This window comes from Echiichthys vipera, assembly GCF_963691815.1.
Source record: "Echiichthys vipera genome assembly, chromosome: 3".
NCBI classification, from domain to species: domain Eukaryota; kingdom Metazoa; phylum Chordata; class Actinopteri; order Perciformes; family Trachinidae; genus Echiichthys; species Echiichthys vipera.
Genome location: NC_139828.1, coordinates 26,395,861 through 26,540,039, shown reverse-complemented (window position 1 = coordinate 26,540,039; position 144,179 = coordinate 26,395,861). Strand labels below are relative to the sequence as shown.

Below are 144,179 nucleotides of genomic sequence, written 5' to 3'. Positions count from 1 at the left end.
AAAGTTGGTCCTCAGGGCTTTCTGCCTGTAGGTAACCAAGCTAGGCTCAGTTTAGGAAAAGAAAGTGGTTTGGGTTAAAGAAAAAAATAAAACCTTTAGGGCACAAAGTCCTGAAGGTGAACTTTTCTTGTGTGTGATGCAGGCACTATCAGGTTGCATCATGGGAAATACAGGATCGTGTTCGGAGTTTAATCCAAAACGTCGACTTTTTTATTCTAAGATTGTTTTTTAGGGCTTTTATTTCTTACTTTTTTTTTTTTAAATCAGAGCAGCTAAAGAGTGACAGGACAGGGGGAGAGAGATGACATGCAGCCGCAGGTCGGATATGAACCGAGGCTGCTGCCAAGCTGAGTTTATATGGGGCACACACTCTACCCAGGGAGCAGGAGGCCACCCAAGATTTCAGGTTTTTATGTCTCTGGTGAGTCCCCCAACTTAATGAAAGTGCAATAGGCCTACTAAATCACTGGAGTTCCCCTTCCCTATGCACACTACCGCTACAGAAATGTAGACAATATAAACCCAATATAAACAAGGGCCCTCAATTACAAACACTGCTACAGAGTTGCCTTAATACTGTATTACGTCTCATGGCAATTAGTCAAATTCGGCAGCAAAAACAGAGCTCTTGCAGCACTTTGCAAGATTTCAAATGAATATGTGGAAACTAATGAGCCCTTCCCCTGCAAGTGCATCACCAAAATAAATAAATTAGTCAATGGTGTGGTGGTCAGCACTATCACCTCACAGCAACAGGATTCCTGGTTCAAATCCCCACAGGGAATCATGTTCTCCCTGTGTCTCTGTGGGTCCGGGTTCTATGGTTTCCTCCCACAGTCCAAAGACATGCAGGTGTTAGGTTCACTGATGACTGTGTGAATGGTTGTTTGTCTCTATCTGCCCTGTGATAGACATGGCATCCTGTCCAGGGTGTACCCCGCCTCACGCCTGACGTCAGCTGGGATCGGCTCCAGCCCCTCCGCGACCCCCGACAGGGACAAGCGGTTGAAGATGAATGAATGAATGATTAAAAATGTACATAAAGAAGAAGAAGATGAACTTGCAAATACTGGCTTCAATGTAATAAATATTACTAGCACATTATTTTCCCATATTGTAAAAAGTGAAATTTCCATGGATTATAAAGCAGGTTGAGGTGCTACTGTGCAAGTATCAAAACACTTCAGAGACACCACAGAGAAACGCACACAGCCTATATTCAGGAACTGTGTCTTTAAACGAGCCGTCAGGACTTCTGTACATTTGTGATGTCACAACTTTACTTTATAGAGGGAGAAAGTAGGGCTGCACGATATTGGAAAGACCTGACACTGCAATACTGCAATATAAAATAAATAGTCTACAGAAATGTTCGCCTTCTCAGTTGGTCCCAGAAGAAAATGTTTTACATTTTAAAGTTAAATGCATCAATCTGGTGTACTTTGAGAGCAAAATGAAGCGATTATATGAACTTTGTACGTAGTAAACAAATGAAGCATAAACACATTGGTAACTATTAGCTGCAATTATCCATCATGAACACATTTTTTTTCTTTTGCTATTTTGACTATTCAGCTTCTGTAACGGGTGATTTTCCCCGGCATTCATCACCATTATAGGGTTGTAAAAACAAACCTGTGATGCTGATGAATGCTGGTTTGAAAGGCCCCTTGTGAATTTTTGCAGAGGGCCCCCACAGTGGCACTGGGGAGCAGAAAAGTCTGGGTGTGTTGTGCCGTTAGCCTCGTGCCGCCTTTACCACGGAAGAACTGTGCGGACCCCACCCGTTCACAAGTGTAAAACTATTTTCGGTTAGTTTTGACACTGTGGAGGACCTAACTAGACTGTAGGCGACGACTGGGAAACACTGGGTTGTCATGGAAAATGAGAACCTGATGCAAGTTTTCATTTAATATCAAGCTGCGAAATAAAGTTGTAGCAGAATGTGTTTGAGTGCACACAGGGCAATGTAGATGCTGAAATGATATATTGTGCAGCCCTAGTAGAAGCTACAGTCGTTCCCGGATGCAATGAAGTGTCTAGTGCAGATGCAGAAGCAGAGGGTGAATACAGGTATATTCAGACAGACAGGATGAGGAAAAATGTGCTTTTTGATCATTAAACGTGTTCTGAGAGAAACCTGGAATTCAAACATAAACCTGAAAATGAGCACAATATGAGACCTTTAAAGATTGAATTGAAAGCTTGATTGTATAATAGGCTACATGATTAAAATATAGTGCCATTGTGTTCTGGTAGCCACAGTCCGATCCAATCACAGAGAAAGGCTAAGATGGTTTTTTTATTTGGCATATGACAAATAAGTAAGAAAGTGTGTGTGTGTGTGTGTGTGTGTGTGTGTGTGTGTGCGTGTGTGTGTGTGTGTGTGTGTGTGTGTGTGTGCATGTGTGTGTGTGTGTGTGCGCGCGCGTGTGTGTGTGTGTGCGTGTGTGTGTGGTGGGTGGGGGCTCAATACAAAGTACGTTTGTGCAGGATTAACACTTCTTATGTTATGGAAAGTGCGAAGTAGTAGAAAGTGGAGTGACGCAGACTTACCCAGAGGACTTTTGGATGGATTCGGGGCATTCAGAGTGTGCGCACCTGCGTGAGACCAGCACTGTCCGCAATCTGCAATCTTACAAGTGAGAAGCTGCTTCCTTCGACCGTGAGGAGGGATTTCAAAACCGCCTCATTTTGAACACTGAACCGAAATGTCTGCTGGATTACAAACTATGAGGAGCTTTCCCCTCTTTTTCTCCTCGGCGCAGCTGTGACCATCGTGTCCAGACACCGACACGCACCGTCCTCTACGCACACCTCTACTTGTTGTCCTCCTGCGAGAAACATGTCATCCACATTACTGGCTTATGTCTTACTTCTGTCTGCCCTTCTTACCTGGTAAGTGTCGTGCTTTTTGTTTCAAACAAAGCTTTGAAAAAGCGTGTAAAAGATGTGTGGCGTCCAGGGATGTTGGATGGAACCAGGTTTGACACTTGTTTTACTGCAGAAAACTTTTACATGGCATCGCCTGTTTTCAGCCCCCTGCTTTCACTTTACCTCCCCAGCTCTCTAACCATGGAGTACGAGGAGGACTACGAGGATGTCACTGTGAACCAGATGCTGGCTCCTAAATCACAGGAAAACGACGCCACGGAAATCCTCAACAATTTACTCAAAGAATATGATAAGAAACTGCGACCGGATATCGGAGGTAACTGACTCTTTCCTCTCAGTCACTGTGTCACTATAGTTGCAGACCGTAAACCATCCCATTCTGTCAGTCAGCTGTTTCACAGGTAGGGTTAAATGTATTGATCATACACTAATAAATGATCAGAGACTGTCACAGTCACTTATCTAACCATTCACTGGGGTAACACTTGATTAAAAATGCCATATACATAATATAGTGTATGACAGAACAGGAATAATGTCTGCAACAATCAACGGACGAGTTTCTATAAAGATTCATAATGCATAAAGATGTCTTATAGCAGCAGTCAGTGTGGTCAGACATCACAGCTGCTGCTCTACCCATTTTGTGAGTGCGAGAAGGTGACATCATTTTGCTTTTTGTAAAGTGCTGGTGGAATGCTGTAGGGATGTAGATTTTTGTTTTTTCAGCTCATACATAATTACCAGCTCCACATTTTGGTATTTTAAAAAGAAGTTCCTGTAGCGTTTGCACACCAGAGATTGAGAAAGGCTAAGATGTAGTGAGTGATGGATTGGATGATGTCACTTTTGTTGACACACACACAAAAAAAAACAGAACTTCTGACATTTTTCTATTACAAATTTGTACTAGAAAAACGTCTAGTACAAAAAAACACTTTACAAACATACTTTGGGTTTTATAAATCATTTTGCATCAGAATTCTAATTAAATGCTTGGACATAGTCTGTCCAATCAGACATGTTGCTATAAACTCAATATTAGTGAAAGACCGATCCATCGGCTGGCTGATATTATCGGCCGTTATTTGCGCTTTTTACTGGTATTGGCCGATGCGGGCTGCTGCATTTGCCGATAGTTTTTTCCCGTCATTATTTGCAGACAGGCGTCCACAGGCAGCTCCGTGTTGCTGGAGACGCCTTTTTAAGTTCAATAAATGTTCCTTTTTTTAAAAATTGAGACTCGTAACATTTGTTATCATCATTGTGTCATTTTTATGATGTAAATTGAGGGAGCAAAAGTAGTATTGACTCGAAATATCAGCTCAAGAAAATCAGCAGTTCTTATCCGATATCGGCTAAGGCTGATGCAAAAATAATCGGTATCGGCATCGGTCCTTAAAAAAATCCATGCTGGTCGATCCCTACTCAATATGTGTTTATTGGTGGATCAAAAAACAACTTTAAAGCACACCGCCACCTACTGGAGTATAGGAGCTGTGCTTGTTCAATTGAATGAATGCAATTTGGCTTTGCATAATCAGCTGATAACTTAACATCTATAATTCAATGATGGGAATAATGCATGATAACATAAATTTCACATTATTGGCTGATCATTTATCGGTACAGATAAATACTGTATCATCTAGGTGTAACGCCTGTCTGCATCAAGTAGAGTCAGAGTCCAACCTTTCTAGATGCACATGTCGTTTGAAGCAGCATCAGCTGTCAGTAGTTTTACTTCATAAGTAAGTGTTTTAGCATTTCCATACAAGAATATATACAAGAATAGATAAGGATGTCAATGTGTAATGGTTATCATTTTGAACACATTTTAAAAACAAAGGATTACGATTAAGTAGCATTTCACTATGTCAATTTACCAATCAATTATTAAAGGTACAAAGATCATCAGTTTATCAAGTTGGCTAATGTTATAGTATCTCTCTCTCTGAAATATGATGCTACAAAGCTACCAATCATGTTGTCGGTACCTCCACAACAACAGAAATGTAAGCAAGCTAATTACGTTACAGCAGATACTCTTTCATATAATTGTAATCATCTTCATACTTGTCAAATGAAATTGTTTTGCTGTGTTAAACAATATTTCTTAAAAAAGTATTCAACCATTCATCGTATTTACTGTAAGGGTCACTGTTGACCCACATATGGATAGGTGAGGTAATGATACAAAAAATGTATTTCTGGGTAAAACATTTCTTAATTAATTTTGAGTTTCACATGCTGGAATATGTGTGTTTCAAAATGGAAAGTCCTAGGTAGGTAAAGCACTTTATAAGGCTGTGAGTCATTGTAACATTTTGTCCCTGGTTGTTTGTTTCAAACAAGAAAACCAGCCAGTTTTCAGCTGTTTGGTGCCTACTGACCTACAGCAACAAAGGTCAAGATGTAAGTCATCTGCATATCCTCATGAATATAAATTACATTTAGAGGTTGAAACTTTGAGTGCAGGAGGGAGATATGAGGAGTTTTTTTAATTCGCAGACCCTCGTGCACTTTCTCATGTCATATACAGCATAAGAGGATCTGGGAACGTGCTGTTTGATCGCCGTGTCGAGGCGGTTTTCCCTCTCAGCTCCTTTAACCAGGCTCTGCCTCTGTGTCCTCTCTGAATATCTTTGGAGTAAGGAGCAAGAGCCAGTATGATTTCCTGCAACATGGTTTGCGAGTTGGAATGAGTCCATAATAAAGATGGGTTACATGTCAGATATGTCTGTGACTTGGTTTCTTGTGAGGTATTAATTGAGAGCAAAATGTAGATTAGTTTTAGGCCGTGTTATTTTCCAACCATCAAACTGATGCACACATTAATTGCAGACAGTTACCACAGCTGACAGTGGAGCTGGAGCTCTGGTTTTAATCCACCTGAGTAACTAAATTACAACAGTACACGGATGAGAGGATGCAAACCTGACGCTTTCCAACACCCTGTTGTGTTGTGGAGTCTTGAAAGGATGCACTGCTTCAGATATGGCTCAACTTCACCTTGTGACCAACGTTCTTTTCTTCATTTGTCAGTCTTTAGTATTTCCATCATTTCTTGATATTCACTGATCACTGATGAGGTTGTAGACCAGCTGGCTCACATACAATGTTACTTGTGTTATTAGTATTTGAAAACTCACCTCTTGTCTTAAAATGACTGTTGCTGGTGTACATACTTGGTGTACATGTTATTGTATCTTTTTGTTGCCTATAAGTACCCATCAGGTAGAATGCACATGGCAGCTTCATTATATTTTGCCTTGAGCTCCAGGGGCCGTTACAGAAACTTACTAACTCACAAATCTTATCTGTTTGGTAGCTATGGTAACTAGGTTTAGGCTTGGATTTAGAAAAAAAAATCATTACAGAACGGCCGGTCCTAACGTCAGTGTTCTTATCTTAACTCCAGATAGGAAATGTGTATTACAGAAATGTCCTAAAGTACCAAAATCCTAAATAAACTGTTTTAACTTTAAAATGACCCATATTCCTTCCTAACTGTCATTATTTACCGCAACAAATGAGCGAAATGGCAGCTCTTTTGATACATTTAACGCAGCAAAGAAATTGTAGACGTAGGCCGCATGGTGAAAGATGAAATAGGTATGTTGAAAGGCTTCTGGGTGATTCCAACGATGTATTCGGACGATACGATTTAGACCTTCTCTATGGAGGAATAGTTGGGTCTATGTAAATCATAAATAAGTCATAGAATGTGGTCTATACCTACTCTGTAAAGTATCCTGAGATATCTTTTGTTATGATTTGGCACTGTAAATAAAATTTTATTGAATTGAATTGAATTGAATTGACGATACATTACTGGTAAGTCGGTACAGGCCACCCTGGGCCATGATCCTGTGGTTAGCTGAGGAGCTACGGCCTTTTTTGGAGAGGCCGACACACTGCCATTGGGGCTCTGCCTGTTGTCGTACAGTTGACCAATGTGCCTAGATTTTTCGCAAAAGGCAACTTTCAGAGCGAAGTAGCCATTATACTGTAGGTAAACGTCCCAGACAAGATCTCTTTTGAACTTTCTACCAAACCCACCAACGTCCACCAATTTTGTTGTTTTCCATCTATTATTGTTTATGGGAGGCTAGTGCTATTTATACTGTATATTAGGATAGTTAGTAGTTGTGAAGTGACGTGACCTGACAACATGATCTGTCTTTTGCTCGGTAACAACCATAAAAGTTGAACGTCCATGGTAGATCACCTTTTTAGGATATCTTAACCTGAGATAAGATGGGATTGCTTAATTAAGTCAGGACTTGTTTCTGTAATACCAAATTGAGAAAAATCCTATCTTATAGTACGTTTCCTATCGACCTCCGGGGTAGGTCAATCTCCCTTGAATTTGATAGTAGGATGCTCCACTTTGACAGGCATTCCAGTTCACTCTGCCTAGTTGGAGGTCTGAAACAACGGACTCCCCATTGCACTCGAACGCAGCATTTCTCTTGGCACATGTGTCAGGGGAGCGTCAGAGGTCAGGCATGGGGAAGAGGGTGGACTTTGGAGGGAATCGCTCAATCGAGACATGCAAGAATTGTTTGAAGTAATACACTCTTTAGCATCTGTATTACTTGGCTCTTAGGGCAGTTGTTGAATGTAGCCAGGTAAGCTCTGTTGATAGCCGTAACGAGAGGGAACAAAGAACAATAATTACCTGTACATTATAGAATGTCATTGAGGGGCCGCTGCCCGGTGGTAAAAGACCTTTTGATGGCATCCTGAGAGAAATGATCCCTTTCACACACCCTAAGTGCCACTTTCTCCAATAAATAACCTTGACCCCTCACTCTCTTCTCTTATGTTACACTTCCGGTGGGGTTTTGTACTTTGACTCACCCTGTGGCCACTTTCAGATGCTTTCATTTACCAAACTTAAGGCTCTCAATGCTTAATAGCCCTGTTGTCTCTCGTAGCACATACAAACATAACTCAGTGTAATCAGTTAAAGATTTTCCAACAAGATCTAGTGACATATGGACAGTGTACAGCCCAAGCATTTATGTTGATAAAGTACCTCCTCCCCACATGATACATTTGAGGCCTCTATGACCTAAAATGTTTCATATTCTGTACTTTATTCTTCATTACATTAGCCATGTGTTTGCCATTGAAAATGAGTGGCTGCACCAAATAACAGCGGACAAAAAGTGAATACTGATACTAGCCAAGTTGCCCTACATAAAGAGCAATATATATTAGAGAGAATACATGCTGTGTCATTTTTCTGCAAAGCTTTGTGGTGTCTAAAATGTAATCTTGGTCAAAACAATATTAACAGTATAATCATGAAGTGTTCAGAAACAGCTTTTGACAAAACAATCTCACCTCAGTGGTTATGTTCTTGAGCAGGGGTCTGCAACCTTTGTGACACCAAGTGCCAATTTGAAATTTTCTTGCCATTAAGTGCGTCTGTATCAACAGTAGCATAATATTACAAACTACAAGAACGTTTCCAACATACCTGGAATGTTATTCTATCCACCGGCCACATTAAACCACATTTCAAAGATACTGTATGTTCCCATTCACAAAAGGGGCCTGGAACTAATTTTAAAACACTGCTTTCAGAACCTTGTTTATTGAACTGAGTGGAAATGCAGAGACTATGGTGCATCAAAAAAAATCTCTATTACATCCGAACGAAAGAGCCACAACATTTCAAATACATGGGCAAACAGCAACATGTTTAACTAAAAAATAGTGTGGTCTGAGGCTAACAAAAACCCACAGATGCCTACCAGTCAGTGTGATCTCTGGCCCTGCTTTGCTTGGCTAAGCTCTGTTATCTGGGGCTTGTAGATTGTCAATCGTTGCAAACATGCCTCAGAGTGGTCCACCGTTAAACGACTGCAGGTGGGGCTGAGCATGTTTTTCATGTGTAAGAATACCTGCTCACAAAGGTATGTTGACCCGAGGACTGACAAAGAGAGCCAGTGCAAAGTTCCGGAGACAGCTGAACTTCTCTGGTGCAGATGTCCAGCATGTGATGATGCAGGCTCCGTGATATTGCACAGCTGTGGTTTTTGGAGCTCTGCAAACTTTGTCACCCAAAGTGTTGAGCTCTTCAGCTCAATCTGCTCCATCTCCATGTCCTGTATATCCCTCCAGTCCATCACAGTTGCATCCAAATCATGTCCATCAAAGCTGTCATGAGAACTCCGCCTCCAGCTCACGCATGTATGCGGCTATTTCAACGGTGCTGATGTTGTGATCGGTGAACAGCCCTCTCATGTATCGGAAGTAGCGGAAAGTGGAGGAAGCAATGTCATTTGAAAATATTGCTATGAACCTTTTTTAAATTTGAGCATACTGTATAAGCTGGAAGATATCAATCATAGGAACTGCATAATGGGTAGTTGTCTTGGAAGTGACTTTCAGCAGGAATCAGAAGGAGTGATGAATGTGTAGTAATCCAGTAAAACTAAAATATGTTATGGATGTTGGGCATGCTACACCAATCAGCTGTCAACCACCGGATGTAGCAACTAAGTGTCTGAGTAATAAACACAGTGACCTTTTCACAGAGCTACTTTGGGGACTACCAGATCCTCTCTTTTTCCTCAGCTTTCCCCCCCCCAAACACACACACACATTCCCACAGTATTTGACTATTCTATTGTGTATCACAGATCTGTATTCCTCCCTTGTTGACCAGCCAAAGCTGACTAAATTAACTTGTGTGGATAATTTCAAAGAAGCAATGACAAATAGGATGTTGGAAATGAGCTATTTTAACAAAAATCCCCTGGCTGCAAACCACAGATAAGTAAATTATAAAGTCATTTGTTGTGATGCTGGCCCTTTGATGGCAGATGGTGCACTTAATTCATTTGAACTTTCTCGTGAGCATTCATGAATGTGACTTTTTAAAACTTGTAATGGTCTGTAAACATAAAGTGGCATTTCCACCACAGGGCTATAATGTTAAGTGATACTTGGGCTGGTGATGTGGAGAGACAGTCCAGACACTCCAGGTGACTCTAGAGTAGTGTCTCTGTTGTGTCATGTCTGCCTGTAGTGGGATTTAGAGTTTAATATCTACAGGAGGGAAATGTTAAGAGGGGAGACTTACAATTGGATTTCCTAATGTCATGCATTTCAAATGACCAAATACTTTGCATTTCCTGTGACTGCTTCACAATAAAAGCCACAATGTGTATCACTGGTTGAATGCTTTTAATTTGAACTATTAGCAATAGGAACTGTTAGCACTAGCCGCAACTTAATAAAGCTCTGATACGGTGTACCCAGGTCCCTAGGACAGGTGCACGGATCGTATGCCACCATGGGCTTAGCGGCCAAACGTGGTACTGCAGCACTTGCCTGTTTGCATGAAGGTCCTGTGCCCGGAAGCATATTCGCCCATTCGCTCCTATACATGCAGGGAAGAGGAGATCACCTCGGAATTTTTTTTTGGGTATCAATCAAAAGTCTCATAATTATCTTCAGAACCTCTACTTAAAAATGTATGTGGGCATGATTTTAGACCCTAGCAAAATCGAGTTATGGGCAGGAGAATGATCACTTTTCTTGTCCGATGTTTTTCTTTTGTATTTTGTGTCGAGCCTGCGACACTGATCAGCTTTCCATAGGAATGAAAGGCACCATTTTTGTCTTCCGCTGTCCATTCTATATCCAGGTGTACCAGTAAATTATAAATTATAAAAAACATCTTTATAGAGAGACCATTACAGACTGTAAATATGTTGAATGGATATTACTGACCATAAATAACGTCAGACATGGGTTTTCATTTAATTGCATCTTAAAGATTAGAAGTTTATACAGGAAAATGTCTCTCAATTGAGCGAGTAGCTCTCCGATAGACTTGGATAAAATCCCCTTATAATTACCAGCTGTGTTTTTTTCTCTCTATTGTTATAGCAGCTAGCAGCTGACAGCATCACTATAATATAAACGGCTTTCAAAGGCCCCACAAGTTGAATAAAGGGAATGTGTTTGTTCAATCACCACCTTTTACACAGAAAATGACTGAGTCTATTGTTTGGACCAGCACCTAGTTACTAAGTTGGCTACAAAAGATGCTGTCAGGATGTCTCAGACTGAGCTCAACAGATGACAGACTGATGTGGCCTACACATTGTACGTTTAGGTCAGAGTAATTGTCAGAGCTGCGTGTCCCAATGTTGGGGGAAAAAAGAAAAACATTATCATATGAGGTGTATGAGGGTTGAGGAATTATTCACACAAGTTTCATATTTACCAGTTATATGGGCATTTCCCGTCATTACATTTTTCACATTTTTATATTCCTTCTTAAAGAATCTTAATGGAATTTGGTGGAAATTTGAGCGAGAACATTCCTTTTTTGACAAAATAATCTTGATTTAGGGTCCATTTGTGTCACATAGGACCGTGATGAGGTCTAAAACTCCAGAAAGTGATACCTTGTTTGTGTTTTTGCAAACTACTGTTCACTAGCTGAAGAATGAACTTCTGGAGAGGAGAGTTCAATCACGCATGTGTGCCATTATAAAGACCTCTGCTTTATGTTCAGTTTATTTCCCTCCTGAAGAGATTATCCATCAGAAAGCTGACTTTAGTGACTCTGCCTGTGCGACCTGCACAGTGGAATAATCACCACAGTATGCAGTGGTGGTGAAATGATATAGGGCTTAATTTCAACTTAAGTTTACTGATCTACAGTAAAACTGGATCTAATACAAACATGCCAAACTATACTCACCGGCAACTGCTCATTAACGCAAATCGCTAATCAGCCAATCACATGGCAGCAACCACATGCATTTAGGCATGTAGACATGGTGAAGACGATGTGCTGCAGTTCAAAGCGAGCATCAGAACGGGGAAGAAAGGTGATTGAAGTGACTTTGAACGTGGCATGGTTGTTGGTGCCAGACGGGCTGGTCTGAGTGTTTCAGAAACTGCTGATCTACTGGGATTTTCACACACAACCATCTCTAGGGTTTACAGAGAACGGTCCCAAAAAGAGAAAAGATCCAGTGAGCGGCAGTTCTGTGGGGGCCAATGCCTTGTTTTAGCCAGAGGTCAGAGGAGAATGGCCAGACTGGTTGGATCTGATAGAAAGGCAACAGTAACTCAAATATCCACTGGTTCCAACAGAGGAATGCAGGAGAGCATCTGTGAACACACACCACCTACTTTCTAGCAGAGAGGGAACAGCAGCAGAAGACCACACTGACACTTAATTAAGCACCAGGTGCACCTAATACAGTGGCCGGTGAGTGTATTTTGGGGCATGTTCCATGCTACACTGTTGCACATAAAGTTGGAACAATTTTGTTTTTAAGACACATTCCTCTTTTTATTTTATTTATCTGTGATTTAATTTTCACTGATGTGTTTGGAAAAGATGGAATGATACAGTTTTGAGATGATATACACTATCAATCAATAATAAATCACATGTCACAATCATTTCATGAGGAGAGGCAATACAATTATGGGCAACAGTGTGTATATAGTTGCTGCTAATTCATACTTTTATTGTGTGCTCCGATGGCCATTCCAGATAGCAGGCCTGTATCCTTATAAAAAATATAGTAAAAAGCCAAGTGCCCACGTAGAGAGGAGGTCAGGGTGGATGACTGGGTCAACCAAACACAGGACTTTCATCCTAAAGAGCACTGTTCTGTGTGAAACTAAATCAACGTTGGCTTTTTGAAACTTAAAGTATGCAAGTCAACTTACTTAGGAAACATACCTAACTAACGTCACTTAGTTACTGTACATTAGGTAATAAACATACTTATTTGAACCCAAACAATGATCTTTTCTTAAACGTAACCCAGTAGATTTGTTTCCTAAACCTAATCATACCCTGCGCATCGAAAAATGAAGCAAAGGGTTACCAAGATTAGTAAAAACGTGATGCCAACGGGTCCTGTCCAAGCGGCCGTATGGGACGAGTTTGGAGTGAAGCTGTGTTGACTGCACATAATATCATGCACAAGTATATCATGCACTGTGGTTAGATGTAATAAAGGTGTTACCTGCGCCCACATTAATGTGTATATACTGTGTATATTGTAACATGCACCCACTTTGATATGTATATACTTTCCATATAAATATATATATATATATATATATATATATATATATATATATATATATATATATATATATATATATATATATATATATATATACTTACTTAGTAGATTTGAATCATGATAGCAGAAAGCAATATACGGTAGAAATGTGGATAAACGTTATTGAGAGCACCCAAAACATATGTGAAAAAAAATGTGACCAAAATGAAATTGATTGATGAGCTGAAAAGTGACCACACAGAGGAGAAGTGTGTGCTGATTTTTAAATTAAACATCCGTTGAATAGGCTATCACATGCTCTCTTTGTAAACAATAGTGTAGCAATCTTCCTTTGTTCCATGAACATGAATAGTCCCCTTCCCTGTTTGTGTAACAAATGGACCTGGTGGAAGATACAGATGCAAAGTGCTACTAAATACACCAAGGTCTGAATACCAATCCCACCTTGCAAATTGAACTTTGGTCTTGCAGTAGCTGCAGCCATAGTGCAGTACATTCATTACAGAGCCCTCCTTAAACTAGCTTTGGTGTCTGGCTACTTACTGGGTGACAGATGATCAGCTGTCGTACAGTTAGCCGGAGGGAAGTGATCTGTTCTGCTTTTTGAATATTTAAGAGCCCTTGGCATTTCTTCCAGTAATGAGCCTGGACAGTGACAGAAGAAGTTGAAGTCTTTATCCCATAAGTCATTATGTTGCGGTTCAGAGAAGGTAGACGCCAGACAAGAATAAGCTGCGACTTTCCCTACATGTAGTTCTGTCATCAGGAGTTCCTGCAAGTTCATGTGATTAATGAGTAGACAAAAATGTGCCACAGTTACTTTAGCGGTGGCAAGCAGGCAATGATAAAACTCTATTTTGCTTGTGAAGGTTTTTCAAAAGGGGGGAAAAAAGTAACATGATAAATGTATACATGTTTATCTTTGCACATTAGTGTAGAAGCACCTCTCCTGCCTGGAAAAGAAAGAAAACCGATGAAAAGCATCGTAAAAGTCAATATATTCACAGTAAGTTATAAAATACTCAGTCAAACGTTTTACTTAGTCAATATTATGACCTACTGAATCCAAATTGTGTGAAGAATTCTGACATTATCTCAGCATTCTGATTAGTAGCTCATAATATTGATGACCAACAATACTGTGCTTATTTTTTTCTTTTGGCAGAGAGAGCCTTCCATATTTTATGGAAGGTGTATGTCATATGTTACAAAATTATGTGAAATACATATTTTGATTTACCATGCTTTCGTGTTGGTAGGATATAATAATATATTTCCCTACAGTTTTTTCAACAACCAAATTAAATTGTAAATAAAAAACAAAAAAGGTTGTTAAATATTTGTTTCTCACAGTTAATTACCTTAAACCCCAATTTGGTTATTTTATGTGGGATTTCTCTATATTATTTAAATGCCATATATATATATCAGAAAAATAATGTGATCAATATTGTGAGGCTGATTTTAAACAGACAGTTGCCCGACACCCACAGCATTAAAAGAGGAATAATCTTTAATCCTTAGTTCTCTTTATTCCGGCACTGACCAGCCATCACACAGGAAACACCTACCTCTTTTATTGTGATGGGTGATGAAGAATTACTGAAAATCAAAGATGGATTATCTTCCTTTCAGAAGAGGATGTGGTGGGAAGATCCAAACCCACTCAGGATAACATGCAGGCCGACAGAGGTCAAGAGAATTGATCTGTTTGATGACTCATATAAGTGGAAGTCTAACGAACGCATTAAATAGTTCAGCCCTTTGTAAACAGAGTATCCCTTCATGGGGACAGACACACTGAATCTGCATCTGCTATGCTGTTTTTCTTTTGTTAGTTTGCAGAAGAACGGTGACAAAGCTCTTACAGAATTCTTTACATGTCAGATGTCAACTGTTGAACACTTTCTGTACTTTTCAACATTCTCTTTTTTCTTCCTTTATTTCTTTTCTGCTCATGCTCTCTCTGAATAAGGGTGACAGGCTGACAAGGGCGTTTCTAATTTTACATTAACATAAAAAGGTAAATATCCAGCGTGCTCACAGGGTCTGGTTTGCCATAAATATCACCGTCGGTCTGTCAAATAGAGAGACGGGGCGGCAGCTTGTCCCTGCTCTTCACCAGCAGCTATTATACACCCATTCATCAGATGGGGCCAGGTCCTTTGTGCAAACCTGGACACAGATTAGCTGCTGTCTCTGTGGACCTGTTCATCATCCTCTTCCCACCCTGATGACAAATAAATCTCACAAGAGGTTACGGCTTACCTCGCCTTCTCACTGGCTGATTTTTATAAATGTCTCCAAGCAGTTGTTCACATTTCAGAGCAGATTATACCCTCCCCTGAGAGAGAGTTCATTCTCTGTTATTCTCTTGTCTTTTTGTTCTTTAAAACTGCCCATCACACAATAGACTTTCACTGTATTGGTATCTAAGGAGACAGCACCCTGAACACCACAGTTTATATAGCAGGTGACCATGTTTCACTGATGGCTGCACTATTAAAGATCCCACATACAACTGCTAATTCATTTCTGGTTAATGTGACCTATTTTCCTAAAGTTAATGAGCCGTCCTCATTTACTGAATGACTAGTCACAGACTAACTGCTGCTAAGTGGTATTATAGGAAGTTTCACAATTATAGCTTGCAACACAGTTAGCACCATAATGAAGAAAGTAATGCAGCTTCATTGTCAAGGGTGCACATTTTCAAAGGGACATAATTAACGAGTGAACTACCCATGTTTACCACCCACGCCTCATCATCTATTTTTGTTGCGGCACTAGAGCATGGCGCTCTCCCGACCATCAAGTTTGCTTTGTCCCTGTTCGGTATTTTAGAGAGAGGCACGACAACATGCTATTTGACGTCGCATTGGCAGTTGAATGTGATGTGAATGGTTAGATTAGATGGTATGAAGATGTTCACTGTCATCATTTTGAATGAACTGGTGAATGTGACAAGTAGTGTGAGAGCGCCTTGAGTAGTCAGAAGACTAGAAAGTCCATCCATTTACCGTTACTTAATGCACAATTCCGATTTATTGCTCAAATACAATTTTTATTGTTGCTGTTCACAACAGCTCACACTACTGAAGTGACCTCATGCACAGTTTATCAGTGATGACATCATGACACATTAACGGTGTTTACGGAAGCAAACACACCAACAGCAACCAGTATTGTAGGACTTTATGGCTTAATGCTAAAAACAGTGTGTGAGTCACTGGCCGCCTGCTTCACTGCTGTCCTTAATGTTTGTTTTGATTCTGTTCCTGGCTCCCACCTGTGAGACAATCAACTTCATTAGTCATTCATTTACAAAACAGTGGGTCAGAATGACATCAAAGTCGCATCAAATGTGATCTGGCTGCTCAGATTGTGGTCACATTCAAAAAAATCCGATACGTATCCAATTCAGTATCACATTTCAAAGTGGCTTAATTCTCTCATCCCAATACAGGAAATAACAACGACTTTTCACATTCACCTGCAGCTGGACCGGCTATCAAAGAAACAACAGAGAAAATGATATTACAGAACACACACAGAGGAAGAGTGACTTCATTCTCTGCTCAGGATGCCATTATTCAATTCTATCTTCACAGATAAAATAGTTGTTTGCTGCTGTATTAATGCTCTGAAGGTTGAGTTCAGCCCCTTTAATTGAAAGTACTAGAACGCAGTTGATGAAAGATAGAAAATGCTCTAAATGTATTTCAGTAACCTAACTTTCAATAACCTTGTGTGTCCATCCTCTACACTGACCTCCATTCTTACTTTATATTGCACTGTATGGACGTCACACTACTTCCTGCTGAACATCAATTACTAATTCAAATGAGTTGCATATGAGTCTGTTTCATAGGAAACAGGGGTACGCACTAGTCCCCCTTTTTATAATGAATCATGTACAGCGCTGTAGGTCACATTTGTAATCAAAATTAGATTAAACTTTTTACGGTGCCGTTGATATTCTCTTTTGGAAACAGTAATGAATCACGTTATCTGTCCAATAGGAAGACAAAAACTATGGCTTTCTTTTTTTTCTCTTTGTCTGTTTTTAAAATATATATATATATATATATATATATATATATATATATATATATACATAACCACTGCTTTAAAACTCTCATAATGTAAGACCTTATAATTAGGAGAGAACTTATGGGTCTACTTTTGCGGAGTGACCTGAAGAGACCTTATGATTATTACTGCATATGAAAACACTGAAGAAGTAAGAAGAGGAGAGGTGTTTTGAGGGCTAACCAGCAGGGTCCATTGTCTCCCATTCATTCAAGCTTCTCCCGTTGCGGACCTGACTTCTTACACACTAAAGAGCTGTTAACTCATTAACTGTTTGAAGTCCCATCTGCTGCTAATACAGCATGAAACTGGTGCTGATTATGTACAAATAAGAGCAAATCATAAAAGGTTTTGGAATGATTTTGTGAAAAACCACATTCAGATTCCGAAAGCTATTTTTCTTATTTATTTTTAGAGGTTTATGCAGTTGCTCTATGCAGTTTGCTCACCAGGTGTTGTGTGATTATGAATAAAGTGCTTTTTGAAAAGCTGCCTCAGCAGGGACTCTCCAGAAGCGTCCTCTAGTGTGCCATCTGTTAGCATGTGAACTGAGCGCTGGAACGGAGACTGGCAGGTGGAAAAAATCTTGCCGTTGACTTAATTGGCTGAGACATGAAGACTCCACAGACAGGTAATGCGAGATGATGGTTGAGCTCTTTGCTATGTAAATGTGAACGTTCATGGCAGCAGTATGTCACAGCTGTCACTTAGCCGCTTCAAAAGTTCAGGCTTTAAATGGCGGTTTTACTCTGAGCATGAAATTCTTTAGAGCAGTAAAGTTAGGGAAAGCCAGGGATGTTCCTGAGGAGGAGGAGTTAGATTGTAGACAATAGTCTGTTCTTACATTGTGGTGTGAACTGCATGTAGTGTGAGGAGCATGTTGGTGTATGTTAATGAAATCTGACGGAAAGTCTGTGTGGTGGATCTTTTTCCTCAGGTTGGAGGCAATTGTTGGCCAAGTGTGTCATATTTTTAATTGACTACATGTAATGTGAAAGGTTTTACTGACTATTATGATCTCACCAACTCTCATCGTGTTGGTTATTTATTCCTCCATGGAGATGATGACAAATCCAAAACTCAGATTGTTGTCCGGGTAAATCCCATGCAAACTGAGTGAGCACTGAAGGATCTCAGCAAGGCTGGGGAACGTTTATTGCCGCCGCAATCCTTAAAGCCCCTGAACACCCACACAGGAGTTTTCAGTTAACTAGTTGATTAGACCTCTTCTCAGGACTGTGTGAGTGTGTCTACTGTGTTTGACTGACATCTTCCTGAGTCTCCTGTTAGCTTTGTTTCATCTGTTAAGGCGGGACAAAGGACACCTGTATCATTCTTATTGGTAGATGGACATTTATGACCTCATAAATCCCCATCAAATTCCCATCAAAGCCCCGCCCACCTTCAACCCAAGCAGAGGTCTAATCAGCCAGAAGAACTGAAAACACCTGTTATAAGAGAAGAATTACAGATTCATCCCGCTTTATGATGACCTTTAACTAGACGTCAATAAACATGCAACCGTCCGCAGTAGCTTTGTGAACGTGATGGAAGCAGCTGACAAAACGTCGCTTGGCCCAGAGAATGTCACAGCCTCGCCTCTTATAACCAGACCGCCATCTCCACAGCACCGTTTCAGCTCTCGGAGAGGCAGCATGATTCAGGAGACACTCACCTGCCAGCACCTCGCCAGAGCGCACTGCATTACATTCACTGTGTAACTTCATTAAATCACCTGTAAACAACACCAAACTGTTACAGTGTAACCATAGCTAAGACTTCATAGCTTAAATCCTGACAGAACACCACAGCCTGCATGTTTTTTTCAGTTTAACATTGTTAAAACCAAAACAGCTAATTCTGGTAGGGAGAGCAGCAAGAGTGTGTGTGTGTGTGTGTGTGTGTGTGTGTGTGTGTGTGTGTGTGTGTGTGTGTGTGTGTGTGTGTGTGTGTGTGTGTGTGTGTGTGTGTGTGTGTGTGTGTGTGTGTGTGTGTGTGTGTGTGTGTTGAAACACAAAAAAGACACACTGATATGAAATTATTCAGCCCTAATAAATTCCAATCATTGAATCACTCATCTACTGAAATCCATTTGAATATTTATTAAATGCCTCTCACGGCAAATATTGATGCATGCATGTACAGTGTGTAAGTAATTAATCACAAATATTGTAATAATTAGATTTGGTGCTTGGCAGCCCTAGTTTTTGGTTTGGTTTGTTTGTCAGCAGGATTAATGAAAAACTACTGACTTTTTTTTTGTGAAACCTCGCGCTGTAGATGGTTACCCCTACTAACCACTGCTAATGATGCACTGATTCTGCCACTGTGTCAAACCTGTGTTCCCTGTTCTGCTGCTGTGGAGGTTAAGCTTTTTTTTATTTGTGGAAATATCTTCTACCTTCAGGTTAGATAGAAGACATTGGAATTCGGGATTAGACGTAGACCGCCACAGAGCTTAATCTTGGTCCAGTCAGGGACAGAAGCCTTTCTGGTTTATCAGTTAATTGCATTCATCTAGCTTCCCATGTGTAATTCAGTTCTTAATTAGTTGGCTGGAGTGAAAACCAGCAGGGATAAGTGGGACTGAGAACCAGTGGACCACCCTGCACCTCCTCTGACATTCAACATGCAGTTGTCAGTAACTGTATTTAGTATGTTACGTTATGATGCAGTCTGTGGCCTGCTGCTCAGATCATTTGTGAACGCATGTTTGCATAATTGCTGCATTTGAGAAAACACATACAGAGGTGCTTTTCACAGCAGTTTATGTGATGGAGACTAATATGCGGCCGCTATTAACAACCACAGCTCCTCGAGGACTGCTTTGCACAGCAGCCATTCTCTCCTCAAAATATTCAGAACGACAAAGTCTCATTGATCCAGCTGTACTTTGACTCTGTTTGACTCACAAAAGACACACCTCAATGGTGCCTCAATGACAGTTTTGATCAATAATGAATGTTCTCTTATGTTTCCATAGTTAAACCAACTGTTGTAGATGTGGACATATTTGTGAACAGCATCGGACCAGTGTCATCTATCAATATGGTAAGTCATTCCCTTTAATTACGCTTATGTCTGTACTGTTTTGTTTACACTTTGTATACACACGGCTCTGCACCTGTCTTCGTGGTGGCACAAAGCCAGTGCACTTTGTGACATTGTATTTTTGTCTGACCTTGAAAAGTGCGTCGCCCATACGTTGCTATGAGGAGAGAGGGAGAGTTGCATGCAGCTGAGACAGTGAGATAGTGCTTGGCAGGATGCGTTTATTGAGTCCTGGTGAGAATAGACGTCCAAGGAATAAGTCTGTTCTCAGCACAGCATCATTACCAGTAAGCATTGTGTTATGAACTGAGTTTCCTAACAGTATCTGTCAGCCACATCTGCCTGTAGGTGTTATGAAAGCTTTTGCTTTCAGTCGATAAAGTACCTTTAATCATCTGAAGGCAAGTATGTTTTATACCTTCAGCTTTTAGTTTGATAATCTTTTGAGGTTATCTTCCTTAAACCATCAAAACTACTCAATAACTACTGGTTTAGGCTTATAAAGTGCTGGAATAAGGCCTGAAGCCTCACCCCTTCTACCATCTCGGCTATCTCTTTTGCAAGAGCAGCGCCGTCTCAGACGATGGTGATTGGTGTAAAGAAATGCAAAAAAGCCAGAGCATGTTCCCCTATAACAGAATAACAGCCCGGTGCACTCAGCAGACCATAGTTAAGTACCCAGGAGATATGTCTGGCTTTACGGGACTAGGTAAATGGTGCGCCTCCTGCATGATCTGATCTGTTGAAAAAATGGTTCATATCTTGCTGACGTGACGCATTTGAGTCTTTCTGGATTCTGGTTGAAATGACCTGCTCATGTAACAATTATATTTGGATTCTCATACACTGTGGCTTTAAGATGCATGCATTTAACATTGAGAGATTTTACCTTCATGAGACTGTGTGTATCAAGTGCTGGCAAAGGTTGTGTTTCAGAGGCATGACTTTATATATTCCTGTTTAAATCACTGCAAGAGTTTATGAGCCTGAAGCAAGAGGCTTTAACTTACTGGATGAAGGGAGGGAAGGAAGGGGAGAGGCAGATCAGAGCGGGATGAGGGGGTCTAGGATGGATATAGAAATGGAAGAAAATCACAGAAATAGTTGAGAGATGATAGAGATATTTAGTGTATGTGAAGGATGGTCATGGGGGACTGCTGTGGGTTTTTTACAAAAGGATACAGAGAGTTCTGACATTCAGATGGACAGGCTGAGAGAGGAGAGAAACAGATTTAGGGTCAAGTTGAAAGAACCGCTGAGGCAAATGTATAAAGCAGAGGTTGATTAAATGATGCTGTCCTCTTCGTTGTCAACCATGGATACAGACTGTGCCGTATCCAAACATAAACGTGTCACATTTGCCTTTCTATTCTCTCCTTCTGCACCTGCACTGCTTTCCTCTGTGTGATGAACGAGCAGGAGCATTTTCTTCCCTCTTGTGGAAAATCTTTACAAAGATTTAAGAAAGACGGCGTGCATTCCTTTATTAGTCCCTCAATGGGAAATACAATCCAGAACATGTTCCCCCATAACAGAAAAGAATAATAACGCGGTGCACTCAGCAGACTATAGTCCAGTACTGAGGAGATGGGTCTGGATATGCTGGACTAGGTGTCAGATAACAGCTCGGTGCGCCTCGTGCATGATGAAAAAATAAATAAAATCTCTCTGTTGTCACATTACACACACACACACACACACACACACACTGACTCGAAATACACACATGCACAAACATGGCTACATAAGGTTGGGCAATATAGCCAAAATCTATCCGGATATAGGTCATTTCATATCCTAATAACGACATATATAACAATCTAGCATGTTTTCTGGTAACTTCATTGTAGTCTATATGAAATAACCACACGGTGAAGCCTGTTTTTGTATAGTCCTATGTGCATTCAATACTGAGAAATTAAAAGTGCTGAGCCTTTTCTCATTTTATTAAGAACTTTAGTGCAAAATGAACATAACAGTTTTAAGTGAAATTATAGAGGGAAATGTTAATATTTTTTCCAGCTATACACTGAAATACACAAATAGTCCATCCATCCATCTTCAACCGCTTGTCCCTATCGGGGTCGCGGGGGGGGGCTGGAGCTGATCCCAGCTGACATTGGGCCGGAGGCGGGGTCCACCCTGGACAGGACGCAAGTCTATCGCACGGCACATAGAGACAAACAGAGACAGACAACCATTTACACTCACATTCACACCTACGGACAACACGTGCATGTCTTTGGACTGTGGGAGGAAGCCGGAGAACCCGGAGAGAACCCACACAGACACAGGGAGAACATGCAAACTCCATGCAGAAGGAAAGAACCCCAGCCGGGATTCAAACCAAGAACCCCTCTTGCTGTTAGTTTTTTCTTTGGAGAGCACGCAGCTAGCTGGTTCACCTGCTGCCAGTCTTTGTGTTGAGCCAAGCTAGTTGCCTCCCTGCTACAGCTCCAACAGTGACGTACAGACAGACACTTGTTACATTTCATAGGGCTGAAATGTTCAGGACATCTCACATTCAATTATAGTGCTTAGCTTGCATCAGGCTCAACTGTACTTTTACTCGGGCCAATAACCACACATTGCACCTTTTTAAAGCGGTGTACCCCACTAAAAATTTTCATAGTCGAATCTAATTTGTCACGTCTTTCCTATAGTTCACTGATCGTCAAAAATCAGTTTGTTTTTTTTTGCTCATGAAAAACCCTCTGATCCAGGGTGGCGAGCCATGGACATGAAGCAGGCAATGGCGGGTGCTCGTGAGTCCAGCGCTGCTCGGTCACATCACAGCATCTTATCAAAAGTATTTGTTGCACATAAATGTGTTTTGTTTTTATCTTTCTTTGACAATAGCTGATGGTATATTTAGAACTGTAGTTTCACTTTCACGGCGCTGTGTCAGACTGTGTCGGGTTGAACGCCTATAATGAAAAACAACAAATAGGCAAATATTCAAATGAAATGATGCTGATGATTAAACCGACTGTTGTATTTCTGGTGCCCAGATAGATTTAAAGTCCAGCCAAGATGTGCGATGGTGCTGGATCCTGGATATTACAACTTAGTCTACGAGGGGGAGGGGGTTAATCCTGCACACTAAGGAGATAGATTAAAAGCACATGAGTTATTTTCACATTTTTAGAAACAGTATTTATTAATAGGCTTATAAATAGGCAAATAGGCTATTTCTCATGGTTTATCAGGAGAAACCAAGCATCTATATGTAAAATCCTACAGTCAGCACCCCCAGAGCCAGAATTGAATAATCCATTGTTTCATAATCACATTTTGCGCGTTTTGCGACCGTTCGACTATGAGATTGGCAGTCGAATAAGGCTCCTCGGAGTGACTCGTCGACTATTCAGGGTCACCCCTAATTCTGGGTGATAAATAGTCACAGTTTAAGTTGGGTATAACATACAATTCAGTCTGTTTATGCGCTCTGTCATTTGCATCATCACTGCTGTCATTCACACAACCTGCACACACCCACACAGTCTAATCAGCTAAATTAAGTGAAAACACCTGTGTGCCTGTACCATGGGTGCATGGGGGCTTTACCTTTGTCCTCATTGTTGCCACATGAGTGATTTTTTTGTCTACAGTTGACAGATGTTCAGACCCTTACTTTTCAAAAAAGTAAATGAGCTACTACCTTAAGCAGAAATCAGCCTTTGTCCCTGAACTTCATGCAGCTCTTGAGCTTGCCGAAACACCTGTTGGTTGTACAAGATGATCGCCGCATAAAAGAGCTGACAAACCAACAAACAGCAAATTATATTACCACTTTTGCTTTTGAATGCATTTTTCATAGTCACAGAAAGATGAAACTTCAAGCAAATGTCAGGAGAATTACTTTTACATGCTTGCTTGCTTGTGTCATAAACATTGCGGGCCCTGTATTGTTAGTCCTGTCTCGTACTGTGCTTGGAAATGTCTCAATATTGCTACAACAGTCTTATTTAGGAAATTGTATCCATTTGATGGCAAAGTCCTATTCTTTATATTGGCATTCCTGGAATAGTCAGATAGCATGCACGAGAGCCTGTATTTAAATTTAAATGAGTGCTACTGCATTTTTAGCGCATATTCAGTGCTACTACAGCGAGCACTCCACACCCACTCTGTGTGACAAGCTAATTTTAAGCCCCATTGTCAGAGAAGAATTCATATACAGTATCAGTCATCCTTGTATTGTTTCTAATTACAATGCAGTGTATAATTCTGGGTGTCATCATAACTTTGCCAGGAGACAGATGGTGATTAATTCCCTTCGCTTTAGGAATGAACTCAGAGGAAATTAGGTCATTTTTAAATCAAATGTACAATCAAAGAGAAAAGTATTCTGGAAAAAATAATTAGAAGGAAATTGGGCTTATTTTGTCCATCAGCTCACACGAGGAATTGTACCAGGTCTTTTGACATAAATGAGGCACTGCATGCCCACATACTGAAAGGTTTGACTAAAGTGGCTGCTTGAGTCTGTTGCAGCATCATTCATAGTAAATCCTTGCCTTTTGCACTGTTCTTTAACAAACCGTCACTACTGACTCCATTAACATCCATCCATCCATTCTTTAATCCATTTTGAGACACTTACTGAGGCGAGAATATCTGCACAGAAAAAAGACTTTAGTTGTAGTTTATTGAATTTACTGAGAAAATGCTTGACCTGATAAATTGCCTCTGTCTTTCAAGTCACTCAGAGGTAAGCAAGCCCTTTCAATCAGGGGTTCCTAAACTTCACCAGCTCCCCTGGAGCCAAACTTACAAAAATACATCATGAATTAATGCGAAGTAACCGAAATCCAAGCCACAATCAATGTTATCTCAGCCAGAGAGCGTGAACACATTTTTCAGGTCAAGATTCAGAATGTGAAAGCAATTTTAAACAAACGCAGAAATATTGTACATTTAGCATTTAAAGAAAATCTAATCACAACAGTAGATGTATGGAATAAAGACTGATTTAATGAGATTACATGATGAGTGAAGTATAATTGATTTGTTTTTTCCTATATCTGTTCAACTGATTCTTTTATAGGATCTTATTTATATTATGTATTGTAGACCACTTTCCAAAGCTGGGAAGTTCATGCTGAGCCCCAAATCAAGACACACAGCATACAATTACTATTAAACTAACAAATAGTGGACCAGGTAAATATAGGTAAAAAGTTATTCATACAACTCAGACTTTTCTGCAGAACCCCTTGATTAACAGCATATCCCTGTAAAAAGAAGTTTTAAAACACCAGAGGGGGGGGGGGGGGGGGGGTTGCTTCCATCTGCAGAGCCTCAGTGACTCCCCCACACCTGTGCACAAACGAAATAGCACAGAAGATGTAAAAAAAAATAATAATAAAGGAGGCCAATATGTTGTCGTCACTAAAAATAGATCGGTTTAGTTAGATGTGTCTGCACAAGGGGGTAGAAAACAAACCAAAATTACTGATGAATAGATCTACGTGGTTGCAACAAGGTTGCTGATGATGCCTTAAACAGTAAAACTTTTATAGAACTTTTATATGTGGCCAATTACTAGGGGAACGAGGACAGTTTTACACAGAATCTGGGGAAGAAAAAATGTTTGTTGGTTCGTTGTTCTGTATCTGGTATATTTTGAGAAACAGCAATGACGTTAATAATTCAACATCTAGAATAATGGAGGTTCTGTGCTCTTAACTGGTGCATAAGTTCGTAAGTTCATACAGTATGCGTTATTGTTTCTGTTTTTCATGCCAACGTTACTATTTAAAATGCTAACATTACTTTCTTTTATGCTAACATTAGATTTTTTCATGCTAACATTACTTTCTTTTATGCTAACATTACTTTCTTTAATGACAACATTACTTTTTCATGTTAACATTACTTTCTTTTATGCTAACATTACTTTTTCATGCTAACGTTACTTTCTTTTATGCTAACATTACTTTCTTTAATACTAACAATACTTTTTCCCTGCTGACATTACTTTCTTTTATGCTGACATAACTTTTTTTCATGCTAACATTACTTGTGTGAGGGAACGCTTTCTTAGCACCTGTAGAGCTAACTCTGTGTAGTCACAGTTAGCATCATCATTGCTACCAGTTGCAGTTTCTCACTGGAATGCCATTGCTGTGCCCAAATCGCGTATTGCAGTTAGTGTACTGACATTCCTACACTGTTTGTCCTACTGTTTGTCAAGTGTACTGACACGATCAGTACACTTGATTCCCCCAATAAGTGCTTTCTGAAATCACACAATGCTGCCCCGCGCTTACTGCAAATGACGATCGTATCTCTTCTTCTGTTTATTATTCCAAAAGCTTTTCCAACAACTCTTCTGACTTAACACACCGCCAAAAATCCTTGTGAACCTCTTTTTACATTTACAAAGTCGATCTAGTTGTTGCCGCTCTGTTGCGCTGTTGTCCCGCCATTTTCCAGTTTAAATTAAGTCCAGTCTCCTCCGCTATATAGACAAAATGGCAGCGATTGAGGGTGTTGAGTGTCCATCGAACCACACTCAACGGTGAAGCCGTTTTTGAGTGCGCAATAGGATAAATGCAGTACACTGCATTTTACCGACTTCCAGCATGAGCATGTGTGCGCACTATACTGCCATTCATTAGGCACAGTGATGGTTGAGCACACCATGAATGACCCATTCATAGGAAACAATACACTGCGCTATGTCTTAATAAGCAAAAAAGAATATGTTAAGTTGGAGAGGGCAGCCTCTTTGTAATTATAAAGAAGATATTTTTATACTCGAGAGTCATGCACTGTCCAAGGCAGCCTGGTGTAATAAAGGAATTCCTGCCAAACCAAAAGCTGGTGCCAGTGGGGTCCCTGATGCTATTCTCACTCTGTGGAGAGAGCTGCCCACTCGCAGGCTATCACACACACACACACACACACACACACACACACACACACACACACACACACACACACACACACACACACACACACACACACACACACACACACACACACACACACACACACAGTGAAATACAATATTCATGCCAGTTCATTTACAACTGCGTAAGCGAGCTGCTGGCAGGACTTCTGCAACATCTTTGGTACTGGTTTTCTTAAGCTCACAGCGCAATATTAATTTTAATATTCCTCAAATTTGCATCTTACTTTAATTGGCTCATACCTACTGTGATAGAAAACTGCCTTGGAAATGTGGTATTCACATTGTTTGCTATTATCTACAGTGGGTAGGTCAGCTGGTTCAATTTAGTTACAAGATGGCTCAGATACAAATAGAAAAGTATATTATCACCTAATTAGTGGTGCATCTAATTTTTTCCCAATTTTTTATGGTTGGAAGATTTAGGTAATGAAGACATTAGCATGAGGATCATATAATGAAGCTCTTGGTAGCACCACAAGCAGAAGCGATCTCAGTGGAATATTAATATGCTGCTATTGTGGTTCAGTCACCATGTAATGACCTGATAAAAATATCTTTCCTGGTTTACTAATTTTCCTGACTTTTATGGTACCTGTGTGACCACAGTATTGAACATCTTCACTTCGTTCTCCTGTTGTTACCAGACGGTACCTGATCTGCAGAAGCATGGGTTTGAACTGCTTGGGATTCTGTTTTGATTCAGATCAAGACATGAAAAATGAGCAAACATGCTGTATTACTAGTGCTCCACGACCTGCTATCAAAGCCAAGACCAGGTCCAGATGAGTCAAGATTTAGTCCATCGAGTCTTGTTCAACACCATAATAGGTCTTTCCAATGCGAATGTATAAAGGAGTTAGTATGGCTCTACGTATAAGCAAGTTTGGTCTATCTGAAGAATTTAGGCAACATTCTGTTAAACTGATCCTGAATCAGCAGAAAGGAATCACTTGATCAGCCGAGTCCAAGACAAGTGCAAGACTTTTTAAAAAAGTGCACTTGAGACCTGAGGTTACCTCAGAAAAGTGCACATGAGACCTGAGGTTACCTCGAAAAAGTGCACATGAGACCTGAGGTTACCTCGCTGAAGAGTCGCTGCTCCTAACCTTTCCATTACTCCCTGCAATATTTATAACTGGTCTGCTGTCAAAAAACGCAGAAAATGATTGTTGTCTTGTTTTGTAGATTGCATTGTATTTCTTGTGACTAATTAAAAGTCAACTCCTGTTTTTCCTGTTGCATTGGCAGTAAGTTAATATAGTATTTTTCCTGGGAATGTTGCCACAGACACCCAGTCCGTAATACTGCAAATTTACAAATATTGCAATACTTTCAACATTGGGACACAGACTTAATCATCGTGTTTCCCCATTCAGCAATAGATACAGTAGTGAAGGAGTAGTATTTATTTAAATGAAAATCTTCAAGACTATTACTTCTGCATGGTGCCATATGGTAACAAAGCCTTTCGTTGCACTTCCCTGATATTTACATATAAACTCACTGATTAGCATTTCCATAGAAGATGGGCCATTGTTCAATCAATTATGTACTTGGATGAGGTCATGGTCCTCTTACTCAGAACTCTTTCTCACACTGAGGGGGGTTATTTTCATTTCTTTTCTGCATCCTTGATAAAGATTTATTGTATTAAGTATACCTGAACTAGTACCTGATCAGGACTTGCACTTATTGCAAAGCTCACGAGCAACATTTGAATATCTCCACACAAACATGATATAACACATTGTAGTGCTGTATATCCTAGAGCTAGACTGATATATGTGCAGATTTTATTGCAGTAATCTCTGAATTGCCATATACAGCAGCTAAAGTAACAAGAATGCTGTACAGAAATGCCAAATATATGGTTGAGCTCATTTAGAAACAGTGTCTCCATTACATCATTTGTCCACAAGTTCTTTGTGAACAAATGTTTTTTATCTTCTCTGAGGAGTTCATTTTATTATTATTTTATTATCTGATATATATTCAGGATCAGTTGCACTGTAGTTCTTTCTTTGCTATTCACACGGCACCCTGTACACCCAGAAACATTCTAACTTTGAGAAGCTACCTCATCAGTTTTATGTAACATGAATCATTTGAGTTTATAAAATGTATGTAAAGACAAAAACACCCCCACACTGCTGTCGCTGTCCCAGCTAGAGCAGCTTGAGTATTGTTATCCCGCACCTGCCAAGAATGTATGGATGTGTGCAACTCCTAATGATCGAGAAGAAACTTGTTCCCAGCAATGATACACTTCAAGACATTAGTAGACTGAAAGTCGAAGGGCCAGTATCATGAAAGCAGCAGTAAAACTAACAAAGACAAAGGGTTTCTCATTTACAGTCGCAGCATGGAAATTACATTTTAATTTCTCCTTGATGGCCTGAAATGTCAACAAATGTTTTAACAAAATTGGACTGCTACTTTAACCTTTAAACCGTAGAAAAACAAGCACCCAATATCTGTGAGGGAGCCCTTTATAATTTTGATTTGTATCTCACTCAGCCATCTTGGCAGTTACAGGGTAGGCAAATGATGTTGGGGGTCGATTAAATTAATTGAACTGTGAAACATAAATAATGCACTTTAACAAGCGTTGGGTAACATTAAGATCTTGAGGGCAGTGGAGCATGTTGTTAACAAAACTCCTCCATCTTTTCATTTATTTTCTATAAGCTTGAGCCCTTCCCAGCATGCACGAGTGAGAGGTTGGGTACACCCTATAGGCAATTTAAAGTTTCCATTTCACCTGACCTGCTACATGTCATGGTGTCAATGTGAGAGCAAACCCGTGCAGATATGGTTTGTTAGCGCTAATTATTTTTATTAAAAGTGAAGTTTTGGCCACATTTAGTATTTGACCTTGCAGATGAAACAATCAAAAAAAGATCCATACAGTATGCAGGTTGTGTCATTCATAAATAAAATAAAATTGAAGAAAAAAGTAACCTCTGTCACAAAAGAAATGCACCTGTGCTCATTGAAAAAATGGGCTTTGTTGCATCGAAGTTATGGAGATTGCCCACCCTGACATACTGTACGCGTGCACTTGACTAAAACTCCAAACAGCAGCTCACACCAGGTGGAGGATGAAAGTCTCCTTGCTCTGAATGACCTTTAACTGCCTCTAATGAGGTCGCAAAGAGAGATCTCAAGCCAACAAAGGAACATGACAAGATGTCTCAAGGCACAGGACAGATTCAGTATGTACTGTATGCCTTTTGCTGCATAATCATAAAGTGCCAGCTTCACACTTGAGACATCTGCTCTGCCCTAGTTTACAGTATCTGGTGCAGTGACCAGTATTGAGCTCTGGGAAGTAAACTGTCTTACTTTAACCCCCCAGATTTTTTCTCAAGAAAATCTATATCTGGCCAGGATGTAAAAATGTGGACGTTGTGACTACATGGTTTCTACCTTGAACTGGAGTGGAACAATCAGAACAATCATAGCAGAAGAATGATAATAGAATAGTGGCAGTAGAAGAAATACTTTTCAGCTCATTTAGAAAGGGCTGAAGAACTGGAAAAAACATTTTTTAATTTTTTTATTTGAGTCCTTGGGTCCACTGTAATATTAGACTTGTGGTTCAACTGCAAAATCTTATTTTGAAAAACAAGGGAATACAAGAAAGAAGAAATTTTTTGTTTATCATGTTTTCACCAATAGCTTGTTCATGAACCCGGCCGGAAAGCCTTAACATGTAATCTAGGTTTCTGAGTCAATGAACCATTTTAAAAAACATTATTCCATGCAGAGGGAACCTTAGTAATGGGGTGTTATTTTACAAGTATGCCTGCAATCTGCAAACACAGAATGTGATGATGTATCCATCCAGCTCAGACAACAGAGTTGACCAAGGTTCATCCATAAAAATCTTAAACAAATATTAATAAGGCCTTATTTGCATAAAGGGACAGGAAGGTCAGTGGAATAAGCCTCCACTCTCTTTTCACAGAAATGATAGCTGCAGTCGGCACAGAGCGGTGGTGTCACCATGGTAGGTGGCTTCAGCAGGCTTCTTCACATCTCAGCTGTTTATTCGATCCTGAGCCATTCGTCAGTCTGGTCACAGACGGATTAGTATTCAGGTTATTTTAAACATTAAGTAAACGGTGGCAGAGTAATTCCCCACATATCAGTAATGAGTAATATCCCCATTTGTCCACATGATTTTAAAATTGATGGGGAAATATTCCATTATAAGAGTAAATCTTTTCAGCGTGACCCAACTTAACACCTTTTTAGACAGGAGAGCATGATGAATGATGGAATTAAATATTTCACTTAGTTTCCACACTGAATCACTTCGGGCAGAGGGCAGAAAGAGAGTTTTGGGTTCATGGTTGAAAAGTAGAAAACCAAAGGATTGAAATAACCAGTGAAGGAAGTTTACATAACAAAGACAAGCAGTTCAAGCTGGTGAGGCTGTGGACAAAAAGACTTCATATATTATTTGTTTTAAATGTAAAAAAAAAAAAAAAAAAAAGGTTTATTCATTTAATACACTGTTCACTTCAATAGGCCCATGACCAGGGGTGCTGGAAGTCAGTCAGGGTTGTGGGTGCTATATATAATGAGGTTGTACTAAATGCTGAGTGACATTAATGGTTTTTGCTTTAAAGTGTAATTCCGGAGCAAAATCATCCCATGGTCTTTTTCGGCATTTATATACATCAAAATAGCTATTGAGACAGTTTTTTCATGTATAAACTATTAATGGAGAAATCCAGGAGAGTGGCTAATACTGATTAGCTGGGGGAAGTACGGTAAAGGCATTAAGACAGCTTTTTTAACCACTAACACTGCTCAATATAACACCAAAGCTCTGCAGTAGCATGAGAAGAGTCCTTACACATAAAATGAAGCACCAACAATGTAGTTAGTGAACCCAGAGTTTATTAAAAGGATGTTTTGAAAGACTTACCTATTGACCTCGGTACCAGCTCCTCTCATAGTAAAGTCCATTCAAGTCAATTACCAAATGCAATCCAAAAGGAAGGAGCCCATTGATGCTTCGTTGTGAGTAAAACCATGGAGCTAACTTCCTCTGTTTCATTATCTTCTTTTCTTTTTTTAAAGGACCAACAGAGTCGAGTGTTATTCATAGTGAGCCTGCAACACTGTCAACAAGATGATCAATTTCAGAGAAACTAACGTTAGTGCAGGAATCTTGAATATTAGGATGAGGCATTAAATTAAATGCAGATGGAATAGATTCCTTAAATTTAGTTACAGCACTATCAGATAAACATCTACTGTAGAAACTTTTGCCCAGAGGTGAGTAGTCATGTAATATGAATTCAAAAGTAAATAATGGTCTGATAAAATAGGATTATGTGGAAAGACTATTAAGTCATTGATTTCCACACCATAAGACAAAACAAGGCCGAGCGTGTGATTACAACAGTGAGTAGGTTTATGTATACTCTGACTAAAACCAATCAAATCTAATAGAGAGATAAACGCAATACTAAGGCTATTATTAACAACGTCCACATGAATATTAAAATCTCCTACGATTACTTTATCAGTTTAAGGTTTATTTAAGGACTACATTTGACAGAAACTCTGAGCATTCAGATAGAAATTCAGATTACAGACCAGGAGCACGGTACACTATAACAAATATAATTGGCTGCACAGTTTTCCAGGTTGAATGTAAAAGACTAAGAACAAGACTTTCAAATGAATTATAATTTAGTTTAGGTTTAGGGTTTATTAATAGGCCTGAGTCATAAATAGCTGCAATGCCTCCTCCTCGACCACTGCCTCTAGGAATATGAGTATTAATATGACTGGGAGGAGTGGATTAATTTAGGCTAACATATTCCTTATGACACAGCCAGGTTTCAGTCAGACAGAGTAAATCAATATTGTTATCAAATCATTTACTAATACAGCTTTAGATGACAGAGATCTGATGTTTAAAAGTCCACATTTTCCAATTTTGTTGCATTATCGCAGATTTGGTGTAAATTTGTAACCAGCTTTTCTGTATAGCTCCTCTTTTGTTAACTTCTGATAAATTCATTTACATGATCGGGGGCAAACCGCTAACAAACTCGGCCAAGTTCTTAGATATGAGAGCGGCTCCATTGAAAGTTGGATGAATACCATCTCTCCTAATAAGACTGCCAATTATCTATGAAGCCCACATCATTTACTGAAGACATCAGGTGAACCGACCTTGGGAGTTATAAGCTGAGCGAGACGTTTCAAGTGAGTAAATGTGTCTCAGTGTGTCTCCAGCACACCTAATTGCGGAAGAAACTGTGTAGAATAATTAATCAAAACAACCCGTCTGATGAGCACAGAAGCTTGGGTGCTTCTGTGGTTATTTTACAACAGTTGGCTGCTGGTTGCACTTAATGTAACCAGCTGATCTGCTGTGCTTAATTGTGGCCTGACCGTGCACAACATCACTCCAGTTAGAGCCTGCAGATAGAATGGATACCTGCTGCTTTCAGATGGCTGTAAAGAGAGTCACAGTGTAAGGAAAAGGCCTTCTGTATAGTAATAAGGTTCCATTATTCAGAGCACCGCATTCTGCGAGCATCAGAGCACACTCATGGCACACAGCAGCAGAACGCCAAGCACTGTGAATGTTTTAACTTCATTACTTCAATAAAGAAATAGAAAGCTTTATTTCTTCAAACAATGCTCTTATTTTAGTGTGGATTCAGATTGGATTTGTAAACTATCCAAACTCAGCCCACACTCAGTTTTACACAAGTCTGCGCCCATGAGTGTACTTCTGATCTTTGATAAACATTATACTGTAAGGAACAACAGAAAAAGTTACTTATCGTGTTATCTCCAGAAAATGAGTATTGTTTTTATGGGATCATAAAATAATGAACTTATTACAAGGATAATGAGATAATTCAAGATTCAAGATTCAAGAAGCTTTATTCATCCCGAGGGAAATTATTGTGCAACAGTTTCAATACAAAGATGGGAAAGGGTCAGAGTGACAATAAGCTAACATAAATCAAATCAAAATAAATCAAACAACTAACTAATGCCACAGACATTGTGGTTAAACTTTGGTATATACAATATACAACAATACGCACCGTGCAGTTTAGCAGCATATTGAAATAGAATAAGTACAAACTAAATAAGTGATAATTAACTTGTTATCTTGAGATAATGAGATAATTCACTTATTATGAGATGAGATAATTAACTTTTTATCTTGAGATAATGAGATTATTTACTTATCACGTGATAATGAGATAATTCACTCATTATCTTGACATAATGAGATGATTAACTTGTTATCACAAGACAATGAGATAATTAACTTGTTATCTCAAGATAATCAAGATTTATTTAGCTTGATCGCTAACTGGACTATAAGTTGAAAGTTTATTTCAAAGACTTGTGTCTTGTAACTGTTTAACAAGTTTGAATTTGTGCAAGCATCTTCATGTGAATCTTTTTTTTCCTTTTTTTTCAAAAAGTATGTGGACATTTTGGCTTTTCCCTTTAGAATCAGATATTAGTTGCATAAAATAACGAGTTTTTGCCATACGCAACTCCTTGGTTACTTTATGTTTTAACCCTTTGGCAGTGTGTCTTAGTGAATTTTTCTTACTAATGACTGTTTAAGTTCAAGATGTATTTTCTTCATTAGTTTGTGAATATCCTTATTAAGCCATGGTAACGTTCTGCAACACCATGGCTGTTTCAGTTCCTGAGTGTATTTCTGCATCAGATCACTAATTGTTTTCGTCATTGTGTCACAACAGGTGTTGACGTTGAGATTGCATAACATCATCCCAAGTAGTATTCCGCAATTCATTTTCAAATTGAGTTGTTTTGTTTATGGGAATACCTGCAAACTCTGGTTTACCATTGCATCAGGATTTTAGACATTTTTGGGTTCGTTTTCTAACAATCAATACCATATTGTGGTCAGAGAGACATGTGATAACACTGTATGTCTTTGTCACTCAGTTCTATTAGTGAAGACCAAATCAATAAGGGTTTGAGTGATTTTAGTAAGTCTCGTCGGTCCTTTGATTATTTGATCAAAATGATGCTTTGAATAGATAAGTTGTAGTTTTTGCCTGCTGCCTTTGTCCTACCAATTGAGATTATAGTCTCCAAAGAATATAGTTTCACAGCTACAATTTAGTTGTTTAAGTAGTTAGTCTGGATCCTGGTAAAATGAGGCGCCATGTGAGGGAGGATTAATTAGGGTTACAATATTGAATTTCATTTTTGCTGATAGCACCACATTAATGACAATACACTCTAAAGGTGTGTCCACCCCCATTTTCTTCTTGTCATGTGTTGATATGAGCGAGATGTTAAACCAGAGTTGACAGTATGGAGATTATTTGTTCTGTACTACAGTTTGAAGGAATTTATCATGTGGTTTCTATTGCTACTCTATAGCCGTAACTTTGATTTTTCCCTGAGTATATACAGTACAGTACCTCTAGATGAGCAAGCTTAATATAGCAGCTCCTCTGTGGTGGTTGAAGTGAAAGACCCAATTTCTTCACAGCATAGCCTGAGTGGCTGAAAGCAGCTAAAAGCAGCAGGGAGGGGAAGTGAGATCAATACTCTTCCAGCATAGGCAAAATGTCCTTTCTAATGTGAAATCATAAGAGATTACAAAGCTGGAAATGTTGGTTTGTTCGCCTCTTAACCTCAATCTGCATCTCACTGTGTCCAGATGTGGTTGCTTCAGCACATGTGAGTTATATTTAGTTGATTTGCAGCATTTTTACCCCACTGGTCATTAAATCCTGGATAATGTTTAGTATTTTTCAAATCCACTGAGCTCTGCAAAATTAAAGGTCATAGGCACCCAGTGGTTCTCTTGATTATAGCTTTCTTTTCTAATTGGTGAGCTATTTAAACTGGTGTAGAGACTGGGTAATAGGTCAAATGCATTTCAGACGGTTGTAGCCATAGGAAACAGTGTGGTCTGCTGAAGGAGTGCAGACTATTATTACTTTCATCATACTGTATGTCTTTATCTGTATTGTCGGACCCTAAGAACTTAACTGCAGCTTTTCAGCTTTGTCTGAGTAAGCATGTGCCCCACTGAGCTTGCACAGCCGCATCTCTGTTTAAAGCCAGTTAGATCACAAAGTAGGGACTAGTCAGTGAATGTAAGGCAGCCTTATGTGGTTCTTTTAATCACAGCCCAGTTACATTTCAAAACAAATGAAAGTAGTCTGTGACAAGTCTGTCAGGTTAATTTTGGGTTTGGTGTGTCTTTGTCCATTTCTTGTTGGGATTGTTTGTCCATGGTTATTTGTAGAATAGAGAATATGATCATTGGAAAATTACAAAAAAAATGTGTTACAAAAAAACAAAACAAATTAAAGTGTGGCAGATGTGAGTCACCTTACTACTGTGTGTATATGTCTATTTAATTTCACACAAAAAAACATTGAGTTTTGTAGTTTTACCATCCGCAACAGAAGACTGTTACGTATCATTTCACAGAAGTAGCTTCTGTGCTAACTGGCAACATAACTGGACCTCTAGAATGGCCAAAGAGCTACACACTGGCGATTAATCTACAGCATGAGGCACACAATGCCTTCCTACGTCACTGATGTGTGTTTACCTAAAGACTTATTGATGATTTCAGAGTCATATCATGTGTCTGCATCAGTTACAACCATATCTGTGTGGAGTACGTTTACTCCTGGAAAATGTGTAAGGCCAACATGTATTGGCTTTTCACTGTTATACTTTGCACATCAAGGTGCTAAAATCAATCAAGTAACAGGAACTGACACACCTGAGGATATACTGCCTGCATAGGGTAACACCATGTACACGATGCAACACGATCAAAATCAATCAGAATTGATTGAGAAAAGACAAAGGCATTACAGTAAATACAGAACCTCAAAAAAAGGCAGATTAGCTTTGATACAAAAAAGAAAAGAAAAAAGAGTCTGATTTGAATTGATTTAAATGTCTGTTAATGACTAAAAAATGAAAAACTGGATTGGGTCGCAGCCGAGTGTGAAACGGCTGGGATGAGGATCAGCACCTCAAAATCTGAGGCCATGGCTCTCAGCAGGAAACCGGTGGATTGCAAGAGTCCAAGCACCTCGGGATCATGTTCGCGAGTGAGGGGACAATGGAGCGTGAGTTTGGCCGGAGAATCGGAGCAGCGGGGGACGGTATTATATATATAGATATATCTACTGCACCGTTGGTCATGAAAGCTGGGTCATGACCGAAAGAACGAGGTTGCGGGTACAAGCGGCCGAAATGGGTTTTCTCAGGAGGGTGGCTGGAGTCTCCCTTAGAGATAGGGTGAGAAATTCAGCCATCCGTGAGGAACTCAGACTAGAGCCGCTGCTCCTTTGCATTGAAAGTGGCCAGTTGAGGTGGTTTGGGCATCTAGCAAGGATGCCCCCTGGGCGCCTCCCTAGGGAGGTGTTCCAGGCACGTCCAGCTGGGAGGAGGCCTCGGGGAAGACCCAGGACTAGGTGGAGAAATTATATCTCCACACTGGCCTGGGAATGCCTCGAGATCCCCCAATTAGAGCTGGTTAATGGGGGCTTGGAAAGGGAAGTTTGGGGTCCTGTGCTAGAGTTGCTGCCCCCGCGACCCAACCTCCGGATAAGCAGTTGAAGATGAGTGAGGATGAGTGAGAATAGCAGTGTTGGAAAAGTGATGAGTCCCCAGATTTAATACTTTGTGGAGGCACCTTTTACTTTAATAACAGTCTTAACAGTCAGTCTGTTTGGATCTGTCTCTACCAGCTTTGTGCACTTAGACTGGGGAATGTTTCCCCATTCTTCCTGCAGAACTGTTTGAGTTCAGTCAAATTCTGTGGTGAGCGGTGATGGACTGCACTCTTCAAGTCCATCATCAAGTGTCTAACAGAGGGACGCAGGTTTTGCACTAGAATTTGGGTGCACTTGGCAGCACCCATTTTCCCTTCAATCCTGACCAACTGCCCAGTCCCTGCTGAAGAGAAACAAGCCCACAACATAATGCTGCCACCACCAGGCTTCAAAGTAGGGATGGTTTGTTTTGGGTGGTGTGCTGTGTTTGGTTTCAGCCAAACAGAGCACTTGGAGTTCAGCCCAAAAAGTTCAATTTTGGTCTCATCTGACCATATAACCTTTTGCCACATGGCATCAGAATCTCCGATATGTTTTTGGTTTTTTTTTTCAGAAGAAGCATCTTTCTTGCCACCCTGCCATACATGCAGATCGGCCATTCTCTGCCATTAAGACTTGTAATTTCTTAAAGGTCACATGGGCCTCTTGGTAGCTTCCCTGATCAATCTTTTCCTGGCTCAGTCTCCAGTTTTGAGGGGTGACCAGATCTAGGCCAGGTCTGGGTGGTGCCATATGCCTTCCACTTCTGGATAATACTCTGAACGGTACTCAGAGGGAGAGTTAAAGCCTTTGAAATCTTTTTATATCCTTCTCCCAACTTGTGCCTATCCACAACTTTATCCCGGACCCCTTTTGAAAGCATCTTTCCAACCATGGTGAATTATTATTTGTGTTACCATGCAAAAACACCACAGTTGATGTCAGGTGGAGGGCAATTAACTTGGTGTGTAATCTGGGAGGTGATTGGTCATACCTGAGAGTGTGTATAATGGTTATCTAAAGGGACTCACCACTTCACCAACCCTGCTATTCTCGTGTTTCATTTTTTATTATTTTTCAGAAATTAAAAAAAAAAGAAAATTAACTCGTAAGGCAAAAAACATTCAAATGTTTATTTTTTTCATGTAGTATCATTTCAGGCTGTAAAACAAAAAAGTGGCAATTTCAAAAGGGTATCATGTCTTTGTATAGGCACTGTAAAAGTAAAGAAACTTGAACTTTTCATGCTTTGTAATTCCTTGTCTGTCCACCAGTCGTCCCTTTGGGAACATATCCAGTAAAATCCGGTGTATGTAAAATATTTTTTAGCCATGCGTCCACAACGTGAAACCTAAACTATCTCAACAACAATTGCATTGATTGATATTTGCCTTACCCTTTTTTTAACCAGAAATATTCCCATTGAGATTTAAGATCTATTTTATTACACTTTCTACATACATTCATGGTCCCCAGAGGATTTAATCCCCTGCCTTTTACTCTAGTTCCTCCAGCAGGTCAAAAAAATGTATCCAGTGAAATATGTAACATCTATTTGATGGTTCCAAATTTGTTTGAATTTGTTTATGGCTCCCTGAAGATGTATCCTACTGACTTTGGTGAATCCCTATGAGGTTCTGTGTGAAATGTATCAACAACTCTTGAATGTATATCCCAGACATTTGTTACATACAATCAAAAAAACACTTTGGCGATACCTTAACTTTTCATCTCACTTCACCATTTGATCAAAATTTGGTTTTAAAGTTGCAATCCGTAAGCTTCTGGGACCTTATCTCCCAGAGTTCCTTTGGAAACCCAACAGTGTCGACTCTAGGACGTCAGTAGATTGGCCGCTCTAGCCTGCGCAATGCAGCATGGTGCCTTCATATGCTCCCCCAGTGTTTCCCACAGAACAGGTAACAACGTGCGGTGCAGGGCCGTACGGAGACCTTTTGAGGGGCAGGGGCTCTGACCTCTCCCCTGTACAGGCTCTGACAACAAATATGTGAACTGCTTTTATCTGGATCATAATATGCAAATATACATAACTATATGTCCATGGGCATAGTAAAGATATGTCTCGTTTTTAAACTTCAATGTTTCTTTGAACTGAATAATCACAATCGCATTTGAAGTTCATAGCTTGAAGGGGCTGACATTTACGTGATTAGGACTATTATCTATTAGCCTACACTCAGTCCCTTTGATCTGCAGAAATACCTTTTTATTTGACTGAAATATCTTTTTGGCACCATGACGGAAATGACAGACCTTTTCTTTTGCTTTATTATCGTATTTGTTTGGACAATTTTTAACCAGGCCAGGTGCCTGACAACAATAACAGTAACAACCATAACAATACTGCAGCTAGACCAGAAGGGGACCACAAGACCTTATGCGACGCATTTGATTCAGCGCAGGAAAGTCCCCACAGACTGATCGTATTTCTTGGCAAAGCTGCGAAAAGTCCTTGTAACAAGTGCTTTCATTAGTGGGTCATATGATCAACCACCATTGTTTTGACTCACTCTTAACAGACAAATAACAAGATGAAAATCTTACGGACTACAACTTTAAGACCAAACATTTCCATCGGCCTCAGCTGTATTTTGTGTTTTTGTAGCAAATCTTAGCATGCACACTAAGGGAAGATGGTGGACATGCTAAATGTCAACATGCTAGCATTTTCTTTGGAGCATGATAAAAATGCTTACCTTAGCATTTAGCTCAAAGCAGCACAGTGCCAAAATACACCCTCATAGAGCAGCTCCTACAGTATGGTTGGAGACTCTCACATAGCTGTAACTTTAAACTCCATCAGCAATCTGATTGTGAGAGTGCATACTCTCCAGTGCTGAAAAGCAACTGGCATATGCATTAACTTTTCATTAACTGCAACACATTTTCCATACAACACTTTTTGATTTTTGATTCTTTATCAAACAAATATCCACAAAAACTAACTTGCTGTTGAGGTGCTGACCAGAACTAAAAACCAGAGGCTTCCTCCCAGGTGCCCAGCAGCCATGGAGAGCTTGCTGTCAGCACAATGGTGAGTTAAGCAAATTACTGAGAGGAGCCAGGTGAGGTCTGCTCTCCTCATATGGGCCAGTGAACAAGTAAAATGAGAAAGGCTCCCGCTGGTGAAAGTGATGAATGATAGATGGCGTAGAGAGATTTGTTGCTGAAACACATAATCCTTCTATTCAGTGTCATATAAAAAGAAAATCAATACTGTTGAGTAGCAGGTGAAGCTGCTCCTTTTTATCTCCTCTTTAGCTGAGGACACAGAACAGCATTAGTGATGTTTTTGAAATGAAATGGCATCAAACGATACAGGGCTGTAAATCCACTTACATGTCTTTTGATTTTCTGTTTCAGGAATACCAAATTGACATCATCTTTGCCCAGACGTGGACAGACAGTCGTCTCAGATACAACAGCACAATGAAAAAATTGACTTTGAACAGCAATATGGTTGGACTTATTTGGTTACCTGATACCATCTTCAGAAACTCCAAGAGTGCAGATTCCCACTGGATTACAATGCCTAACCAGCTACTCCGAATATGGAACGATGGGAAGATACTTTACACCTTAAGGTAAGCACAGAAAAGGTTTTTATTTGGCCACTTTACTCTTGGTAAAGTAAAAGCTAATCTTGTGGAGTGGAGGACTTCAGTAAAGAAATGCAATATCAAAGCTTATGCAGAATTAATGTTCTGCACACCCAAGCACATTTTTATGTGGAAATATAATTATGTTAATGAATAGCATTACAGCTTTAACAAAAAATATCGCACAACTTATAACAATGAGTTAGAGTGGGCTCTTACCTGACTGTTTCCATGTCTAAGATCAAATTGCATATGGTATATTGCAATGCACAGAAAAATCAAGTCTTCCTGTAGTTTTAGAGAGCAAGTTTGCCTGTCTTTGGAGTTTATGCTAAGACGGAAAAAGTGATTTCTAAGAAGCCCACTACAGTTACTGAACGGTGGAAGAGACAGCAAGAAGAATGGACCAAGCTCAAACCAGAGCAGTGTGAGAAACTAGTGATGTCCAGCTGAAGTGGGTGAGCTTACCCAGATAGCGGGCCTTCGGCGGATGAGTGGTAGGCGCATTCTCAGACAAGGCCACGCCAGCGCAGCTAGTCTCTGCTCTTGTCCAACCCTAAAAGATAAGTAAAGAAAGAAGAAAACAGAGAAGCTCTAACCTCTTACTCAGAACGCTATATAGAATATAAATTGTGTGACTTCTTGGTTCCTTCTATGTTTCTGAACATTTACTTAAAGTAAACAAACTATAAAGTCTGATTTATTGGATGTTCTGTATTTTCAATATGAGTCTTATGATTAACATCCCTGAAACTCCTTTCTCTCTGTGCAGTGTGAACATTTAAACTTCCCCTTGGGATCAACTTGGTTTATCAATCAATCGATTTGTTTATAATGTAGCAGACTTACACACCAAGAAATGTATGCAAAACAGTTTGTGATCCAAACATTCAGCAAAGCAATTAGCCCCCGTCATAACCAGTTGTAAGTGCAAATTGCCTGCTTGAGTTTTAAGACCAATTTACTAAGGCAGCCACACTTGTGCCCTAAAGCACTCTTTGTAATTGGAGCACTCAACACTAATATAAACTGCTCCTCCAATAATAAGCACCTCTAGACTGCCCTCAATCTCTTCGACATTGTCCTTATGTTGTGAGACATCTCCAGACATTTTATGATGTAACGACTTTTCTGTTTTTTAGTAACATGTATTGCACATATGACTAAAAAACTTTTTTTGCCATTGTGTTATGAATTTATGTAAAGCCATTTTCTCTTATGGATCAAATTCCAGCGAAACACGTCCAGACCATTGCTGGCTGTTTCCTTTTCACACATGTAGCACACACCTGTCTGTGACAGATGCATTTTCACTTACTGAAAATACTGTGAGTTCAAAGTAAATACTGTTTGGTTTAGGTGAGGTTTTGGTTGCCGCAGGACATAACGCTGATTATACCACAGTCACAGAATCTCAATGTGTCTCCAGTTAGACATTTTCATTGTCATCCTCGTTTAAACGACCCTTCTTCTTTACCTTTTCATCGTCATCTTTGTGTAAAGGACCCTTCCTCTTTACCTGTGGAGGTTTGTTTTCTTCTAGTCCGAGTGCTCGCTGTGAGCTGTCACACATGGGCTCAGTACGACATTACAGAGACTTGCTAGGGAGCTGGCAGGGTAAAGTCCATTTGATGTACAATCCAACTGATCTGTACAGTGCATGCGTGAAAGAGACTTATGTTTCTAAAACTTTATGATGGACGCAGGGAAACGCAACAATTGACACAGAGCTAGTCCATGACCAAGGACAGAAAAGTTTCATTGAGCAAGTCAAGTTACAAACAACGCCCTGCTAGATTCTCCCTCATGCAGCTCTTGATATTGACTATTCAGGAGCGTGCCAACTTTGAGGAGTAATATCCGTTGATGGAATGAGAAAAAGACAATGAAATGTCATTTGGTATTAATTGTGCGTTGGCTTGGCCGCAGTAAACAGAGATGACATTTTGTGATATCTGTGCCTCTCCCGCGTGCATCGCATTGTCCCAATTCCATGCTTTAATGAGGTGTAAAGATCAGCCCAGAATTACAGTGTAAAGGCTTTATACTTTCTTCCTCTTTTTTCCTGTGGTATGTGTCCACTCTGGAACATTACATATTTGATATACAAATTTACTTGTCGCTTTTTTCTTGTTTTTGGACTTTATCTCATACTCAAGCAAAACCAATCTATAAAAATGCAGCCTCCTTAACCACCAGAACCCTGCTTTCAACATACTTTCTTTTATGTCCTCTTGGTTTTCTCATTCAGGTGGTTTGTATTATAAATTCTGGATTTATTAAAGCATCAGGCTTATTTTCAAGCATGGTATTGCGGGCGGTTGTGTGAGGATACTTGATGTATTCCATCATGTTTAAAGAGGTCAGGGAACTCTTAATGCTTCCTCTAGCCTCAGTTCCCAATGAGATAAGAAACGTAACTTGCATTCTTTAACTGGTTTATAATTGAAGGTCAACAACGTACTGGCTGCATAATTACATTCACAGGTTTGTCTAGTCTTAAGGGGGACAGCTGGCCTTTACCTACACCACAGACCAATTCCTCCAGAATCTACACAGGATAATTGCACTGGGCTATTATGTAAGAAGTTTGCTAATAAATCATCATTGTGTAAGTAGCACATGGTAGCAGAGCACTGGTAAAAAGTTATACAATATCACGTTGTCAATGCTTGCCTGTCCTAGTCCACAGAGTGAGTTCACCTGGCACTCTTCACTGTGTCTGTTATGACTCTTGTGAATTACAGGCCACTGAAGGCTGTCAAAGCCCTGAAGTTGCTTAAGATTATTGGTCAAATAGATACTGTATGTCATTTAATACACTGTTTGGTTAGATTAGATTCAACTTTATTGGCATTGCACAGAGTACAGGTACCAAGACGACAAAACCAAAATATACTGTATATACCGTAGAATAGAATATAGATATATTATATTTGTAATAAACAGTGAGGGGTATATATTATCTTGTGATTGTGATATGTGGAGAATAGGCAGTGAAGGTTAGTGAGAATGTGTTAACAAGATACAATGATGCACAGTTTACAGGTACATACTTTATCTTAAACTACTTTTATTCAATTTGTAGTTCCAGTTACTAAACAACTGGAAAAAGTAGGTAATTTTAGTATATGAATATACAGTATACCAGGGCTGCCACTAACAATTATTTTCCTGATGTTGTTTGGTCTGAATGGTGGTAGAATGTGAAAATACTCAAAAAAAATGCCCATCACAGATACCTGAATCCAAGGTAACACCCTCAGATATTTAACTTGACCGACCAAAACTAGATAAGATGTTCAGTTTGCAATCATATTAAACAGAGGAAAGCAGCAAATAGTTGGGGTAGGCAGTTTATTTTTGGCATTGTTGGGAAAAATCCTTAACATTTTTTGAGCATATGGCAATTCTAATGGTCTGAGAGAAAACCAGACTACTGCACCTCTTCTTGGCTCTGTTTTCAGGCTTCAGAAATCTAGCTTGTGATGGGAGACTTTGGCCAATTTCAGAGACAGAGAGCGTTCCTATTGGCTGTTTTACAAATGCACGCCCTTTCAGAGAAAGTTCTGCTGCTTACCATAAGCAAAGGCTCACAGCTGCTGCTAGTTCAAGGCTAAACTATTACAAAATATACTTTCTTTTTCATCCTTCTATACACAGTGCAGTACAGTACACAGTTCTTTTTTTCAAGTCACTTAGGCCTACCTGCAGTATCCGGTCTTTATTAAGAGAGATACTATAGATGCCACCAATATTACAACTTTGTCTGCTGTACACATGTAGCTACATGTAGTAAACAGCAACACGTTCTACTGGAGCTGTTTGAGCTGTGCTTTGTGGGCGTGCCCTGCGTGCTGTACCTGGCGCAGTTGACCGTATCTGAAAATCCACAGAAAAAGTAGAAAAAATGGCTAAAAGGAGGCGTCGACAGCATCAACAAGTCTCAATAATCTAAATGGAAATGCTGCTATATAACCCCAGGATGAATAAATGACTACTCGTACGGTACAAGTTACTATATGAAGCCGGTGCTTGTGCGATGGGAGAGGTTCTCGGCAGAGAGGCGCACGGGAAAGCTGCAGGAAGAGAGCTTATTTTACTTTAAATTCTGGCTTTGTTTCTTTGCTTCCTAGCTCCCCCAGCTTTAAGAGTAATCTATTGTCAGGACTTTCTTTAGAACAAGCAATGTTCTGTCTTAAATTCATGGTTTATGATCAAAAAATATTTTGTGTGTGTCCTTGAGGCCTGACAAATGTGTATAATGCATTTTCTCACAAATAAAACATTTTCAAAGTGCTAACCCTTAATTGTTTACATCTGCGTTTACAGGCTTAAAGTCATCCTCGTTATTTTCTGGAGCATTACTGCTTTTCTGTATCACTTTTGGACAGGAATAGTGGGAACAGTTGGCATGTATTGGAATGTATGTGTGAAAAAGTCAGTTCATGAGTACAACATACAAACACAGCATGGACCCATTCATCAAAACATTATTTCATAGCTCCACTAGTGGTCAAAAAGTCCACAGGGTATGTTTCTGTCAGTCAGCTAATCGATTACCGCTCAAATGGTTCCAACTCTGATTCATACTGTATGCCACACCAGACTAAAACCTGTCGTGTTTTGAAGAATCTTTGAGAAAAAAAAGGGTAAAAGGTCAGATTGTTGACCTTTTTTCTGGTTCTGAAAAAACAGACCTTTAAAAGACAGTTATAAAATGTTTTTACACACTAAGGTGTCATTTTAACATTTGTTGACTACAATTGGCCTTAAGGGGGATTCAAGAAGCAATAAACAAGCTGTAAAGGGCAGATTTCTCAACCTCCCTTGAGGACGTGTACTGTACCTGTTATGAACGTGTCACAAACCGAGCCGCAAGCCATGACAAAGCAAGGAGATGCACACATGAGACAAGTAACTTAAAAAGTAACCTAAACTAATCATGGCGTGTGTAGTCAGTGGAATCAGTGGTGTAGGTTAATGCATGAGTGGAGAAGTGTGTGTGTGTAATGTTGTAAGAAGGATGTACAGAAACAAACGCCAAACAAAAGCTGAACAAGGTGTCTCTGGGAGGAGAGCCACACTGACCGAGCTCAAGCCACACTGACTGAGCTCCAGGAGAGAGTTAAAAGCACCCAGACTCTCACAGCCGAGGTGATTCCAATACTGCTGACAACCCTGCTGATGTCAGAGGGAGAGAGAGAGCAGGGAAGGTCGTCACAAACGCCACATGGGAAACCCGGGACCCACACATAAGACACAACTCAGAGTCAGTTTAAGTGATTTTACTGTGGGATATTTACAGAACATGGTGAATAGTGCACAGGGGAAGGGAGATGGAGCTGGCGTGATTGGTGGCGAGTGGTGAACTCTCCAGAGCGTTCCCATTGAAGGTGAGGTCAACACATCCAGGTGAGGCGTCGCTCTAAGGGGTAACGGCGTCCTCCAGGTAAAAAAACAATTCTCTAACTGAAAAGCAGCGGTGACAAGAAACACATGCGAGTAGGCAGACCGGCGGGCAGACAGGCAGGGTAAGGTTAGCTAACTGCAGCAAAAGAACACTGGAAGAGTAAGACACAAGAACAGTTGACACAGGGAGAACAGTAAGCCAGGATCACAGCAAACTACCGCTCTTGCTGACGGAACGATATGGCGACGAGTGGCGATCAGGCCGGTCTTCTTATACTAAAGGGAAGGTGATTACTGCTGATGATGATCATCTAGTGCAGCCTGCCGAGGATCGCCACGGCCACAGACACAAAATGGGTGACACATGCAGGGAAACGTACAAGGGAAAACAAACAATGAAACAAGAGGGAAGAGGAGGTCTGCCATGATGCCACCATGACAGTACCTTGGTGATTCATGATGATTCATGATGATTCATGTGATTCACGTGATTCATGTCTCAGTCTCCACTCACAGCTCTCTTACACTAAGTGATTACAGTCCTTGAATCCCTACACTCTAGGTTGATGGCTACTAGTTAGAAATTGCCTTCTGACTCAAGGCTGAGAGATTGTATTTTTAATCAGAATTACACTAATGTATTCATGCCCACATTCTTGTCCCATTTTTTAATATGACAAATCACTTTTCTAAATGATACTGTGAAAAAATGCATTCATGTGATTTGGTTTTGCATTAAATCCTTTACTGCATTACTGAAAGAGGAGAAATCTATCACAAACGGATTCTTTTGTGTTCTTTTCAGACTGACAATAAACGCAGAATGTCAGCTGCAGCTGCACAACTTTCCAATGGACGAACACTCCTGTCCGCTCATCTTCTCCAGCTGTGAGTACACTTTTCTCAGTGTAGAAGTACCCCAGCTCAAATATTTGTTTTGGAGTATCTTGTTCAACAAAATACCACCTCAGGTTATTATGTTGGTTTCATTACTTTCCACACAGCAAGTACTCACTTGACATGAGCTCATGATATTGTCTATCACTGTTGTCATGCCTAGTACAGCTGCTTGTATGAGAAAATTAGCCACTGCAGTGTACACTTACAAGCAAATGCTGTCTGTTCAAAGCACATAATTCAAAAAAATTAATGTATGACGGCTTATGAATTACGTGAGTAAAATTCACCAGAAGGGAAATAAAGCCTCCACAAACACACACACAATCTACCTGATTGGCGCTGTTTGGTGCCCCCCCCAGATTGGAGTCTCCTGTTGGAAAGTCTATGAAAAGGTGACCACGAAGAGATGCTAAAGGCCCATTAAGAAAATACAATAAAATAGAAAAAAAACAATTACCAAAGAGATGAAAAATGGCCACATAGACAAAAAAATACTACAAAAAGATGAATATTTATCACAAAGGCACACAGAAGGGCCATCAAAAGATGCAGTGACCATTAAAAAAAGATAGACGCAAAACATCATCAAATGCAAAACAACCATTGACAAAAAAAACTAAATGAAATATAGTTGTTGTTTTTTTTACTGCAGAGATGTGAAATTACTACAGAGACACAAAACGACCGCAAAGAGACAAAAATAACAACAAAGAGAAGTAAAACAACCACAGTCTTGCTCATACTGTATGTTGGATGTGTGTCCAGGGGCCCATTTTCTAATTTCAAATACAGTAAATGACTGTGCTGCCCCGTTGGCTTGTCATTAATGAGATCCACAGAATATAACTCTATCATGATTACTGATTATGTGTTATACCTGCACCAAAATTCATTTGCAAGCCATCATTGAGAAGCAACATGTAGATATCCTCAGCCCCTCACATACAGGCTGCCTTTTATGTAGCTATGGTAACATTTTCAACAATCTGAAGCATAAGTGCATATTAAGTGCAGTGACGTATTCAACTGCATAACTGCGAGTAGCAGAGAAGTAAAAGTACAAACTACTGTATTATAAGTAAAAGACATTTGTATGAATACAGTACTTTGGCCCAAGTTAGCCCACTTCACAGCAGCTCAACAAGAGAGCTCTAATTTTGACATTGTGGAATTTATTCAGGCTGTTTGGTGTTGGGATGTGACATTCGAGGGGTTGACAGTCCATGATGCAAAACATCCAGTAAACCTGAGGATGCTCTTAGGAATGTAGCAGTGTGTTGAAAATGAAGCATGCTTTATTATTGCTGGTGTGGATCTAGAGGCCTCACAGCCATCTACTATCGAATTACAGATGGTTCAATGTGAAAAGACCTAGAGCTAAAGAGAGAGCTAAAGACCTGCTCACTGCACCGCCATGTCAGTGGACCCATCCTGCTGCGATCCATTAAACCAATTTCCTTACCTAAAGAAATCACCAGACATTGTACTTGTTTCCATGACAACTTCTCTGTTTTCTGATTAAGTCAGATTTGCTTCTCCTTAAAGCCATCATGCACCTGGGGGATCAAAAATAATCAACTAAGTAGAAATGCAAATATCACACAGCTCTACAGTTTCCTTGAGAAGGGTCTAGCTGGAGAGCTCCTGGTTGGGCCCGCCTCCTCCGTAGGAGCCATAGGCAGTGGCGGACTAAGGTGGCCATGGGCCCCTAGGCTACTGTTTGTTTGGGCCCCCCACATTATCAATCATGCTTCATCAGAAAAAAATGCTAGAACAGAAGAAGAGTCCGCAATCATATTGTGCTTCTCTTTTTTGTGCTCTGCAATCGCATTTCCTTTCTGACATTTTATAATAATAATAATAATAATTCATTTATATTATATAGCGCTTTTCAGAGACCCAAAGTCGCTTACAGAGTAGGACATATAATATACAGACGATAAACAACAGGAGACAAGGATGACAAGGATGACAGGGAAGCAAGGCGAAGGGGGCATGGGGTAATGGTGATACAGACAAATAGCCAGAAACAGGTACAACAATAGAGGTGGGGGGATGGATTGAAGAGCAGTGGGGGGGGTCAAGGGGAGGGGCTGAAATGGGTGAGGAGAGCGGAAGGAGGGTGGGGGGGGGGGAGTCGGGGGGAGAGGCCGGGAGTGAATGTAGTTATGGGTAGGGGAGGTTGTAGGCTTGTGAGAAAAGGAAGGTTTTTAGACGGGATTTAAATGTTGTGAGTGATGGAGAGTCGCGGATGGGCTGGGGGAGAGAGTTCCAGAGTCGGGGTGCAGTTCTAGAGAAAGCTCTGTGTCCGAAGGTTTTGAGTTTGGAAGGTGGCATGGTCAGAGTTAGGGAGGAGGAGGATCGGAGGGCTCGGGAGGGGCGGTGGGGGGTAAGGAGGTCAGAGAGGTAGGGTGGTGCCAGATGGTGGAGAGCTTTGAAGGTGAGGAGGAGTATTTTGAAGTCGATGCGTTGTTTGATCGGGAGCCAGTGGAGGGTGTAGAGAATGGGGGTGATGTGTTCACGGGAGCGGGTGTGAGTGAGGAGGCGAGCAGCAGAGTTCTGGACCATTTGGAGTCTATGGAGGGAATGGGAGGTGATGCCAGTGAGGAGGGAATTGCAGTAGTCGAGACGTGAGGAGATGAAGGCGTGGATGAGGGATTCAGCGGCAGGGGGGGGAGAGGCAGTGTCTGATTTTGGCGATGCGGCGGAGGTGGAAATAGGAGGTCTTGACGATGGAGCGGACGTGGTGATCAAAGGACAGCGTGGGGTCCAGGATAACACCAAGGTTGCGTGCAAGGGGGGAGGGAGAAATGATTGAGCTGTCAATGGTAAGTGAGATGGGTCCGGTTTTGTTTAAAGTGGATTTGGTGCCAATGAGGAGGAGTTCTGTTTTGTCGCTGTTGAGTTTGAGGAAGTTCTGGGACAGCCATGTTTTTATTGCAGAAATGCAGGTTTCAATGTGGTTGAGTGGAAGATTTTGGGTGGGTTTGGTGCGGATGTAGATCTGGGTGTCGTCAGCATAGTTTTGCCACAATACTGTCTAGTAACAGTAAGTGAGGTATTATTTGACTACAAAATTGACCTTATGAATCCTGCCACATGATTGGGTAAATGTGTCCCATATCTATCCAATCAGTGACTTCATTTTTAAAAATGTTTCTAAGCCCCCCCCCCCAGTGTAGTAAATTAAAAAAAAATAGTCTGGCTAATTCGGGATCCCTGCATACCCGGTGCCCTTAGGCTGCAGTCTAGGCCAGCCTGTGCATTAATCCACCTCTGCCCATAGGGTCCTCGGTTTGGAGAAAGCACTGACACCAAATACTGTGTACACCAGGATATCTCAGTTTAGATACAGTTTAGCCATACAACCTCAACTACACTGAGGTTTAAAATACAATCTTAATGTTTAGATATAACTTACCAACTAACTCATAAATGTATGTGTGTGTGTGTGTGTGTGTGTGTGTGTGTGTGGTCATTCCCTGTCTGTATTATTCCTCCTGTGTCTCTCCCCCTTTTTGTTCTTTGTGTGTGATTGTGGGCGTGGCCTCCTACCACGGTGCCAGGTGAAGCCACTTCCACTAACATACTATAAAGACTCTGGATTCCCTCCTACTCGTCGCCATATCGTTTCATCAATCCACCTGGTAGTTTGCATCCTGACTTCTGTGTGGTTCTCCTACCTCACCTCAGAATGCCGTGTTTGCCTCATGCTCTCGCTTCTGCTTCTTCCCTGCCTGTGGACCTGTCTGCTTGTCGCCTGCTCTCCTGTGTTTCCCCTTTGTACGCTCAAGAGATGGACCCCGTTGCACCGTGACGCTGTGCCGCCATAACCACATGGCAGGCGCCACACCAAGGCACTCTCACTCTCACTGGTGACTTCACAAGCCCTGTTGGATCCCGTCCTAATCCATAATAGAACGATCTCGCCAAGCATGGGCCGAGCGGACTTAGACTCAGGTTCACAGGTGATGAACCTGAGTCTGTGTCTTCCCAAAGAGTTATGCTTGGACATCATGACCAGACGTTGTGTGGAATCATGAATTCGCCAATCTGACCCCTGGCCTCTCTCAAGCAGAGAATGAACTCCAGATAAATAATTTACCTGTGCCAAATCTCACCCCAGCAGTACCAGTGGGCGCCCCGTGAGCCGTTCGTTCCAGCCCCTGAATGTTACAACAGTAACTTTGGTGACTGTAAGTCTTTCCTTTTCCACTGTTCCCTAGTTTTTGAATTTTCAACCATTGACTTATAGTATTGACAGAGCTAAAATTGCCTATGTTTTGGGCTTGCTCTCATGGATGGCTAGGGCCTGGAGGATGGCTTTTTGGCATAGCCCACTCACTGCTAGTGCCACTTTTGAACTGTTTTCGACAAGATTATTTCTGTCTCCGACCATCCGATTGCCAGCCACGACACTAGCAACCGACTGCTTAGCTTGCGCCATGGCTCATGGCTTGTACATGTGGTGAATTCCCTTGGTTCTGCTGCCTCATCTATTGCTTAACACTGGCTATCTGAGACCCGGAATGCAAACAATAACCCGTCTCTTGGTTCCACAAACCAAGAGGAACCCATGCAGTTGGGCTGGAACCGGCTAACACTAGCTGAGCACGGTCAGCACTTTAAGGAAGGACTGTGTACCTACTGAGGACAACCAGGACATAACCTTGCCACCTGCCCGCAACGTTTAAACCCAAGTCCTCACCAGTTGCAGTCGGGGTTCTGGTGAATAGCACTGTGGTTCCCATGTTACCCTGTAAACGTATCAACATTGATGCTTGTATTTTGCTCAACGGAGAAACCTTTCGACTAGAGACTCTCGTAGATTCTGGCTATGACTCCAACCTGATAGATTCCCAGTTTGTTGAACTTTCCCAAATTGAATCTTTTACCATTGATACCCCTTGTGGTCAACGCATTAAATGGTGACAGTAGGCTCACATCACTCATCAAACTGAAACACTGTCACTTGCTGGTAATCACCGTGTACAGATATCCTTTCATGCCATGTCATCTTCTCACACCCCTCTTGTACTTTGTTTACCCTGGCTCCAGAAACATAATCATAACATCTATTGGGCAGCCGGTAGAATCACTAGTTGGATTTTTTTTTCTGTCATTCTTCATCTCTCAAGTCTGCTCTTCTCCTATGCTCAAGTAAACCCAGTCTTGCTCTACCAGAACCCCCTGATATCTCCTCAGTACCTTATGGCTATCGCGACCTAGCTGAGGTGTTCAGCAAGCAGGGAGCCCAGTCATTACCACCTCACAGACCTTACGCCTTCACCATTGAGCTGCTGCCTGGAGCCCACTTCCAACCAGCAGGCTCTACAACCTCTCCACTTCTGAATGAAAAAGCATGGAGACCTACATAACCGATGCCCTGAACTCAGGTATCACACACCTTTCCTCTTCTCCTCTTGGCGCCAGGTTCTTTTTTGTGGGCAAGAAAGATAAGACCCTGAGAACCTGCATTTACTTCCAGGGTTTAAACAATATCACAGTTCAAAATAAATATCAATTACCCCTTATCAACTCTGCTTTTGAACCCCTTCATGGCGCGACAATCTTCACCAAACCTGTCCTGCGTAATGCCTATCACCTGGATGTGTATAAGAGAAGCAGATGAGTGGAAAACGGCATTCACCTCTGGGACATTTCAGTACCTGGTCATGCTGTTTGGATTAATGAATGCACCGGTCATATTCAAAGTCATGTTTAACAATGTATTGAGAGACTTCCTGAACCATTCTGTGTTCGTATATCGACGACATTTTGATTTTCTTGTGGGAGAATAAATTGTTTGTAACAAGAAAAAAAATTGGAGTTTCATGTCACTCTGTTTCCTTCCTGGGGTACATCCTGGAGAGCGGGCAGGCGAGGACAGATCCTGCTAAGGTCCAGGTGGTGACAAATTGGCCTCAACCCAAGTCATGCAAACAGCTCCAAAGGTTCCTGGGCTTCGCAAAATTCTACCAGCGCCATATGACAGTGGAAACACATCAAGCATGGCCACCCATTTAAAGTGACATCACCCCGGTGTTTCACTGACCAGAGTGAAAACAAAGGCTGCTCAACAACCGCTTATCACGAAGCCCCTTGCTGCACAATTTGACAGGGCTAAAGTCATCACAAATGCTATTGGTGTGTTTATAGCTACAGACATGAGGTTATATTCAGTTGTGCAAAACGAGGGCTTTAAGCAGATGTTGAAAGTGCTTGAGCCACCTTACGACATCTTGTCGCGCACCCACTTCAGCGAAAAGATTGTGCCAGATCTCAATGAGCAGGAGAAGAAAAAAAATTGTGGATGAACTATCCTGAGCATTCTCTGTTGCACTTACGACAGACGGGTGGACGTCCAGGGGAACACAGAACTATGTGACAATAACCGCTCACTTCATCACAGCAGACTGTGAGATGAGAAGTCCAGTGCACTCTACATGAGTCACACAGGCACTCATCTTGTGCAGGTACTGACACAAGCAATGGAGAAATGGAAGAAAAAGAGGCCCAGTACTAATATCCCAGTTACAACTGATAATGACAAAAATCAAATAAATGTAGGGAATGAGGCAGGAGTGATCCCACAGATGTAGATCTTTTCACATGTAGTGAATAAACTTTGTCTTGTTTTTTTTTTTTATTTGGCTGATCCGAAAAATTATCCAATCCGTGACTGATCCAAGCAACGAGCCGAACCATGAGCTTTTTGATCCGTTGCACCCCTACCAACGATTTTTCTAAAGCTGTACATTTTTTGGCCCTTCCTAAACTGCCACTGCTGATGAAACTGCGGAAATGTAGGTGGATCATGTGTTTCAGGATCCATGGGATTCCAGTGGACATCGTGGTCCCCAGTTTACCTCAAATGGTGGGAAGGAGTTTTGCCTGGCAACGGGACCTACGGTGAGCTTGTCCTCGGTGTACCACCCTCAGTCCAACGGCCAAACAGAGAGAGCCAACCAGGATCTGGAAAATGCTCTCCGCTGCATATGTACTTGGAACCAATCAGTGTGGCCTCTAAGAAATTCTCTCCCAGATTCAATGGTCCATTTGAAGTGGAGACCATTGTTAATGCCACTGCTGTTCGCCTCAGGCTCCTGGCATCCTTGAAGATCCACCCTACCTTCCATTTGTTCCAGTTAAAACCTGTCTCCCCCAGAGCCCTATGCCCTCCTCCTACATTGTTACCTAAGTTACAGTAGAGGTTGTATACCTTGGTGTTACTGGTGGAGTTCATATGACGTTTATAATAAGCCTACTTATACAGTGGCATGGACATGATACAACATAACATTATAATGTCTCTCATCTGGCAATGTGTGTTTTAAATGTTTCAACTACTAGCTAGCTTGCTAATTCCTCCGTGCTTCATACTGTACTACACTGCTTACCTTCAGAAAAAGAAAGACTGGGGTTACTTCACGATGGTGTCACATTATTGATTGAGAGACACCTTGCAGTGATTTTTCACCATGGGTCGTAGTGCTGGAGATTTGGCCCAGTGCCGGATGGGGCCTGGGTCTGGAGCTCTGCAGCCAGATGTTCCTCTCAGCTCTACCGATTATTTTATTGTCTTTTGGCTTGTTGTTTTGATTTCTCTGGTCGGGTTCACTCTAATCATTATCATTAACCCTTGTTTGCTCTGATAAACAGACCATTTTAAGAAATTTTCATATTCAAGTATTTGCAGTAAATTACTATAGAATTGAATTTACTTAGTGAAGCATGTAGCAACGTTGAGACTTTGCTTAAGTCTAGTTGTACTCAAAAAGCTTCTGTTCTTTTGAATCCTGAAAATGTTTTGCAGTAAATAAGATTCAGTGAAAATATGAACAAAAAGTCTCTGCATTAATGAGGAATATTCATCTTAAATAAGTTCACTTTAACTCACCTTATAGTCATAATACCTTCATGTTGTATGAATAATGTTGTGCTTATTTGGTTGGAGACACATATCTCCATTGCATTTCTTGGAGTTATAACTCAGTACTCTCAGTAATACTACTCAGTAATAGAAAGCTGCTGACTCATTATAGTGTGCATATTTCATTTCAAGATTACTAGAGTGCTGTCCAGTTTTCTGTAAGTAATAGTTATACATATTATATGATCACCATAATTATTTTTTATTGGATTTTCTGCTTAAATTATCACAGTGACATCCTGGCCTATTTGTTTTAAAATAGAGAACTTGCCAAACATCCAGGTGTTTGTACAGGTCAGATGTAGCTACTCTAAAACACACTTTGACAGAAAAACAAAACAAATGACAAATATTGTTCTTCATGTCAGCTAATGAAAATCAGATTTGTAGCTCTGCAAAAATGCTTTACACCAGAGTTCAAAGAGAATAAAGGAAAAAAAAATAACTATAGAGACAGTTCTGCTCCAAATAATAGCCTTGGCTGACCATAATACAACAAAAGACACTAACTAGCACTCACTGTCATCAGCATTAACATCATATCTACCAATCAGTTTTTTAATTATTATAAACTTGTTTTATTAATTGTATTATCTTATTTATCTTTTTAGGATTTTATTGTGGTATTGTTTATTTTTTGTAAAGCACTTTCTGTTATGAAATGTTCTATATAAATACAGTTAATTATTATTTGTACTATTATAAAAGTCATGCACTGAAAATGTTACTTCAATAACAATATGCAGAATTAGCAAAACTGATATATACATATGTTAGATAAGTGTTACTGGTGTGTCAATGTGTAAGCAGCATTTAAATGTTGTAGCTGGTTGAGGTTGATCTACATTTAACTTTTTAATGTAGGGCTTCAGCTGGTGATTATGTTTCATCATGATCAATCTGCTGATTTTGTTCTTAATTCATCAAGAAATAATTTGGTTTGTAAAAAGTCAAAAAATGGTGAGAAATTTCCCAGAGCCCAAAGTGCCATTTTTAGATTGTTTGTTTAGTCCAACCAATACTCCAAACTCCCAAATGACCCAGTTTACTCCAGTGGGATGTGGGGGGTGTCAACGAAAAATATATGCATCTGAAACACTTTAATTTTTAAAAGGAAAATGTCTTCCTGATAGACTGATTCCATTAGCAAGGTTTAATATCATTAAATGGCATACAGAATACTGCTAATCCAGTGTTGGTTAAAAAGCTATTTACAACATCATGAAGTTTTGAGTGTTTGGATTTGAGTAGCAATTTCTGAAACTTTAATGGCACCATTAATAGCGAATGAGAGAATTGTTGCAAATGTTAATGGAATTCATTCATCCAGCATGTTTGAAAACAATTAGTAGTTTGGGCAACATCTTCCCTCGAAGCTAATGTTTTTATTAATTGAGAAACTATTGCATAAGATTTCTATCAGGCTAGATTATAATTTTGTTATACGTCTGTTTAAGACAGGAAAGATCCAGTCTAGTGCGACACCAAAGCAGAAATGGAATCATTAACCCATCATTAACCTCACATGATCGATTGTAAAAGCACTCCCGGGCTCTGTGCGCATCATGTGAAGGTCAGGCTCGACATCAAGATGGATTCAGTGCATTATTGAACCAAAGCTTTCATTTAATCTACTTTCCTTCTGCCTCTGTCTTCATTCCAGACTGTCTTTTCATTAGCCAGCCTCCAGCACGAGACAAATGTTGCTTTGGGTGGCCCTAGGTCTGTCTGCACAGGATATCCATCATTAGGATGTGCCATATAGTCCCAAGGATCACATACACACACATGCTCTGTTTAATTGCAGATGGATACCCACAAGATGAGATGATTTACAAGTGGAGGAAGAACTCTGTGGAGGCGTCTGACCAAAAGTCCTGGCGTCTCTACCAGTTTGATTTCATGGGCCTGAGAAACACTACAGACATAATAAAGACAACAGCAGGTAGGACCTGGATCTGACACTGGCTTTGTGGAAGTAGTGGCAGAAATCATTATAATTCCTTTACTCATGTATTGTTCAACAAGTTGTTTGTCACATCACCTCTTGTTATCAGTTTCCTACATTTGGAAAGTTCAAAGTTAAGACAAACTGTTTGGAAGAGAAGAAACTTAGAATGTTAGATAAATATCACACAAGAAAACATGTAATGACAATCGGAATCAATACTGTACGAGATAGTAAGTTACTGTAGTATTCATAGAGTTCCCTGCTTAAAGTGAAATTCCAGTGTAAAATCATCCCAGGGTATTTTTAGGCAAATTGGGTCATCAAATAAACCATCGAGACAATATTTTTTCTTGAATAAATTGTTAACATAGATTTTCCGGAGAGTCGCTAACAGCCTGCACGGATAAGCTCAAGACAGCGTGTTGGATGCATTAAACGTCTTTTTTAACCACTAATACTGCTCCAAATAACACCAAACCTCTGCAGTAGCATGATAAGAGTCCCCATTAACCATAGCACCAACAACGTAGTATGTGAACACGGAGTGTATTAAAGAGTGTTTTAAAAGACTTACCTACTGGCCCCGGTACCAGCTGCTCCATTCAAGTCAATTACCAAAATTTATTCCAGCAAAACACGTGAACTTTGTGGTTTGTGGCAGTTCGGTAAATGTTTGTATCTTTCCTAGCTGCAAGACAAAAATGAAAGCTTACAACCCAGAAACGTTTCATTGGCTGCATTTGCGGTACGATGACCGTGCTCTGATAAACCAGTGTTCTATTGTTTTGAATCTGGACGTTGAGACGGCGATCGAGACACTTAGGCAGAGGGATCACCGTGTCTGCAGCAAACCACAACGTTTACGTGTTTTGCTGGAATAAATTCCCTTTGGATTGCATTTGGTAATCGACTCGAATGGAGCGGCTTGTACCGGGGCCAGTAGGTAAGTCTTTCAAAACACTCTTTTGGAGCTTTGGTTAATTGGTGGGGACTCTACTCATAGTTACTGCAGAGGTTTGGTGTTATTTGGAGCAGTAGTAGTGGTTAAAAAATACGTTTTAATCATCCAACTCGCCGCCCCAAGCTTATCCGTGTAAGCAGCATTTGGCTGTCAAGCGACTCTCCGGGAAATCTAAGTAAATAATTCATACACTAAAAAATTGTCTCAATGGCTTATTTGATGACCGAATTTGACTAAAAAGACCCTGGGATGATTTTACACCAAAGTTTCACTTTAAGCACTACTACTTCTAGCACTACCATTTTAGTAATTCAGTTTGTAAATTTTAAAAACTGTTTTGTTGAGGCCCTTGTTGAGACCACCAAGTCAATTCCAGGATAAACAAACAAATCCACTAGTTAGACCACTCACTGTTGTTTTATTGCATATGCAACTGTTTAAATTAATAACAATGCAGCAGGTGTCCAGCCTGCCTCCTATCCTGCAATATTAAAAACTGATCCCATTGTCAAATGATGCAGAAATATGAGTTTTTTGGGGATTTGTAGGTGTATTTCTAATTGAAATGGCGAGCTACGCCACTAACAATGAAATCTACTGTATACAGAAATAACAACAAAATGTAAATACACTGAATGAAGAAAAATATGTTGCCAATATATAGTATCAAAAATGTGATTAAAATCTTAAGGATTCATATCAAAACCTCTCTTGGGCAAGAAACTGAACACACAAGGATTTTCTTTGATTGCGTGCAATCAAAACATAACAGTCACTGGGTAAGAAGGCTTCTAATCTCTGCAGACTGATATTCAGATCACCAGCCAGATCACAGTATATTATACAGGTTTATAAGGCAATTCAATGCTACCAGTAATAATTACTTATATCAGCTGAAGGAAGAAATCCAATAAGAGACCACCTTAGTAGGAAGCTGGACTTGATCTAAATAGAGCTGACTCAACTCGCATATTTTTAGAAATATTATGCATCATTTGCATAACTAATTTCTCAGGAATCTTAACCTTTACAGCTAGCCACCCAATATTAGACTAAACAATGTGCAGTACTGCACTTCATCTCTCCCACCCAGCACCATTTAGCACTCATTGGCAGTATATAAACACTTAAATAGTTTATAACACACTATAATGGAGTAGTAATGAGGACATTTTAAGTGTCTATTAATCCTCTGGATGTACATAACTGGTGTATAAACACTTGAATACAAAATAGTATTACATAGCTGTAATCACGTGATACAAAAGTACACAAGTAAATATCTTTACATCTTATAAATCTTTTACTGCTAATACATATATACATATATATGTATATATATATATATATATATATATATATATATATATGTATATATATTTTACCGCTTGCCGGTTTATAGGTTTGTCTAACAGCTTGTGCAGCCACCAGGTGAGAGGGGAGGAAAATATTGCTATTTTTTCTTTGCAAGCGGAAGAGCAAAAAGCTTTTCTACTTCTGGAAAGGTAAAGGTTGTGTTGTTTTCACACACAGGTGACTATGTGTTAATGACAGTGTACTTTGACCTGAGTAGAAGAATGGGCTACTTCACCATCCAGACTTACATCCCCTGCATCCTCACCGTGGTCCTCTCCTGGGTGTCCTTCTGGATCAAAAAAGACGCCACGCCAGCCAGAACGGCTTTAGGTACTCTTTCTCACAGCAGTTAATTATCTTTGTCCACACTTTAGGTTTATGTCTGGAACATCACTTTAAACTTCCATTGTGAGAGGGATAAGTGGAAATACTGATGCAGACATCCTGTCAAGGTTCTTCTTTTCAGGTTTCCATTTGCGCATTTAAATCATGTTTTATTTTGAAAATGCTCTGTTTTTGCCATTCATCTACACTGCATGGATATTTGTGTGTCATTTAACCTGGGTCTCTCCACCGGTCTTTTCTGTTTTGTTATGCTTTTTCTTTTCCCTGCATGCTATCTATGTGTTGTCGTGCAGTCCTGTGGAACACTTTGGTGAAGGTAATTGATTTTATACCTTTTTTCTGGTTACATTTCATCATTCTTACACATGTTCTAGTTGTGTTAGCCCAGACCTTCATTAAAAACTAATTTTAGGTTCATACTTCTATTTTGGGCTTTAATGCTTTAATTCTTTAATGTTAACGTCATGTTAAAAACACATGATTAGACCTATATTCACCCTCTGTCTGAAACTCTATGCCTGTTTAAGACCCCCTCCTGAAAAAGCCCAGTCTGCTCTTATTGGCTAACAATTTCTACCTCTATATAGTACAGCTGTGACATCACAACTGAACAAAAGTCCTGACGGCTCGTTTAAAGTCACAGTTTATTAAACCGGGCTGTGTGCATTTCTCTGTGGATTTATTTGAGTGTTTTGATATTTTCACAGTATTTTTAAAGCACCCCGACCTGCTTTATAATCAAAAAAAGAGATGGAACTTTTTTTATCATATGGGAGCTTTAAGGAATTGGGGAAAAAAAAGTTAGTAAAGAATGTATAGATGTTTTAATTTGTCTCTTTTGAATTCAATATAATTTTATTTACAGTGCCAAATCATAACAAAAGTTATCTCAGGACACTTTACAGAGTAGGTATAGACCACACTCTATGACTTATTTATGATTTACATAGACCTAACAATTCCTCTGTAGAGTACAGTGGCAACGAAAACCTTCCCTATAACAGTGAGGAACGTCAGACAGACCCAGCTCTATGGAGGACGGACTTCTGTCTGCACCGGTTGGGGAGGAAGAAAAGGAGAGAGAAAGAGAGAAAAGACACACAGATGGACAGAGAGAGACAAAGACAGACAGACAGAAACTTCCTAGAGATGCAAGCAACTAAAAAAGTAACAGTAACTAAATTACTAGTTAAAGTAATGAAAATATTACTAACATGTTATGGTATTTAACACAGCAGAACATCAATATACAAGCAAGGTGACAGAACATGACTGACAATAACAATTATGGTGGTAGATATAAAGTTGAATTAGTAACATGCATTGATGAGACATGAATGTTACAGACAGAGAGAACAGAAGCTCAGAGTATCAGGAACAAAGGGGACATTTCCATATTACAGCAGCAAAGTGGATAAAAAACTATTATTATAGAAAAACTGTATATGTATAAAATCTTATAAAACTTATAAAAATATATAATATATATATATATATATATATATATACAATATATGTTTAAATTCACACTTAGGCACAGGGGATGACATTACTATTACTATTGCACATTGTGATTGAAATTCACCTGGGCTAAGTGTTTCACACTGAAGTAAACCCAGTTGGTGAATAGTATAGTGCAGTTATTGCCATTATTATTATTGTTTAGGAGTGTGTGGTCATTTGAACAGTGCACGTGCATACTCATAAGCTATCTTTGAAAATGTTATGTTGTTATATATATATATATATACATAAAGTATATATGTCATCTTTGCTGTAAAGCACAAGGATCGATTGCATGCAGATTAAGAGAGAGAAAGAAGATAATGAATGGAATTTAAAGCCACGGGGAGTTGGAATAATAGTAAAACTCTTTAAAGGAATGAAAGGATAGAATGAGTCAGTCTTTGGCAGAAAAGCTTTCAGCTCAGGATTGAGCCTTAAAAACTGATAGTGATAGACTAACTTCGCTCAGGAGCAAGTTATCACGCTCCTGACGCGCCCTTGAACAATTTATATTTGACACACCTTATAAAGAACCAAACCATTTCCTCCACATTAAGCTGGCAGTAGATATAAATGCCTCTCTTCAAGCCTGCTGTTCATTCTATCATTTAGAGCAAAACCTCTCAAATGTGTGCTACAGCATCCGGCGAAGGCAGGTAAGTGTAATCACTGTGTCAAGCAGAGGCTAAAGCAAAAGTGTGAGGTGTCCGCCTGAAATAGATGGGGCCAGCTTGTTACCATGGGAACCTTAGTGAAACAGTCACAGATGTTTTTTTCTTATAGGCATCTCTATAAAATTCATGGGGGAGGAGTTGGGAGAGAGGAAATAAAGAGAGATGCTGGAGGAATAGAGGTTATCTCATGCCTCTCAATCTGAGCGACATCAACATCTGCTGTTAGTCAAAATATGCATCTAACTAAGCAGCGTTAACACTGACACTGTTAAGATCAAAGCAAGACAGCTGCTAAGTGCTTCTGCATGCAGTAAATTGTGGAAATCTTAAAGCTTCACTAATCGATATGTTTATATAAACAACGGATCAAATTAATATGTATAATATGAAAGAAGTCCGTAGTGATGAACCCACAGAGAATCGCCCGACTCTACGGTTCCTCTCTGCTCTACAGAGCATTTTAGTGTCTTTCAGCTCATTGTTTTGTTGATTCAACAGTGTTTAAGAGGCAGCAGGCAGATTTTTACAGCAAAACCAGGTCAGAGACGTGTCTTTAAATGTATAATAACGCCATGTGTAAATAAGCAACTGTTTGCAACATATTGACTGAATCAACTTTAAAAGTTGATAATACGTTTGTCAATGTTGTGTTGGCACTCTTTTGCACCGTCCCTTTTACACTAGTGCTGCCAGACTTAAAAAGTGCCCCTTTTTTGCCGCAGTTTTAATGCATGCTTCTCCGATGGTCACATTTTCCAAGTAGTTGTTGACAAAAAATTGGACGTAAAACGTTCCAGCAGCAGAAGGGTATAACTGGTCTCTGCTCCTGAGCTTCACATTCACTGTATAGTCAACAGAGCTTTTATGTAGTCTGCTATCTCTTCTCCAATATAAAACTGAAGTGTTCATCTCATTCCAGAGTTTTAAGGGATCATAAAGGATCTGGAGTCAAACACTGCAAGCATCTGTGAGAACTTTGACTTCAATTTTTCTTGTGCTTCTGGATTATAATAAACATCAGGTGGAGAAAATACTGCAAATCTGACTCAAATTCAGTTCAATGCCACAATCAAACCCTGCCGTATCGTCATACATATTTTATCTTATACGTTTCTCTACACTAAACTTATCTGATTTAATTTTCCCAAAATTTTATTTGAACTATATTCTTACATCTATATTCAACTAAGAGTTTATTGTTTTACTTTCTATTTAGCTAAGAGTTATTGTTTATCTTATACTGTATATAGTAGATGCTTTACTTTTATACCTTTTTTGTAAGCTGATGGAAATTGAATTTCCCTGCTGAAGTCATCCCAAAGGGATCAATAAAGACAAGTCTAAGTCTCATGGATCTGTGAGCAGTGCTTAAGGTGAGTTAGTTCTCTTTTGTGTCCTTCAGGTATAACCACAGTGCTCACTATGACAACCCTCAGCAGTGTGGCCAGGACGTCACTACCCAGAGTGTCTTATGTCACCGCCATGGACCTTTTCGTCACTGTCTGCTTCCTGTTTGTCTTTGCTGCTTTGATGGAGTATGCAACGTTAAATTACTATTCAAACAGCGCAAGGAGACCCAGCTACATGGAACCTAAAAGATCGGTGAGTTGGTCTTGAATCAGTTATATTTTCTATGTAGAACTATCTTGCAGCAGTATTCCTTAAAATCCTCAAAGAGTGAACTCATATGTGATGTAAAGGATCAAATGTAGAATGAGGTAATTCCTTTGCATTAGGGGTTGCTGTCACTTGTTACAAAAGTAGCTTTTCTCCGACAATGCTTTGTTTTTTTTGTTATCACATAAAGGAAGTGAGAAAACCTCTAAGGGTTGAGACAATGTGATGCTGCCCTTTATAAGCTCTTCTGATAAGACTGTTAATATTTTAAAAGACTCTGCATCAGTATGAGCAAGCATCCAAGCTTCAACAACTGAAGCAAGGGAGTGTAGACTGTCACCTCATATGCAGAAGACCAACGCTCTAATCTGTAATGTTTGACAGAGACAGTGAAGCTTGTCTCTGTGAATATTAGTGTGATCTTTTTCCTCCAAATGAGCTTATTACCAGCCGTGACAGTGATGTTGGTATTGTGTGTGTGTGTGTGTGTGTGTGTGTGTGTGTGTGTGTGTGTGTGTGTGTGTGTGTGTGTGTGTGTGTGTGTGTGTGTGTGTGTGTGTGTGTGTGTGTGTGTGTGTGTGTGTGTGTGTGTGTGTGTGTGTGTGTGTGTGAAAATGTGCCACAGAGGAGGTTTGCCAGGATTTATGTCTGTCTGTGTGTCCCAACCAAACAATATATACAAGATCAAAACGGATAGTCAAGTTAAAAAATGCCTGAGTTTGTGTCTCAAATGTATCTCATACATTTGCCCTCCTGCGTGTACCTTGTAAAATTAAGTTTGCAAATTTTTTCATATACCTTACATATGTTAATAGAAACGTTTTCATCCATTTTATGTATTAATACTGCATATAATAATATCATATAAGAATATGATAATCTTGATGAAGACAGACAAAATTCTTCTGTGCTACAAAACGGGGACATGGAGTTGGAAGGATGTGGGTATTTATCGGGCAGGGATGGTCTAATAACAAGATGCTACAAGTTCTCTTTTATAGCATTCGTTTCGTGTCTCACTATGGGGAACGCCTCCTGCGTGCTGATAGCAGTAGCCATGGGTAGCTAGCATGCTATTACAGCTTGCCGGTTTATAGCTTTGTCTAACAGCTTATGCAGCCACCAGGCCAGAAGGGAAAACCCTGTCTGTATAAGGTATTGCTACCTGTTGTTCAGAAAAAATATTGCTATTTTTCGCGCCAGTAGATAACTGTGCAGCTGGCAACGAGGCGCCCGTGACCCGAGTGGTGCACTCTAGTCTGTGGACAGTTTAGCCTAGCAACCAATATACAGTCGTCAACAGGCTTCTATGAGAAGCGATGTCAGCCTGTTATATAGGGGGAGGGTCCCTGCTCCCCCTGACATAGGCGTCATCAATTCCAGCCAAGGCTGGCGTAGTGTTATTGTGCTTCTGATGAGGTCACGCAGGAGGCGTTCCCATAGTGAGACACGAAACGAATGCTATGAATGAGAACCGGGGTTATATTCATAACCTTAAGGTTTATCCATATTAGGACTCCAGTCATATTACACCGTTCTGGGGTGTTTAATAATAAATACTGTTTATAGTCGGTAGATGTGGTAATCCAATATTGTATTAACCAAGTCTGTTGAGCATGCAACACTGACTTTTATAATAAATATGGTGTGTTAAACAAAGATAAATCAGGAGATCATATCGAAATGCATGTTTCAGTTTGTCTGTCATGGGAGCTTCTTTAGTTCTACTATAGATCTCTGTAAAATAACTTGTCCGTGCAGGGTTGAGGAAACTTACTTATTTGATAAGTGTTCATGACTTAAAGTCAAAAATCAGTTTTACTTCCTGTTTCTCTGTATGTCTCTTCTTATTCTTAGAACTATTCTGTCCTGGATGTGAGACCTCCACACACAGTCCTCACTTTAAACAACTCCATGTACTGGCAGGACTTTGAGGATGCTTGTGTCTTCGAGTGTCTGGACGGAAAAGACTGCCAGAGCTTCTTCTGCTGCTACGAGGAGTGTAAAGGAGGCGGTTGGAGAAAAGGACGCGTCCACATAGATTTACTTGACCTGGACGCATACTCGCGCGTCTTTTTTCCCACCTCCTTCTTGCTGTTCAACATCGTTTACTGGGTAGGCTATCTCTACCTTTAGCACAGTGATTGGTCACAACAGAAGGACAGCACAGTTTAACAGAAGAAATTCAAGATTAATGAAAAGGTAACACCAAACAAACTATTTCCTGTGCTACCTGAAGCAGCTACATGGAGATAAAAAAAAAAAAAAAAAGAAGACAGTGTGGGTCTGCAGGCCGAGCAGAGATTTGCCTCAGTGACTTCAGGTATGATAATACGACACACGACTGATTCCCTTCAATACGCTGTACACAGAGGGAGGACGAAATGGACTGTAGGCTAATGACAATTTGAAGACAAAGAAGGAAATGTGCTCCCCAACTTCCCAATCAGGAGGATGACTTGTGTTGTAGGGAATGTACGTTATTATCCAGCCATCAGTCAAATCCAGTTGATGAAAATCCAAGGACGTTCAAACCATTCTTAGTGCCTTCCTCTGGAGGGGTAGATACTATCTGCTACAATAATCAGGGAATAATGATTTATAATCAAATAAAATAGAAAAGCCTGGCTTTGACTGACTATGGCTGTTCTCATTCAGAGCTTTGAGTTGCATTTTTAAAACAGCCATTTGTTGTAATGACCACATTAAAAATCATTAGGTCTTTATATTTCTTCATACTGACTCTCAGCCATTAGGCATTCCTCCTGTTTGCAACACTATTAGTAGCCCTATACGATAATAAATTGGTTCCCAGGGAAGAGAGCAATTTGAATAATCCTTACACCAGAAAGAGTAATGATAATGCTTTGTTGGCATATTATTTTATGTCAGAGAATATGAAGTCAAAGATTTGAATGGTTATTTATGTTTGTGTGTACAAGCATAAATATCTAATTGTTGTATCCTCAGGCCAATGACAGGCAATCCACCACAGAACACTTTCAATGACATAGTAAAAAAATATACCGTTACTTTAAGGGGATAGTTTTAGGATGTTTTCGGAAATACTTTTGTTGGCTTTCTTGCCAAGAATTAGATGAGAAAAATGATACCACCCTCACGTATTAAACCTAAAATATTTAGCTGCAGTCAGCAGCAGGTTAGCTTAGGTAGTGGCTGCTGTTTTCAGTCGTTATGCTAGCTTACAGCTAGCATGACTCCGTCCAAAAGGTAAATATTTGCCTTCCAGAACTTTAGCTTTTATTGTTTTACCTTTCAATGGAACGAGTCTAGCTGTTAGCCCATGTTTCCAGTTTGTATACTAATTTTCTTATTTTTTTATTTGTTTATTTTTATTAAGTTTCAAATGGCTGCTTGGTTTAGCCCATTCAGCATACAGACATGAGAGTGGTATCATCTATCAGCAAAAAAGCAAATAAGTGTGTTTCCCAAAAAGTAACTATTCCTTAAAAATAATGGTTTATCATTGATTGATATGAGCTGTAGCCTTCAGTATATGGGCCTGCATTTTTCAGCTTTATGCTGTGCAGGATTGAGAGGTGACAGTACACGTAACAAAGCAGTTTATCATGTCTACCGACTGCATTGTCACAGATTGGGGACCTCTGAGACGAATCAACCAGGGAACAAAGGCAGCCATCCGTATAATTCAAGTTATTTCTTTAGATATTACACATATTCCCACCATGTATTGGTGTTGCACAGCAGCCACTTCCTGCCAGAGCTCTTAACACACACTAGATAAATGGAATAGCCAAATACTTTCAGCTGAACCTTCAGTTCTTCTCCTTACTCAGTTGGTTAGCGGGATGCTCAAATGAAATATAATGGGTGGCATTTGTGCATTACTGTGGGCACAAATATGATAAACCCACTCATCAGGATCACTCATCTCTGTTTGGCCATTGACTCTTGTTTGCATGCAAAAGAAAATTAAACATTGCCCTAAAGAAGTTGTAATGCGTTCTGGGATAGAATTATAGGACCGTTTGTATTGTAATTTGATTTCCCTGTGTTTAGGCATTAGCAACCGTTGAATTGCCTTAGTGTAGACCGCCCAGAGCTGAGATGAACACCAGAAAGACATAGTTACCTCTGATTACCTCAGAAAGGGAAGACCTCACTTCAGTGAAAGCTACTTCTTTGCCTTGGGCACTATACTTAAGTAGAACTTTTTATATCCCTTTTTTTTTTTTTTAGCTGTTTTCCTTTTATTTTTATATCATATATGTGCCAAATACTTCACATATGTGCCCAGTCATTTATGTTTTAATGCAGGTTTGAATGACCCTTAAGCGGTCTCACTGATATCTTTCGATACAAAGTAAGATAGATAGTAAGATAAATAGTTAATATAATTATTAAGTAAGTATTAACTAACTAACTAAGTATTCAGTGATTACCAGGGTTGATGCTGCATTCACATTTTGGCAATATGCAGTCGATGTGAAATAATAACTAAAAAACTTTGACCTACCACAAATGGCATTTTGGCCACAATGTCAATGCAAAACCTTTGTTTTATATCACATTTATGATCAGTGTTGATTGAATTATTACTCTGTGGAGCCCAGATGTTAGTGTTCTGACCCCCTCGTGCTGACAAATGAAGGGTGATGCAATAAGGTATTCTGAGTGGTGCTATACTTATATATAATAACATTATCACGTTAGGATAAAACGTGAATAAAGTTTAAAGAACATATGCTTTGTGGGGTATCTTTGCCTTTATTAGACAACTGACAGAGAGGAGAGACGTGTGACACCCGTTTGTAGGTTCGTATTCTGCCGATACAAAGATTAGCACAAATGGGGCCCTGACTGTTAAAATCATACCTACTGTCAGCTAAAGATTCTTGTCACACTCTGTATCATCAGGCAATAGTGTCTTAAACACACAGCTGCAACAGAAAAGTTTGTGGCAAAGTTCTTGTGTCATTTAACTCACTAATAGTAGTTTTCTCAAGTAAGACTCAAATGTATAAGGTCAAGAGTTATTGTGAACACGGCTCTGGATGGTCTTTAAGTTTGTTATTATCACATTTTCTGTAAGATATTGACACAATGGAATTTAAAAGATTGATATGGTTGTTATGGTGATAATAATACGCTCCAATGTTGTTAAATACAAACTGTAGATTGGAGTTGGTGTGCAGGTGTTGCCTTGGCTTACAGGGTTTGCATAGAACATTCATGAATCCCTGCGATGCTTTATTCACTGTAGTAAAATGAGAGATTTTGACAAAATGAATTCAAGGTGCCTTTAATCTGACACAATAGATTTCCAAGCCTTCAACCCCATGTGTCGTTTTAAGTTTAAGGCCAGACATTACAGGCATAAACAAACAAAAAAAAAAGTTTTTTATGTACTGGTCAATTTTGGTCTGTTTTGCATTAGGATTATTAGGGATAGTGCCCCACGAGGTGCCATTATCAGTCAAATGGAATTGAATTAATTCCTGAATATGGACCCCTCAAAGAGCATTATCCCCCTCACACCTGTACCATGATCACTTGCTAAAGAAAAAACTACTAAGACCATTCATTTATATTTTCATGCATTCAAGCAGCAACTCGGTTCCCTTGGTAACACACTTACATACACCAAATGTTACAATTTCATACCTATATATATTCAAAAAAAATTTACAGAGGGGTTTTCATCACCACATTTGTAGAACATTTTATTCCTAAAAACATGGTGAAAAGCATTTGTTATGGCTGTTAATATTTTCTTTATGGAGTGATATCAAAGTTCCCTCTGTAAAAGCCGTGGCACTCATACGTCAACATATTCATGTGTAGTGTCTTGCCTTAACAAGTATAATTTCCACCCTCCCTGTTGTGTTTACTTTATTTGGCATCATGTTTTTCCAACTGGACAGTCCACATTTTCGGTATTATCTTTCCAGACGCTGGGAAAGCAAAGGAGGTAAACACAGGGAGGGATTTAGGCTGGGATTTGATCCAAGGCCAGTATGGGCATGTGTGTGGCTCCAGACTGCACCATTGAACCAGCTCTGGGCACCGTGTCACTGTGCTGAGGATCAGCAGGACTTACACAGATGGGGCATCTGAGGGACAAACATTTAGACATGAAACATATCTGTCCGTCACTAATGTGCTATGTAAATCCCTTGCAAGGAAAGATTGTGTATTTTTGTGATTTGGATATTTTGTCACGTAAATGGACAGAAAAAAAGTGTTAGTGCCGTTTTGGTGGCTTGAAGTATAATAAGCTCAGTGCACACACTGCATTGATTCTAAGCCACATTCAGTAAGTATTATTGTGATGAATAAACCAAAGACATTTCTGTTTCAGTTTATTCTCTGGTAGTTTGAATCATGTTGGAGGAAATTGTTATTTTGGGTTTCAGTTTCTGTGTAATCAGTGCAGTACTGGGAAGTGCCAATGGACTGGAAAATATGAGCGTAACGGAAATAATTAGCCTAGAAGTGCTCTGAGATGGTTTTTGTCCATCCACTGATTGTATTAGTTGTGGCAGAAATCATACTAACAGCTACTGTATGTGCTGAAAGTGCAGCTTTCATTCTGGAGCCGAACTATCTACAGTGTATTTCAACCGTGGTGAATCATATTTTTGTTGACATGTGGTTTCTCCTATCTAACTTATTGTACACACAATACTCAATTGTTCACTTCTTCGGCTTTGTGTTTTCATATTTGTGGCTTCAGTGTGACATAGGTATGTCATTGCTCAACGGTACAGTCAAGTGCAAGTGTTGAGATTGTACTCAACAGCGTGGTTTCCTGTGAGTGGGGTTGTTTTCATGATATTTCTCCTTTGGCTCCTGCATCTGTAATCGGTTTCTTATTCCCATGCTATTTTCATACCTATGATTCTTTTGGAATAAAGTTTTTTTCATTAATAAAAGTACATCAGTGCAGTCTTTTTATTACTTCAAATCTCATTTGTATGCCTTTTAATTGAAGTGTGCCTCCTGATACACTCTTATCTTACCTCAGATGGGGTTTTTTTTAAGTGAGAAACACTTTTGAACCTGTTATGGAAGTACTCCATTCATAAACTGTTAACAACCTGCAACAAAAACACAAAATGGCCACCAGTCTACGTTCAAAATGTTTAAATCAGGTATTTGCTGCAGACCAGTCCAGTCACCCCTGTGAGAGAAAATGTATTCAAGGAACAATCAAAACAAACCGACCCTGAGTCTGTCTTCAAATTCAATTGTCTGAAATCAAATAAAGATTTTCCTAGAGGAGGGAAGTAACACGATTCGATGTCCCTTGTTTGCTTATACCCATAAATAAATGATAGAATTGTGTTTGCTTCACCACAGGGGCAAAATACGGGCCTTTCTACAAACATAAACGTGCAGTGTAGTGTTAAGATCTCCGTCATGAACACAACACATCATCAGAAATGCTGGAATGTATAAAAAGGTCAAATCAATATGGTTCTCATGAAAATGATCCACAGTGAGGTTCCCCCGTGCATTTAATGGGTAACTAGGCTGCGTCTTAGCGCATAACTCCTGTTAACTTAAATCCTGCTTTACACCAACTCACACAGAAGTACAGAGTAACTCTTGTTCACTGCCTCCACTAATTTCCCCGCGTTTTACACTATAATTAGGCTTAGAGCGTGACTCCCGTTCCCAGTTACTCAGTACTTGTGTGAAAAAAGGGGCAACCTACATTGAAAGTGAGCAGTAGGTACACTCCAAGTCACGGGCCGTATTATGTAGTGTTACCTAATTGTTCTTAATATTTGAAGTACTGCTGAAGTTTGATCCTTTATGTTTAATGAAGCTATCAGTTGAGAATAAATGTTTTCCTTTGGTTTAACACGGTTTTGAAAAACGGTTTGAAAAATGTGTGGAACCAATGAAAAAGTGCAAGCAAAGACTTGTTCTGTGTTTACACAATGATGATGAAGAGAAAGTTGATCCCAGTTTAATTAAAGCTGAAGTCGGGAATTTCTATGAAAAACAAGTTGTTGTTTTTTTATCACGACAGCACAAGACAGACAATCTGTTTAAAAGTAATTTATTTTTACCTCCATCTGTTCCTGTCTGCTCCCTCACAGCACAATATACCTCCTCAACAACAGCATGTTCGAATCGTCACTGTGAGCATGTTAGCATGATGATATTTAGCCCAGGGAAGTTGTGTTTCTGCAGACTCTTGCTACCTTATAAAGCTGATTTGATAAAACATGTTAGCAAAATATTGCCTGTTCACATATTCAGAATATACAAAAATAGAATTAATTTTAGACCAGTGTACAAGGAAGTCCATTGTTCACTTTTTTGTTTGGATTTCCTGCAAAGATATAATCCACTATATTCTCATCAGTTGCTAACATTCTGTTGTTTGAGAAGAAAGATGGGGAGGTGTGGGTGAAAAAGGAAAGTGGGTGCCAGGGCAGGACACTTCTCTAAGACATCATCAGCTGTTAAAAGAGTTACAGGTACTGTGGAGGAGGTGCAGACTGTGCAAAAATGCCTCTGAGACAGTCCAGCACATAGCAGAAGGATGCAAAACACCAGCAGGAACGGAATGCACTGATCAGAACAACCAAGGTGCAATAATCATGTGCAGGAACAGCAACACTGAATGCATTAGACTCCAGATCCCCACATTGATTTGTTCAGTAAACACTGATGTGGTGGAGTCGTTACAACAACAGCTGTGTGGTGTTGCTGTAGCATAAACCATAACAAAAGCAGTCCGTCTCTTTCATAGATCAGCCCTGTGCCGGTCGTCTCCTTACCTGCCTACTCGGCAATACAAATAGTCAGTTTCCAAGGTAACTGTTCTTTCTGACATAATGAAGTGTGACTAAAGATCTGATCGCAGACAGCGAGGTGAATCTGACTCCGTTTTGTCAACTGACCTTGACATGTTGCCATTTGTACTTTTAAAGCAACTTCTCCTTCCATTGGTGCACTGATTCACACACTCCTCAAACTCAGCACACTCGAGTAATGCCTGAGATATATGAAATATGAAATATTAAAAACATTTTCCAGCTGAAAACAAAACAGATATTGTACTTTGTGCTCTGTGACTCTTTTTTTTCAAGCTCAGTGAATTAAATAGTGGTGTTATTGTTCTTCTTTCATTCTACATTTTCTGAAACCATTTTCATAATCATGAAGTCATAAAATGAGTCAAACACTTATGTACTGACATTTGAAACACTGGCATTGGTCAAAACCCTCATAACCTTTTAATTTTTGACCCTACGGAGCCTATGTCAAGGTCAGTGTAGGGAGGAGGTAACACAGGAGCCATGTGTCACTGTTGTTACATTACAAACATATTTTAACCTCACCTTAGGGTTTTTTCTAACCATACCCAAGTGGTTTGTTACCTAAACCTAGCCAAGTAGTTTTGTTTGAATTCACAACATTAACCACTACCCATTGCCCATCCATTACTTTACAAGGGAAACATACTTTCCAGCCACTGGTGCACATTGTGAAATGGATGTTTTAAATGTGCTTTTGAAAAAGAAAAGTTGTGGTGGTTACATTATTATTATTATTATTATTATTATTATTATTATTATTATTATTATTATTATTATTATTATATTGGTGTAACTCATCCACCCACCCTGACCTCCTTGCTACGCAGACTATCACAGACTTAGGGCCCATCCACACAAAGACGCGTTTTCCTGTAAGCGCACAACTTTAGTATTGCTTCGGCTGACTATCCACATGCAGCAGGTGGTATTGGAGCCTGAAAACGTTCTTTTGAAACTGGGTCCCAGAGTGGAAAGATTTGAAAACGCCCCCCGTGGCGTGTGTCATCTGTACTGCGAAAACGCATTTTTTTCACATAAGGTCACGATAGAGGCGAATAAAATACACCAGAGGTCACCAAGTCTGCGTTCTTCACAGAGCCTAATCTTGCAGAAGAGGTCAGTGAGGTCACCATGCAGTGATAACGATGGCGCTGAGCTCCCTGAAGAAGTTAAGGTTGCAGTGGAAGTGTTGGAAGAGGATTAATAAAGACCATTATCAAACAAGGATCATTCGGTTTCTTAAATGTGTGTAAGAATAAAGATCTACAGAATGTCACTGACTGACATTTATTCTGTATAAGAAAAAAAGAATGAAACTGATGAACTGAATGAAATATACAGGATGACATTCATGTACATAGTAAACAGGCCAAGTTAGTCTTCCGAGTTAATGTGTTCCGCAGTAACTACACTAACAATGCTGGTTTTCAAACAGAAGCCAGGGACTGTACCATACAAAGTAGCTATGAGCTGTAAATTCACCACTAACATTATCTCGGAGCCTGTCCGGACAAAGTCTTCTTCCTCTGGACAGCTGCCTCTGTCTCACTCAGACTAACTCTGGTTGTGGGTCTGCAGCTGCCTGTACTGGAGAGCAGAGTGAAAGCGTAGATGTCTCACTCTACGGCTACTTCTGGGGACATTTGCTGTAAAAAAAACAACAACAAACAAACAACCACCAACTTTGAGGAATCGCATCTAACTCAGGGCGGTCTCTGACTGATGATTAGAATCTTAGATTAAGTTGCCCATCGACTCTCAGGCCAAGGGCAGGGATGGGAAAAAGATCTTAGCATGCAGACATTTTCTAATTAGCAATAAACTCAAAGTACAGCCAAAGGGATTAGAGTTTATCCAATTCAACAGTTGATGAGACATTTCACTCAAAACCACACGTCAACCTTTTCTTTCTTTATTAGGATTATTAGGATTTTAAATGACAATAAGAACAACATCACCTCCCCAATAATTAACAAACTACAGAAAAAAAAAATCTGACAGACACCACAGACATCACCATTTCTCTAAACTTACATTTCATTCTATCATTTTGAATCTCACAAGACAAAAACCCACAGGACACCTCTCACATACAGTATGTCCAAGAAAAAGGGTCCAACCACAACCCAGTCCTCTTTATAAACTAAATATGTGAACTTATAATTCATTAAATTCTAAGAGATATGGTTTTAATAGCAATTTAGACCGATCTTTGTTACTTTCATGGGCGATATGAACTGGTAGAGAGTTCCAAGCAACCATAGCTCTGTGCAGAACTGTTCTTTGGATTATACCTGTTCTCACTCTCGCCAGTATGAACCTCTCTTATGATGTACTTCTTGTTCGACAACTAAATGGGACACCTTGGGTTTGCACAGGTAGACATTGTCACGTCTAAAGCAATGTCTATAGTTATTATAAATAAAAGACGTGAGACATAAACACAACAATAATATTTCATTAGTGAAGGAAAAATAGAAAAATTGCAACTGGGAGATTAATGAGTTTTGCATTCTAGTATTTGTACTACAGCATCTCTTTGATTATATTTGCTTGTTAAACTGACATTTATTGACCTTTTGAAATGTATTGTTATTATGTTTTATCAATATCTCACAACTTTTAGTTTTATGTAACATTGGCTCAATTAGCCCTGTGTCTTGATATTTGATCTACATGTCTTTAATCCCTCCGTTGCTTGCTGCTTGTACACTCTATTTGATTGTCTCAATACTAGAACATAAATAGCATTTAAAGAAATCAGTGACTCCAACCCTCCAACACAATCATCAGCTGTTGCATGTAGGGAGGAGGAAGCTGTGTAGTTAACTGGGGTGACTGCACATTGTATCCTTGGGTGCAGCCAGCTGGGAGCAGGTGCAGAGGAGGAGGGGAGGCTGTAGGATGTAGACAGTTAGCTGCTGGAATAATCTCTTTCTTGCCTTGTACTGTTTCTCACAGTCTAATCACACCACATTAGACTACACTGTGCTTCTGTAGGGGAGTTCCCAGGCAACAATTGAAAGAAAGTATAGTTCTAAGAAATCAGAACATGATGACAATTCTTGGAAACGTTAGTATTCATATGTAATAACAGAAGACTTCACTCCAAGATTATTACCCCACTGCTAGCTTTATAAATATAATTCAACCATCCTAAATTGGCTGCTTTTGTTGTCTTACACATTTTGAGCAGTTTGTTAATAAGTGAAACCAGAAAACAAACTGTGGATAGCTCCATTTAAATTAGCTAAATGAACTGTTAATATTGGATATTAGGTATAACTGCCAGCATTGATAGCTTTGCAGCCATTTTGCTGACGGTTTGCTGAATCTTTTGTAGTTGTCATAGTTTTCAAGTTTTCACGATTTTTACAAATCACCTTCTTGATTATGATCGAAATGGTATGACATTAAAGGAGCAGTGTGTCGGATATAGGGGGAATCTGTTGGCCGAAATATAGTATTATATATATATATATATATATATATATATATATAAACTATGTTTCCATTAGTGTATTATCACCTGGAACTAAAAGCTCAGAATAAGCTCTTCATATCGACATAGGAAGTGGGTTCTAAAGGCTTAGCTTGATATTTAATCAACAATTATAAAAGAGGTACCGTCTTCTCATGGAACTTGGCCAAAAAACAAATAAGCATATTACACAAATTGTCAAATTATTGTTTTTTAAAAAGTCTATCAATTTCAAGTTAACATATTAATAACTGGCTGAATGAATATTGAATTACATGACATAACAATTTACTAGATTGTATGATAATAGGCTTAGCATTTTAAAGGAACAAATCTCAGCCCCTGACGGTGAAGAAGAACGGTGATTTACACAAAGACGGCAATGATTATGTGTAACTGCAAAGATGACGACATTCTGGAATTTCTATTAGTAAGGACCAACACCGAAATCATCAGACAAATCCAAAGAACAGCAAGAGAGTCTGTTGTATGTGACCAAATTAAGAACCGGCTCTGTCTGGGAGGTGTTATCCATGTCCCCCCTGCATGCTCTACCCCAGCACCCCCCTTACCTAAACCAAACAGTATTTCCAGTACGTGAGAATGTGAAACTCTGACTATCCCTGGACCCGATTCTCTTGACAATGTCCAGGGTTCATATGTGAAAACGGTAATTTCTCACCTACGGATATATCTCCATCAGATTGTCTGAATAACCAAAGACAACAAAATTTGGCCAAAACAGTTAAAAGTTAAACCCTGCATGCATCATGACTCCAACACGCACACTCATATTCTATTTCATCAGGCACACAATGCCTAGATAAGAAATCCAATTAAGTCGATGCTGCGCAGTCTTATTTCCTATTTCTGCAATCATCTCATACATGTCTATAAACAATACGCCACTGAAAGTGTAATACATTTTTGTCATAGATATGCAAATGCACTATTATTAGGGACGGAATGGTAACAAGGCGGGTGAGTTTTCATCAGCTGTGATCACAACTGCGGTTCAACCAAGAGGAGACACTGCAGCTTTTACTCTGTGAAACCTCTTGTCTGTTGGTTTGAAAAGAAAACAATGGGCCTTTGATGGCTTCTGTTTGAATGGTTTGCGCTGTGACAGATAATGATCGCAAGTAACTTGAACACAGTGGAGCACTGTTGAACATAGTAGAGCACATTCCTGAAATCAGGAGTGTGAAGCCTCATGTCTTAGAAGTCTGACAGTTTGTAGGTTTGGGCTTCACCAGGTTCTGATTACTTCTTCCAGTCTGGTTAGACTTGCTAATCAGTGGAACCAGCTGCTTTAAGAATTTCGATGAAAATAACACCTGCAATGTCTTGACCCTCCCTGTCAGCCGGCTTCACTCTGTCTAATCACCGCACCCAACGGTCATTCAGAAATATTCCCACGTGTTGCTGCTCCCGCAACCACCATTTTAACATTTACATATTTAATCACATTACATGCAATATTTAAAGACAGATATGCCACTTCTGGTCATTTAAGATTGAGCTCTACTACAGGACAGACAGACATAAATGTGAAGTCAATCTTTTCATTTGATTCTCAGTAAAACAGCAAAGTGTATTTAGCCAAATGTCAGATGGTTCCATTAAACCATTTTTAATGAATGAGGAGGAAGCAGTTGTCCAAAGCTTGACTATTAAAAGGTCATGGTCATGATTTAGATTTTTTATTCCAGCAACAAACTCTATGTTTTGTTATTATAGCCCCTTTCACACATGCACTGCAAACCTGAAATTATCTAGATTTAGAAGCTCTTTGTCAGAACGCAAATGCCCAAATCTATTGGATCGGACATCACACAGAGTTTACCCTCTAGTACAAAGTCTATGATTGACTCCATGTATAATAGAGCAGCTCACTGTGCAGGGAATTCACAGTGAGCGATGTGAATGTCTGTTATTCGGCTTGTGCAAAAATGTTACAAAGGGTTACAAAGCAGCAAAAATGTGTAACTGGAGAGATGATGAGATTTGGGAACTTCTGTCTTTAAGGACCGACAGTGAAGTTGTCAGACATTCAAGGAACAGCAAAAGATTTAGTTCTGTGACGTGGCCGCGGTATAATCTGTGTTATGTCCTGCCTCCTGAACACCCTACCTGAGTGCCACCCCTCACCTAAACCAGAGAATTTCCAGTAACACATCTGACACAGTAATTTCTTGTTGTGTGCTACATGTGTGCAAGGCAAACTTACGACAGAGTTCAGATGAGAAAATGGCATATGGCTCACGATACTCAAATACAGCATGACTTGTACATTCATTTTAAACTCCTCATTTACATCACTATGCGATGGAAATCAACGTTTTGTTCACAATAAAGTAAGTAATTGGTCACAGCAAACACCGGCACATTTCTTTAAAATTATTGGGTAATTGTTGTCCATTGGTGTTCAGCATTGTTCAATCAAGTAACATTGTGAAAATTCTCCCAACCACTCTCTCTCACCTGAATGTGATCCTTTCATGAGTAATCCTTCCATTTCACAAATCAGATCATTATTTTAGAATTATCAAACAGTTGTCTACTTGTCTCTGTGTAGCAATAGTCAATGACACATTGTTTAGAACAGAGCTCGTTCACAAATTCACAAATATCAGTAGGCTTTGTCAATGACATTGAATGCCTTTTCATAGCAACTGTCGTGTTCTTTACTCAAGGAAAACCAGACTACTTCTTGAAATTTCAAAAGTTTATTATAAAAACAACAGCAAAGAATGTTCTGCTTTGCCAAGGGGTCTTTTGCATCAGAATTCGCAGTTAGCAGATTGCTAGGTCTCTGCAAACACCTCAGACAAAAGAACCCAGAGTCTCACATGTGCAATGTAATTATACAGTTGGTTCACTTGTGGTGCAGAGGTGAGCCCCCACCTCTTTGGCGCGCAATTTCTCCAATCAACCGCGCATTTCTATAAAAGGGAAACACCTCACCAAGCCTCACATTTAAAACACATTAATTCAACAATGACCCCCAAAACACTGTGCAACGTTTTTGACATGTTCTTACAGTATGCCTATTCTGTACAAACCAGTTAAAAAACACAGTCCTTACAGCATCATGAATCTGTGCAGCTTGTTCAGCACAGCATGATGCATCTGTTTAAGTTCTGCCTTCTAAGTTTAGCTTAAAGTTCACTATTATCCATGCACTTCAGAATTGTCATTAATTTGTTCTTTCTCGTTCTTTGTTTCAACTTGAAAGTTCAGTGTTTTCTGTTTTTTTGATACTGTAAAACGTGTTTTTCACAGCTGTTACAATTCAACCTTCGAATCATCTGTAAATGTTATTCTAATAACATTTCAAATAAAATGCTTCTTCAGTATGGTATTTATCTCATTATTATTATATATTATTATTATCTCATTAAAAGGACTAATTAAAATCAAAAACCTTCTATGAGGTCAGTTCTTGCTGTTGGGTTGATCAAAGAAGGAAATGTTTATTTCGATCTATATCACATTACCTTGTCTTGTAACAGGAGGGTCGGGCTTTTCAAAAATAGCCTTTAAAGTGAATCCACTTAAGCTCCCTCACTCCAGTTCTTAATTACAGAGGGCAGGACACATTTAATCCCTTCTTGATGAATAAGCGCATTAGCTGTGGATGGAGGAGAACGACTTCTTATTGAACTTGTGTAATTAATTAGTTCATATGGTCACAGGAACAATAGTGTCACAAGCAACCAAATTACAACCTGTTCAGCAATAAACAGACACTATTGATTGGCCTATTTACCTGCATGACAAATTTAAGTAGTTTCTATTAATGAATGCCAACATGGAAAATCTGATCTGGTCCACTACATATGACAGATATATGAGAAATTATTATGATGTGTAAGTTTGTACTAGTGCATTGATTGATTAAATATAGTGTGGATGCAACAGATGGGGTGGAAGTAATCTCTGTAATCAGATATCTGCATAAGAATACAGAATATGTAGGCAATTGGAAAAGATTTTGGTATTGGAAGTGTTTAAGTTTCCGTTTTTAGTGAGTGTTGGCCATGGCTATGTGGGCATTGTGTTCAGATGAACGAGGTTTGGCCTGTCTCCGTGGCGGAAGTCCCCAAGGAATGGGACATTGGAGATATGCCGGATCTGCCAAATAACACGTTTTGTGACATAAGGCATATTTCTGTGTATCTAATGCTCCATTCTTTGGGGCCCTCCGCCACATAGAACACGCTGTTCATCCGAATACAATGCCAACATTGCTATACTTTGACACAGACCTGCCTGGATTCAAGTGGGTTTAAGGTAGAGATGAAAGATGTTTGATTTGGAATATATGGTGAATGTTGAAATGATTAAAGCATGGACAGGAAAATATCAGTCAAAGTTAATCACATGAAAGGATCACCAAACATTCTATCATTGTTTTTTGGCAAGGTATACACCCCTAGTACTAGAAGAATCATGATAGCAGTGCAGGGGTGGTAGCGAAATCACTTTTTTCAGCCCATGAAGCTACTTACACACTAAGATAAATTGTGTTTTTGAAATCCGGTGTGTATCTGGTTTAGGCTCATGGTAGAGATATTGTCAATATTCTATAATATGGTGCTTGTGTCAAGACTCGGCTCTGTCAGTATCCTCCTCTCTTCCTTTTGTGTGAGTTTGTCTCCCTCTGTCTGTGTTTCTGTGCATGTGTGTGTCCCTCTTGTTTTCTGTCGTCTAGGTCCGGTAGGCGTTCCCCAAAGCTGCAGCCTGTTACGCTGATCACCTGGTCGACTACTTATACCCTGAGCTGACAGGCATGCAGCGCCGGACCGTCGTATTCCTTCATTGGTATAACTATTCCTCCCGGATTGGCATTCCTTTTCTCGTTGTGGTTATCACGCTCCCCGTCGTTAAATATACTCTAATCGTGTTTGTTTTCTGTTTTCTCCGTAGTTTCCTGTGTTCCTGTTTCCTCATCCGTCTCCCTGATCTTCCCTCGTCTCATCGTTCTTGTTTTTCCCTCGACAATCTCGTCATTTGTATTACCTGTTTACCTGTTTTTTGCGTTTTGTTTGCAGTTAATTAAATATTTGTGTGTACTTTTATTCCGTGTCTGTGTCTGCATTGGGTCCATCGTTTTTCTGTGTTTTTTCTGTACCGTTCATGACAGCTTGGTATCGTTAGAATGGATTCAACCACCATGGTAGAAGCTTTTGGGTTTATACTGAAGAACAGTCTTTTAAGACCTCGGGGCAGTGGCCCTGGCAGACCCGAGACTTGATAGCCAATTGATTTATTAATCTAGTCTCATAATTTGAAGGCTGCTAAAGGACAGAATATTTCATACACACAAATCATAGGACCAAGTTCTTTATAAATTAAGATTTACTGAAGTAATGTCTTCAAAACTAAACTACCATCCAGAAAAATAAATTAATAACTGATAGATAAATGGTGAATAAATCAAGAGACAACAATGAACAATTTATGAATGAAAGCAGACCACAGTGTATAAGAAGTTAGGTTTGAGGACTAGATGAAACAAAACCTGAGATACGAGTGGTGAGGATACATCCATCAAGCAGTTTCAGCGCTGTGATGGTGACAGGTCTGATTCAGTTAGATGGGGTGGTTGGCAGCTTCACTGCCGTCATCAGGTGGGCACCCTCCTTCACTGGTGTTTCAGTGATAGGCACAACTTTTGGAAGACTAGGCCTATAGCAGCAGAAGTAAGCATAGCAAAATCAGCTTATGACCCGTACATGCAGGCTCTATGTGAAATTGAATGCCAATAACAACATGGTGGTGACGATACATCCATCAAGCGGTTTCAGCGCCGTGATGGTGACGGATCTGATTGAGTTAGATGGGGTGTGGGGGTTGGTAGCTTCATTGGGGTCATCAGGTGCGCACCCTCCTTTATAGTGTTTCAACGATATGCCTACCACACCTCCAGAGGGCTCATCAGCAACACCTGGAGTCCCAGAAGTACCCCCCTCTGCTTTCGAACCCCTATGTTCTAATTCAATTCAATTAAATTTTATTTTTAGTGCCAAATCATAACAAAAGTTATCTCAGGACACTTTACAGAGTAGGCATAGACCCAACAATTCCCCCGTAGAGTACGGTGGCAATGAAAACCTTCCCTATAACAGGCAGGAACGTCGGACAGACCCAGCTGTGTGGAGGACCGCCATCTGTCTTGACCGGTTGGGGAGGAAGAAAAGGAGAGAGAAAAAGAGAAAGACAAAGACAGACAAAAGACAGAGAGACTGACACACTTCCAGAGATGCAAGCAGCCAACGAGTAACAGTAACTATAACAATATCTATAGTAATGTGAATATGACTTTATATGTTATGGCAGTTAGTTCTGCAGGTGTTAGTAGCATTCCAGGTGTTATCCCACCTCTTCAACCATTACTACCGACTTGCGTCTTCTGCTGCACATGAGAGGGCTTTGATGGTTTAGTGTAGGGTTTGGCCTCAAACTCCCAAGTCCTTAAGCAGCCTGATGGTTGACCAATGTCCGATGTTGTATTGACTTTGGCTGGCTTTGCACTTTCTCGGATGAACTCCTTTGCAGATGAAGGATGGAATAATGGAGGAGGCAGGCCATTTATCTTTACCCGTCTGGTTTCAAAGTAGCTGCTAGGCACTTCAGGATGTGGTTGTGCCGCCAGGTGTAAAGGCCTACCAGAATATGTTTTAGGTTTGCGGGAGAAGGACAGAGGGGGCACTTGGGGTCTTCTCCGTACCATTGGTTGAGGTTAGAGGGGAATGCAGGACGTCTTACGTGGCGTGTAAGATGAAGCTGATGTGAAATGCCTCCATGCCAACAACTCCCTCCAAGAGAACTTTCTCCTCTCAATTCTCTCCCATCTCATCCACTGTCTTTGCTTAGCTTGTGAGACAGCCTTTGCACTACTCGTTGCCTGCTTGTGTCGACGCACCTTCTCCACGACCAGACGTCAGCGCTGAGCTGGAGCTGCCACCATGGTCTGCTCTCACCATGGCCGAGGCCTCCTCTCGCCTGTTGCAAAAGGCAGACGATGTCTCTGTGCCTGAGGTCTGACTTTGTCTGCTGAGTAGCTGCAGCTAGGGTCCATTTCCTTCAGGTCACCAGGGTAGGAGCTGTTTAGACAAAGCATGGGTCACAGGATTCTGTTAGTGTCCTTTCCAACCTGACTTTAGAGCACTTGAACTCCTCTGTCAGGCTGGAAACAGAAAGCTCCAGAGTGCCTCTTTCATACAGTCCGATGTTACTAAAACATTTGGGAAGACGCAGCCACTTCCTGGCAAATGAGCTGACCAATCTCTCCAGTTTCTCTATCTTTGAGATGGGGACCTCATAGATGGTAAGAGGCCACATCAGCCTGCGTAGTATCCCAAACTAAAGGAGCCACAGCTTCAGCCTGCCAGGGAGCATGGTCTTGTGGATACTCCCAAGGCCACATATGGTGTCCTGCCTAAGCCGGTCGTTCGTTGTTTCTGCCACACCACCTTCATCAACCTCCAAAGAAAGCGTAAGCGTATAAAGCCACTATGGGACTCCACTGGGCCCAGGGGAGGAAGCAGCTCTTGCCTGACGAACAGTTCTCTCCACTTTGCTCCACTGCCTTCTTTGCTTGACTGACCATTCAATCTCCTGCTGTCTCCTGGACTTCAACGGGGTGGATGATGTCTTCTTCCTCCTTTCTGTAGTTCCAAAGCGCTCTGCACCATAGTTGTAAATCAGGTCTTCAAATCTTCTTGACTGTAGTTCCCCTGAGTTGTCCCAGGAGTTTGCTGATGTCTGTGTCAATTGTCTCCCACTCCTTTTTCTCACAGGATTTTGGCCACCTGATTTGTGGTTTTCTCCCTTGTTCTTCGTCTCAATTTTGTTCTCGGTTGCAGGCTGTGACAGGGTGGGCTTGTGAGGCACCACTATGCTTGGCTCCTCCTCTTCTTCTGGAACAGGGAGATTGATGTTCTGCAGACTTTGGTTTTGGTCCTGCTGCTGAACTTCACCTGACTTACTCGACCTGCTATGTAAGAAGTAGCGGTCAATGTGAGTTCCCTGTTGTTCTGACATCAAGCACTTTTTTAAAGCCTTGGTGTCTTCTCAGCCATGCATAAGATGTTACATCTACAACTCTGGAGCTCAATTCCTGGTGTAGGTGTTGTACACTCAGGTATCTTGTTGATCATCATTCTCATTGTCTGTGTCGTTTCTGGGTCTGTAGCCATGTAGTCTGTTGGTGAGTCATCATCCTCTCCTGTTCTCGCTGACTCTAGGGGTGTTTTCTAGCCAGAGATGGGTGGGACTTGTAGTGTAGTGCCATGTCTCTCCTGCCACAGGGAGTTAGCCTGAGGCAGGCCCGTTGGGGTCTTTCCCTCCTGTCAGCTGTCTTTCCATGCGGTTCCAAGAATTGGTTAATTATATCTTTGATAGATGTTTACAGGTTAAATTAAATTTGAATAAAGAACCAGGGAGAATTATGGAGCAATTTTAATTTAAAATTTGGCCTGATTCTAGATTTTAAGGGCGACCTTACTTTTAGTTTAAGGTTTTATCAAACCACATTTTCTTGATTTGGATTTCGCATCAAGCATCTGACATCAACACATGAACACATGAACACTCAAAATTTCTTTTCATCTTCCGATGGGCAGAAGACAGGGGAGAAGCTGTTCAGTGGTTGAAATTCCTTCTGGAGCTCTCGAGCCTTTGGAGCTCTCTCTCTCTCTCTCTCTCTCTCGCTCTCTCTCTCTTTCTCTCTCTCTCTCTCTCTATCTCTCTCTCGCTCTCTCTCTCTTTCTCTCTCTCTCTCGCTCTCTCTCTCTCTCTCTCTCTCTCTCTTACACACACACACACACACACACACACACACACACACACACACACACACACACACACACACACACACAGCCAGCAGCTGCAGGGTCATCTTCAACCCTTCTCTTGCCAGAGGTCGATGTAGCAGTGCCTGCCAGATTAAGTCTCATTTCTCTCAAAGTCTCTTTTGTTGCTGGTTTCAACACATTTCTGCAGGATGCAGTAGAGCTGCTGCAGCGTTCTGCGGTCATCAGTTCAGAGTCACAGGCAAAGGCAGACTGCTCAGGTGCCAAAGCAGGAGGAGAGAATCTGTTCGATGTGGGGTCAAGGGTTCTTCAGAATTCATAGAAGTCATATTATAACCCAGACGAGAAATAGATTTCAGTAGAAGTTGAGGCTTCTTCTGTTGGATACACGCCACTTTCAGCATGCCTGGCCTGAGCTTTGAGTAAGAATTTTCATATGTTTAATTCTTCATCATCATCATCAGGCTACAAGTGGGAAAATATGAACACCACGTTTGTTTGTTTGTTTGTTTGTTGTTTGTTACTTTTAATCATGCAGGTTTACACCTATTAATATATTGAAAACACTGCTTCGTTTAAGTCCCCTCCAATTAAAAAAGTATTTAACAAACAACAGAAACAAATAAAAGATGCTAACTACACTTACCATTCTGATACGTCTGCTAGTTGCTGATTTGCCGAAGTACACAACATATTCCTCATCTGAGTCGGATCGGACTGATGCCAAGTTCAGGACGCATTAACTATAACTTAGTTTCAGAATGCTAACGTTAGCTCCATGGGCAGGCAGCTTGGGCTCTGCGTCCGTCCATCCAACTGTGGGGCTCCACACCTGTCTGAAGCAGGCTCAAACGTGTAGGCCTATGGCTGATTCTCTCCGATGTGTTTATCATCTTGATGAGCCGTTTGCATGCTTTTCTTTAAAAAGGCCTGCTCATCAACCTCCAACAGAAGCTAGAATGTAGTACCGTAGTGTCTCAAGCTACCGCAATTATGTGCGGGAGTGCAAGCACGAGCAGCAGAGGGGGGGCCAGCTGCAACAATTCTTTATGAGGGAGAACGAGTAGAGGCTTTCAGCTCTATCTCTGAGGGTTTTATTTACTTTCAATGTGGGAAATCCATGTTAATAATATATAAATAACATTAAAATATTAATCATAGCAGAGTAGTTTTTTTCAAATGCTCTTCCTCCTTCCAGGTTCATACATGTATTTTGTGTTTCTACTAGAGCATATTTACATGCTTTAATGTAATTATGTTCTTTTTCCTATACTGCTCATGGCTGCTTCTTCTATCTTTTTTAACCCCCCTCCCTCTGCTCTGATTGATCAGACACTTCCTGTTCTTCTCCCCACTGTTCTATGTTACTGCTGCTAGCATGTAGACACATGTAGTAAACAGCAGACTATGGGGCAATAAAGCAGCAATTTCTACCGTCAGAAATAACATAAAATGCTTTATAAACCAAACAGGCAGGCATGTGCTCTCAATAAAAGGGAGAAAGGAACAATGCAAGCAACAAATATTTCCGCTTTCTCTGCTGCGAGCATTTAGCTAAATGTAGTACAGCAACATGTTCTACAGGAGCTGTGCGTAGCTGTACTTCGTGGGCGTGCCTGAAGCAGATGACCTTGAAAATCCAAGAAGGCTTGATGTCAGACCACAGAGAAAGAAGAAAAAACAGTTTAAAAGGAGGTGTTGACAGCAATCTGAATCCTGAGCAGCTCTGCTCATGGGGGTTAGACTGGTTACCCAAACATGTTTAACTAATTATCTTAGACTTCGGTCATGTTTCGCATGAACATCCCACATTATAATAATATATATGTGACAGAAAATAAGGAAAAGCATAATAGGTCCTCTTTAACATGTGTCTGGAGTGGGACTTTAAGCAAATAAGCCATTGAGAAAGATTTTTGGGTAATCACTTATTAACAGAGAAATCCCAGACAGTTGCTAACACTGAGTAGCTTGGGGCGAGCGCTGAACCATCCAAAACAGATTTTTTTTTTTTTACACTAATACTGCTCAAAATAGCAGCAAACCTCTGCAGTAACATGATAAGAGTCTCTAACATTAAAAAAAAAAGCACCAACAATGTAATTGACACTTCCTCAAAACAGCTAGGTTAGGCACCAAAACTACTTGGTTAGCTTTAGGAAAAGAACATGGATGGGTTAAAATATGAATATAAAACCAGGAAGTATCAGGGGACGTGTCATGTGGTAAAGTGGACGTGTCATGTAGTCTGTAAGACTGTAGTTAGATCATAGATTTATTATAAGACCTGGATATGGCACTGCCACACAACCTAGCAGCCGATTTTTGGCCAGTGGTCACTATTGCAACAAAAAATGCCCCAGCCGCCCAATAACCATTTTCTCCTTAGACCCCCATTATAAAAGAGACATCTCTATGTTTTCATATTTGTAAAACTTTCCTTGAGCTGAGAAAAGCTATTTTAAAACTGTGATGTCAATGTAAAGTCTATGGAGTCTATACAATTGGCCGCATATCCCAGAAGTTCACCCAGAAGCTATAATTCTCAATTCTCATTTAGGAATACTGCTTCCAGTTATATGATACATCCATAAGTTAGACCCTTCTCGGTTAATGTTGGTTAATATGCATCGCTTATCATTCCCTTCTTATATTTTATTAGATTTGCCTGTTCCCGGAGAATAAGTGTTGTGGCCCACTTGCCTAAAATCTGTTTCTCTTGTGTAACTAAGTCATATATCTCCTATTGTAGTCTTTTGTAATGAAGAAAAGTATAAAAAGTATTTTATATAAAATAAAATCAATGAACAAAGAACTCTCAGTTCTGCATTTAATGTATGGTAGTGCTACACTAGTTTTTTTTAAACATACAGTAGGTTTACTGCCATTAGGGGTGTCACTATCAAAACAATGACAAGAGACAGACTTTGATGACTTTGTGTAGTGGGAGTTGTCTTTATTGTCTACCACAATTGCGGTGAAAATCTGGAGTCTGGATTACGGTTAGGGTAAGGGTTAGGGGGTAGAGTTAGGGTCTACATAGGCCTATTTGCTGTGGAATTTGGGACTGATTGTGGTAAAAATAACAGACCAGGGAACATAGGACCTTTTCTTTGAAAAGGTGGGAACATACAAAGCCGGGAACATATGACCCAGGAAACATAGGTACGCTCCCTTTTGTACGTGTTAGCAAGCAAGCTAACATTAGTCAGTGTCACCTCAAGGATTTTTTTTAGCAGGGGGGGGATTGGTTTTATCGGAAAGTTACTCCCGTAGTCTGAATATAAAGCCTGGCAGACAGCAGCTCTGGAGACAGACCGTAGAGAGCTTTATTTGGCCGTGGGTGGTGCATCAGATACTGCCAGGCACAAGCCAAAGCTTCGGCGATCTGATCCTAGACCGCCTCCCCTCCACTCTGGATCAGCAAACTTTATGAAATGCAACAAAGTGCAGAGGAAACTGCATAAATCATGATGTAGGCTATGTGAAGCTTGTGACTTATACATCACTCAAGCTTCCACTGCAGAGACGAAAACTTCAGTGTGGATCGATGAGGACACTGACCTGTGACATGTTTTTCATTGTTTAAGGTTTAAGAGGCGCTCTTTTAATTGCCATCTCATTGCACTCTCTTCTTCTGCAATGACTTAATGTCACAGTGGCGCGAAAACATTTTGTTGCTCTTCCATATTGTTGCAAAATACGTGGCTTGTGTGTGTGGTTGTGTTATGTCACAGTGACATCCCAGGTTCAATAAAGGTTCAAATATAATTACTTTCAGCTCTGAGTGGTTTAATAATGCTGAACTCTTATTGATCTCACTAATATTGCACATCGCATCAGCACTGAAGTGTTCCCTGTGGCCATGAAGCCTCCAAATATTTCTGATTAGTTGAAAAGCCTGCTAGTTGTTATTGATTTGAGTCTCTGTTGATTCCTCGAAACAAAGATTGGATATTCAGAGGACTTGTCTTCAGGGAGGCATCTGGGTCAGTGACCACATAAATATGCTCCCACCTCCTAACAGTCACTGAGGATGGCCAAACCGAACAACAGATAAGTAGCTCACAGAACTGCTGGGTACAGAAAGATTATAGTTAAGATTGCAAGACTAAAAATGTAAGGAAAAGAAGGTAAAACCAAGTAAATATGTACCAAACTTTCAACAGTCATACAGACTGACAGGGGAGATAAACCAACAGCAGCTTCAAAATGTAGTTTGGACACAGGACGTGTGTGTTGACGGGTGCACATGAAGAATAAGGCTCTTATTCTCACTAAATCCAAGGAGAAAAGCAAAACCAACAATGTGTTTGTCCATCTCTCAATACTTTCCCTGTCTGTGGCCCAAAACCCATTGGTTCCTACTGAAGATGGAAATGTTTGGGTCACAAATATCTGGTTTTGATTGTTCAAAAAGGCAAAATCATTACACAGGAAATACTTGTGAGTAGTAGTTGGTAGTATCAATTATTCTTGGATGGTCTTTTTGTGGAATTTGTTGATAATAAGAAATATCTAGAACAGAGGATTTCAAACAACCCAGTCACCAGAAAAAAACGTTGGTATTGTACATTCTGTAGTATTCTGCACACCACAGATACATTAAATCTCAATAGCCCCTTTCAGATGTAAACCTGAAATCACCCAGACATTACCTTGCAGGGCTGTGTGTGAACACAATTATCCTTTTCAGTTGACCCTGCAAGCTCCCTCGTACGAAGGCTGGCTGAGCTCCAATTGTGTTTTGATTGTGAGTTAATTGGGGTGTCTTGATGATGTTTATATATATATCAGTGTTTCTGTGGTTTGCAGGGAACATACAATACCAACATCAAAGTCTGAGACTGTGGGCCTCCCCTCAAAAGCAGCACCTCACAATCTTTAGTTTACTTGCTTAGTTTTGCTCAATTCTTGGATTTTTATATTATCTGACACTTGACAATTGAACCAAGATAGCCTGATATTGTTTGGCATAACTTCAGACAACACAAAAAATGTAGTTTTCCCCCAAACTACACACACATTTATGTTATTCCATGGGATCTTCTTTTGAAAGCTAATTTTTACTTGTATTCACTGAGCCCACCCTGAAACAGTTTAGAGTACCCCCTTGGGGAGGCCCACCTCACACTTGTCCTTTAACTGCAAAGAATTATTCTCTTTCTGTGAACAATGTTGTCACTCAGCTTGGGGTTATTGAGAAGAAATCTGGGTAATGTAGCAGAGGTAGTCCAAGAAGAAGGAGGGAAAGTAGATGTCACCAAAAGATTGATGATTTTGAACTTTGTTTATTTTTGTAAGGTTCTTGTAGAACAGGTTCTTGTAATATGAAATATTGTATATTTTTAATAAAAGTCCCTCAATTGCTAATGTTAGTTTGTATATTGTGTAGTCTGATGATACTTTATGGCCCCTTGCAAACCAGATGTATTAGGGTTGATCATGCATGCATCTTTTCTGTCAGGGAGTATCCAAAATTTAGAGCTTGAACAATCTTTAGAGGGGAAATTGCAAAAAGTAAGTTTTGTATAATATGAATGAAGAAAACTGTTGACTGAAATAAAAACATACCCTGTGTGAAAAATTAATGAAGATTAAGTTTAGCCAATAAATCTAAGAAATGAAATGGATTTATGTGTGAAACGTGAAGTGCACTTTGAATTGTCTCGGTAGTGGGAATTTGATTGTTTTTGAGCAGATGGTTTCTGAGTCGCAGCTCATCTTACTGCACTAGAACAAGAATGAGGGTTTGAGCCTCCAGCCATGAATGACTCTTACTCCTGCAACACACAAAATACATTAATGATGTATAACCATGTAGAGTTCTTTGAGGATGAAAGTGTCTTTAATAAATTAGCTGCAAATTAACGCTGAGATCAAGAACACGGCTCTGTAATGGCAACAAAGTGCACAACACAAACAGATTCCAAATGAGTGTAACAAAGACACAGTCACATGTTGTAATGTGAGACAGCAGTCCTTTAGGAGCCATACATCGACCTGTGTATAGTTGGGCTTTTGTTGGCCTGGAGCCTGACTCATTAAAGGGAATGGGAAAGTCACTTTTCCTCTTACTTTCCGCCAGTAAACAACACCAACAACACTGTGCAACTTCAGAGGAAACACTGAAGTACCAGAAAAGCTCTTCACATGAGAACAGAGCTCCACTCTGCTGTTATACTGTACCAGCAGTGAGAGTTATTTCATGGTAGTGTTGTCATTCAGTTGAGTATCCACTGATCTCTGTGTCCTCTACATTACACTTAGTGATTTTCTAAATTTTTAAGATGTCGGGAACTCCCAAAGCTCGAGAGGGAATGTGTCGGTGGGCAGAGCAATTATGATACTGTCAGCAAAGAACAGGCAAGAGAGCAGCATATTTTTCTCACAAGGGCTAGAAATGATGTAAATCACTTTCTGATAATCATTTAAAAAGTGTTTATGCATTTAAACTAATAGCTTTATTAAAGACTAATCCGTTGCAAAGGCTTTACAAATTAGGAAATAAAAAACAATCTTGGGTTTGCCAGCTTGTTTAAATCCCTCTAGTTGGTGCAGGGAGACTCTCCAATTAACCATTTAACGTCTGGCAGAGTATCTGAACCCTGATCTATTTATTTACAATTTATTATTAGGGCTCGAACACCAAAGTGTCAGGGGCTGTAACGGACACGCTACTCTCTGACCTTTTCTGACTTTTTTCAACAAATTATACAGAACGGTGTTGTGGTGGTTAGCACTGTGGCCTCACAGCAAGAGGGTTCTTGGTTCGAATCCCGGCTCTGGCCCTTCTGTGTGAAGTTTGCATGTTCTCCCAGTGACTGTGTGGGTTTTCTCTGCTTTCTCCGGCTGATTTAGACAGACCAAAGACATGCAGGTGTTTGGTTAATTGCTGACTCTAAATTGCCCATAGGTGTGAATGTGAGTGTGAATGGCTGTCTGTCTCTCTGTTTGTCTCTATCCCCCTATCCCCCCCTGCGATGGACTGGCGTCCTGTCAGCTGTGATCGGCTGCATTGTGTGAAGGAATATATGGCTGGGTCCCGGGAACTTTATTTTATTATTGCATGTTCCTGCTACGTATTATTTCCACTATGATTAACCCTCATATTACACTAATATTATACATGTATTCTATTATTTTTAATGTATCTATGAATTTATATAGCTGTTATAGCTGTTTATTTCTTCCTCTAGGGCTACTTTTATAAAAAAATATCTGTTGGTACCTTTTCTTTGTGTGTATTGCATCTGGGGGGCTATAACTACATTTCATCGTGCAATCCTGTATAACCAAAATAATAAACCCATGAATCTGTCATGTCTGTCGGTGCAGATCTCAACCTGCCTCAGTGATGATGGAACAACACCTTCAACTCAATTAAGACTCAAGTGAGAAACCTGCTGATGTACTGTGAGGCTTCAGCAGTCTGACACAGTCATATTAAGCGTGTTTTATCTTTTATCTTTACCTTGTTTTAGTGCAACATTTACGAAAATGTAAAAACCAACCATAAAGGCATTGGTTACAACTTACTGTATATGGGGTACCTCATTAAAAAGTGACACCTAATATTTATAAAGAATAACAAACTCAAACTGAGCCAAATGAAAAGCAGAAACATCACAACCTTTATTGTGTATGTTGATCTCTGTCTGAATGTTCTGGAGGTCTCAACCATTAAACATAAATGACGTTCAGGTCGTACAATAAATACAGGTGATAGTTTCGTCTGAAAGATGTTGTCCAGTCCATGTAACAGCATTTACATGATTCAAAGTTTCTACATTAAATATGGTTAACTGAACTAAATCATTAGGTTTTTACAAGTAAATATTGTTTAGATAACAGCCTACAACTGTTTTATTTAATCATCCTGCTACTCTCTAATTTGATTGATGCTGTTCATTCATGTGGGCATCTGACAAAAATATATTAGACATTAACTGTTATAAAATCCCTTTCACTGGGTATTGTGGTTCCTTTAAAATATCAACATACGTTTGGTAAACCGCGGGTGAAATGTTTGCCTAAAACAAAGTGATCAAAAGTGTAAAAGTCTCTCAAATCAGTGTAATACAGTTAATTAAGATATTAGTTGTTGCTTTTTGTAAACAGACCACATAGATTTTCCAAAGAATGAACAGTCTGACATCAGAGGTCATACACCAGTTATACCCACTGAGGCAGTAGCACCATGAACAGCATTATGGAGTGGGACCATTTTCTCAAGTAGACTCCTAGTCCTTCCCTTGGATCAACTCTTGTAAGGACAAAAGGTTTGAGTCTTTGACAAAGTTGGTCAAACTCAACAGGGACGAGCCATCAAGAACTACTGCATCATACTGTTGGACGTTAGATTCAAAGTTTTGGTCAAAGCTCCCGTAGTTCTGGTCCCTTGCTGCTCGGAACGTTAGTCAAAGACATTTTCCAAAATATGGCTGCTGTGCTTCAAATAGTGCCTGTAATCTGATCAGTCAATCAGGTTACGTATCACATTTACAGTGAGCTGAATGCTTGAAGGAGTGGCCACATGTGCGCACGAACACACACACAAAAACAAGTCTCTTTGGCTCTGTAGAGCAGTAGTGGATTACATGTTCCATCCTAGTCCGATGTGGGTGGCCAGCAGGTAGCACATGCCGATCATACACGTCATTATCATCATGGGGAATCCTAACCTGCAAGAAGCAAGAACAAAACAAATTTATATCATGAATTTTAATAAAATTTAATTCTAACCAAAGAAAAAAATATCTACATTCATGTTGGTCACCAAGTACAGTGTATTAAACATTTAGTAAAACTGAGAGGATTTGAATGATAACTGAAAAACCCACAATGGTGCAAATAATAAATAAAGAGGCACAAGCAGTGATACGTTTGGCACATACATATAGATATATATATATATGGTCAGGAGTCATATACTGTAGAGGTTCATGGTCCGCAGACAACAAATCCTAATGACCTTGATGATCCACAGACTTTTCATCAAGTGCTACCACAGGTCAAACTTCACTGATAAGTTCTTCATTTGATGACAACATACCTCTAAAATGATCAACTTGCGCCTCAGCTGGATTTTAGTTTAATGCTAATGTTACCATGTTAACTGTTAACAAAATAGCATGTGAAAAGTTACATGGCAAACATTAGCCTGCCGATGTCACCGTGAGCAGTTAGTCTGATAAAGAGCTGCTTCACGTGTTTTCACACATTAACTAGAAGGGTACTCCGAGAGGCCCTATCACAATGTTAATGCTGTGTGAATTTTCCTACGGGAACTCATTTTGCCAATTATTCCAACACCACATGGATGAAGCTTAAATGCCCTATTCCGCAATGTTAACAAAAGTGATACATATTTGTGTATCTGTCCCGTGATCAGCTGCAAAATTTAATGGATTCTTTGTTGGACTTGCAACAGCCTTCCACCAAATTTCATAAAAATCAAACCGGTAGATTTTTCTGTAATCAAACAGACAAACCATCATCCATCAGCGTACTCAACTCAAATCAACCCATATGTCTGATGTCTGTTAAAGTAACAATCTCGGAGATCTCCATTCGGTTCTCCTTGCTGATAAGCTGCAGATTGCAGGTGTGTTTTTGGAATTCACTTATACTTGTTTTTTAAGTTTCGTCGCGTAGTCGCACTCTTTGGCCGTAGTAACTGTTTACTCACAATGCTTGCAGGGACCTGAAAAAACAGTATGACGCTTCACACACACACATTAGATAAAGAGCGAGTCTGTGGCCTTGTGTCCGCCTACCCCGTATGACTGATCAACCACTGCTGGGGGATGGAAAATGCGTTGCTTGTGATTTTTCAAGGGACTGTCGCCACAGACACCCAGTTCATAATAATGCAAATGCAAGGGCTTTCATCACTGGGCCATGTTTTCAGTGACCACTGTGTCACCTCAGTCAGTGATAGTGACCAACAGACATTTATTTCAATCCAAGGTTTTTAAGATTATTACTTTAAGAAAACACTGACAACGTAGAACTGAGCCCGACAAGCTGATAACAAAATATTATTTTCCCCTGATGTGGCATATCTCCACTTGTCCCCAAGAGGTTTCTATTCATGCAGTATAAATGTTTTCCTGCAGACACTTGATACAAGCTGGAGTTAGATCATTATTGAGTGAAAAACATTTCTGCTTTTATCATGGCTGAAGTTTAGCATTATGATGCAACACAGCCTTTTGCATGTACAGCGCTTTACATATTGGCAGTACCATAACGTACCATGTTAAATGATTGCTATACCTACTATAAGTGTGTTACATGCCACAACGTACGGTACAATTATCAACAACAAAAAAATCCAACCTCCCATCACTCCACAATCCTTAACTGCCGACACATTTGGTTTCATTTCTCTACATCAGACAAATGGCGCTGACTGCCTGAGGCAACATGTTCATGAATAAATGTTTGATAAGGTGGTGCGTACTTCACAATGTCGCCTGATATTACAACTTCAGATTACAGTTTCAGTGTATGATTAAGACTGTGATATATCTATATATATATAGTATTTCCTGTTATTCTCTCACACTTTGTTAGGCATTCTGATTCTAACCACACTCCAGAATAAACGAGCACTGAACCGAATCACCTGAAATTTATAAACAGGGCTCTTTATGATGTTTTGAGAAACTCATTTTCTGGTGTGAGGTCAAGAGATGAGACAATTAGAATATGTGGGAAATATTTTATATATGTATTATATCTTTTTTTTTCAACACATCTTTACATGCTACACCTTGATACCTAAAACTAACTGCTTGTTTTTCTTTGTGTTAGACCTATTTTGGACTTTGGCAGCCACAGACGGTCATATGTGAAAACTGATGAACGAAACACTTTCTTATTCTGGTGTGTGACACTGACTGTGTGATACTGCGCCCCACAGGGTGACTTTCGTTTCACACGGCCAACTACACAGGGAGGTCAGAGCTACACAGCCCCTGATGGAGCTGGTACGGATTCAGTGTCTTGCTCAAGGACACATCAGGCTGCAGATGAAGGTTTGTCTTCCTGCTCACTGTCTGCAGCTCCAAGCCAGGCCAAATGACATGGCAGGCTTCCACATAATTTGCTAAATTAAATCACATCATGCTTGACGAAAGAAAGACTTCTAGTGCACATAAACAACTGAGTAGTTTGTAGTTGTGACCGACGAAAGCTTGTTGAGAGGCCTTGGGGATAATGACTGAGATGTAGTTCTTTATAATGCAACAGCAATGATCACTGCCATTAAAGTAGCAGTATCCATGTACAACAGTATGAAGGCTACAGGCTAAACTGCTTTCCAAGTTTTCCATTCCTCAGTTAGTATCGTGAATTTAAAATATGCCCTTAGATGACTCCAGATCTGCAGATGGTTTGTCATTTGGATGGCTACCATGTCCTATATGGACACATGGCTGCTCTGAAGGCCAGAGATCTGTTTGCCTGCAGTCTCTGACACAGATCCCTTTTGGGGGACAAAGAGAAAAAAGGGACTACATGTTTATGTAGATTTATCTCTTTTAAAGCAAGAAAGATGTAATTAAAATGATAGTACCTTTAGCGAAAAATTTATATATCGTTAAAATATCATTTAGAGCAGATGCTGCTTGCGTAATGGTGCTGTGTGAGGTGTGAGGCTGCGAGAAACAGAGTCATAAATAAGTCAGGACTAAATAAAGCAGAAAATAAGCATAAACCTACTGCTGCCATAGCTCACACTGATGATGGTTCACATCATTGTTTATTAAATGTGCTAATCTTCCTATTGAGATTAATGACAAAGTGATAGCAGGGAGTTATTTCTAACACATGGCCAATTTATATGAGGTGAGGGTAATGGGCATCAAACACAACTTTATATTCTATTTGGTCGAAATGTAGTTTTACCAACAGACATGTTTTTATTTATTCAGGGTGAAACACCCATTACGATAACTGCTGTAGCACACACTTGGGTGAAACAGGGCCGCACAGACAATTATGTGACATGGCAAGGTTAACTGTGCAGGCTTGAATTTTTTTAGGGAGATGCTAAAGGTTACACGTCTCTGCTGCATGTGTTTTCTATTTACCTGGGCAATATTCCTTCTTTGAGGATCTTAAGGCATAGAATAGGACTATTTTGATTTAGTTAGCGCTGATGTTCAGAATTTGATGGGAAGTGAGTCATAGGTGCCCATGACTTTCTGGCTTTATTCTTTTAACTTTTTTACATGAATTTGCCTTTTATAAAAAGAAAAAGAAAATTAAAGCTGTTATGGAAACGTAAAGTATGTTACAGACTGCTCTCACTAAAAGAAACATATTATAACCCATATTTATGTTTGTTGTTAGGCGGCGACCTCTAGCAGCCACAGTAATTATCAATTGGGTCAAACTAACACAGGACTTCCACCCAGGAGACCACTGTCCATGCCATGAAACCAACACTATTTTTACAAACTTTGATATGGAAGTAAGTCATTGACATAATTACATCCAGTCTCATTTTTTAACCAATTCATTATTTTTTCCCAACCCTAACCAAGTAATTAACAATAAACTTAACCAAGTGCTTCCGTTAACTGCGACCATATCACAATGTTAGGGCAGTTGTATATGTTGTTAAGGAAGTCACTAGCAAACAACCTACTCTGTTGTTTACATATGAGGACATGTTGCATGTGTCAATATGGTGGCATACGTCTGGTAAAGACAATAGTCTACTGCGATTTTACTGCTGAAAATGTGACTTCTTGGCACATGATTGATAGCCAGATGTATAAATGGAATAAGTCAAAATATGAAATGCACTGACTCACAGCTGTTTTGAGACCCTAACCAGAGGCGTGCACTGGAATCTAACTTGAGCCTGTAATTGAATTTCTTCATACTGAAAATGCAGCATATTGGATACATAATCAGGCAAAATAGCAGCCACAAAATAACATAACACACAGGTTTTTTAATATTTATGACTTTTTAAAGTAGTAAAGTTTGCTGCTTGTGGCTTTTTCTGAAAAATAGTTTCAACATGTATTTCATTGTGCTTATATGCACAATGTTTGGTTTTGTAACCAAACAGGACCAAAAACAGTTTGTAAAATTATAGCAACCCCGGAGAATGTGCGTTAGAGTCACTGACATTAAATGTACTCAAATTTTGAGCTTTAATTAAAGATCCCCTATGTGGCCAATTAAGACTGTAATAAACTGAGTAATAGGCTGAGTTCCTTATTTCAGATATGTTTGACAGCTGGGAGTTGTTAAATGTTTGGAGGATTTCATATGTTGCTGAAAAATGAGTTTAGGCATTTGATGCAGTGCCCTAATTAACTACTAATCACTGTATTCCTTTGTTATGCCGCATCATAAATAAACCAAATCAGAATTGTCTAATAAAATATCAATACCAGAGATGTGATAATAAAGGGTTTAGGACATGCATTGTTATGACTGAAATCATTTAAAAAATCCATAAAAATGCATATATTAAAATGTGCATTTGATGTTTCCTTTTCAAATAGTTGGAAGGAGTTAGCAGCTTTTGGCCTAGTGTATTTGTTCTCTCTGTGTTATATAAAGTCTTCTGAATCCAAAGCCTTTTCAAAGCCCTATTTTAAGATGACCTTTCAGAATCTCCCATACATCGAGCTGAGAGAAGCATACAAGAAGTCCATGTGTGCATGTGTGTGTGCATATCTAATAATTGTGTGTCACTGTGTTACTCTTTATTGCTGCAACTATTTCTTCATTCATATGAATACAATTATGCTGTTTCAATTTAATATGCATGTGGAAATGTCAAATTATTAGTTGAACTAAGGATTAATGAGGCTAGTGAAGCACTTAGGCTCATTAATAATGATTCCAATACGGCGTGGTGGTGCATTTATAATCGTAACAGAGTCAGAGTTTTTAAAGGGGGCCAAACTGAACTGAAGTTGCAAATGTCAGGGTGATTATCATTTTTATTTACACATCAAAGGTATGACAGAGTGTGAATTATGAGGAAACATGTCAGAGAAAAAATGTTTGACTAAAATAATGGGGAAAGGTAGCTTAACAAAGATTTGCCATGGGCAGCCTTTTGAAATGTATCTCTAAGACCCTCACCTTTAACTTCCTGTAATTTAAGAGGTCTGTCCAATTCATCACAAATCCTCCTTGTGGAACATACTGAAATGCCTTTAGCCTCCTGTTAACATTTGGCAGCAGCAATTGTCAATTTACCATTTGCAATTAACTCCATATTTCCACAGTAACTAGTGCAGTGCCTGTCCGTAACAGTCCAGGTCCAGGTTTCTTGAGAACAGGTCATCGAAACAACTTTACACGACTTGGGGTCCTCACTAACACATCTTCCATGACATAGTTTTGTCCCTAACCAATATATAGAGTTTTTTTATTGCGTATATATTGAGTTTTATTTTGCAGATCATTTCAAAAGGTCTGAGGAGTACCTTTCATCTCGTTTTGTAATAATTAACGAAATGTAGTTTTACCAATTAATTACTGTTGCTATCCGTCAGCATCCATTTCCATTCTCTCACAGAATATATGTAGAATTTACAATGAAACTGTGTCAGGTATACCAATGGAAACTTGTGGCAACTGTCAATAACAGATACTGGTTGTTGGCTTATTAAGCTAATGTACTTTCTGTGACTGGTGTTGATATTTAAAGCTGACCACAGGAGATTTATTTTGGTTTCAAACCGTGGTTGAATCAAACTCACTGTGCATGTTTCTTTATGAGAGCCTACAGCCCACAGCCGTATCAGTTACAGGCCCTGATTATTAGACATCTTTGCTTAGTGGGGCTACTGAACAGAGAACTCTAAACCACTAAAGAAATCAGTGCTATTAAACACTGCAGAACCGGACAGTAATGTAGCATTCAGCAATGTAGATGTTGAGGTCACAACAGCTCAGTAGTTTTTACAAATTGATCCGTATGGGAGAATACAGTACAGTTCACTCCAAACTGTGCCTATGTTTCTACGAGTGAATTGCACTCTAAATACATATAATGTGTTAAAATGGGAAATACAGTTTTTAAGAGGTCAATAGCCAATTGACATGAGACCACTAGGATTTTTATCTTTGGGGAATGAATGTCTGTGTAAGATGGATTAGGTGAGGAATCTCTCAACTCTTATCATAATCAGACAAGCTGAGGTCACCTCTACACGAGTGAATCTCTTTCTGCTGAGCAATACTGCATTTCCCCAGGAACAGCATGATGGGACAGAGGGCAGATGAAAAAGTTGCCACAATACAGCATAGACAGGTTCACCTTGTCTAAAAATTCACATCGCACCTTGGATCTCACACGTTGATTTAATTGTATGTGATGGGAGCTCTTTGAAAGTCCTGATGCAATCTCAAATTATTTTTTTAGATAAAACCAGAGGGGCGCCCTCGTCTGACTGTAGGGGCTGTATCCTTGTCGCAGGACAACACAGCTCCCTATGACAATGCTTGCCCTGTGCTTTTCTAGCCATATGACTTGCAAAATGCTCCAACATGCAGTGTTTAGGTGGAAGGGAGAGTCCTAAATGCACACAGCAACTTAACAACTTTTGTTGCCTTATGGAGCCAAAAATGGTCCATTTCGGTTACATTTTTTGTAGGATGGAAAAGAACATCTCTCTGTATGTTAGATTTCTTGCAAATAAAAGTCAAGAGCACAGATAGTGCAGGGGACCATTGTTGTTGTTTACTGTCTGGTGGTTAATGCACAGTGAATGGCAGACTGGGAGCTCTAACAAAGTACAAAAAAAAATGTGGTTACTACATTTTTGCCTTTGATGCAGAAAAAACTGCATTCAGGATGAGAAGCCCTCTAATTCACAACCGCTGCTTTGTCACGCCCCTCCCGCTAGGTGTTCTATATTGACACACATAGCATAAGGCAGTGTGTCTGTTACCGACACAGAGAGAGAGACAGTGAGGCTCTGCATTCACTCATAATCCGACAGTGCAGCAAGTCAGCGACTTCACATGACGTATTAGGTGTATTTCCTTAGGTTTCATTCTCTATACTTTTATTTGCTGGAATTTACTAAATTGTAGTGCTAAATTGTTTGAATTTAGTTTTTCCCACGCAATGTTGTTCTGAAATGTACAGTATATATACATTATATTTTTGTAATTCTTCCACCACTGATCAAACATCATCGTAAAAATGCTGATCAAGGTACTAAATTGTAACAGCAGCTATTTTTTACACTGAGCATGCAAGCACTATGATGGCTCACACCCTGTCGAGCTGCACTAATAGAGTTGGTGCTTCTCCCATGCTCCCCAGGTTAATGGTTTGAGGAAAGGTGGATGACCGGGGCATATGCGCTTGAAAGAAGCAACAGGGATGATGCCAACTAACTGCTCAGCTGTTCAGGGTAATTCATTTTCCTTTGAGATGGTCCATCACAAATGCATCCATGTCCCTCTGGGCCCTGAATTTAACCACCAGATACTGCACTAGTCAGCCCCAGACTTCTCTCCCCTTTACCTGTCTCTCTGAACAGCTGTGACCCTTGCCACAGACATCCAATTACAGACAGTCCTTCAGCCAAGGGGAAATGTCTCCGTCCAATACCTGTAAACACAGCTACAAAGGAGCTGACAGACTGCAACTGTGAAATCCCATATTTGGTCATAAACTAAAGTATTGGACACATTTATATATTGATGGTTCTGGATTAAAAGTTGTTATAATTCATCCTGAGGGGAACATGCATGTGTGGACCTAGCGTTATTATGAATTCCATTGCTGTTTTTGGTAGTGAGTAGTGAGCTTCATAATAACGTGTGTACCAAATTTCATGGTAATCCATCAAACAGTTGTTGAGACATTTCACTCAAACCACAAATGTCAACCTTATGGCAGCGCTAGAGTTCTGGGTTCAACTGAGTTATATTAGGATTCATCCTCTCAGCACCATGAATGCCTCTTAGTTAATTTCATGGCAATCCATCCAATAGTTGTGAGGTATTTGAGTCAGGAGTGACTGACATTGCCATCCCGAGAACCACTGCTAGTATGGCTAAAAAAGCAAAGAATATAGAGCTCACCAAAAAAAACAGTAAATGTGCAAAGGACGGCAGAATTGTAGAAAGATGACAGGTCATCCATGTAAGGACTTTCCATTAAATTGGCAGCAGTGATCAATCCTTCTCACTTGGTGCCATGGAAATGTTTTCTGGTAACCTTGGCTTTCACCACGTGACCCTTTGATGTACATATAATGACAAAAGTCTACACACACACACACACTGGCTTAATCTATAAATATCGTGCTGTGAGACATTCAAAGCACAAAGCAAGATACATGTAAATCCCACCTGCAGATTTCCAGTCACTGATTCAAATCACACAGGGAATGGTATCGCTCTCTGTTCACCATTTCATACAGTTCACTTTGTAGTTCCATTAATAAAATGACATGCTATTACCAAGCCTAATCAGACTCCTATTCATCCGTCTTTTAACATCACTGACCACTTCCACTTCTCCTGCAAGCAAATTGCAAAGCATGTCCCACCGTTTTATCACCAGAATGAAAACTAGCGAGCAGGTGGCAACTTGGGAGGCAGCATACTTGCTTGAGATATAATGACATTTTATTTAATTTCTTTTTTTACCACCAGAGATTTATCAAATCAAGCACTCTATGAGCAATTCATTCACAATCAGTTCAATCAAGACTATTGAGCACATTTTTGCACCACACTCACTAAACATTTCTCAGTGCCTTTACAGGGTCACCGGTGAAGACACAAGCTTAAAACGCCGCCCAGAACAGATGACGTTACAGTAGCTCATGTCTGCCAGGTCATTTCTTTGAGTTATTTTACTGACAGAAGGATGCACCTGCTGTATATATCCCAAGCAAGGTCAGGTGGTCACCCTCATAAAACCTTGTCCTGCTTGGACAGATACACTTGATGTGCCAGATAGTACCTGGAATTCCAGCAACACTCCCCTCAAAGAGGAGAGCAGCTTCTGCCACATGGTATGCATTTCAGTGACTGGGACTCTGGAGAAACTCAGACATTTGCAATGTTCTCAAGCAACTCAACACACACTGTTGGCACCTCCTTTCCTAGCATATATGCAGTAAGCACCCCTTAAGGCAGTAATGCCTATGATACAGGGTTGACAGTGATGGACAAGTCTGACAAACTAAATATAATAAATGCTGTTAATGACTTTTTTGACTGCTATATGTGTTACGTTTAGCACTGTTTAGGGAGAGAGGACTTACTTGAAGAACTCAATGAAGGAAAAGCCGTAGCCGTGTTGTTCAGCAATTCCCGCGCACACAACATTGGCTGATGCTCCTATCAATGTGCCATTTCCTAAAAAGACAGGAGAACAATGTCATTTGTATGATATTTGATACCTGACTGTCTGCAACCTCCATCCGCCTGATTAATACATTCCTGAAAAACCTGTTGTATACAACATGATATATGATATCTGCCCCCTTGTGGTTTATCCATGCCTTGCAGGCAGTAGAGGTCGTTTGAACACGAAATCATTCAAATCATTCACTCGTGTCTAGATTTGTGAAAAAATCTTGCAAGACTCGCTTCCCAATTACCTATATTCACCTTAAAGGGAAATTCTGGTGTAGAATCATCCCAGAATTTTTCATGTATGAACTATTAACATAGATCTTCCGGAGAGTCGCTAACAGCCTGCCGTGGCTAACACGGGTAAGCTTGGGGCGGCGAGATGATGATTTATTCCAGCAAAACAAGTAAACGTTGTGGTTTGCTGCAGACACGGTGATCCCTCTGCCTAAGCGTCTCGATCGGTGTCTCGATGTCCAGATTCAAAACAATAGAACACTGGTTTATCAGAGTACGGTCATCGTACCGTAATAGCAGCCTATGAAAAGTTTCTGGGTTGTAAGCTTTCATTTTTTGCAGCCAGGAAAGATACAAACAGGAACCATTCGGACTCTCTTCACTTCAAGTTGCAGGCTAGTCGTCTTTACCTGTGCCTGCACTCACTGTGCGTCTTCCAGCAGAGGTTTGGTGTTATTCGGAGCAGTATTAGTGGTTAAAAAATGCATTTTAATGCGTTAATAGTTCATACGCGAAAACAATTGTCTCGATGGCTTATTTGATGACCCAATTTGTCAAAAAAGCTCATGGGATGATTTTACACCGGAGTTTCACTTTAACCATTTGAGGTCAATGCCTCACCTAAAGCATTTTGCGAGCCATCTGCAAACCTCGACCCTCATTAACACACCTGCAGGAAAGTTACAGTAGGAATACCATTCATATTGTTGCTAATATTTCAATATAGATATTAATCGGATTGAAGCTATATACAATTACTAATATTTTGTAGTTTATTTGATAGTAAAATCCTGTTGAAATGTATGTTTCAACTTTGATACTGCAAGTCATTAAGGTAAGTTATCCAGAGATCCCTTATTATTTTATAGGAAATTAGTTTTCTTTCAAAAAAGAATAAACATTTTGTCAAAAGGTCAATCAATACTTTCTCTGGTAATTGTATGGTTCAGGCAGTTGTAAGGAAACATTTTAATTGAAATGTAATAATAATGAAAACATTTATACAGGTTCAATGTCATGTCAGTTAGTTAGTTATGAAAAGCGACACAATTACTATATTTAACATTTATGCAAGGCTATAACAATAATTATATTATTTATCATCTTTCATCCTTATTATAGTATAAAGTTTTACTACTTCTAATCTCCTGAAGGCAATATTTGACAGTCAGGTTGCGTATCTATCCAGTCGCTCGATACTGCTCACATCTCAAAAGGTGTCAGTGTGGGGATGGAGCTGGGCTGTGGCAACTTTATACTGCCAATCGATAGGGACCTGTCACAGTGCAGTTGATTAAACTGAATCACTGTGACAGTTCTCTAACTCTCTCACCCTTTGTGTCCTTCCCAGCCAAACAGAGCCACACTGCACTGGAGGGACAGCCACTGGGGTGTGGTAGAGCCTGAATAAGGCAAGATTTGAGAGCCTTGGGCTGTTTTCACAAAAAGCACAGCCTGACTCCCCGGGGAGTGGAACAGCTGTACAAAGTGTGACTGTCACCTAGAGCATATGATGTCTCCTTCTGGCAGAGGCCATCGATAAAGATTCACACCTTTCAAACAGTGACATTACTATAAAGCCCCTGATGACTGTAAGGGACGCTTTGTTTGTGTGTGTGTGTGTGTGTGTGTGTGTGTGTGTGTGTGTGTGTGTGTGTGTGTGTGTGTGTGTGTGTGTGTGTGTGTGTGTGTGTGTGTGTGTGTGTGTGTGTGTGTGTGTGTGTGTGTGTGTGTGTGTGTGTGTGTATACGTGTGTTTGTGTGTATACGTGTGTGTGTATGTGTGTGTGTGTGTGTGTGTGTGTGTGTGTGTATACGTGTGTGTGTGTGTATACGTGTGTGTGTGTGTGTGTGTGTGTGTGTGTGTGTGTGTGTGTGTGTGTGTGTGTGTGTGTGTGTGTGTGTGTGTGTGTGTGTGTGTGTGTGTGTGTGTGTATACGTGTGTGTGTGTGTGTATATGTGTGTGTGTGTGTGTGTGTGTGTGTGTATGTGTAGCCTAAATACAAATTTATTTTTATATACAAAATACAGGCTTACCCCCTAGACAGGCTCCCATGGCCAAGGCGAAGATGAGAGGTTTTACTGGCAGGTTCACATCTGCATCGTGACTTAGGTTGATGAGAACTGGAATCTGTGAGTACAGAGAAAGATTGAAACAAAAGAACCAATGAGTTTGGTGTCTTAACCATTCTGCCAGAGAACTATTGTTTGCAAAATAATTTTAATAAGAAATTTAAGTTGAGTTTCCCGTCTAAAACACAATCAGCAGTCTCAAACCTTCCAGTACTAGCAACCCCCAAATACATATACACAGGGGCTCCATCCAGTATGTGGTATGTGATGGGTTTTACATGCAACATACAGTAAGTGATGAGCCAGATCGGATCCCACCATGATGGCACAACAGTGTGTTCTCAGCCATGTCCCAGTCGTTTTAGAAATCCCTGAAGATTGTTGAATTATGTTCTGAGGAATTTACTTAAGTCCCTATATCGCCTCTGAAAATGAGTGTACAAATGAAAGCTTTCTTGTGCAGCGTAGCAGTGAGTATTTCCATTGGCTCCTGCTGCTGGAACCAGATGTTGCATGACTGAATACTGGTGTGCATATCACTTCCACAAACCATAATAGCAGCTTGTGCAGACACTTTACACAGTCTTATATCAATCAAAATGAGTATTAACAGGGACTGTGACAGAAAGAATACTTGCATTTGCTTGGCTTACATAGAATTGTTTGTGCTTAAAGTAACAATCTCAGACATTTGGAGGCACATATTTAGACTGGAGCCTCTCAGTTCATTTTTGACTTCCAGGGGACGTTATCAACAGTGCAGAGCAAACTCTGGACACAATTTGATAGATCGACAACCAATTCCAGCAACCAATTGATGTAGCGTTAAGTGACACAAGAAATTTGGGGTGATGCTTGGTCATTTTTTTTTAGCAAAAAAATAATGCCAGCTTGGTCACAAACCTTTTGAAATGACAGCTAAACAGTACACTATAATGGGTTTCTGAAAACATTTGGGAAGAGAAATAGGCAATAAAGTAACTCGATCGATATATGATCAGCACTGTCTAGTTCAACAGCTTGATCTGAGTTTTGTGAGCCTGGTAAACTGCGGTGTGCCAGTTATGTTCAGTTACTACATTTAAGCATGATCATTAATCATCTTATACCCGCTCCATGCGGAATAAGCAGCTGTGATTTGTCTGTACTGGCGAGGCGCCAGAGCAAATGAGACATGAGCTTGACATTTTTGTGTGGTTCCTAGGCTGGGTACGTACTGCGATAGGAGGTAATTGCAGGTGTGTTTTTCGATCTCACTTGCCAAACATCCAAACAGTGTCGTTGCCATGGATGGATAAAGAGAACTGGTGAAAGTGTTAGAGGGGCCCTGTTCATTCCTATTAATGTTGCTCAGTGGTGCATGAACCAAAAAAAGTTTTATTTTGAGGCACAAAATTATCTAGCCGAGCCGGCTAACTTTAACTTTAGCCCTCATCTAATTTGAAGAAGTATTAAATAATATAATCTTGCGGCTCTTCTAGACTTTCCAAATGTGAAGCTCAAAAAGAAAAATCAACTGATTTGTAGACTTCTCTTTCCTGGTCATGACATCACGTGTTAGACCCAGAAGATTTAATTCCACAGTTTGGCCACTTCGTCACAATGGCTTAAAGGCACGGCGCTCTTCCTGGCTGCTTGTGAGTTTTCCTGGGAATGTTTCCTGAGAATGTTTCCACAAATATCCCATTTGTGTACAGTAATGCGGTGATAGATTAACAGACGTTTATTTAAATGCAAATCGTTATGATTATTAATCAAAGCTTGAAGGAATGGTTTGACATTTTTGGGAAACACACTTATTTGCTTGTTTGCTACGAGCTACAGCACTTTAGATGCCAGTTAACTTAGCTAAGCACAAAGATTGGATATAGTAACCTGGCTCTGTCCTAATTAACTAGACCCATTTTAGTTTTTATACGGCTTCAATAAGCAAGATATAGCAACCATTAGTGGCTTTTTTACCTTTGTACAGAGCCAGGCTGGCTGTTTACCTGTTTCCAACAGGTCTTAATGCTTAATGTGATTCCGATTTATTGTTTGGCTGTTCACACTACGTCTTTAAATGTGGTCTGTCTACGGATTGCTGTGTGACCAGCTCACATTTCTGAAGTGACCGCATGCCTAGTTGATCATTGATGACATCATGACACAACAGCAGTGTTTATGTAAGCGAACATGGCAACAGCAACCGGTATAGTAGGACTTCATGGCTCAATGCTTAAGACATTGCATGGCCAAAGTGTCACCCCAACTACTATTGAGGTCTTCACTCTCCCTCCACTGGCCGCCTGCTTCACTGCTGTCCTCCATGTTTGTTTTGATTCTGTTCCTGGCCCCTGCCTTTGGCCTTTTTTTTTTTTCAATCAACTTTATATGTCATTCATTTACAAAACAGTGCAGCGCGGATCAGAATGATGTCAAAGTTGTATTAAAAGCGTCCTGGCTGTTCAGATTGCGGTCACATTTAAAGAAATCCGATATCCGGTATCTAATTCAGTACCACATTTAAAAGTGGCCTGATTCTGATTTGAAAATGTCAGATTAAATGGGACTTGTGCTGTTCACACTGTCAAAAGCAAATAACATATGGGTCACATATGAGCAAAAAAGTCAGATTCAGGTCACTTGTAACAACAGTGTCAATGTAGCAACTGCAAACTGTGACCTTGTATTAGCTGTGCCGTCAAACTTATTATTTTCCAATTACATTTAAGCCTCTAAATTGATTTAGTCTTTTCTCAGCTTCAGTCTATTGGTACAGTCAGGAAATGCTTTCTAATCAGCTGTGCACCGAATTGAAAATGGATGAGGTTTGAAGTCTTCGTGCATGGGCCTGAAAATTTTGAAAGACAACCAACACATCTTCAAAACCGCTGGTTGACTGGTTGATTAGTCAAAAATCTGGAAGTCTGATTCTTGCAAGCAGCATCTCATTCTGTCAGTTGGACAGCATATTTTCCTCTTCTCAATGTCACTTTAATTGAGTACACTGGCACCCCTCTAAAACAGTGATCTCAGTACAACCTATTGATTTTCAGCAAAACAGACAACAAAAGTGGTGAAAAGTTGGTCTGATATTTGTAATTAAATCTTAAATATGCCCATGCAGCTAAAGCAGCTGTATAATTAATGTGTCTGAGAAAATCTTTCTGGATCCTGTTATATTGTAATAGTTGTTGTATGCGAATTATATTTTGTTTATTACATATTTTCTTATTTTGGTACCAGTATATTTTACTTTACTTTACTCATAATATAAGTAAAACATAAATGAAATCTGTATTTGGATCAGTATTGTTTCCTCAGGCCTGTGATCCCACATTTTAAGTATGAAAATAGTGTAACAAGTCCTGGCTGCTATTGGAAGGCTCAATGTTTTAATCCAAGATGTTAAAGAATAGTGGACAGATAATAGAGCTGGTAGTGATAAATTATAACATGTAATAAATTATGCCGGAAACCACATATACTATATTGTGTCAAGGCAAATGTCTGTTACAAAGGTGAATTTATGGAACAGCTGTAGTGAAATGTGTAGCACACTTTTTGTTTTGTAATTGTATAAACAATTATGGTTAATATTGCCTGATGTAACTTGTGTCAAGTAGGTTGTGTGCTTTAAGAGGGATATGTGCAGTTCGCTGTAACTTCAGCCAGCACCTTTTGGATGTGTACAAAATATTTATGTTTTTGTTTTCTTTTAATACTATTTGTTTTTTAACCCTAGGGACATTTTTGGCTTGAATAATTTTACATTTAAATCATTTTGACCATGTTAATGCATATGGATTTTCTTTTTTCACAGTTTGGAAGTTCAACCTCAGCTCCTACAATTAGTCTATAATAAACTGTGTAGCCAAAATAGACAATGTTGTTGCTAATCACTGACAGATCCAAGACTGTGACAAAATGACTCCTATCATTTAGTATACAAGAAATAATTTAACTTTTGTGCTGTTGTTGTTGTTCTTGTTGTATGTGGAATTATGTAAACATTTTTGGATTTAAAGAGTTGAGTGAATTATATTTGGTAGTTATGATACACAAGGGTTAAATATAAAGACAGTCATTACAATAGTTGTAGTAGTTGAATAGTAGCTTAACGTGAACCAGCCAAGTTTTATACTTTGATTAGTAATACGTAATAACATATAAAGATGATTGTTTGAACTGTGTGTGTGTGTGTGTGTGTGTGTGTGTGTGTGTGTGTGTGTGTGTGTGTGTGTGTGTGTGTGTGTGTGTGTGTGTGTGTGTGTGTGTGTGTGTGTGTGTGTGTGTGTGTGTGTGTTAGAGAGAGAGGTCAAAAGGGCAACCATGTCTGCCTTTGATGTGTCTCTCCGAAGACATTTGTCATGTAAATTTGTCTGTAAGGACCCAAACAAACATGAAAGAAAGACTCAACAAGCATATACTTGAGTGAGATATTAAAGCAGCATGCTGCCTCCTACCATGGTGGCAGTGAAGGGAATGTTGTCAATGAGAGAAGAAGCCAGAGCCGAGACCCACATCACCAGGATAATGGCTATAGCCAAGCGCTGGTCTTCTGGCACCGCCTGAGAGGGGAGATAATAAGAGCGACAAATAACTGGTACTTTCATTGCCACTCAGATGCAGACGCCTCCCTCCCCTCAACCCATCACTGATTTAAATCGAACACACCAATTATGTTCATTCTTTGACACTGAACCTCTCTTCGGGGAGGAGAGGCTGAGACGATGAAAGGGTTTGAATGTGTGACATGACCACAGGTGGTAATTTCTTTGAGCTTTATCCCTGAGCTCTGCTGTACACACACAAGGCCAATTTTCCACATGTGACAAGCATGATGATGTTTGAACCCTCGTGGTCTTCTCTTAGCTATGCATGGCCAAGTTAAAGAAGGCAATATCTCCTCCCTTCACATGCCCTCTACTTGTATCAAGAGAGAAATGCAATGCAATTCTACCCAGCATGCTGCCCAATGTTTGGGGAGGATGAGCAGGTCAGAAACCATGAATAGCACACCACCTGTCATGTGTGATTATTAGACTTATACAGGCCCACTGTCTAAACGCAAGCTGACGTTCCTATTACTGGTGCAATTCTCTACTAAGAGACACCTCACTTGCATGATGCACACAGGCTACAATATGGGTGAAGATTACCTCAGAACCCTTCGACAGCTGACAGGAATCAGATGTAAACAAGATAATTGAATTCATAGCTGTGCAGAACAAAAGGATCAATATGCATGAAATGAAATATCATGTCACCTGTGCCCAATTATTAATTCTACCAGTTGCATGGAGCACTGGGAGATGATTGCTCAGTTTTAGAATCAAAGGAAAAACTCACTTTTATAAGGACTGCTGTCTGTTCTCCAATATAGTCGATAAGCTGCAGCTGGGCTAAAGCCTGAAAAATAAAGAAAGAAGAAGATTATTATTAAAAAAGAGAAGAAAAGTAATTTGCTTTTATTTAGGGGACATTAAGTGGACAGAGACAAATCTATTCTTTTTATCATTACAGACACAGTGAACATAGAAAATATTCACACGCTGATGGACGGTCCTTATTTGGACTACTTGGTGACAAAGCAGCAACCTCTTGGGCTGAAGCCAGTGCAGATGTGCCAAAAGCAAGTCAATCCCCATAGAGCACCATGTTAATAATTCTCAACGCAGAAATAAACATGTTTACAGCCTGGTACAAAAAACTCACCCATTGAAATTATATAAAGGTTCTACATATTTAAGGGCGTGCAGCTTTGAGTGACAGTGGCTGCCATCACAGATGACTAGCATAGAGTGTAGGCTTCATTAAGCCTCGCTCCACCTTTTTTTTTTACCATTATCTGATTAGTCTGAAGCTAGGCGGAGTCCGGCACTGCCAAGATGGCGACAGCTGGAGGTGCCAACATTGAGGTTCATTTCGAAGAAACCTATGGGAAACATAGACTATTTTATACAGTCTATCACTTGTATCAAAGAGGAGGGAAAGCACAAAGCAGCTAACATTATGCTTTATTTTCATCCTTTCATGGGTATAGAAATATATCTATTAGATTGTAAGCTCACTGACTGAATTTCTCTCACTGCCAATACTGTCATAATATCAGAGCACCAATCCTATTTTCCTTTAGTATCTTTTAAATGTGCTTGTCAGAGGCTAAAACCTACATTTATCATTCTGATATAATTACCTCGTATGACAAATGGAGACAAAAGTTGTTGTTTGGCATCAGTTTTTGTTTTTCACCATTTGGTGTCCAAAATCTCTTAATCACCAGCAGTCAATGCTAGAAATGTGGGCTGTGAAATCAATGAATAAATGTTAAATACCTCCATCAAAACGAAGAGGCCAGCAAAGAACAGTAATGTGGCCCACTCCACCCGGTGCAAGATGATTTCAAAATCCTGGATGTCGGCCAGAACCAAAAGCCACAGTGAACCCAGGATAGCAATCCATCCTGAGAGAGAGAACAAGAAACACCGCCTGACATCTCCCTTTATGGCTAGAGAACATACATTAAGACTCTTTCATGGCCTTATCCAACAGGCACATTTTCACAGATTTATGACAAGAAATATCGCACACAACACATGGGGAGACTTAGGAGACTTCAAATGATTAAAAAGTGTTAATTAATTCAATGAAATGCAGTTCCATCTGCTCTCTGTTCACTGAAATGTGTCTTTCATCACATTGTTACAGATGTTACCACTGCGTTTTTAGATCTAGGTCTTCATTTCCACTTTCTGTAGTACAACTCTGTTTTTACCAGTGTTGGGACGCTGTGTGAAATCTAAATACAACCAGAATGTGATGATCTGCAAAACACTGGAACCCAGTATTCAATTGAAAATAGTACAAAGACAACATCTAAAATGTTAAAACTGAGATAATTACAAGATAAGAAATATTTCTATCTTGAATGCAATACGATTCCGTAGAAAACTCCTGGTTGAACATCCGCCAAATTAATTCAACAGGTTAGTAACATGACTGTGGTCTGACAAGTCAAAATTTGAAATTCTTTATGGAAATGATGGGCTAAAGAGGAGAGGGACCATCCAGCTTGTTATTAGTGCATTTCAAAATTTGTTGGTTTGAGCAACAGATGCTGCCAAGTAAACAATTTGTTTTTTAGGGAAGGCCTTGTTTATTTCAGCAACACACTACTCGTATGTTAACGTTCTGCTCGTATGACAACAGCATGGCTCCGTAGTAAAGTCCAGGTGCTAAACACTGTTGCCGCATTATGAAACATAAAATATGACAAAGGAGACCCCGAACTGTTGAGCAGCTGAAATCCTACATCAAACAAGAATGAGAAAACATCCCACTTTCAGAATGACAGCTGTCGGTCTCCTCAGTTCCCAAACACTTAGTAACAGAGTGTTGTTAGAAGAAGAGGTGAAGCAACCGAGCGGTAAACATGACCCTGTCCCAACGGTTTTAGTGGCATCAAAGTCTAAATGAGGATATCATTTTCCAAAATAATTCAATCTTTTAGTTTCAGCATTTGATACGCTGTCTTTGTTGTATTAAATTAAATATGGGTTTTCAATGATTACATTCTGTTTTTATCAACATTTTACACAGCGCCTCAAGTGTTTTTGGAAACGGAGTTGTATCGGCTGCCCCAAATAATCCAATGTTCAAGAAATATCTAAAACAAATATGTGTGAAAATTCAATTTGATGCAGAGTTTTCAACACATGCCCGCACTATAATTCCTAAACAGATCATACTATGAAGTACCTGTTAGTATTTGGTCTGACTTGATGGGCTTGATGAAGTATTCACTATCACAATAATGTCATTTCAACACATTCTAGTCTACAGGACAAAAGTTACTGCAGATATTTACAATGAGAGAGTGTTTTTGAGAGAGGGAAGAGTGTGCATCCACTTGGAGGAAATTTGATTAAACAGGTGAGGCCAGTAATTGCCTTGGCCGAGGCCTTTGGGGAAATAATTTCTCAACTGATGTGACTTAGTGAAGAAAGAAGGGCAATGGAAGGACACTAAGAGGAGAGTGACAAAGGGAAGATTAGAGACGGACACGAATAAGAAGATCAAGAGTGAAAGAGAGACGTTACGTTTATGCCGCTTCACAGCATGTTTACATGTTCAGAGCCTGCTGAGGTGTTCCTCTCAAGTAGGGGGGGTCATAATATCAGATTTTGGTACCACCATTATTGTCAGAGGAAATATCATGGTTTTACGTTTTTCACAATTATCAAACCGACAAAAATGCTAAGCTTTTTTAATTAGATGTTTTATTTACTTTTTTTTACATAAATAAAATACATACTACCTACTTTATATTGTTAGATTTTTATATATTAAACAATGTATTAAGACATTTATGGTTGATCCATCGTAAATATATCCTGTGATGGATAAAATATAAGTATCTCTTAAGTCTCTCTCTCTCTCTCTCTCTCTCTCTCTCTCTCTCTCTCTCTCTCTCTCTCTCTCTCTCTCTCTCTCTCTCTCTCTCTCTCTCTCTCTCTTATCCTAATTGAATTGTCTAGTCAACATAGTTATTGTTATTGTTTTACATAATTTTCTTTGACTGTCTCAAGACACTTTCCATATAGAGTAGGTCTAGCCCACTGATTTATTTATTATTTACAGAGATCCAATAATTCCCTTCATGAGCAATGGCAAGCAGCATACAAGTGGTCCCTTTCACATACAAGTAATAATTTTTTAATTGTAATATAAAATACAAAATAATCCTTAGTGCAGCTTGAGATGTGTCTGAAAACATTGCCTGTGTCTGTGTACAGTATCGTCATCATAAAAGTTTATAGTCTGCCTGGAAACAGCAAACAGAGAGGAATGTTGTAACTTGGGTTTATAATTTGTTTTTCAGTCCAGAAAAGCGTTCGTGACCCTCGATCATTATTGATCCACAGCGCTTCAGTTGGGCTCTAAATCTTTCTGCAAAGCCATTTTTCTTTCTTAGGTTTGAACTGTGATTCGTCAGACTATAGTATGTTCAGCTGATATACCCTGATGCAATTCCAATATTGCCAGCCTTGAGACTGACCTTCTATTTCTATTGTGAGGTTTGAAGAATAGTTTTGCCACAGAAACATAGCTGTTAATTTCTATTTATCATTTCTATTGTGTAGTGAAAACAGGAACCCATTTCAATTAATTTCACAAATGACGCTGACTTTTTCTGATCTTAATTACGTACTTATCGTAGCGTTTTGTTCATGCGAAAATTATGACTTTTTTGTATCCTTCATACAAAATAGCATCTAGCATCTATCATCTGGCTTTACCCACTGAAGCTTTTTTGTTATGAGCTTCCAAACTTTTGAACAGTAGAGTAGCATAGCAGCTATAATACAGTAGTTCAGCTTGTTGGTAGAGGCCGAACAGCAGAATTACAATACATATATGTTTAACACATTTCTGTAGGTTGAGAAATTAGGTTATACTGAGGATTCAGTGGTATTGCAACAAAGGTCAACGAGGTAAAAAAAAAACAACCCACTAATTCTACTATTAAATTCTCCCCGTGACAGTTTATCATTGAAATTTCTGTCTTATACAGTATATATATATGATGTCTGTTGAAGGTCTTTGTGGATACAATCTCTCAATCTCATCTGTCATTCTTACAGTTGAGTCCAATTAGTTAGTATGCTTTAGTGTGACAATAAAAGTCAGTGTTTATGTAGAATAAATAAACCACATTTGTCATTTAAACTGACCAATACTAATCTTTTTAATGAACAGTCTATCCCTTCCATTCGAAGTCCATAAATCTGTTTGTCAAAAACAATTGATCAGTTGATTGAATCATAAAAACAAATGTAATTTAAACCTTCCCTGTTGCTCTAAGGAGTATATAATATATTGAAAACAAAAAACAAGTATAACTCAGAATGAGCGTCCCACATAACCTTTGCAAAGTTCTATAATTATTTCAAGCAATTCATGGTTTGCTTATCACACTGATGTTTCCTGAGGCTTCATCTGGAACAGAACCAGGAGCAAGCAGCAGACAACCAACCTAAAGAGCTCTCCAATTAAAAAGAGGTTTTAGGCAAGTCGAAGCAGTTTATGATCATCTTTTATACGCACAACAGCAGTGTCCATGAGGTACACAGAATAAAGTAAATGAATACAAGGCCAAAAGATAAAGAGTATCTAGTACACTTGTAAGCTTATGGTTAGATAAGAAACTGTGATGTTTTAGGTGTTCTGCATTGCCAAAGATTCAAATGCCGCTTTCACACATGCACTGCAACCCTGACATTATCTAGACATTAACCTGGCTGAGCTGTATGTGAGCTCGTGTGTGAATAGAGCAGCAGAATTGCAGAGAATTTACAGCGAGCAAGTGGGCATGTTGATGGCAGCGTTGTTAGCATTGTTCAATAACTTTCACCGCTACAGTCATCTGATTTCGGCATGGGAATCAATAAAGTTTCATCCAAACCACAGTTTTTAGTCACATAACCACAGACACATTAGAGGGATCAAATGACCAGGCAAAAATCAGACTCAAATTAACTCTTACCGTGTGAAGTAAATTAAATTTTAATGACGCTCAATTTTAAAAAACATATGTGAATGAATAGACTGGGATTGCTGCAGTATTCAACCCTGACTATGACCTGCATGGATTAATGAGAGCCGTGTTTGGATGGGTGCCTATCCCGCTGCAGGGACAGAAAACGCGCCGCTGTGGGGTCATTTCCATTTAATAAATGTCACAGAGAGGTAACCTGAGCAGCGCCTGTAATTAACTGTGCGTGTTTGGTGACTGAGTGGCCTCAGCAGCGAGGGGAGAGATGACAGGGTGGGTATGAAGACAGCCATCTTCATTTAGGAATAGTGTTAGCATTAATGAGATGCTGTTGAGGTCGTCTACCGAGCACACATCAGAGACATCAAAAGTCAGACAAAATATAACCCTCAACATAACCCACATGTCCACATTTACTAACATGCCCAAAGTATGCAAGCAGGCAGATTCAGAGCCTCTTTTGTTCAGGCAGAACAATCAGCTGTAACGTCCAGTCATATTTAGTGAAAGTGAACACCACACGCTGCTGCAGCTGCCTTCACCATCTCCTAGAAACTTGTTTTCATAGATTTGTCATTTTGTACTAACACCATGATAAAGTCAACAACCATAATTTGTAAATACATTACAAAGGTCATGACTTCTAACTCCAGGCATTATTTTTTACTAACTCTACAAAATGCTTGCTCTTCCATTTACATTAAATATTCTGCAATAAGACCTCAAATTAAAAACTTTGGTCTCTATAAACATGAATTTACATATTTTTGGGGTACCTGGGGTACAACACTCACATTTTAAATTGATACGGTGAACTTAGCTAACAATTACCTAATTACTGTACACATCCTGCAGATATAAAGAGATGCATGTTCCTGTAATAGATAAGTTTGTGGACTGCATTCCTAGAAACCGGTCGTGTGTGTCGGGTAGAGGTTAGAATATAGTTACCAATCATGATAACATAGGCATACTGTGCAGACATTAACATACAGACAACTGTTTGAACCCTGTAAACAACACCCAGACGTGTCAATCACTGAAAAGGTCACAAGAGCCATTAGTCATAGTCATAATATAATATTATTTATATTAATGCTCCACTATGTTCACCAGCTAGTCGCTAACTTGGTCTGTCTGTATTTTGTGCTGGGCAGGGACCATACAGTGGGTTTTTAGAGCTTTTTCACAAAATATAATTGCTAAAAATGACAGTAGTGAGTGAGTCAGAAATTGGACCTTAGCAGAAGTCAGAAAATTAAAACTAAGGCTTTGTTAGGATCTGGATTCATTTACTGTATGATGATTTTACACAGCTTCTAGATCGTTCCTGATTATTTCTGGTTATTTTACAACTTTGAGTTATTTCTGTCTGTTCTTGTCACGTGTACACTCTGTTGCTTGTGTGTTATACGGTAAACCCTTCCAAAAGACACTTACAAACTCGAATTAGGTTAAATGTGCATATTTTAGTTTTGCAGAAACATTATTCATCGACACAGGTTTGCAGCTCATAACCAGATGTAAAGGTCTGAGTTATTCGTTAGTTTGCTAGTCAGCTAGTCAGCCCATTGTTTGGACTCCATTCATATGCAAGGACAGAGGACACTATGTTCCATAATTGGATGACAGAAACTATAACCTCCCACTGGGGCCTGTAAAAATAGTCACAATGGGAAAGTGCTGCACTTACCGAGCTCAAGATGAATGCTGGGAACGAAGGAGTTGAGAAAGAACATGAAGATCACCACACCAAGGACAGACACACACTTCACCAAGAGAACCTTGTCAGTTATTCTATGCTGTGGGGGAGAAGAACATATTGGTTCTTAATGGGAGAGAAATTTTATCATAAAACTGTTGGTATTTGTCTCAAGTGAAGTTTCAAATACTGAGCCAGTTAACAGAGGCCCTGAGAGGCAAGTGAGGAAAAAAAATGTTTTTTAAGTCTGATATAAATTGTTTTCTCTCCTGTGTTTATGACATGGTGTTTTCACAGATTATCTGTCTCATGTAATACTGTCAGGATAAAGTGACACTTTCAGCAAATATGACCAAAACAACATTATTTATGAAACTTACCTTCTTTACCTTTAAGTCTTAAACACAGGAGAGAAACACTTAGATCAGACTTAGAGCATGGATCATCAGAATTTTATTTTCTAATTTTTGCCTCTCAGGGTCTCCGTACCAGCTTTTATTAAACCATTATTATTATGACATGAATGCTCCACAGTTATAGTGTGTGTGAGGAATCTGTCTGAGGGGAAGTATGAAAGCCTACCTTCTTTTGCAGTTCTTGAATGTTTTGCTCCCAGTTCTTGTCCTCTTGAGAAATTTGACTGTCGGACAAAGCAACATTTTAATCTCATTAGTGAATGTTAAAAGCATGGGAACCATGATAGACTACTCACTCTCTTAAGAGTTAAATATTGGTTAAAGTGTGGAAATTGTTCCTCTACCAGCTGTTTATGAATACATAATTAATGTTGTTTTTAGGTATTTGTTGAGTGATATTGTATTTGTGTTGTAATTGCTATGCTTATCTGGAAAACATCTTGAACAATTAAGGGCACAAAAAAAGAAACTATTCTTGGACCTCCTCTTGCTATTCCTTCCTGAATTATTGTTGCCAAAATAATAATAATAATTTGCCAAGTACAATGTTGGGTTTTAAACAACAACATGTCTTTAGCATGTGCAGGACTATAAGCAGCAACAATGGAGTACAGAAAATGTGTTTCTGTCAAACATTATCTGATATGACGGATATATTTTCTGTTTTCTTCTAACCTTTGGAAGGTTTTCATCATCTTGCGGAGCAGACTTTCCAGGTTGAGGACTTTTTGCATCAAGAGGCATTTCACAGCTGTCTCCTCTCGGCTGGCAGGGTTAATGCGCTGAGCCGTCTGCCTCCAAACCAGGATCTCGTGCTTGAGTTCTGGAGGAACAGCAGAGAAAGCCACCTGTTTAGTGCATGTTAAACACACAGTCATCACAGTGGTCAAGCTTAGTAGCTGTACAGTATGTAGAGTGTTTATAATGGGGGATTTGGTTGGTAATAGCTCCTCCAGCTGAGGCTTACTGAGAGGATATAAAGATGTTTCCGCTCAATATGCTGTGAGCCCCCATAAAGAGACTAATGCAGTCAGGCGATGGCCATATTGACCAGCTCAGGAACAGCTGATGTTGAAGCAGATAGGGAGATGAACGCCTGTGTAGATATCAGTAGGAGCCATCGTTTTTCAGAAAGGTTGCTAGGTGACCTTAATAGGATCTAACTGGCGCTGGCAAAAAATATTCCTGTAAGCGAATCTGCACAATTACCAGTCGGGGCAGGGGCTTTGCGCTGATTTAACTGCATGCTCTCCTAGGTAGGCCAGGTTGGCAGGGGAAAAGGAAACTCCACAGGGTGGGATTTACAGAATGGCTATCAGGCGTGCATTGAACGGTCACCACAGTGATCGGCAGTGGCTTCCTTCGTTCGGCCTGGGGCTCAATGGGACATCACAGCTCCTAACAGTAGTTCTTCCTGACTCCTTCAATGCGATTGGTGTGGTGACGACTGGAGAGGTTGGTGGTCTCTGTTTTAATGATCCCCTGCTGAGGGTCTCTCTGAGGGGGGCACTCTACTATTGTGGGTAAACACTGATTAGAGATGGCTGTATTTGTGGATGAATTGCAAAACAATAGCCCACGAATATCCCTGTTTTATTACTTTGTCCATTATCCTCATCGCAGAGGTTTTGTATGCAAAGATCTACTGCAGCACTAGATCCTTGGATGGAAGACAGTTATTATCCAAACTAAACACACCCTGTGGTTTTTATTCTTATTAAATTACCCTACACTACCTCTGGACAATGTCTGAATGATGTAAAGTCTTGGGAGATAGATAAATTATTTTCTCTTCTATTAATCGATGATTAATGAGAAATAAAAAATAACTGCAGTCTGCTTAGCTGACTAGTTCATACAATAGCACAATTAGAACAAGAACAGGGAAATCAAGATCGGATTGCTGTGCTGCTATCAGGCAGCTCTCTTTTTCTTTCTTTTTTTACTACAAACTAGTAGTAGATCACAGTAGAGGGGTTTTCTGAGATGAGCCATGTGGTGTCTGGGACACTGGGTGAGTCATAAGACTCTTGATGAAGCCAAACTGCTGAAAGAGGCAAAAGGTCAAAGTGCTTTAATTAAATGTATTTTCAAACCCTTATTTATTATTTATTAAGACAACAATTGGGCTTTAAAATCCCTAAAGTAGCCTATACTATAAACCTAGTCATAAACTTTAAAGGGGACAAAGTATGCTCATTTTCAGGTTCATACTTTTGGGTTTCTGCTAGAAAAAAACCTTATTTTTCCTCATACAGTCTGCTCTGATTGATCAGTGTTTCTGAAGTCCTGACCGCTCATTTAAAGACACAGTTTCTGAATGTAGCTGTGTGCATATCACTGTGGATATTAATATAGCACCTTGACCTTCTTCATAATAAAAAAGATGTGGCACATCTTATCTATGAGTGACCACAGCGAGATCTTCCCTTAAAATTAAGTGTTTTAATGTAGAGGGAAATGTGAATTCAATGGTGTGGAAATTACCTGAGGGCACTATCCACCATGAGCAAGACGGGCCGAGGCCATAATGCAGAGTTAATGATGTTTCTATGAGGTCAATGCATCACCCGAGAAGGTGAGTAGCTGCAGTGTGGGGGTTGTATGTGCACAGATGTTCTCAGGGGGTTAATACACTTCACACTAATAATCCAAAGCCTTCATGATTGAATTTGGATTGTGCCATGTCCAGAGCAATCCTACAATTTACATTTCAGCTCCATGACAACATGATAACTTCCCTTCATCTGAACTCACCAACTATTTCAATGGACTCTTTGTTGTAGAGTTTTTTGTTCCAGTAGAGCATACGCAAGAAAGGAAAGGAGCTGAAGAGGACGAGGCATATTCCAAGGAACATGTAGCCTGTGAAACTGGCGAAATCAATTCCCTGTAAAACAAAGAATAATATATTAGACAACATAGTCTTTGAAGATAAAGAGTGCTCCAAGGTTTCATTCAGATATGGAAATTAATGTCTAGACATCTGTTTTGGTGAGAAAACAGTCAGACAACTCCATGTAGTGATTATCTGTACAGCACTTCAGCTAAACTGTTCATTGTCTGAGACAAAAAAAAAACACTGCAAAAGGCTGTAAGCAGCTGCAGGTTTAGCCGCATATCTACATGTTCTCTCATTGTAATACAGTAATATAAACACTTAGACTTTGGTATGTCTGGCAAAGAATGGATGTGTTAAGATGCATACAGTGGCATTATATTAAGTTTAGATTTGAGAGCAGCCTGAGGAAATGCCATGAAAAATGAAAAGTAAATAATATCTATAAGGGGTTTTCATGTCCACAAAGCTCTAGTTTGGCACAAAGCACTTCTTACTTCGTGCACGAGATGTATTTCATACTTATGCCTGCACAGTATGGAGAATAGAAATACAGTTATCCACTGATTAAAGTGGTTAATAGTGACCTCTACAGGATTTGCAGTTTCAAACTGCAACAACAAAAGTCTATGAAAAAGGGATAGGAGGGGTGCAGCAAAATAAACCAGCAATTTTTAAAATATGAATTAATCATTCAACACATTTACGTTTAAATCATCTCACAGATAATAAACATCTGAAACACCTGGTATTAAGCCTCCCATGAAGAATAGCGTTTGAACGTCTGACCGCAAGTTGTATACTTATAAACAAAAAAGAAAATAAGCATAGAGTATACTTTCAGCTCTGTACTTATGTAATAATGTTATACTTAAGTATACTAGGCTTATATGAGTACTTTTTATTTATCTTTTTTTAATAAATACTAAATAATAGTATGATTATCTTTTATTGACTGATATAGAAGTAGGGTCTACTTGCTTTATAGTTGTGCTTGCTCTTTTGAGTACACCGTTACCCTTTTTACACATATTGGCTTCTTTGGAGTAGAAGCTACTCCAGCATATGTTTTTACATATTATCGTATAAACGTACATGTTTATTAAGTATAAAGCAACAGGTTTGGGGTGAAATGGTTCAGGGTCGGAACAGAACCTGACTTTTTATGTACACAGAAACAAATAAACATGCTCTCTGTGTCATCTTTAACATCTTTCCCATTTCATTGTCTATGGAGCAGCTTCACGCTTTACACCTGATGACATCACAAATGTGAGTTAGCACTCTAGTTTTTGGATTGGGGAGAGAGTTGTTCATATTTACTAATAATTTTGGACTTTCTTAGACCATAGGAATAACATGTAGGAATTTTGAAAATGGTTGTAGTTCCCCTTGAAGCATATAATCAATTAAATATAACTTTATACTATGCTTCCAAAAATACCTGCTCTCATGGTTCTGTGACCCTCAGGGCTGTCTTGTGGGGTTGTGGATAGCAGCTCATGCAAGCCTGCTGTAAATGAAAACTCATACCATTGCTGTTTTGGTTGTAAACTAGATTGTGAATGCCCTGTTTCTGTGTCTCAGTTCAATACATTTCTGTAGCTTATTTCGTATCATTCAGTGGCAAGACAAAAGATAGCAAACCACTAAAGAATCCAAGCTTGAGTGTTTGAGTGTTTGCTGTTGTAATGTATGTCTGTTTGCAGCCAAACGTTGTGACCCCAGTGTGTCCATATTTCAGAGCCAGACTGGTTGGAGGAGATCCATTTGGCAAGAAGAGTCACTAATATCCCTCAAAGAAAGTATACCAAAAGGAGGTAGAGATTGTGAATGCACCATGCTACCTTGCTCTGTAACAAATCAAATACGAGGACACTCTGATGAGGGGCAGAATTACCCAAACACACACCTCACAGATGTGCCATTCTTTATATCTCTTCTATTTCTCCCTCTCACACAAACAAACAAGCATGCAAACAAACAAACAAACAGACAAGCAAACCATGCATGCACACAAAAGCTGCCCTTATCAGAGGCCAGACATGAGTGAATGAGCGCGCTGCTGGGTCCCTACGGTTCTGTCACCTGGGAAACGGAGCCAAGGCAAACTGGACACAGGCTGTGGGAGCCTGGTGTGGTAGGAGCTACTGTACACTGGAGGAGACCGCATACTGCTACACCCGCAAAGGCTAAAATGTCACACGCAGTGAACAGATGCCACATGAAGCAGCTGTGAAAATGTCATGTCTTCTAGTGATGCAGCATTATGCCCCTCTGAGTATAAGAAGAGTGAAGGTTATGAGGAGAGCCTACAAGTCATTGCCCTTTTCAGACAGCTACAGGCTGCTCTTATCAACTAAGCAAAATGTTCTAGCTGCTGTTTACTAACATCCCGGTTCGTGCAATACAGAAACTTGTCTTGTGAATGATTTTCTAAAATATCATGGAGGGGTAGAGAACAACAATCTATCTGTCAATTAGGCTGACAGCAATGCGACTTCATGGTCTATCCAGGGTTTTTATTTATAGGTTTGGACCTAATTTACAATCAGGAAAGTGTGTTTAAAGAATATGTATATGTGCTATGTATATACAGTATATATACACTGTATATATTATATACATATTATATACAAATATTATGCAGAGTGCTACATTCCAGTACGTAGTTCTATATTCTCTGCCTCTAGTCCACGAATGTCTTATGTCAGTAACCCATTTCTCATCAGGTTGTCCTGGCTACCTAACACCTGAGGCAGAGCTTGTTGACCCGGGCAACATCTGAGCCAGTATAACTCTCTTGTTTATGGTTTGGCCCATACTTGACGTAGGCAGATAGCATGAAGGATCTTGCCGGAGGACCCACACTCGATTTTCTTTTTGCTATGCCCTGACCAGGATTTAATTCACGGTCTACCGTATGACAGTCAGTGGCATTAACCAAAGTATTATTTTTAAAGGGGCAATTACTAAAAAATTCAATGAGCTGCCAAAATGTATTCTGGGCATTCAGTTACATGCTTTCACAAATTATTGCATCAGGAGTGACACTGTCTCCTTCACAAGTTTAATCAGAAACCAATACTAAAGAAAGAATCACCAGCAGTCCATTCATAGAAGACTAGAGCGGGAACAATATAAGCTGCAGGTCAGTATGTTGCAGAAGCTGAAAGCACTAGGACGGAGTTACTCCATTACTAGCATCATAAATACATGAATGTACAAAAAAGGGGATTATTAAGCTGGAGATATTTGTTCTTTGACCACGCATTCGCATAGATAACCGAGTCACTTTCTGCAGACGGGCTCAACCATCTGTAATTTCCCAGCTTGGGATCAATAAAGTATTTCTATTCTATTCTATAACCAACATCATGCGTCTGTGTACGCGTCGTTAAAAATGATCTCCGGCTTCAGAGCGACTCTGTTGCTTATTATGACTCTATGAATTGTCATGTTAACTGTATGACATAAAGTTATATTTATGCAGAAGAATTTAAAGTCAGATCTTATAAACGCTTGGCGACAGGAGGGCAGCTATAGAGCAACAGTATGCACTGTAACACTGGGCAGCTACTTTATAGGAAGGTGTTAAACTTTCTTTCTCCACTGTTTTGACATCTTTAATTCCCCTGATTTATGATGGCAGCAGCAAAAATAGAAATTGGTTTCACTGCCACTACATCCCCATTCATCACCTGCACATCAACATAAATAAGGGTCACAACTCACAGCGGTATAGATACATGGAGAGATCGTGCTGAACACAGAAAACATATGTACAACCCAGAAAACACAGAATATCAAATTTACCCCTGTGCATACCAATAAAAACTGCTGATGATACTTATATGACTATATGGGCATTATAAATGTGTATGCACTGTAAAGGCTATATTGGATCATGAATGTCAGAGCTTATGAATAAATATAAAGGCTTTTTTTAAAAAAGACTGCCATTAAACTCTCACCAGGATACAGTAAGTGCATGACTATTACATCGCCGGGATCTATTATCTAACTTAAGTATCTTGAAAAGCGCTATATAAATAAACTCTGTTATTATTATTTTTTTTCTATATATATTTTTTTTCTATATTATCATTATTATTACTGTAGATTTGAACAAAGTGGATGTGCCAAAACTCTTAGTTGAAGCACCTGGCGAGCTCTAATGCCACACTGTTATGCAGTTATTCAAAGTTGTGCAGTTATTCTGTTGCTGCACTCTGTGTAGAGGAACTGTGATGAATTGTTTTTGTTTGCTGTGACACATTTTTTACATATCTTATTTTTTATCTAGCTCTTATTACTAATACGTTAGCATACAACTGCTTACTTACACACCTACTGTAGCAGACACATTGCAACATGGCCTTCCCTCTTTCTTGCCACCTGTTGTATTCAAGTCTGGACAAATTAACCAAAACGATGAGCTAAAAACTGTATAAAGCTGCAGATGGGTGTTAACATTTAGTTACACTGGCAGCATTCGAGTTACAGGAAGTCATTTGATTCAATGTTAATATCAAAATACTGCTTATGAGAGAAGTGGTGCTGTAGTCCGTCTGTTGCAGCAGAGTTATTTGGAATAGTAACTGTCAGCACTGTATCTCAATGTGCTTCGTCGTTGCAGTGATGCTCCTTTTATAATTACCCAAACATCTTGTCATTAGATGACATTTTCAAAACACTGCACTCTTTACAGACTGAGGAGTAAAGCAGCATCATGCCATATGATCATTTGCGTATCTGTGGCATTGATGCATCATCATTGCATCATTAAAGCTTAGTGGTTGTCAGTTGCATCTAGGGAGCGATCACCTATACTAGGGCAGATCTTAGGAGGAGCAGCTTGTCACTAAAATGATAATAGCTGGTCCATAGTATGTTGGTGACCCAGTGCTGACGTTAATGCTAGCTTCAGTAGGTAACGTTAGCATGCACAACACAGTAACTTGGCTTGGGTCTTGAAGAGTTGTTGCATTTGTTCACTAACAAATAAAGTGTACACACACTGCACTGCTGCTGCACAACTATAATATTATTGCAACTTTATACTAAAAACACTTACACCTGCCTCTCATTCTTTCTCTAACTTTGCTCGTACCACTGTCACTGCCTGTGAAAACTTAGCATAACACGTGGGCTGAAGCTGCTGCTGCAGCATGCATGTTGTGTGTGTAACACTCTCTGTGCTGTTGTGTTTGCTAATCATCATGCAGCACATGTGTGTAGAAGACAACAAGCAAACACCCGTCCAATTCGATGGCTCGTCCAGGTGCTTTCTTATGCTGTGCACCTGGAGTAATCCATATCATGGCAGGGAAAGCCCTGTATATAATATATATATATATATATATATATATATATATATATATATATATATATATATATATATACATACATACTTACATACAGATGTATGTTTGAACCACACAGGGTCAAACTTCAAGAGACAGCGACACTCAGTGTTTCCATTCTATCACATGGGCTTTGTGATAGAAGTGACGTGAATCTATTTCCGATGACGTGTTCCTCCATTTTTCATTCACCTGTCCGACCTGTACCATCTGTACAGCTCCAACAGTAATCTCCCCTTCATCATATTATTATTTTGTCACATACCAGTCAGAGCATTATGTTTGCTTTACTAAGCGTCTGGTTGATGTGTCAGATTACACTGAGCTGATCTGTTACAGTATATTAGTGCAAGTTTAGGCAGAGAGCTGTGAAAGTGCCTACTTCTTTGCGCAGGTCCTGATTTGATACTATAATCACGTTGGGTGGATCTCCGACAGCTGTGGCAGCCCCTCCAATGTTGGTGAAGATTACTTCTGCAATCAGGACATGTCTGGGGTCTAGATTAAGCACCTCGCACAACCTGCAAAATCAGATAGAGACAGAAAAGCCCTTTAGCCCCGATTAGATTGCGACGAGTGGGAGAAATAAATACAGGAATATAAAAAGGATATTGGAAGATAAAAAGCATTGGTCCTTTAACATCGTGGCTGCACAGAACATCCACCCTGGCCTGTAACAAATTAGAGCACAGTTTTGCTCGGATCGGTGTCATTTGTGTGTCTGATTTCAGTCAAGTCAAATTTTCCTCTATATTTTTACCTTGTGACAACAAAAAAACAATTTTGGGAACGTAATAATGGTTCACCGTATGGGCTGAAAATAGAAAGACTTACAACAAGGGAGAGACAGAAGTGAGTGGCACACATACAGTTGGTCTATAAGACACTGTACTACAGTAAATTGTATCTTTGTGTAGTAGTTCTGTTTTTAGGAATGGAATGTGTGTTTTCCTGGGCTGGAATATATTCACTTTTTTCAGAGGAGGTTGTGATCTATTAACGTGCCTATTTAAACTAAAATTACTGTATTAAAACACATAGTCAAGTTGCAGTTTACATCCAAATTGTCCAGACATACCTAATATATGAAGTGGAGATTTTGAAGGAATTTAATAAACGGTAATAAGTGTATTTTTGGCTGACTTTGTCACTTTTACTTCTAATTTTGCAGCTGATGGTTTTGCTCCAGGGGGCCGAGCACACTGGGAGTTGTCTCTAGTCAACCGATGCGGGTGCTGTCCCGTGGACAGCCCTGGCCCGAATGAGAGCTCTACACCGTGGTGTGGAGCCTCCCGTCTGCCTGAGCTGGGGGGGTCCCTGTGGCGGCGCCCCCTGCAGCCATGGGCCGTGATTCCCTTTCGGTGTGCACAGCCCCCAAAGGTAGATTCTTCCTCACCTCAGATCTTGGTGCCTAGCCATGTCTCCTCAGCAACTGCTGGTGTATGTGTGTGTGTGTGTGTGTGTGGGTGGGTGTGTGTATGGCTATGTGTGAGCGTGAGTGTGTATGTCTTTGAGTATCCCTGTGTGTATATTTTTGGGGGTAGGAGGTTTGGGTTTTCATGGTGTTTCTTTGTTGTTCATGTTTTTGTTTGTTGTTTTGCTTTTATTTTCTGTAAGGCACTTTGTGCTACTGTCAAAGTATGAAAAGTGCCATATAAATAAAGATAGATTTGATTTGATTTGATACAGCTGAAAGCGTGGTGTGTCTCATACAGATGCTCCAGAGTGACAAAACAAAAGTATTTGATGCCCTAGGAATGAGAACGGACTGGTGTAGCTGGTCACATTAGGCATGGTGGAAGACGTTTTTTTCTGCCTCTTGGACAATGTGAGTTGAAATAAGCAGATATAGATTTTGGATGGATGGACATTTCAAAAGGCTATGCGGTACCTGATGGTGACTGGGGTGAAAAGCATCATAGTGGTCACATTGTCAAGAAAAGCAGAGAGAATGGCGGCGATGAGACAGAGGATGATGATCATCGGCCACACTCTTCCTCTGGATAATTGGTAAGCCTGCAGAGAGAAGTTATGTAACAATGTTATTGGCAATTAGCAACCCATTAAGTGGATGTCTTGATTCATTTCCACTTTAAATGCAGTTCTGACACTTTTGAGATGTGTTTCAGCCTTACAAAGCATGAAGAATGTCACAGTGAAACATCATAAATGAGCGCTTCAAAGCTTAAATTCCCATTGAGATTAGGAGCACCACTAGAGAGGGTGGTGTCAGATTCCAAAACTAGCCGTATAATATAGAATTACACACAGGTCCATGCTCAGACTTTATTGCTCATATACCAATTTTCCCCCTGTTGGAGTGTCTCAGAATGGCCACCTTTAGATGTAATAGTCCGGCGTGTCAGATCCGCTAAGCTGTTCTCAGAGAAGGTATATTCATTTGGAGGGCCTGCCCTTGTCCAACTTACACTTAAAATTCATGAGCCTGCATGATCCCTCTGTTCACAACTGTCAAAGGCACCATCCAGAGAAAATATTCAGGATTAAAACTGGGATTTTTTTCCTGATGGTAGGAAACCTCAACCTTGTACAGAGAGGATGAAGGTCTTATCTTCTACTGTGAGGTAACAGACTCATTTGAGAATGTGTATCCCTTTATTATTTGTAGGATAGGTCAAGAAATAAACTCATATAAAATGTTCATACCAGGAGCAGTTGCAGTAAAAAAACAAAAACAGGATTTATTCTTCTCTAAGTAATAAATATGAAACAAATTTGTCCCATTTCAATAGGCAGCACTGCCCAAGTATTCTGAACTATAATATCAGCCTAATATTGTGCTGTACATTTGAGGAAGCATGTAAAGATAGGCATCTAAACTTGTTAGGCCATCTTACATTACAAAGGTCCTCCAAAATCTTGCTCATGTCAGATGAGTCAACGTAAAAACTACAGGCTTATCATGTTTCAGGGCTGATTTCAGAAATAGCTCAAATCCTGTCGCCTTCGAGACAACTCTGAAATACCAGTGGGCTGCTATTTTCATAGTCTCAGTGTCCCAAAATTAAATGGTATATTGTGAAAGGATATAAAATCGACAATAACTGCTATGTCACTGTATATCTTCATGTTCACAACTTTCTGGATTAATATTACCCATTTAGTTATATTCAGTGTGACAACTCACCTTCACAGCACAGTAATCAAAGAAGCCAGTCTCTGAAAAAATGGCCACCAGTACCATCTGGAAGAAAAAGGACACAGGATTATGACACTCAATATATTATATATATATATATATATATATATATATATTTCAAAAATATTTGCCACAGACAACAAGGCGGTGCTCAGGTAAGAGATGGTGGTCAGTAAGAAATGTGCCCTACTTTCAGGATTTAAGGATACTTATTTCACTGATTTACTATCATCCCCATGACAGTACAGCAGCAAAATGAGTGCAAAGGCAGAGAACACAGTCCAAAACAAAGAGGGTATAAATTATATACACCTGAATTTAAATCATGCATACACTGTTGTACATAATTGCTCTATATTAGACATATTATTAATGATTGTAGCATAAATACACTCTATTTTTGAAATGTATTTGCTGTATTATAGGTTTGGTATATTTTTCAGAAAGTCTCTCTGCTGTATTTGCAGAATGAGATGAAATTTTCTGTGGCAGCTGTTGACAGTGGAAGTTGTCCAAAGGAAGCTACCATCTGTGGTCATGCATCAGTATGAAATGTAGATATCACTGATCTGGCAGAATGAGCTTTAATGTGAATAATGAGTGGAATATTTTATTAGAGATATGATCTGCTCTAAAGTTATAATTAAAAAAATGATTCGAATACAATGCTGTCATTGAAAAGCCTCAAACTTTTGAATTTTATGCCAACCTTGACAGCACATGTTTGTCTCCATGGAGACCAGATTTACTATTGTCATTTTTTTACTTGCCTCCACAGGAACAGATTTAATTGTCAGTAGTTGAAAGATAGAAAGTGCATAAAGAGACGATAAGATGTCAGACAGTGAAGTCAAATCTTCCAGGAATACGAAATAAAGATTTTTGTAGAACTGCCCAGAGGGAATTTCGTGGAGTAAATTAACATTTGAAAAACATCATTGACTTAAGAGTCTAACCATGCCAAACAGAAGAGCCAGCGTCTCATAGTCGATCCACTCGACCACAGTAACCAGACTGGGCCGCTGTGAGAGAGACACAAAGATAATTAGATTTCACATTAACAATTATCAGTTCTGTGAAGAAAAAGCAGAAAGTAAGGAATCCACATATTAGTGTCAGATACATTAATCCCTACTTAAGATCAGGCAATTGGGTTCTTTTCAGTACAGTACTCGACTTCCTGGGAAGTTTAACAAATGCATTTGAAACTGTATTTTAGAGCTGCTATAACTCCTCCCTTGCCAAGATCCTGCATGTGGGTACTATAGGTCTTTTTCTACAGTCGACATCTTCTTATAGAAAAAGCACAAGTGGAACGTATTAATCTAATGATGGCTGTGTTCAACTGAAGTGTCCCAGTGAGACGCACAAACTGGAACCCATAATTAATGTTTTTTTCATTCAATTCATTTCACCTCTGCTTTTCTCGCACAAGTTGGATTTTTGACAACAATTTTCCAAGTTGTGGTATTCACCTTTTCCAAAATATGTTGTTGAACTAGGTTATGAACAGCCCAGTCACAAGATCACCAGATCTTTTTGTTTTGTCATCGTTTGTTTCTGCAAACCACAGAAATGTTCCTATTTAACATTTTTTTACATCCTTCAGCATCTGTATGAGACGCAGCAGCCTTTCAACTGACTCCATCATCCGTGTCTATATTACATGCTCAGAGCAAGTGCTTTTGGAGTCAGGTGACGCAGCATAAAAAGCTTCAAACTCCGCTCAAGGAGGAGGTAGGAATCACTTGTCGGGTCATACACTTGCCAGACTTTGACCCAGGACACAGAGGTTTGTGTTCCATTAGTGTCTGTGTGAATACTGAAATTAATTACAGAACAGACGTTCATGTTTTAACCCAAACCATGATCATTTTGGAAACCTAAACAAGTAGTTTTGATGCGTAAACCTAAGTAGTGCTTTTGGTTTGAATTCAAAGCGTTAAATGCGTGTTTAAAACTGCATCCAAAGTGCCAAAGTTGGGTGAAAACGGTTTGCAGTGGTTTAAAAAGGTTGAGATTAAATGTATCTGTGGTTTGCAGAAAAATAGCATGCTTAAAAACTTCTAATAAATTATTATCGAGAAATAGAAGCTTTTGATGAATATGTGATCGCACGATAAACAACTCTATAACAACTATAAATTCCTCTGTTGACGACTTGCCAAATTAAATTGGCAGCCATATTGAACCCCTTGATTGGGAAACTTTACCAGGAAGAAGCAGCTAACTTATATCCCAGCTCTGTTCAACACGCACTTGATGTTATATCATTCAACGGCTGCTGAAAAAGATGTTTTACAAACAACTAAGTTTATAGCTAATGAAGGGATATTTCCACTGTCATTTGTAGTGTTACTTGGCCAATACAGCGACCAATTTAGCCAGGGTAGCATGGCTAGCTAACTGACAGCTATTAAGCTAGCAAACAATGTTTCTTTCTCCTCATATTTTGACAAAAATATAATGATTGCTCAGTAGTTATTTATTTTAAAGCTCGCTAAAACACAAAAGTAAAAGAGACTTACATCCCCAATGACAGCCAGAGCAGCTAATGCTGCCAAAGATCCCAGCATGGCAGCTAGAGTACGGTGCACAATCTGAAAAAGATTCACAATAAACACTTTATTTAATACCTATGAACTGAATAAGGCTGCGATATTTTAATATAGATATAACCTTTGTCGTACTCTCATCCACATACAGTCCAAATGCACTCTCACAATCAAATATTATGTAAAATATTATGCATTACATGACAAATCTGGCATTTTGAGTTGAATGCTGGAATGACTTAATAGTAATTGCTGCAAAGCTACAGCTTGTTTTATTAATTCAGGAATTATTTTCTGGTTCATGATGTTTTTTCTGTTTTGTCGTAGGCTACGTCATTTTATGTTATTACCTTATGTTAATAAACCCAATTGTTCTCAGAAGGTAGGGTAGGTAACAGGTAACATGAGTGCGTTGCATTAGTTCTATGATGCTTTGACATTTTCTTCTGTGCAAAATAGAACTGCAGATTTTCAAGGAGCTATTACAGACAACTCTGTGACGCTGTTAAGAGTCGCCCTCTTCCACCTGGCTCAATCAATACTTCCATGTATGACACATTTCATTATTAGAAAATGAAGTCCATATTAGGAATGTTATCAGACATCAGAGCTGCTCCTCTGGCATCCATGCCACTGAAAAGTAATTGCAGAAAAGTAGGCCACTGTCACTGTGTATATTAGCAAATGCAGATGCTCTTCCCAATGAACACTTTTGATTTTTTGATTTTTACCTGAAGGGAAAACTAGCTAATAAAAATTTTAAAATTGCATTACATAAGGCAGTTTTATTGACAGCTTTATCTGGCACATTAACTCTGTTTTCTTTTGTAAACGCACAATGTTTGAGGAGAACAGTCTTGGTCTTTAATGCATATTGACCTTGCTGAACTGCGCAACTCATCACTCAAGATGGATAAGAACTTGATCCACAGACTCTCAGAAACTTCTCCCTGTCTGAGGACATCTGTTCAGATAATCGATAAAAGAGACTCGAGGAATGTGATTCTTTACCTTGGACCTCAGTTAGAACATTTCACTGAAGAATCTGAAAATTAGTGAGCAATTAGTGACACATTGAGCGTTACCTTTGTTTGAACTCATCATTCAGACAACAGAATGTGATCATTGAATTCAAGTGTGATGGAGGAAAACAAAGTTTCTCTGCAGGGGAGTGAGACACTAGCTTATGGAGAACTGACAGAGCTGAAGTCAGATGACCACCTATGTTATCTGTATAATACTGTTGGTAAATATCCTGTTTGTATAGCTGGAGTTTGAAACAAAAACAATTTCCCCCTGGGATTATTAAAGTACTTCTGATTCTGATGACATCTCGTTGATGTCCGAACACCCATGCTCTCCTACTTTAGAGACAGCCCCTCACACTTTCAAATGACAACCTCTGCAAACGGCCCTGTCAGTTACACAGATGACACATGTGAGTGTGTGCAGAATGTAACTGTGCTGTCATCCCTCTGAATTTCACATCGCAGCGATGCTCCTGCCGACACAGCTTAGTTCACACCCTGTCGCACTCAGGGAGATTAGCCTGTCTAATTAAAACCAAACACTGACTGGAAATGAATGGAGATTATAGATGTAGATCCAGGGAGCTTAAATATAAACAAGTGAGCAAAATATCAACTCATTTGTGGGGATTTAATATCTTATATGTCATAATTTACAAGTAAATCCTCAAGCATCAACTCAACTGATAATTAGACCTGTTACATATCTTAAATTACATTAATAACTTTTTTTCCCAGTGATGATATAGATCAGTGGTCTTCAACATCTCTAGGCCAAGAACCCCTTAGCTGAAAGAGAGATGGAGCAGGGACCCCCAACTACTTACAGTATAGAGTATAAAATTGAGTTGTATATTAAACGGGAAAACCTAAAACCTTTTCATGATGTATAAAATGCTAATTTAATAAAAAATTCAAATCATTTTACATTTACACCATATTTTAATGTAAACATTTGGAAGATGTGAGACAGTGAATCCTTAAACTTTAGCTTAAGCTAAACCAATGTTGTGTAAATTAAATGTTTTTTTTTGGTTGTTGTTTTTTCAAGAATTAAACCGTTTTATCTTTGCTACTCATATGTTGTATTTATATCAATACACCCATTCAGATGTTTTAATTTTGTTGGGGAAAAAACTTCAACAATTACCAAACAGTAATTAGGCTGCCCCTCTCACAGTAGCTCTGAGAACCCCCTGGGGGTGACAGACTCCCTGTTGAGCTCTCTGGTATAGACGGATGGCAAAATGGAGTTTGGGAAACTAATTAATGTGTTTTAGACATCATATGATTATGTAGTCTTATTGGAGTGCTTGTGTTAGGCTTTAAAAATCTGTGTATTATAAAACTATATCAATTCTACATCAATTCTTAGTGTTATATGTTATTTTAAAGGCCCCATATTATGCTCATTTTTTTAATACTCGTATTGGGTTGCTACTATGTTTACATGCTTTAATGTTTAATTGGTTTTCTCATGCTGTCTGTCTGAATATACCTGTATTCACCCTCTGTCTTAAGCTCCTCTCCCAAAAAAGCTAAGTCTGCTCTGATTGGTCAGTGTTTCTAGTTCTTCAGCATCTGCACTCTCTGTCTATCTGCCCCTCAACCTGCGTTATAGTCAAACAAGCCATCGAAATCTCACTTTGTTCTAACAATATGGGACATTTTTATATCAGGAAAAGAGGTCTTATCCAGTGATATGAAAAAAGCATAATATGGCTGTGCAGCACCTTTAAGCACAGTATATTTGTGTAGGTATGATACAGATTCCTCTGCTGTAATACCCACTGTACGTGTTACATGTTTCCCAAAAGGCAGCAGATACTGTTTTGAAAACAAACTCGTTCATCATCCATAGAAGAGTGTGAGCATCACAGGCCATTTACCTCAAAGATGATGAGAACATAGACCCCAGTCAGGATGATTCCTGCGATGGCCACCTGTGTCTCCACATTGACGTAAAGCTTCTGGTGGGTCATGGATAACGGCACCACCTCATCATCCTGCAGGAAGGCTTGAACTGTGATGACGATGGGGTCACTGTGCGGGAAAGGAAAGCACAGCAGCGGGAATAATGTGCATGTTTTTCTTTCACTGAATATTATCACTCCATAAAGGAAAAAGATGTCAGAAATCTGTTGTGCAATGTTTACTATGTTGAAGTCTGGCAGCAGAGAGAAAATAGCATGAACACCTTAAGTTTTATAATGCTGTCCAAGAAAGCAACTACTATATTATAGTGTCTTTGTGAGGCTATAGGCACAACTATAGTGACAACAGCATATCTTTGAAAGAAAATCTAAATTAAGTGTGGAAAAAAGACTCTCTCCTGTGCTATCAAGAAAAGTCAGACTGCCCTATCTCTAGAAAACATAAAAAGTCATAACCTTCAACCTTTTGTGACCCTTTAATAACATTCATAGGTGACCATTCAAAGAAGCCAACATGCACGTTGAAATCAACACAGTGTCATACAGCGTTCTGATTACCTGCTGAGCATCTCAAATGTTTTTGTTAACAGTATCTGGTCACTTCGTTCCCCATGCAGAGGAATGGTCCAGTTATGAATCACCTGTTGAAAGCCAGCAGAGGACAAATGAGACTGCTGATCGGCACAGATAACACAGCAAAGACGCAAAATGTGTCACATAGACGCCCTCGCCTGTTGAGACCTCCTCCGCCGTTGTCCCGCCTGCTCGGTCTGCTCCACCTGGATCAGGATGTACTCCTGGTTGGTGAGATCAATCATCCCTCCCGTGAAAGGGCCTCCCACCTGGAGCTTCAGTAAAGCGTTGTCTCGAAAATCTGTCAGGTTCATTGCTTTGGGACCGTTAAGAGAAAAAAGGGGATATGCTGAATGCGTGTTTGTGTATTTGAAAGGAAACTTTTTTGCAGATGACTGTATTTGACTGCATTAGAATAAAGACCAGAAGACAGGAAAAGTTTTTTTCCACTTTTTGAAGACGGTATTTTGGTACTGATTAAACGCTCCATAGGTCGCTCTACAGTCCTTTTCAGAATATGCTGTCCTCCCTCAATGATGTGACTCAGACTGAAATCCATATTGAAAAAGCAGTGGGGACCATTTGTTCACCTTTCAGGATAGCGCTCACCTACCTTCTCTTGCAGCATTCACACTGATTAAAGCAGAGTGAAGACCCTTGTGAATTAAAGTAGTTTTTAATTGTCTCTCTTGTCTCTGCATCATGTTCCACCCCTCTCCTTGTTGATTAAAGGCTCAGTGCTGAGCCTTTTGCGGCCAACTTTTTGTTTCCAATTTTAGAGCATAACATTAAAAAGAAAAAAAGCATTGATCGACAATGATGCAGGAAGAAAGGATACAGAAACTGTCTGTTGGGGAGACTGCCAACATCCTCCAAGGGTTGTCTCGGTCTGGATACATGCTGAAGAACAGCTGAAATGGGAATACATTACACAACTTATTATTCATTGAGATATCGAGATTCTGAGAAATAAGGAAAGATTCACAGATTCAGTGAACACATAAAGCTGGCTTGCTAAACCCCAGGTAGTAAAAGCCAATCGTGTTGTGTGTAATTTATTTTAAATTCAGTGCAGGTACTGTGTAACAGTAGCAGTAACATCTTCAATTAGGGTTCAAGGGAAATGTATTTTCTATTGACCGACGCTCATTGTTAAACATTTTAAACACCTGGTTAACATTGTGAATTTAAACAAAACTACTTGGTTAGGTTTAGAAAAAGATTGTGGTTTAGGTATGAGTATGTTTGTCATGTAAATTAAGTCACGGTAACAAGTCAATGTTAACTTTTGGTTTCACACGGGACACAGACAGCAGTCTCCTGGGTGAAAGACTAGTTATATGTTTGTTTGACAGGGCTGGAGAGGACCAATCAATCTTGACATTTTCCTCTCAGAAAGAAAGGAAAGAAGCATATTTCCAAAAATTGGAGACCTAGCTTGTTTGTTTTTTTACAATATGATGTTTTTGTTTTGTTATACCACAAGTGTCAGATATTCTAGAGGGACACATCCACTTACACTGCAGAGAACGACGATCGTAAACATTGTGGCAATTTTGGAGACTTTGAAACAGCATCTGAAAAGACAAGAAAATACAAAAACAGTCAATAAAATGAAATATAATAGTGCTTAGTATAATAGTGTAGCCAACTGTATACCAGTGATTTCCAACCTAGAGGTGAGGCCCCCCACAAGGGGTCACAAGATGAATCGGTGGTGTCCTAAAACGATTACCTGTGTAAAAAACTAATTGTTGCTTTTAAACTTTAAAGTATATTATTTAGGTCTTTAAAATAGACACTGGATCACAAATGTAGACCCCTCGTCTCAGCGAAAAAAAAGGTTGGGATATATAGAATATTCCAGTTAGTCATAATGTCCTATTGGCAACGACAAGAGGGGTCTCACTTCATATTACTGGTGAGTTTGAAGCTGAGGTTAAGGTTGTCCAGAGGGTCGCTCTTCTCCGAGGAGCTGGAGCGGGACAGGGACAAGCTGGTGACTTCACTGCCCAGCCGATATCTCTTCTCCATGTCAATGGGGCCGTTGTCCCAAGGCTCTTCCCCTCCAACAAAGCCGGGGTCATGTAGGGTCATGTAGGTTATACTGGAAAAGAATAATCCGTGTCATACCTCTGGGCATCAACCACATAGCTACACTGAGAGAAAGAAGTGTTATTACAGCGAGGAAACTGTGGGTATAAGCTCTTAAATTGAAAACATGTTTCTAATACTGACTCGCAAAAAGACAACCATCCTATAATGACAACTTTATTACATGTGTTGTACACCGCTGTCAATTGAATCAATATAAGAAAGTTTGTATAATAACGTCATAAGTTGAGCCATATCATTAAATGACACTGCTACTGTAGCATGTCATTCTGCCTAACATGGAATATTAAATAGGTAATATGATATTTCCGTCAGACAATACAAATGCTTCAGTAAAGATGAGATACACACTGGCCAGTTAAATGAGACCCAAGAGTGTTAGATTAATTCAAGAAAATGTCTTAACAACACACATATTTACATGAGGGACTTAAAGTAAAAAACTGGTCAATAAATTGGAAAATAATTTAGGAAATTACTATATCTTAAGTTATTATTGTGAGATGTTATTCTTATGTGTACATTATTCTCAATGAATGCAACTTTTCATAATTATGTCTTTTAATAAAAGTGGTGTTACATCCCTGACCCTCCACCTTTCAGCAGCCCCCACCTGCCCAGCAGCTTAACCAACTGAGCTATAGACATATACATATATTAAGATGGACGGCTTAACAGCTCCACAAAAGTGAAGCCAAAGCCGCTTGAACGCCCCCTGGGGGCTAGCTGCAGTACAGGTCATAGGTCCCGCCCCCTCCATGTTAGGATGGGTCATAGGCCAGAGGTATACTCAAAGTAAACCTCAAATACATTTTTCCCAAAGAAGGTTTCTGTCAATGTACATCCATATCCCTGACATTTTACCTTCACTTCTGTACAGTGGGAGGAAGTGGAGCCGCTTTGTCCATCTCTACAGTCTTTGGTTAGAGCCTGTTGGCTAGAAAATCTTTTACTCTTGTGAGTCTTGTGGGTTTTCCCTGAGGAACATCTTGAGAATGAAAATGGTGCCATGGAGCTACTAGCTGCTGCAGCCTCAATTTGATGTCAAGCTCAAGCTCATATGCTATCCTAGCTCATTGCTAGCTACTTGCTAGTTCAGTAGCAGGCAGTTTTGTTGTTGAATACAGTAAAAAGAAGTTCCTGTTTCTGTTTGCTGTTTTCAGACTCTGGTTGGTTGATTCAGAATTGCTTTAACGTTGTTAGTGCTCGAGCCAAAGACGTCTCTGTTCCAGCTAACAGAAGCTACATTTGGGTTGTTTAAGCTGCTAGCTCAAGAGAGGCGGATTTTTTTCTGTTATAAAAAAAATTACCTCGGGAAAAAGACATTATGAAATAAAAAGTGTTAAAAGAGGTATATTTGAAATAATTTTACAATAAAATAAAATCAACTCCATAAAATGTCTTTGCAATGCTTCAGTGTCACATTTAATTTTCATCATTCCTTTAATTATTACACAGATTATTGGTAAAGTTATATATTTTCCACGTTTGTTTTCACATTGTTATTTCACACTCTCTAATTTATTCATCTAATAAAGGATCAAGGTAAGTAGTTACACACCTGTCATCTTGAGAGAATCTCAGCAGAGGCGACCTCTCTGTCAGGTTGGCTGAATTTGTTTTTCCCCGGAGAATATTGACCACGCTGAAATTGTGTCTGGGGAAAAAAATGCAATGGAATAGGGTAAGTTAAAAAACATCTAAATCTGTCCTTTCCCAAAACAAGTTTCTGTGAACTTTGACCTCAATGGAGAAGCCCTCAGCTGTCACGACACCACTGTCAGTCACTGGTTGAAGCAGTTAGCCAGACCCATTGTAACCCACGGGTGGCATCAAGGTGGGTGAGCAGCTGGTGACTCAACCTGAGGAGATCATTACTGTGTCTTCTGTCCCCCTGCTGCTGCACTGTACCCCAGAGGCTCCTGCTGGCTGCCGCACTCTGGAGCATCACAGCTGGGTCTCAACCAACAATCACATCCACACACACACACACACACACACACACACGCGCGCACACACACACACACACACACACACACACTCTCTATATCTGTCTTCATCCCTGTCTCTTACATACACACGTACATTTAAAGCTGCTCTCGTTAGAAAAGTGTGTGAAAAGCTGCACCGATGGCGTCCTCTGCCACATAAATGGTTATGAAAAAAAACACCAATTCACTATTTCATCAAGCCCACTATCATCTCAGCAATTACTCTGGCATAAGTGAGACGTCATGGGAATTGTTATGTAATGGAATAACAACCCACTGAGCCAAAACTGTTATGGAAATCTTTCTGAAGCCTAAAGGGCCCCTTCTTCTAATCTTCTAATCTTGAAGGGTTTTTACCCTCTGCCTGTCAAAGGGGTTGGGGGCGTGAACACAGTCTGTGCACTTCCGTAACACAGCAGGCATTTTTGTGTTGTATTAGTTATTTATACAGTTATTTAGTTATATTTCAAAAGTATTGTGGGATAATTAGTGTATGTTTTGAATGGAGGGCATTTTTGATGGAACCTGCTGTGGCATAGGGGAGGTAATTCAGTAATTCAAAATACTGTGGTGGTGGTGGTGGTGGTGGTGGTGGTGGTTGTGTTGTTGTTGTCTTACAAGTGTGGCAGGCGTTAACGAAAACGCTTCAGACAGCAGACAGTTGGGTGCTTTGAATTGATGAATGTTGCGAGGGACAGGGTGTTGAAAGGAGTAGATTACATTAGGGAAGCCTGTCGCATTAATCCTCTTCGATACTTCTATACAACTATAAAGGGATTTACTGCATGTCTACAAACGTTTTCTCCCCTTTTCTTTCTCTGACTCTGATCCTGTCCTCTAGATGTGACTTGGCACGGAGATTGCACGGTGGCATGAGGAGTCTTTACAGGGTGTTGAGCCCAGACAGAACACAAATTGAAGCTGAAATTAGAAGATTAGGTGCTGCGCCTGTGGGAGGTTGTTTCTTTATATACAACGCATCAATTAGCCATGTAAATAAACCTGCATTAACTGATCTTTTGGCCACTTGGGGGCAGCAGAAACAACATTTTATCAGTTTTTAAGTTGGTATGCTGAACTTGTTGACAAACAGAGTTTTATTTACACATGCTGCAGAGCTAGCAGATATAGCATTTAACAATGTTAGCATTTATTTGGATTCTGGCCACTTGGTTTTTAAGTCTAAGGTTGATTCCCAAGACAAATATTTGCCTTTTAGCTGCAAATTAGTGGGCGACCCCTTTCTCATATTACAGCTTTAAAATTCAAATTTGTTATAGGTCTATGTTTAATTTTGATGGACACAATATGACATTAGCCACATACAGGACTAAAGAGCTACAGCTATCATACACCTTTCTTACGCACAGAAAATCTTCCATCATATCTCCATAATATCCCCTGGCCTGTGCACGAATAGCGTTGTGTGGCTCGATCCAGACTGGATTAGAATTACAGATTTCACCTTTAAATCTAATAAATCTGGCCCAAGCTTCTCTATCCCACTACAGACCATAATGCCTTTGTTCAAAGTGCCAGACAGACAACCTAACAGCTACCACCACTGCAGCATTCTTTCTATTGAGGTATGAGCTAATTGGCTGGAAAAATATTGCCAACATGTCAGATGATATCATGTAAGAATTTGTAACGGCAGCGCTCCCTCACAGCTTTTATCACTGAAAACTGGAAACTATGCCGCAGATGAAGAGCTTTCACTCTTTGTTCTCATCTGTATGCATTTTCTCATCTTTCCACTTTATTATTACATGGTCTTTTTCTTTTCATTTTTTCCCTGTTTTTTGTGTAATTTTTTTGTTGCGTCCTACTTTCCCTTATGTATTGGTTGTCTTATTACTGAATAATCATTTTAATGTGTCAAAGTGTCATGTTTCATCTGCAGGAACTCAAGAATAACAGTGCCTGATCTCTCTAGACATAAAGGTATCTAAATATCAAACAGTAATCCGCGTGGGCTCACACGAGACACACGTGTATCAGCTGTAGTTCACTCTTAGTCACGTGCAACTTTGACTTTGTTAACGAAGCAAAAAAAGTTTAATCTCACTAACGTCACAGCCACAGGCTTGAGATTAGCACCCCCCTGAGTGACTGAGATACACACCCCCAGCCACACACGTTTAAGTCTCTCTGTGTGAATGATGAACAGTGTTTCCATGTATGTTCATACATCCGCTGAAAAATGTAACCAACAGGGCGTGTGTAATGTGCTTCTGCACGTGTGCTTCAGAAAGTTGAACTGTTGTTATGGCTTTAGAAATGAGTGAGATGAAAGAATGAGTGTGAATTTCTTTCTAAACTAGAATACACGGAAAGTTGTAGACTTCAATTATTCAAGAGCATGAACACTTGGGGGAGAAACAAGTTGTAAACACAACAGCTGATATGGTGAACCTGTTTACAAACAGTTGCTAACACGTTTAGCAGATAAGGAGCAACATTAAAATTGACTGTATTTGGAGTCTCCTTTAGTCTCTTTTCTAGTTTCCACCAACTCCTGGTGAAACATCTGCTAAACTCTCCACTGTGTTCACCAGCTAGGTTTAGTCTCTGCTGTTTGCTGCCGTCAGTGAGCCACACTGCTGTTGGCTGACATGTTCTTTTATTACAATAAACACAGACACTGTAAATGATTTTGACTCAATCCTTCAAAGACTGTAAACTCTCTGGCATAACAATCGGCCGCTGCAAATAGTCCCCAACAAAAACAACTCACGCTTGTCTGCGTAATATTTGCTCCAAGCTACAGTGCCCAGCTTTTTCAGGATATTATTTTGCTTTTTTTAAAAATCTAAATAGTACATTTGTGACCCATTCATATTATGGGCTTGAAGCTGACAGGCTTGGGAATTTGAAAACTATTTAGAGATGGTCAATTGCTGGTCTTTTTGCAGGATGAGTTGTCCCTACTACTACTCTAAGGTGCAGTCACATATTTTTAAAACACTTGTTAATTTAGTCTTTGGCTTTCAAGGTTGCCACATAGTTTTGAAATAGTCCACTGACATTGAGCTCAACCAATTAAAGCCTCCAGAGCATCTTTACATCCTTTCAAATCAATAAAACTAATTAATGAGATATCTTGTCTATAAACTAACACAAGAAAACACAAGCACTTAGTCATACGGTAGCCATACCCGTCCTCTTGTCGAACAGGGACAAAGCCGTCAGCATGGATGATGCACTGTCCTGAGGGCAGAACTGCAGACTGCTGCAGCTTCTGGGTGTCTCTCCTCTCTGAGATGCCCTGCAGCAGACGCAGCTCCCCAAAGTTCCCTGCTACAGCCTCTGGTGACCTCAGGTTGCTCCTGCCCTGATGGCCTTGGGGTGACGTCTGAGACATCTCCAACTCCATGTTGTTTTTGCCCTCCAGATACATGGTGAGACCACTGGAGAGTAAAAAGAAGCAGAGTTCAGTAGATATCTCGAAATAGGAATAACATTCAAACCTGCAATTATTTTGTCACCACTTGGGGGCACTGGAAACAAACACAACACTGTTATCACCTTTGGAGTGGATATGGCTAACATGTTAGCTTATTTACAACAGTTAAGGAGCAATCTTAGCATTAGCATTAGAGTCCTGTATCTGACCTACTGCAAATGTAATTCCATATGTAGGACTTCTCTCATTTAGCTCTGTTTTTGGTCTTCAACATACTGTATACCGTATAATAGAGATAGACAAAGCTTCCGGGTCTGAAAAGTGAAGCCAATGTGGAAGTTGAGTTGAGAGACCCTGATACTTCTAACTTGAGTTATTACCATAGTAAACGTTTTCCTAATGAGTTTATGGTCTCTATCACTAGTTTTAAGTCTTCTTCAATACAGTATGCTGTTCATTTTATAAATGATGGTCCCATTTAGAGTAATATAGACTATAACGCAGGGTATGCTTTAGGGCGTGGCTATCTTGTGGTTTACAGGTTGCCGTGGTAGCGACAGGATAGAGGCTTATGCATATCCATGGCACTGTATAATACCTGGGAATTTGTTTTTGGTGGTTGTCCATCTTGATTCACCCTCTCATAGCGTGTTTTCAGGTTTTTAAAGTTTTGATAACCAAGCTAGCAGGTAACTTAAGGGAAACGTTGCAGATTTTAAACCAGTGTCACTGCAGCTAGCTCCCTACTCAGCTGCTACTAAAAGTTCATCAGATGAGTCGCGGTTGCCAGGCGGTTGAAAATCAGCAGTCTACCT

At 39.7% G+C, this 144,179-nt stretch overlaps 2 protein-coding genes across 2 annotated transcripts; one reads left to right on the top strand and one right to left on the bottom strand.

The window, feature by feature from the left end:
- Window positions 1-3,117: 3,117 nt before the first annotated feature.
- gabrg3 (gamma-aminobutyric acid type A receptor subunit gamma3) lies at window positions 3,118-66,069 on the top strand (the record flags this gene model as incomplete). Its single annotated transcript, XM_083911202.1, has 8 exons — window positions 3,118-3,211; window positions 20,059-20,126; window positions 41,043-41,263; window positions 47,496-47,578; window positions 57,331-57,468; window positions 59,969-60,121; window positions 63,719-63,918; window positions 65,794-66,069. 8 exons carry the CDS (start codon window positions 3,118-3,120, stop codon window positions 66,067-66,069), a joined length of 1,233 nt encoding a protein of 410 aa, XP_083767328.1.
- A 27,541-nt stretch (window positions 66,070-93,610) lies between these two features.
- Window positions 93,611-143,358, bottom strand: oca2 (oculocutaneous albinism II; the record flags this gene model as incomplete). Its single annotated transcript, XM_083940665.1, has 23 exons — window positions 93,611-93,742; window positions 103,340-103,433; window positions 105,704-105,797; window positions 110,188-110,292; window positions 111,074-111,133; window positions 112,060-112,187; window positions 117,973-118,081; window positions 118,564-118,621; window positions 119,073-119,220; window positions 121,155-121,287; window positions 126,985-127,123; window positions 128,494-128,618; window positions 129,751-129,807; window positions 130,719-130,784; window positions 132,291-132,362; window positions 135,235-135,388; window positions 135,838-135,920; window positions 136,011-136,168; window positions 136,691-136,763; window positions 137,372-137,429; window positions 137,762-137,959; window positions 139,529-139,624; window positions 143,117-143,358. 23 exons carry the CDS (start codon window positions 143,356-143,358, stop codon window positions 93,655-93,657), a joined length of 2,538 nt encoding a protein of 845 aa, XP_083796791.1. The 3' UTR covers window positions 93,611-93,654.
- Between the last annotated feature and the right edge of the window lie 821 nt (window positions 143,359-144,179).